Source organism: Calypte anna, chromosome 7 (genome assembly GCF_003957555.1).
Source record: "Calypte anna isolate BGI_N300 chromosome 7, bCalAnn1_v1.p, whole genome shotgun sequence".
Taxonomy (NCBI): Eukaryota; Metazoa; Chordata; class Aves; order Apodiformes; family Trochilidae; genus Calypte; species Calypte anna.
In genome coordinates, this window is record NC_044253.1 from 21,114,972 (window position 1) to 21,258,826 (window position 143,855).

General features: G+C 42.4%; 3 protein-coding genes across 5 annotated transcripts; 2 read left to right on the plus strand and 1 right to left on the minus strand.

Annotated features, from left to right (window-relative positions):
- Nucleotides 1-371: 371 nt before the first annotated feature.
- METAP1D (methionyl aminopeptidase type 1D, mitochondrial) lies at nt 372-49,528 on the plus strand. 2 transcript variants are annotated; one of them, XM_030454223.1, is made up of 10 exons: nt 372-460; nt 28,252-28,418; nt 30,814-30,963; nt 34,346-34,494; nt 35,173-35,215; nt 38,927-39,090; nt 47,500-47,597; nt 48,085-48,132; nt 49,016-49,094; nt 49,240-49,528. In XM_030454223.1, the coding sequence occupies exons 1-10, from the start codon at nt 412-414 to the stop codon at nt 49,316-49,318; spliced, it is 1,026 nt and encodes a 341-aa protein (XP_030310083.1). In that variant the 5' UTR covers nt 372-411; the 3' UTR covers nt 49,319-49,528. The 2 variants fall into 2 exon arrangements, with proteins under 2 accessions (XP_030310083.1, XP_030310081.1); XM_030454221.1 differs by lacking the exon at nt 372-460 and adding an exon at nt 25,299-25,467.
- Nucleotides 49,529-53,257: 3,729 nt separating this feature from the next.
- On the plus strand, nt 53,258-56,452 carry DLX1 (distal-less homeobox 1). Its single transcript, XM_008505107.2, has 3 exons — nt 53,258-53,731; nt 54,236-54,435; nt 54,766-56,452. Exons 1-3 carry the CDS (start codon nt 53,419-53,421, stop codon nt 55,018-55,020), a joined length of 768 nt encoding a protein of 255 aa, XP_008503329.1. The 5' UTR covers nt 53,258-53,418; the 3' UTR covers nt 55,021-56,452.
- Nucleotides 56,453-62,979: 6,527 nt separating this feature from the next.
- DLX2 (distal-less homeobox 2) lies at nt 62,980-64,596 on the minus strand. 2 transcript variants are annotated; one of them, XM_030454468.1, is made up of 3 exons: nt 64,256-64,596; nt 63,839-64,023; nt 62,980-63,590 (listed from the first exon to the last, which is right to left on the minus strand). In XM_030454468.1, the coding sequence occupies exons 1-3, from the start codon at nt 64,578-64,580 to the stop codon at nt 63,306-63,308; spliced, it is 795 nt and encodes a 264-aa protein (XP_030310328.1). In that variant the 5' UTR covers nt 64,581-64,596; the 3' UTR covers nt 62,980-63,305. The 2 variants fall into 2 exon arrangements, with proteins under 2 accessions (XP_030310328.1, XP_030310327.1); XM_030454467.1 differs by having other exon boundaries at nt 63,839-64,026.
- Nucleotides 64,597-143,855: the final 79,259 nt, after the last annotated feature.

Below are 143,855 nucleotides of genomic sequence, written 5' to 3' on the forward strand. Positions count from 1 at the left end.
CCGTCCCGCGGGTCCCGCATCCGAGCCCACCGTGCCTCCCGCCTGTGCCACAGCCCCGCAGGTCTCCGCCTCGGCGGGGCGGGAAGGGGGCGCTCCCACCCCGCCGCCAGAGGAGCAGCGGGGCCGCCGGCTGAGCAGCCGCGCCCTGCGAGTGCTGCAGGGGGTGCGGAGCAGCTGCCTGGGGGTCCCGCTGCCCGCGCTCCCCGGGGCCGCGCTCCTCACGCGCTCGCCTGACCCGCGCCGAAGAGCAGGGGGTGAAAGTGAGGGGTGGGGGAAAGAACCGCAGCTGCCGGCACCGCGCACCGAACCCCTCCCCGGGATCCCCCCTCGGCGCCGCCGCCGTGCGGGAGGCGGCCCCGTGCCCTCCCCCGGCTGCCCGCCCCACACCACCGCCACGTGACCCCGCCTCACATGGGCAAGATGGCGGCGCCCAGAGCTGTCAACATGCTGCGGAGCGGAGGTGAGCGCCCGCCGCCGTGCGTGCGTGTGTTTGTGTGTGCGGGGAGGTGTGTGTGTGTATGTGTGTGTGCGGGGGCGGGAGGTTGTGCATGTGCAGGGATGAGGCTCGGGCCAAGGGCGGTGCTTTGCCCTCCTTCCTCCCCACCTGCTGCCGCGGCTGCGGGGCCCAGGCTTGCTTTGACGTCGAGGAGCAGAAGGTCCGGGGCTGCCTCCGCCTTAACGGAGCCCCCGGGACACGGGACGGTGTCCGCGACGGGGCGGGGGTCGGCGGGACCTGGGGAGCCGCATCGGAGCCCCGCAGGAGTGGCCGCATCTGTCGAGCCTGTGGGTTGTTATGGCGCGTTCCCTCGGCGCTGTGTGGGAGCGGGGTCGGCACCGGGCCGGCTTTGGCCGGGGCAGGACAGTGGCTGCCGGCCCAGCAGTGACGCTGCTGGGGTGTTCTGCTCGAATTTTGTCGTGACAGTTTTTGCTGTGACAGTTTTTGCTGTGACAGTTTTTGCTGTTACATTTCAAGCGTTTGACAGAAAAGTAGTCTGACATAAGTACATTGGTTTCCTTCACCGACACCTTCAGGTGCAGAACGTGCTACGTGCTGCCCTCGGTGTGCGTTATGGCTTTTCAGGTCCTGCCATGCCTCACAGCCTAAGATCCCCCCTAAAGCACCTTTCCGACCACAAAACCTTTCTGAAGTGAATCACTCCCCTGTATCCTGCTGACTTGTTAATCCTAGAGTCACAGAATGGTTTCGGTTGGAAGGGACCTGAAAGAACATCTGGTTCCAACCCCCCTGCATGGACAGGGACGCTTGCCACGAGACCAGGTTGCTTCAAGCCCCATCCGACCTGGCCTTGAGAACTTCCAGAGTGGGGGCATCCACAGCCTTCCTAAGAATACTGTTCCAGTGTCTCACCACCCTCACACTAAAGAATTTCTTTCTAATATCTGATCTAAATCTACCCCCCTCAATCTTAAAACCATTACTCCTCATCCACGGCCTTGTAAAAAAATCCCTCCCCAGCTTTCCACTAGGCCCCCTTCAGGTACTGGAAGGCTGCTGTAAGGTCTTCCTGGAGCCTTCTCTTCTCCAGGCTGAACAACATCAACTCTCTCAGCCTGGCTTCATAGAAGAGGTCCTCTAAGCCTCAGATCATCTTTGTAGAACTATTGTACAACATGCTTTACTTTGCTGAAGAATGTATTGTATTACTGGCTTAGTGGTTTTTTCTTCTCGTTCCTTCGTCCCAGTGTTTTATTGTCTTATGTTCAGTAAGTTTGGAAACTCTTGGGCCATACTGTTCTGTGTTTCTTTTTGCCACTCACTGTAAAATCTTAAATATATGAACTTTAGGAAGTACCTCATGATGATCTCGTTGAAAGACTTGTGTTGTTCAGGTTTTTTTAAGACTGTTCAATACTTACAGTAGTAATAGGGGATAAGAGTGATCTCAGGTTAATTTAATCTTAACTGTTAAACTGGATGCTGTGTGTGCTTTCAGCTAAAGCATAATATTACACTGCTTTACACCTGGCATAACAAAATTTCAATACGTTTTCTTGGGTTCTTGATCCTGATCTTCTGCAGTACTTTTGTCATTATATCCAACAGTCTTGAAAACCACTGGGAAATACAGAGGACTTCTTTTTTTCACTGTTGATCCTAATTTTTGTAGGGCAGAAGTGCCACATCAGGATTTTTTTCAGAGATGAAGGCTCATATCTGTAAGGAAATTTCAGTTTGACGGGTCTCTTGGAATCTAAGCATCAATTGAACTCTGGGAAAAGCTGGGTAGAGCCAAACTGTTTAAATTTGTTACCCCTTCATACCATCCTTTCAGACATCAAAGCTTGTTCAGCTCCCCTAGTGGATATGCATTTCCAGAAGCTGAAAAAGCAAAATTGTCATAGTTGAGACAAGACTGATTAAATTAAATCAATTTTTTTTTTCTGAATTAGACAGTTCAGTATAATTTATTTTGCAAGTACAGAAGGACATGTAATTTCAATTAAATTTCTTTTCACTTAAGGGAATCTATTCTGCCCAAATTGAATGAAAATTACTTTTTTGTAGCCTCTTCTATGGTATTTTCTCATATTTCTGGTGTTACATTTTTATAAATGATGAAAGGAGAATTCTTTATTGTGGAACTGTTTCTAGATAAGTACATTTGAACAGCAGAGATATTGGAAAGTTTGTGTACTTGTTAAATACCTCCTCCATAAATCAGAATTACCTCAGCTAGCCTAAAAAAATCTTCATTATATAAAAAAAATAGAAAATACATCAAATAAAGGATGGCAGGAAGTGTAAGAAATGCTTTGTGCCTTTTCAGTAGCCATATTGGGAATTAATTTATTGATTATTTATTATTAATTATTTGAATTGCTAATGTCAGAATTACAGCACTGTCAAGCGAAGGAGAAGGTACACAACTGTGTGACTGGCTTGCACAAACTTTTGTGAACTTCTGTGTGCTCAAACACTTAATTTCAGTGTGACCTTGCAGTGGGTTGAACTGCATTTTAGCTGCCCCCTCTGCCCCTCTTGAAAAGTATTTGAAAAAAATTTTGCAGGTGGTGTGTAAATTGTGTTTGTAAAGGAAAACTAAGAAACATCCAGAACACTGAATCAGTGTGTCATGTCACAGCTTCTACTTATAAATGGTGCTGATTGTGTGCTGATTTGTTGGCTTGTTGTCTAATTAAATATTATGACAGTTTCAGATATTACAATAATTGCATCTGTGACACTTGGTTGGTAATAAAGTAGAAGACATCAGAGAGCTGCAAGTCTACAAATACAGCTTTGATGGTTTAAGGCATAGTAGTCTCTTACTGGTTTATTCTTTTTAGGAAAGTTAATTACTGTGGAGTAGAAACCCCTAATTTCTTGTAATAAAGTTTCAGGGCATTAAGTCACAGGAAAATAATTCATGAGAAGACATCCCTTGTAAAATGAGTTATTTACTGTGTTAAATACTGGTATCCCTGATTCCTGATCTTGCTTCCCTTTCTCTTAATTACAAATAAGTATTCTCTAATAATCTGCCTGGCATACTATTGGCCAGACTTTTAAAGTTAAGTCACTGTAGACTGATGTTGTGTGATACATCTTAGATATGTACATCTTAGACTGTGTTGCCAGGCCATGTCCATTTGCTTGTACACCACCTTGTTAAGCCCATAGTGAAACTGGGAGTTTGTATGCAGACTCCTCCTAAAAGAGTACCAATAAACCTGGAAACTGCTCCTAGGTGGAATCTGTAGCTGTCTCCAACATGACAGCATGAGAGATGACAGAATTGTCATGGTTGGAAAAGACCTCTAAGGTCACCTCGTTCAGCTATCGACATTCCCCCCCATTAATTAAAATATATTTATCAATATCTGTATCACCATGCCCACTAGAGCACATCCTGAAGTGCCTCATCTGCATGGTTTTTAAATATCTCCAAGTATTGAGGTAGTTAAACCTCCCTGGGCAGCCTGTTCCAGTGCCTGACTACTCTCTCAGTAAAGAAATTCTTCCTAATATCTAGTCTAAACCTCCCCTTGGCTTCAGGCCATTTCCTCTGATCCTGTCATTATTTACATGAGAGAAGAGGCCAATACCCACCTGCAGCCTCCTTCCAGGTACCTGTAGAGAGCAGTGGGGTCTCCTCTTGGCCTCCTCTTCTCCAAACTAAACATTCCAATTCCCTCGGTCTCTGCTCACAGGACTTGTTCTCCAGACCCTTCAGAACCTTGGCTGTCCTTCTCTGAACTCACTCCAGCAGCTCAATGTCTTTCTTGTAGTGGGGGACCCAGACCTGAACACAGTGCTTGGGGTGCAGCCTCACCTGTGCCATGTACAGGGGCACAGTCACTGCCCTTCTCCTGCTGGCCACACCATTCCTGATAAAAAGCCAGGATGTTTGTGGCCTTCTTGGCCACCTGGGCACACTGCTGGCTCATACTCAGCTGGGTGTTGACCAACACCCCCAGGTCCTTTTCCTCTGGCCAGCCTTCCAAGCCTATAGCATTGCCTGGGGTTGTGACTGAAATGCAGGACCTGACACTTGGCCTCATTAAGCCAATTGGCCTCAGCCCATCGATTCAACCTGTCCAGGTCCCTCTGCAGAGCCCTCCTAACCCTCAAGCACACCAACACTCCCACCCAACTTGGTGTCATCTGCAAACCTGCCAAGGAAGCCCTTAATCCCCTCATCTAGATCCTTGGTGAAGATATTGAACAAGATTGGCCCCAAAACTGAGCCCTGGGGAACAGCACTGGTACCAGCTGCCAACTGGATTTAACTCCACTCACTACAGCTCCCTGGGCCTAGCCATGCAGACAGTTTTTCACCCAGCAGAGTTCACCTGACTGTGCCATGAGCTGCCAGGTTCTCTAGGAGAATGCTGTGAGAGATGGTGTCAAAATCTACTAATTTACTAAAAGTCCAGGCAGACAACGTGCACAGCCTTTCCCTCACCCACAGGTAGCTCACTTGGTCATAGAACAAGACCAGGTTGGTCAAGCAGGACCTGCCTTTCCTGAACCCGTGCTGGCTGGGCCTGATCCCCTGGTGTCCTGCACTTGCCGTGTGAGCACCGTCCAGATGAACAGCTCCATAATTTTTCCTGATACCGAGGTCAGGCTCAGGCTGACAGGCCTGGAGTTCCACAGATCCTCCTTCTGGGCCTTCTTGTAGGTGGGTGTTACACTGGTAAACTTCCAGTCATTTGGGACCTTCCCTGTTAACCAGGACTGTTGATAAATGATGGAGAGAGGTTTGGTGAGCTCCTCTGCCACTCCCTCAGTAGTCTCAAGTGGATCCCATCCGGCCCCATAGACTCGTGAGTGTCGGTGTAGCAGGTTCTTACTACTTTCTCCTGGGTTGTTCTGCTCTCTGTCCTTATCTTCTGAATCAGGCTGAATCTTCTGTATTAGGCTGAATACCCGGGGGGTGGCTGGTCTGACTAAGGAGGATGGGGTAAAGGTGGCATTAACTATCACAGCCTTTTCCTCATCATTAGTTATAATGTTTCTCTCAGCATCCAATAAGGAATTGAGATTCTCCCTGGCTCTCTTTTTATTATTAATGTATTTGTAAAAACTTTTTTTGTTTTCCCTTATGATAGTGGCCAGATTGAGCTCCAGCTGGGGTTTTGGCCTCCCAATCTTTTTTTCTCAGCATGATGATGAGAGACACTTTTCTTCTGCAGATGCAGAGCCATTTAGAAGTGTTTGTTCTCAAAATTTTTCTGAGAATGTTACTCTTTTCGTCTCCATTAGTAAAATGAAAGGGTGATACCTAAACATATTTTTAAACCCTTTTTTTTTAAAAAAAAAGCAAGAGGGCATAGCGGGAGTTTGATTTTATTGCAATATAGCTTCAGAGCCTCACACTCCCCATTTTGCCTGGAAATGCTGAACCTTAATAGAAATCAGACTTCTATCTTTAACTTTTTTGTTTTATTTTACAGAGAATTCTTATTTCAACCATCTAGATCACAAGTTTGGTTCATGGCTCTTGTCAGTTATGCATGGTTGAGTATTATATATACTTCATAGTCCAGGCAAAATTGAGTATTTAAAAGGAATAATAAACTCTTCTCTAGGATGGTATTTATATGAAAATCATCAAACTGTCCTGAAGCATTGTAGAAGCTAGAAATATTAGTTTGGACCCTGCAGAGAACAGACTAATACAGAAGACAATGTAGCAACTGACTGAGGCAGTATGAAGGTTTACATCCTTTATAGATAGAGCACATATATATAATTTTATGTAGTGTTTTTATTTGTGGTCAGACATGGCTTTGCCATGTAGGATAGTAAAACTGGTAGTCAACTTTTAAATTACCATTTTATGTTGAACTCTGCATGTCAGTGTAGAGAAGTGTACTATGGAGTCTCCAGCTGGGTGGTGGTTAAATAACTAAGTAAAGTGCCTGCTGTGAATCTTTTCAAATCTTCATTTCCGTGGCTTTTTAATTTCCAGAAACATGGACAAAATCAAATTGTTTACCTTACTGAATAGTATCTATCCAAAACTGCTGTAGTATTCACCACCTGCAAGGGGAGACAACTGCCTTTTGATCTCTGTGAAGCCTTTTTGCAGCAGCTTCTGGTATCCCATTGGCGTTGCTGATCCATTTCTTCCATAGGTGGGTGCTTGCTGGTCCTCAGGGAAGCAGGGGACACCTCTGTGAAAAAGAAGGTACTGAACTGTATTCTAGAAACATGTAAGTTCCATTACATAAATTTAGAGATGATCTTTATCATTACTGATATTTAGCCAGTTTGTGCATTCTGTCCAAACAGGAACCTGTTTTTTTCACTTCCACATCAGAATAGGAGTTGCCATAATACATTTGACCACAGTTAAGAAATTCTGTGAATGTGAATTAATGACTGTCTAATACAGGACTCCTGTATCTTGAGTTATTCATAACTTTACTGAGTCTTTTACTAAGCAGTAGTTCTGATACACACAGTCCTTATCTTGCATTTGATTAGTCTGCAGCCCTTCGTAATGCTCATGGACTCATGAAATGCAAACTTTTCAGTATTTTAAGAAGTGAAAGAAGTGCTCAAAATAGTTTTCTTTTTTGCTGAAATCAAAGCATGCATGCCAAAACTATCTCTTTGTATCTTTATCACCATTATAAAGAACCTTAGACATTTACAACTCAAAAAAAAATTAATCCTCACCTATGGTAACTTCCAGCACATTTAAGGTAATGGTTTTTAAAAAAATTAACTGTAGATATACGGACAACCATTTTAGGGAGTCTTGACTAAAGATTTCCTGGTATTCCAGACTATTCAGCTGTCCTGTAATTCTGTGATTTTTTGGCAGATGAAAAAAAGTGGTTGAAAACTTTCATTAGAGAATTTTCAGGATGAAATGATGCTTGGCTGCACTGTGCAATATATGAGCTGGGCAATTAGCTGGAAGAAAATATTAATTCACATTTTCCATTAATCTGTAGACAGACTCATGTCTCCAGAATTTGACATTAGCATTATCAGCTGCAAGTGATGCACGGTGGAAGTTCAAACCATTTGATTGTAGTACACTTTTAACGTTTTTCAAATGTTTCTGAGGTAGTTTCATCCCTGTCTTGAAAATAATCAGGCAGACAAAGAATTATTCCCATTTCAACAATGGAGCAATGAGTAACTCTGGGGGAGACATGCACTTTCATGGTTTGAGGCACGAGAGGAATAATATTCCCCTTTCAATAAAGTGTTTAATTGTTCTTTTCTTTCAGTGGAGAGGTAATGTATTGTTGGCAGCACACAGCCCCTTTGTTCTGACAAGATCAGTCACTTCTGGCTGTGGATGGATGGGTGGGGTGTGGTTTCTCTGTGAGCTTAGGTTTCTCAATCAGACAGCATTAGCTAAGGTTGCCTTTAAGTGAAGAAAAGTCATTTGCAGATGTCCAGCTGTGGTGTGAGTTGGATCAACTTGTTGATCTCCCTGAAGCCCACAATGGAAGCTGTGTTGTGCTGGCAATTGATGCAGGAGGGAGGGTGGCATCCTCACTCCTGGCAGCAGCTTACAGCCAGGCTGGCACAGGCCATGGCTTATACAGTGGCAGCATTTTCACGGGTGGTTATGTTTAAGTGATCTGTGTGACTGGTGTTGGGCTTTACCTGATTTGGTTTAGTTGGTAGTTAGTTGCTGAAATTCAACGTTTTCTGCCATATCAACAGCTTTGCTGACCCTCGCCCACTCATGTAGCCATTCATTCCCATACATAGAAAGTCTTTTCTTCTTTGCAGAGAGGTGCCCATTGAGCTGCTGCTGCAGTTGCGTATAGTATAACATGGTTTTGTTTCCTAGAGCCTGCAGTGTAGGTGGCTACTGCAGACGAAAGGAACTGGAACTGTGAGCACTCTTTGATGGATGGAGAGACTGTAGTGCTGAGGGAATAGTTTGTGGAGAGACTTGTGGCAGCATGGCATCAGCAGAATGAAATGGGTCCTGAGGCTGCCCTAACGCCTGCTGCTCCTGAGGTACCAGGCTAACACATGGTTAGACAGTGGACGTGTGTGAAGTGTCTTTCTGCATTTAGATAACATGTTCTTTTCTTCTCAAGCTGTTTCACTGAATTACCCTACCTAAACCAGAAGCTTAATTCAAGGTGTTGACAAAAGCAGTGTACCATATGCCTGCAAGGTTTGGGAATTGTGTGATGTGGGTATTCTCCAGTTGTGCAGGGGAAACGGAACTGAGCCAATCTGACATGCTTCCCCTCATTTCCTGCTTGGTTCTCTATGTATAGCTACAGTTGGATTGTAAAGTTGAGGCTACAAAAAGAAAAAATAACCCATGTTATTTTTCAGTAGTTGAACAGCCGTGTCATCATGTTATGGTATTTTCATTTCATATTCTGAAGGGACCGGGGTTCCAGCTGAAGTCGCTTCGAATGAAGACAGGCTGCTTCTGGTTTTGAATCTGTTCTGGTGCTAAAGCTGTAGCAGAGCTCATTAAATCTAAGATGGTTTTCCTTTCCATAATATTCAGACATACTAGATCAGATGTTCTGGTTGCAGCAGTGTTGAGTCCTGAGGGAGTTTAAGCTGAGGGTTAGGAGTTTTGAGCAGTTGGCAGTGACAGTTCTGCTGGCCCACTGCAAACTACGATTTCAAAGTAGTGCTCGATCATGTGTGCAATCTGTAAAAGGTATTTTCCATGCTAAAACAACTGGTAGGACACTGAGTTACAATCGCCTTCTCAATTTGGGATTGTATAGTTTTCCACCTTGTTTTGTTCTTCCCTTTTTCTCCCCTGCTTCTAAACAAGCATATTCCCATAGCACTTGGAATAGAAACCTCTGGTGAGACAGGCTCCCTGCCTCTTCTTTGACAGTTTGATGTGGTGATGTGCCAGCCTTGGGCAGCAGGCAGTGCTTCTAGACACCACATCCCAGTGCTGTCAATCTAGCAATATTTATTAGCATTAAAATTTAATTTGAAAATATTTTGAAGTAATGAAGTGGAAGGGGGAGTGTATTACAGGGCAGTTGCTTTTTTTCTTTTTTTTAATCTTTTCCTTTTCTTTTTTTTCTTTTTTTCTTCCTAAACGTTGTGCCTGTTCAATCTGTGTGCATTTCTCATAGTGGTTTCTTTCCTGTGTATTTCTATTTAAACCAGTGTTTGTTAAAATATACTCACATGCCTCATCTAACTTTCATATTACATATGCGAAAAAGCAAGAAAAATTATACAAGGAGCAGTCTGTACATTATGCACTCTCTGCCTTACTGCATCCTGTAGAAAGAGGCTGTTTGGCTACAGCAGTGTTTTAATTTCATTTTTCAGTTTTTAGTTACACATTTCTGGAGTCTTCCTGACCATTGCTGGTACCTGGTGGCGCCTATATTTCATCAAGTTTAGACACGCAGTCTACCTGGACTTAGGCCCAGAGGAGCTGCTGTAACTGATGAACATGATCCCCTCTGCCTGGGAATCCAAGACGTTTATTACCACAATTCCCAAGGAAATTGAAAGAAAACTGTGTTCAGGCCTCACCTCCTGTTTTTTTTTTTTTAATTTCTTTGTTGCTTTTATGTAGTATCCCCTTGTACTGATGGGTAGTGTACCCCACCACTAGTAAAATCTGATGTTAGTTTATTGGTTACTAAGAAAAATAATTTTTCAAATCTAGATTGAAAACAGAAGCAGGGAAGAGTTAAGAACAGACAGGAACAGAATTACTTTGACATTTCTTGAATATTTCTTACAAATAAAGTGACAAGTTATTACACAAAACAACAAAATATATTGCAACATTAGTGCTATCATGTAGTTTTGTTTTGTTTTTCCTACATTATCATTTTATGCTTCTAGAGTTTAGTGTATAAAATCACTTATTTTGTTCTTGCATGGTAGGGAAGCAGCATTATATAAACATCATATCTTATTTTAGCTGCAGAATATTATCATGGTAGAATTTTTTAATTTGAAAAATATTTCAAGAATTTTTTTATGATTGCAGAGAGAGTGTTAATGTTCAATCTAATTGAATATAATTGCATTTCCTGTATGTTTTATTTTTAGTTTACTCTTATGAGCCTTTATTTTGATCGTGAGTTGTAAATTTGACAACTTTTTTTGTAAAAAAATGGTGTTGGCAGATACAAGTGTATGCCTGCACCACTTAAAACTAATTAAATAATTATCTTAGAGTCCTTCTAAATGTGAGGAACATACGGTTTCTACCTAAAGATCAAGAGCTGTTTATCCATGTTGTTTTGGACTTCATGATCCTGTTAGTTTTTATTTTATAAGTTTAAAAATTCAGATTGAGAAGCATAATTAGAAACTTTGCTTCTTTCTTCTGTTCTAGCTTTTATATCCAGGTTGACTGGACAGGCAGGCAGAACATGTAAATCACCCTTTTAGCTATATACATTTTTGTCATAATTTATTTATCTTCTGCTATCTATCTTTATCATATTTACCAAACTGACACGTTACACCATTATTTGTAGGGAGAGGTTTTTTCCATGGTATCTTGAGAAAAGTGTGGAAACATTTATCTTCAACTATTTTTTGTCTGGCTTACTTTGCTAAACATGAGCTGTTTATCCTGAGAGGAACTACAGTGGCTAGAGAACTAGATTTACTTACTTAAAACTAGTGACTAGCAAACATCTGAAATAGAGATATCATAACTAAAAAGTCATGATTCTTCTTCCTCTGGGTAAGGAAATACAAGGTCTGGTGTAGCATAGTACAGGTATTGTATTACAGTTCATATCTTCCAGGCTTCTTGTCTGCTCCAGGTTTGACATTCCTAGTATTTTTGAGTTGTGGCTTATTGTTTTAGGTTTTGTTGTGTGGGATTTGTTTGGTTGGTTTGGTTTTGTGGTTTTTTCTGTTTTGTTTTTTGTTTGTTTAGTTTTTAAAAAAGCATGAAAAAAGACTCCTATGAGATCTTTTTAAACCGTAAAAAGGTAAATGTATAATCATGTGGTATAATCACATCAAGAATTTCTTTTCCAGTCACTAGAAAGGGAGAGAGTTACTGTTCTTGCTAGGCAAAGTTCATTCCAAATTTTTGATGGTTAGAGAATGCCTGAGGAGTTAAGCTGAAGATGTTTTCTTGTATCGTGGCTTCACTCAGAGGCCAGGGGCCTCAGGTTTCTGTTGACTGAATTGTAGGAGTCTGCTGCCCTGGAGACTGCAGTAGTTAGTGAAATAAATAAGGCAGAGTGGCAGAGGCTTCTGCCAGCACAGAGGCTTTTTTAGCTTGCTGCTCGCTGGCAAATCAGTTTGAGAACCTGTTATGGGTCTCACCTTGTGCCTTATGGAGTTCCCACTTCCTGGGGTCAGTGGTCCTGGTGGGAGCTAGCAGTCCTGGGGAGCTTTCCTGCATCTGAAGCGAGAGGCTGTCCTCACCGGGAGACAAGTTCTGCAGCAGCCTGGCTGAAGGGAAGGCAGGATCTCAACACAGGACGGGGCTCAGGTCATGGGACTAGGAGCCAGGGATTTTGGGGCTGGTGGTGTGCGTGGCCTTGGATAAGCTGTTAAACTTTCTGTGTCTTTCTACACCTACACTACAGATATTTATATACCTTGCAGGTGCATTAGTTGAGATTAATGAGTTGTTTGTAAAGCACCTTGAAGATGAAAAGCACTATAAAAATGCTAAGTATTATTATGTATGAGCTCTTGAGTGCATAATGGCTGTTTGCCTGCCAGTATTCAAAGCAATTTGTTGCACACTATGTATGAAAAGCACTGTATGAAGTCAAGTTCTAGTTTTCTTTTAAGAAAAGTCACTTGTATTTTGGGTTCAGCAATCCAGTTTTTTGGTGCTATCTAGAGTGAAAACAGACTCTAGAAGATTTTTTTAAGAGGAGCCATTCAGAACTTTTAAAACCACATTATTAAGGGTTTCTTCTCAATCCACTCTTGACTCTGGTCATTCCTGCACCCGGGCTTCCCCTGCTCTCCTGCCCTGAGGAGTCTCCCCTCCTGGGTGCTCACTGCTGGCCAGGACTGTGCAGTATGGGGCTCTTCTTCAGGATGCTTCTCTGATAACTTAGAGAGTGAACTTCCCGTGTGACAGGCAGAAACATCCATAAAAGGGGCAACGTTCTGTTTCTCAGAGCAGACCTCCCCTGGTGACCTCTTGGTTCAGTGATCTTCAAGCTTTTTGAGCATCCTTTAGTCGCAATGTGGATTCCCATGGAAGGAGCTGAAACAAATTGATAATGAACTTGTTTTCTAAAAAAAAAGTCTTTTCACAGTCTTTGGATTGGGCTGTCAAATTCCCAGATTTTCGCAAAGCACAAGTTGAAAGCAACTGTATCTTGTGTAACTAGCTTGGATAGTTAAATACTCACTTTGGCCCCAGTCTTGGTTTACTGCATGGAGTTAGAGATATGAAAGAAACAAGTGGCCCATGGTTAAAAGATTCACACTCATGTATAATTACCTAAGTGCAATCCTCTTCACTCTCTAAAGTGACATAACCAGAATAGCATGTGTTTTAATTTTAGGAGTGAGAGAAAACATGAAAATTCGTATACAACAGGCTAAGGTTTATTGCATGCAGTTGAGGCAGGAAAATACAGCATGTGGCTAGTTTAGTACGATAAGAAGTGTCAGAATATTATGTCTTACTTATTGCATTATGTTGCTATGCTTTTACAAGGATCTATGAGAAATCACTTAAGGTAATATTTACAAGCTGAAGGGCAAAGGGCTTTATCATTGTGATACCTGGCTGTTCCTTGGAGGTAGTTACTATAGATGTTCTTGGACAGAGAAAGTCTGAATATTATTTTTTTTTAATTCCTTTAAGTCAGATCATATTAAAAGTATTATTTGAGTGGTAAATAGTCTGGAAATGGTTTATGACATAGAAATAAAGTATGTAAATTTTGTTTTTTACATTAAATGACCTATTCCTGGGGGAATTCTCCTTTCAGAGCTGTTGTCCTTTCCAAATCAGTAGATGTCTTTCCTTTTAATTTCTAATTTCTGAACAAAGAGGAGAATGTGGGAAACCAAGTGTTCTACAAACTGCCCTACTGCATGGAAGCCTTAGAAAAAGGGAATAAAGGGCTCTTCAGAGCTCCTCAGAGGTCTTTTGGCAGGCGTACTCTGTAGCTTGCAGCTTGAGAAAACTTTCATGAGTGTTTTTCAAAGTCACGCTGTTCTCTTTTGAGTTTAGATGATAAATAAGCAGCCACTCTAACCAGCTGGATAAAGTCTCCCAACTTTCACATCTTAAACCTGTTTACTTCCAGGTATTTATGGTTGAAATACTTGTTTATGTTTCAATTTCAGATCAAGGTCTTTTTGAAACATGAAGGACTATTGCAGTAATGAGCACAATCTAAATGTATACATTAATACTTACTGCATATCAGATGTTCTCTAAAGGAACATGTACCTTCTCAGGTTATCTGTTTCATGTTTAGTTGTACATAAACTTAAATTAGGTCCTGCCTTATGCAATTTTTAAATTATGAAAATCAACAGACATGGCATAACATTGAAAGAAATGGCAAAGGGATTGTTTGTTTCTCACATAAATTCCAGCTGTTCCATCTCAGATTTTCTGATAGACACAGGTGAAGATGGAATTGAACTCCTAACCTCCTTCCACACATCATAAAAATGAGGTACTTTGTGTAATAGATGGTGCCATCACTGCAGATTGCTTGGGTGCTGCTTGGGCTTGTAGCTTTTGAATGTGCTTGTAAACTTGTCTAGAGTTGCTCAGTAGAGGCTCTTGTCTACTGGGCAAAGTGTACAGTCATCCTGCAAAGATGTCCTGGTTTGACGCTGAGATAAGGTATTGCCCACAGTGGTTTGCGCCCGTCTGGGTATCAAGTCAGACTCTTGCATTGTGGATGAAATGGTAGGTAGCGAGGAGGCTTGATTTCATTGCGGTGTGCTTCCTGAACTAACACCTGTGAGGTGATGAGGCAGGTCTCACCTCTTAGAGATATTTCTGTTTGTTTTGCTCTGATTACTATTAGAATACTTTGTAGAGAAACAAGACATCCAGGTGCCTCGAGTTGCCAAAGAGTGGGTGTGAGTCCACCTGTGCCTGATTAGGACAGGCCCCCTATTGGGCATGAGCAAGACCAGGGGGCCAATAAAGGTGGGACGCACACCCACAGAGGCAGCTCACTCTGGTGCAAGGCAATGGAGAGGCCAGCAGCTCGTCAAGCCTCAGGAGCAAGAAAGGCGCCTCCCGCTACATTTGGTGGAGAATGCGGGCAACATACAGACGTCTAAAGAAGCAGCAGTGTGAGGAACTGGCAACAGGAACATTCTCCCTGATTTGAAAAAGTTCCTGGGCTAACACTCTCCCTGAAAGGTATGACCAGCAAGCTCTTTGGATTGGAAACCCCTGAGCAGAAGGAAGCCAAAATAAGGATTCTCTCTTTGGAAACCCTTGAGCAGAGGGAAGCCAGGAGGATAGAATCCCATGAGGAAGGGTTAAAACCCGTGTATGGAATCCGATGAGGAAGGGTTAAATCCCGTAATCCCATGAGGAACCAGAAACCCATGAGGAACCAGCAAGCTCTTTGGAAACCCCTGAGCAGAGGGAAGCCGAGATAAGGATTCTCTCTTTGGAAACCCCTGAGCAGAGGGAAGCCAAGAGAAGAACAGATACAGGAGGGAGAAGAACAACTCAAGTCGGAAAGGCAGAGACTGTGTGAAAAGTGCCTGGGCTGACATTGAACGGTTTGCCTAGGCTGCAGCAGTGTGAGAAGCTAGGGTTAAATCCCGTAAGCTATAAGTGTATGTTTGTATGTTTAAATCCTGTGTAAATGTTTGAATGTTTGTAAGCTAGGGCAAACCGGGAAAGCTTTGCTGTATAACAAAGGGTTAAATCCCGTAAGAAATAAAAAAATAAAAAAAGGGGGAAATGTAGAGAAATCCAGGTGCCTCGAGTTGCCAAAGAGTGGGTGTGAGTCCACCTGTGCCTGATTAGGACAGGCCCCTATTGGGCATGAGCAAGACCAGGGGGCCAATAAAGGTGGGACGCACACCCACAGAGGCAGCTCACTCTGGTGCAAGGCAATGGAGAGGCCACTAGCTCGTCGAGCCTCAGGAGCAAGAAAGGCTCCTCCCGCTACAATACTTATGGTTTATGACAGAGACTTAAAGGAAATGTGTATTCTATAAAGAAATAAGTAAAGTTGTAGGACTTGCATGAGTTTATAAAGATTTATTCACTCTGGCAGACCCTACTAATTCAGCAGAACGTTGACTCATGAGAAAAGCTCTTTTCTGAGAAAGCTTAAATTGGTTCCTCAAAAAGATCAAGTTGTACCAGTAAGAATCATTTTGCTGGTTATCTGATTATCTAAGAAATGTTTCCTGGAAAAACGTAAGTTTCAGAGCAACCTGAAGACTGCAGAAAAAGTGGCTGTTTCTAAAACCTGCTTGATAAAGGCTTGCTTTTGTTCATCTGGGGGCTGTTTTGTCCAAATAACTCCTTCACAAAAACTGTTTGAGAAAATCAGGTACAGAGCGATGTCGCTGGCAGACAAACTTTGGCAGCTTTTGCTGCAGTAGAATCCCCAGCTGCAGGACCCAGCTGGACGTTGCCAGCAGATTGGCAGGAGATTTGCCAGCTGGAAGTTCAGCAAGCTGAAAATAATGTGCTGGAGTGGCTGGGGTAAAGGCACCAATTCTCTATGGTCCCCTCTGGTGTGAGGAGCGGTGATGATGGACTGCCAGCCCCTGCACTGCGGGCAGGCATGGCAGAGCCACGGGCACAGCGCTTCTGCAGACTGCCCCATCACAGCCACAGCAGCCAGGTCAAGGGGGACTTCTCTGTAGCTGTTTGCTTAGTGAAATGAAATCAGGAGCCCTGATGTTTACAAACTTGTGGCCAGCACTGGAAAATCTGAATTCACAATCACTTCACTGTGTAGTTGGTCATGCAGGTGGATTGAAATGGACTTCACATTATCCATGATGAAAACATGCAGCAGGACTCCTAGAGCAGCAGAGGGATTCAGCTGTGGGCTTAGGTTGCTGCCTACACTGCTCTGCCTCTCCTTTGGGCAATACTGCTGCAAATCTGTATTTATACCTCAAACCTGTTACAACAGCAATGAAAAAGAGAGTTATGGTGGATGTTAGATAAATCATGCAAGAAAACCTAAAAGTTCTGGGGTGAAATTGAAAATTAGTAGTTGATTAAGGGGGATGTGCCCATGGAGAATTACATGTATCGCTGCCCAGCTTTGCAGACAGGGTAGCTAAACCTGCTCTCAAGAAATGCCTGTCATATTTACCTGGCAAGTTAGCTTATCTTCATCTGGTGGAAAGCAAAACATCATTGCTTCTTAAAGATTTACCATTTGTGCAGAAAAGAGTTGTGCAAATCCTTTTCAGTCTGGAAAAATGAGTTGGAGACGTAATCTCTTGCAAAGACCCTTTGTTTATCCAGCCTGTCTTAGAAAATCAAATGATGAGTAGTCCAATAAATTGTACAAAGTGACTGAATAGCCTGGTGAAGATAGTTTAGAGATTAAGTATTACCTTTTTTTAAGTCTGTCTACATGGGGAGTGGCAGACTGAGGCATTGCTGTTCCCATCCTTGGAGCACCAATGTGATAGGGAGGTCTTGGATGGGTGGCACCTGTAAAAACATCGATCAGGGGAAGGGACTGGGAGAAAGGTCAAGATTTGGAGGTGAGAGGCACTGCCTGAAGTACAACTGGACTGCATGACTCACTTTCTAAGGATTAAGCAGTTGCACTAATTTGTGATTTATTGTCTTTGTTTCAACAAGAAATCTGCTGCTTGCAGTTCCTCCAGGAAATCTCTTGCAGCAGTAGCTGAGATACTGACAATGGAGCACTGGAGAAACCCAGGGATCCTTCCTTACAACTAACTCCCAGCTATCTCATGGGATCCAAATGTGACATTTTCTCACTGGAAAGCAAGAGGCCAGATGGGCAGGGCTGAGGCCATTTCTAAAAAGGTGCTTTGGAAACTTGCAGATGTTGAATGTCAGTTGTCTTAACTCCTCCTGATGTGCATTACATGGGACAGGGCACATGGAAACGAGCGTGGTAGATACTGATGTGCACATGAGTACTCACACCATGAAGCACAGTGATCTCTCCTAGAAAAGGTCACGGTGAAGTCTGAACCTGAGTTGTCATAGTTGTGGTGATTGTTTCAATTTACTGTAAATCAGCCACCAGCTCAGTGCTCACAGATGCCTCAGCTCTTCTCAGTCAGCAGTTGCTGCATCCAGTTATGGTGCCTGCTGTACCCAGCTGTTTATCATGTACTGGTGAAATCCAGGGAGTGAGCAAATGAAACGTCCTGCTTGGCCTTATGTCAATAAGTTTACTTTAGGAGCTGAAACTCTGTTCCTACCTCCCTTCATTTACATCTGTGGATTTGAAGAGAAGGTACAGTGAAGGCTGTCAGAGAAAACCAGAGGCCAGTGCCCAAGCCATATTATTAATTTTGTATCTCAAAATCAGTAATTTGGGATTATGTTGCCGAGTGGCCAGTAGAGCTTCTGGAGAAGAGATGTTTAGGTGTTCTGTATCACTGACATCTATTTACCAAATATTATCTACTTTCAAGGGTGTTCCATTTCAAGGGTTTAAGTTTACTACTAGAAAATAAGCTGTGCTGATATCAGTGTGTCTAAATAAGGATGGATGTGGAGAGCAATCATCGTAAAGTTCAGCCATCCCTCACTGGATGTCAAGCAGTAGTGAAGGAGCAGGTGAGGAGTCCTACCCCTTGCCTACCCATGGCTTTGTAGCCCATGCATCCCACCTCTGAGACGCTCAGACATCCCCTGGGTTGTCTCCTGATGTGAACAGGATGGGTTTTCCTGGGCAGGCTCTACCAGCCCTGTTACACCATGATGTAATCAAATGTGTTTCCTCTGCCATTATAAAGATTTTGTGCCATAGCAGGACTTTCATCCTTCAGGCAGTTGTGATTGCTGCTTTTTTTTTCTTTTTTTTTTTTTTTTTTTCCTACTATCCTAATTCTGTATTTTCATGCATTGTTACTTTCTGCCTGCATTGCATTTTTGTTCTTTCCCTTTGGGATTTAGTGGAACAGCCTCCCTTTCTGCAGAAGTGCTCTGTTATTTATAAATTACCATTTTATTTGCAATATGGCGTATGTTAAATGGGCCATAGATGACTGTTACATGGCTTGAAAATAGAGCCCTTAATTTTGATGTGTTTTGCAAACAATTAGCAATAAACGGCCTGATCCTGTGTCCTTTGACTTTAGTGGGGGTTTTCCAACAAGTGTTTTTACACAGGAGCAGCCGGGCTGCCAGCGCAGCATCAGTGGGCAGCACGCCTTCGCTTTCAGCACAGTTGCATCTCCCGGTGCCAAGAAGGAATTTTGCCGATTCAGATTTGCTCAGTTTATCAACACAGAGCTCCCACTGAGCTCCGCAGGACGGGAATCATTCTTGGCAGGGGGCCGCGGTCAGCGCGGGGAGCGCTGCCGGCACCAGCCAGAGGAGCAGCGCCCAGCCTTGGCCCCCCCTCTCCGGGTGTCTGTCTCCTGGAGCATATGTGTGCTGGTCTCTGACTAGTGGGAAGAGTCGGTGATAGAAAGAGATTTCCTAGATTAGTTTTCAAGGCCTTTTTTTTCTTTTTTTTTTTTTTTTTTTTTTTGGTGGCTGTCTGGATGATTAATGTGAATAGGAAAATACTGTTGACCCATTTAAATCATGTTAGACGACATCCATTGCTCATCTGCATAATGAAATACAAACTGAAACCTTACAGCCTAAGTATAAGAGCCAGTGAACTACATAAATAATATTTTAGTCATTTAGGTTGTGAAATAAAATATAGGACATTAGTACCAATCACGGTATAAAATTTTAAGCCATGCAAATTGTGATTGTAAGTGAAAAAGAAATATAAGTTGAAAGGGGTATTGTAATTTGAGTTAATTTGGGTTATTTTGAGCAATTTTTGTTTGTCTGTTTTGCTAGTATGCAGATTAGAAAAATTGATATGCAAAATATTTAATAGTGCAGAAGTGTTTGTTTTATGCTGTTATTTAATTTCAATCATTAAAGAAGTATTAGAAGTATTAATTTGCAGTATTAAAATATATTAACCTTTTACATTACAAAGAGTAAACTGTAATCTTTACTTGGATAACCAAGAGATGAAACAATTTTAAGCATTTATTTAAGTACGACAGCAATGACTGAAGCCTTTAAAAATATGGATTTCTTCCAATAGAAACATAATTTTCAGCATTTTAAACTAAATACAAATTTTAAAGTAGGCTGTCAGGTTTCTATGGTTACCAGCTACCTTTCCAGCAGTTTGGTGAGATGTGTAAATAGGCCTATGAGTCACTTGTAATTATTTGTTTCTTGTTTGTTATAGTTGTAATTCTCTGTTCAGGTTGAATCTAATACAGTTCACACCACATGCTTTGGTTTATGTATATTTTAGTGTAAATGATTGACAGTGATTGAGCATTTCTTATGGAGTGCTTGTTTTTTTTTTTTTTTTTTGTCGTAAGTGATGTATGTTGGTACTTCCGAAAATGTAAACAACTTCTTCCTGTATCAGTGTTTGATAAACAGGGAATTTTATAAGAAAGAAGTCTTTGTACATGTTAACCAAGAAGGTGAGTGAAAGGTATTAAAAAAAAATTAAAATGGCTTCCCAACATTATACCTTGCTCTTCCAAATTTGATCCATAAACCTATCCTTATAATTAATTCAGTGATGCACTAGTAGCACATGCTAATGACTGACAGGTTTAAAACTAAATGTTTTCATAAGGATGCTACAAGTTATCTGCAGCAAGTTCTTGATTGCAATATCTTCCTTGTGCAGAGACTCTTCATGAAAAAGAAAAAAAAAAGCAAAGCTTGTTTCAACTGCCCCCACAATAGTTTAGTAGAAACAGCTGTAAACTCAGACACCTCTCTGATCATAAATTTTGAAGTCCAGGTTATAGAATCTAATTTTCCAACCTCAGACTCTTCACTCTAGCAAAGAACACGTACACGTTTTCTCAGCAAAGACTCACTATCCACGTGTAACTTGTGTTTTCATGTGAAAATAGGATGATAGAAGTAATTAACATTTGATATGAGGCAAGAAACACTGCTAGCTTTCATTTTACTAAATAAGTAGTAATGTAAACTTATTTTATTCTGGTATTCATCTTAAAGATTACTTGCAGTATACACTTTTTTTTTTTTTAATTTTGAGATAAGACTGGCTTACAATTCAGGAATCGTCTTGTATCCTTAGAGATATGGCTGCAGGTGTACTGAAAAGAGTTATTGCAATGGGTCTTATATTTTGTGCAAAGAAAAGACTCCTGACAGCCCGTTCTCTTGCTGTGTCTCAACCTATGCAGGAAATCCTGATACAATGTTCAGGAGCACTTCTAAATTTTCCATGCAAAGATTACTCTTATTTCAGCAGCTTGCTCACCCGCTGAATGCGTTTCTATGGGAAATGTTTTTTGTGGTGATTCACACATTTTTTTTCCGTTTCAGGTGGAAATTTAAGAGGTTAAAGTAGGATTTATTTTTAACATTTAATGCTGTATCAGACGTGTATATAGGACGTAAACATGCCAGTTGAAAAACAGTTGTTTCATAGAGCACCTGAAAAGATTTTATCCCAGTAGGATTCAATGAATGTTAAAGCTGTGGGTGGGTGCATATTAACAACAAGATTCGGTATTGTGAGTGTGTGTAAGGACTATTTGAATAGCTTATTATTTCAATCTGAAACAACTGCTATTTTTTAAAACTGAATAACTTGTTCCAACAGTTGTTACTTCCTTACAGAATCAAAATAATGAATACAATAACCAGTCTTTCAAGTAGAAGTAATTTCTCTGATCTTTTTTTAAAAAATAAAGATAGGTAGTGATTGAAATATATTTTTAAATATGCAAACCTGAGAAGATGTGTTTCTCATTCTAATTTATTCACTTGGTGATAAATTAATTTACTTAATATAGGAATGCAGTAACATAAGAGGAATGTTTCTCCTGCTAGTCACAGAAGTTGAAACTTGCCAGATGCTGTGATCTGGAGCCTGAACTCCCTTGATATTAACTGTGTGTGAAACTCTTAATAATGCTTTGTCCAGCTTTTTTACCTGCTTTGTTTCTTTTTTTGGCTGTGATGCTACCTTAGACAGCACTTTGTTTTTATTTTTTATTTGTGTTATTCTGCTGGAGAGATAATACGTAGTAGAAATAACTTTATTGGAGAACTGCAATGCCCTGCTCCCAAAGTTAAGCCTGTGCCACTCCAGTCTTGTTTTCTGTAACAGGCAATTAGTTTCCTTTGGTACACAAATGAATATAATTCAGATATAGTTAGAGTGTGCTCTCTAATTTTTTAATTCTATGATAAAATGGGAGATACCTGTTTAATGATACAAGAACTTGGTGAATTTATTTCTTACGCTGGCTTGATGTGACTGTTTGTACGTCTACATACATATATATACAAAACTGTTCAAGTGGTTAAAGGGGTTTTAAGGATATAAAATTAATTTTTTCTTCTTGTTTGTTAAAGTTGCACTGTTGGTTGCTGCTGATAAAAGGTGGCATCCAGCCAGCTTCCTGAAGGGGCTATGGGGGGGTCATGGCTTGTCGTGACCCGGGCACCATTACTTGAATGTTGTTATTATTGGGATGAAGTACCCTTAGGCTGTCATCCTTCCTGTAAATAGAAGAGGTTCTGATTCTCTGTGGTTTCCCAGTTTACCAACTTGTAGAACAGCTATTCTGTTGGCCCTAAATTTGACTGAACAATTAATTAGAAGAACGGCATTATTGCAGAAGGCACCAATTCATTGTTCCAGTGTGCTGGTCTAGACTGGGTCATAAGTAAAGCCAAACAAGAACATATTTCCATGTAGTTTGTAAATTTACACCCAATTAAAAAACGCATTTGTATGCAGCAAACAAATTTTCCAGTCTTGCTCTCTGTGAATTAAGGACAAAATTTTAATTAGCAAGGAGCATAACTGGTCCTGAGGGGCCAAACTTGGTTTTTTTGAGTGTCATTGAGGAGTCCCAGTGGTGTCGACAGAGGAGCTGACTCCACTCCCCTGGACTGAGTCAGCGTTTGGCCATTGACTTTCTTTATTGGCTCTTAGGAGAGTAACAAGGAAACAGCAATTCTGTTAATGCCTTTATTAACTACACAGCTTCTGTAAGCGATTTCCAGTTAATTTCAATAATTAAATAAAATAATGCTGATTTGAACATAATGTCTCATACAGGTCTCTATTTCAGTTTATCAGGGTAGAGTCATAAGCATGCTGTTCTCAAGGTTTTTGCCAATGTGTTGCTGTTGTAGCTGAAGTCACATCTATCCTGATGAATATTTCATTTCCCCAATCTTGCTATTAAAACCAGAGTGTTTTTACCCTTTCATTTCTGTTTTCTCTTTTCCAGTACCATCATGACAGCTGTAGCTGTGTCCTGTTTACAAATTGCTGCTAGTCACATTTTCAGTAGTCCTTGTGGGTTTTGCTTTTCCCCTAATATGGGCAATTAGGAGGAAATATTTCTCATGAGCATGGGCTTGCTCTTCTCCTTGTAATGACATAGCCCTGCAATCCAGGAAACAGTGCTGCATGGTGTCCATGTCCACGATTTCCTGATGTGGGAAAAACGTGTGGAAAGCATCTGGAGAGGAGGAGACCCCCTTTACCAGCTTGTTTCCTGTAAGCGAAATTGGAAGACCTTGTCTGTGCAAATAGATTTCAAAATAGAGTCTGCCCTTTGACTGTCTCCATAATTACACAGCGCTCTCTGTATTTTATTTGGCTGCCAGAGCAGTTAACCCCTGGAAGTAAGGGGCTGATGATGGCGTGACCAGCACGGGTATGCAGACATGACCATGTGAATGCTCTGTTGTTTGGAGAAGGCTGTCGTTAGGACCTCGTTACAATATACTTTTACCAAATTTAAAAATTATTACGCATTGGGTTATGTTGATTAAGATACGTTATATCCTTAATGTACAGAAACACAGAGGTATTGGTTGCAAAAAAGGAAAAAAAAAAGAAACAGGAAAAAGTTCTTTCGTGGCTTTGATGTAATCAACATCTGTCAACAGAATGAATTTGCCTTTGTTTAATTTCAAGGGCTCTTGTCCTTCTACTTTGCCCAATCAGTTTCAACTTCTGCCTCAGGCATTTCCCTATGTTGTTCTTTTTTTTTTTTTCCCCCCCTTTTTTTTTTAGAAAATGCACAGGTTATTGCTTGTGAAATGTGAGCTGCTCTTCTGCTACACAGGTTACACAGAATTGTAGGGAACCTTTAATCTTTTCCATCCTATTTTGGAAGCTTGAGTGTACCTTTGCAACATGGAGATTACAAAGTCAGTGTTTTATTAAGACAGAATTACGATTACAAGTGAAGATCTATCAAACCACAGCCGTTATTTTGGAGTGAAAAATGGGAACATTTAGCAATTAACTGAAAAATGCTATATATTCTTACCTAGTTGCATTGGTTAGAATCCACATACTATTATCACTGTGATCTTTAAAACCTCACTTTAAATGTTACTGCTCTGGAGTTTCAGCAAAATTAATATTTGCACAAGAAGCGAAGTTATGATATAATAGTGTTTTACCCTCAAACACCAAGAAAATCTCCATGGTAATTCTATTCTTAAGTTTAAAGAAAAAAAATCTAAAATCACATATTTAAAAAAAATTATGTCGTTAATTGTTCATATATATTAAGGTTTACTTTATCAAAAGCAAGTTGATTTTATTTCGTAAATCAGCTGGATGATAATTTTTGTAACCCTACCTAAATATTTTTGGTATTGTGTTTCTGTTGATATTATGACTAAATTATTCTAAATAGGTTAAATATATTTCTTGGTTTTCTGAAGATATACCCTTGTATTTATTGTGGCTTAGAACTGTCAAGAAGTTTATCCTTTGGTAACATTTTTTGCTAATTACTTGGAAATTTGCAGTCTTTCCTAAATAAATACCCCAAAAATGATAGGTAAGGGTCAGTTTGATGAATCATGTAGATCAGCGGTTTGCATGGCTACCCCACACCTCATTTGCTGAAAATATAGCTGATAAATTGCAGTAACTGTTGAATGAGAAGCATTAGAAAAGGGCTTGTGTGAGAGTTCATATCCAACATCTGCCTTTAAAAATACTTCTTGACCAGAGGAAAATCACATTTAAATTACTAAAATCAACTTAATTAAGGGTCATTAATAGCAATACACATAAAAAACTCTCTGCTCTGTAAGTGAAATGGGAGCATTTCATTATGTAGTGTAGCATGCATGAGCAGATAACAATTAAAATAGACCTAGAGTAAAAGGCTAATAAATATAGGGCACATTGTGCTGCAAAATCAGTCACTTAAAATGCTGCTGCCCATCATCACACTCGAATTCTGCATTCAGCCTCTTTGGCTGGCTCATTTAAAAGAAAAAGAAAATGTAATTTCCACACACGATAAATTCATCTGGTGATACACAAAGGCTCACAGAGGATATTTATATTATTATTATTGCCAATTAAGGTCTGGAAGGTATGCTGAGGAATCCGGCGGCTCCGGCAGGACATGCGTGCACACAGATTGCACAGCGTGACTCACTGTCGAGTCAGAGGAGCAGTTGTCTGTAATTTTCTGTGCTCAGTACATCGTATCTGCTGATGTGATTCAGTAAATGCTGTTAATAATTCCCCTTATTCCAGCTGATAGCAAATACTCCGTTACTCGTGGCAAGTGACGTAGCTGTGCTGTTGGGAGAGAGAAGAAATGCATAAAGGGTCAACTTTGTGTTCTTGGTGTGCTGCAAGGCTACCCGGCTTCAAACTCTGGGCCTTTTCTGATGGCTGCAGTTTCCCCTGGAAGCTGCAGAAATCCAGCATTTATTAACTGTCTTACAGTAATTAATACACACAGAAAGCTTAACCAAAAGGATGTGGTTGAGCACCAGTGTTGCAGAAATAAATACGGCACCGAAAGAAGGTTTGGTAGGTGTAAGGGATGGGGAGGAGGGAATATCTGAGCCAGACTTGCAGAATACATCCAGTTGTTCCTGTCTGCAGTGATTGATGATGTTGCTATGTCGAATTAGCTGTGAATATGGGAGCTTAAAAAACAAAAGGAGCAGTGGAGATATTAGGAAGGGCTTCTTAAGGAAGGAAGTGTGTGGATGGAATCCAGATTTTCATTATAAAACAGTAACTTCATTATATTTTAATGCCATTTTATTTAATTTTATTTTTTCTTTATAGATGAATGTTTTCTGTTGTAAGTTTTTATGTTTCAAATATAGGTTTAGTTGCTCTGTGTTTATAATTCTTGCAATGTATTTTAGGAGTCTTATACTATGGTGATATTTATTTGGTTGTTTCATTTCACCTGTTCGTGTAGTAGATATTTTTGTATGCATCTGGTCTATAATGAGTAGTTAGTAGAATAAGAACAGACTACAGTACCTTATTATCCTGTTATCTTGTGACAACACTTACAGTGTATCTTTAGGATAATAGAGATAAAAATTTTATTCCAAATAAAGAGGTATTCCCTCTGGATGTAGGATAGTCAATAGGCATGCACCCATGAATATAAACTGGTTTTAATGTATTTAGAGTGTGTGTTTGGGACACACAGAGTTTTATGGTTGACTAATTGACAATGACACATGCACCTTTTCTTCCCCAATTAAACTTTTACACAGCAAACAAGGTGGCCGGGCAGCACACCCTGTGTCAAGGAGAGCACCTGCAATATAGGTTCACATATTGATGTCCCCATGTACTTTATCTGACCACATCAGTGAGTGTGGGTTTTTAATATATTTGCAAGAGAGCAAAGTATTTCTACCACACTCTGCAAAAGAGCTACTTTAGCTTACACTGGCAGAGTGATTGCTACTTCCCGTGCCCCAAAAGTTGCTGCCTCAGTAAATTCTGTTCTTCCATCTCGAAGCAATGTTTGTAAACTGGACAGGGAGTTTTAGGCGTTTTGGATGCACTTATATATTATGCAGGTTTGATGGCCCAGATTTTTTTTGTTTGTTTTTTTAGTTGGCCAATGATTTTTTTTTATTGCAAAGGAGACCCTAGGAAAGCAGTAGATGATAAGGTTGTTGATTGAATTACAATTTAAACACCACCAAACTAATACAGTCCTCTGTTAACTGGGCAGCTTCACTCCATGGAACACACTCTCTTCTCTCTTGAAGTAGGCAATTCCATGAGGATATCTAGCTCATACTGACAGCTTGATCTGAGCCTTACTTTCCAACTCTGCCCTGTTACTTATCAACAGTTTTTAAAATACAGTAAAAATTTACTTATATTGAGTAAAAGTCTCTGCGACCTTTCAGTTATTGGTAACTAAATGTAGCACTGAGTTCCCACATAGAGTTGGAAACATTTCTAAAGCAAGCTTCATGCAACTATTTCATTCATTCTAGGGCTCAAAAAAAAGTGTGTAAGTAAATTTTCCTGTATATCATGAAATGCTGTGAAAGAGCTCTCTATGAAGCCAAGTGTGCATGTGGAAGGGTAATTTCTGCATCTGGATATGATAAATGCGTCCAAAGGAAAGGAAGGAAGTTACAATAAAATAAAAACACAAATATGGAAAGAACTCTTCCAAAAAAATTAAGCAATTTTTACATAGTTACAAAATACATAGTAGGTAAGTTTCATATTTTCTGTTTTATAAAAATCTTTAGTTGCTTCTTTTAAAACAAAAACACTTTCTACTAAAGAGTAATTATTCTTATGGGTTACTTGACATAAGAGATTGCTCGTGTTTATATGCATATGACAGTTTTCAGAAGCAGATTAACTATTATTGTGAAACTTACATTTCAAAAATTCCCTCTGTTTAGATTGTAGAGTGTTTGCATAATGGAAATATGCATTACATGTAATTGTAGTTTAATTGGACAGTGTCACTAATCCTTTTAAATGTAGTATGTTTCCCAGTTTTGATGATGGCACCATCTTTTGTGATGTGTTATTTTGGCTTTACTCTCTGACAACCTTTGGGTCTCAGTACACTTTTTCCCCCTTTTTTCTTTTTTATTTTTCTTCTTTGACGGGAGCTAAATGTGTTGTTGCCTGACAGCTAAGTCTGAGCAGTAAATACTCTGATGAGCTGTCATCCCAAATTCCCACATGAATTAAGTGATAATATGATTTGAATATTCTAAGACAATTACAAATATTTTCATCCCTTCAATTGCCTTTGGCCAAGATGAAAAATATTGCTTGAAGTTTGTTCTGTTGCCCTTATAGGCAGGACAAATTGAACCCCCTTCCACGGTGCAAATGACATCAATAACATTAACTTGGTTGTGCTCAAATCTGTGACCAATCCTGCAAAAGCACAGCTGAAAATATTATTGCTCTTGTCGCAATTCCTTACCTTTTCCCCAGGGCTTGAACAGTGCAGCTTCTAGTTGTGCAAACTGCTTCAAGCAGGGGCCACTTGGAACCTCACTCCTGGCTCGAAGTTTTGGGGAATTTATCCACACTACTTTTTCATGCATCGAACCAAAACAGTATTTCCCAAAGCTTCTAAGTATTGTTTGGAGAGGTTTTTTTGTTCTCCTGGCTTGTCAGAGTTAATGATCTTTCTTTAATGGTACGAGATCAGAACAATTTGCAGTACCCTTGGCTGCTATATGAGTTCTGTGGTTTGTTTTACATAACACCCATCTTTTAGCATACTTTATGTTTTGTAATGTAGTAGTAGAAAAAAAAAAAATTAACAATTTTTAACCTATCTGTTAACAGGTTCTGTGACTGGCTCTCACGTAATCTTTTCTTCGTGCAATCGTATCTACCCGCACAGGCAGTCAAGCAATCATCAGCAAAGATGCCTCTTTTTTCAGGGACAAAGAAATACTGCTTATAGTATAGTTTGGCCAGCCACTGTTTCTCCAGCTCACCCGGTTCCTAAGGTACTGCTGTTCTCTTTACCTAATCTGCTCTTCAGGCATTGTAGAGTTCGACTGCAGCCGTGATCAAATGTATTCGTGTTGGACATCTTGGGGTTTGGATCTCTGTCCTGTTGCTTGGTCTGTTATTTGAGAGAGGAGGGTTGGTGAGAGAAGTTTTCAGCTGCCTGCCATGTTAAACACAGTGGCATATCTAGTTATTAGGGAGTTTAAAGCTGAGGTTTGTGCAGTTACTGTAGTATAAACTTGAAATATTGTAATCGTCTTATCACTTTAGTATCCAGACTCTCATTTTGGACAATTGTAGATGGTCCTACCAAAAGTCAGTAGGAATCATCATGATCCTCAGTCCTTTTCAGCCTAGGACTATAAAAAGCTGTTTATAAAAATATTTTTATTTTGTTGAAGGTTTGCTAATTGGTTGTGTCAGATTTAGGAAGAGAATGTAAAATACCTGCTGGTAGCTGCCTCACAACCCCACTGCATGTTCTCAATTCATCTTCACTGTGCCTGAGAGGTTTTTTCCTTGCAACACTTCTTTTTTTTTTTTTTGCTTTTAAAAAAATCTACTTCATAGTCAGAAGGAACTTTTTCATGAAATTTTAACATGTGTTCCACTTCTGGCTTTGTTTTTTCATTTAACTACAGCACATACAGATTAACTATTTAGTATCTTTAGCCAAAAGAAAACAAGAAAACCGATGTACCTCTTCTAAACTCTGATTTTCAGGATGTATATTAGTATTTTTTTAATTTTGCATTTAATTCTATTATGGATTTCTTATGCAAAATACAGACTGTTTCTATGAGACAGAAATACTACAAAGGTGTTAGACAGGAAAACCGATAAAGGTGCTGGATGCAGGGCTTTTATACCTAAGAGGCTCTGGAAGCTCTGTGTGCAGAGAGAACACCAGATTACATGCTTTATATATTTTTAAAGGTTTTAAACTTGTAGAACTTGCAGCCCCTTTTTTCTGTATTTACCTGTTTCTTTTGGGATAAAGAGGGAGGAATACATTGTCCTATTGAAAAGTTTTCTTCACAGATAATAGTTCTCAGGCTACCTAAAAATCAGTCCAGTTCTTCATCTCTGAAAACTTGAGGGTGATGTTATTACTTTATAAAGAGTATGCCAGAAATAATATTGAAATAATATGTTTTTTTCAAGATACTGGTTTGAAACTATGCATGTAGACTTGTGTGTATACTGCTTTGGACCTCTCTCTTAACAGATCTTACAGGTCAGCAGGGTCAGGTCTCAGCATTTATTATGTAAGTGCCCTCCAAGGGAAAAGCAAGGGTACTGCTAAGCATAGGGTTGCTAGTACAGCAGATATATTTTTTTTCTTCTAAATGAAGTCCCAGATTACTGTAATAGGATGGATTTTAGGGTTGATAAACCATTCATTTGAATGAAATGTAAATCTGAAGTTCTGTTGTTGTGAATCCACTAGTTTAACTTCTTATCAGAGTAGAAATTAAATACCAGTAGTCTTCCTATTTCAAGTCCTACTAGAGCTAATTGGTTGCACTGTTCTTTACTCTTACACCTTTACCCTTCCCCAGACAGTGAGACAGCTCAGGACCCTCCAAGAAAAAGTGCATATTTGTCTCTGTGCAACCGTTATTATTAGTGCTACCATTATTATTAGTTTATTGTGTTCATACAGTTATCAGTAAATTATTGTGGATTAAAAAAACAAACAAACAAAAAAACAAAAAAACCCAAAAGTGAAACAGAAGTGAAATTTCACCTCTGTGTGAAGGCTGAGAACTTTCTATGCAAAAAAAAACTTAATTGCACTTTCCTTGACATGGTGAACTGGGATACTGTTGCATAGTGTAGATGGACAGCACATGAATTAGATTAGTAAGTAAAAACTCTAAAATAAAACACTTAAATCCTATGGTACTTAGTAAAAAACCCAATCTCATTGATTCATTCACAGGAGTTTTGTCTGAGCAAGAAATTAAGGATTTGATCAGTTCTACTTTTGTGCCTAATTCTGTATGTTTGTCTCATCAGATCTAGCATTTTGATGCATTTTTTAAAAAAAATGAGCAACTCTGCAAAAGAAAATGAAGAGTTTTACATCTTTCTCTCACAGTTTCAAAACTTGCCACTGTCTGTGCTGTAAATTGGCTGCAATATCTGGAGTTTCAGCACTGGAAGGTTAACAGACTGTGTAAGTCAGTAGTAACAGGCAATGTTAAGTTCAAAAGGGCAGTGGAAGAAATACTGAGGCAGCCTTGAGGGTTTGCCCTGATGGCTTAGGAAGGTCGATACTACGACAGAAAGGGCAAGCTGCCATGAAGCAGGAGGCAATATCTGAGAAAATGATCCCATTGTCATGCTCAGTTTTCTGATCTTCATTTTCAATCCTTTTTCTCCAAGCACATAAAGAAGCCAGACTATGTGACGACAGGCGTTGTACCAGACTGGGGAGACGACATAGAAATTAAGAATGAAGATCAGATTCAAGGGCTTCGTCAAGCTTGTCAATTGGCCCGTCATGTCCTGCTTCTGGCTGGAAAGAGCTTAAAGGTAACAATTACACAAGTCCCATAAAGGTTTTGGTGTCTTTTATGCTTTCACTTCTTTGGGTTTTTTTGTTGTTGCTGTTACTTTCCCAACTTTAATTTAGATCCTGAAGAAGTTTTGATTGGGTCTAAGATATGCCTGTTTCATTATTTCTGTATTTTAGACCCATGGAGCACTTAGAGTGAGTTACTGACTCAGGCATAGTATCTCAGTCTGTAATCTCCCTCTGTTGGGATGATGCCAAATCACATCAGTTTCTCATAAGGCTCACACTACATTTTTTCTTTCATTTCATGGCCCATCTTCCTTGTACGTCCTTCCTTCCAACTCTGCATGTGTGCAAGTCTCAAGGGCTGGGCGGCCTCCTCTCTTCCTGTCCATCCTTCAGCCTCTTGCTTTCCCATGGGGTCTAGTGTGACACGAATTAGAGAGCTGCTGTTGGGAAAAAACATCTGCAAAATCCCACACAATTATCCAGAGTGCATTGATAATAAAGCCTCATAGTTTCCAACAATGTTTCTACAATATGCTTTTTGGGATACCTCCCAACTGAAAATGTACTAGGAGGAGCCTGCTGCAAGGTTTTGCAGTTGAAGGAGAGTTTTTTAGTCTTGTCTTGGCATTTCATGTAATAGCATACTGGATAGGGTGAAATGGGTTGAGTGGCTATGAGATGCAGAGATAGATGGGGGCTGTAGGTCAATGCCATTGACTTAAAAGGGGAAAAAATTATCAGTTTACCATGCATTTTTCTTTCAGCTATCATCACACTCTCCCAGAGTTTTAATTCTGGAGCTCATGTGGACAGTAACAAACCTGCCTAAAGCTTTAATCTCACATATGCTTCTTCATGTTTAACTTTCTCATGTGTGATTATTTTCTAGTACAGGAAGACTTCCTGGTGTAAAGTTAAGGGCATATACATGTTTCTGAAGGATCAGAGTACAATGTAGGTTATGAATCAGGGGAGTGTTTCACTAATTCTGTTTGATATTTATCATGGGTAAGATACATATGTATGCAGCACAGTGTAGCTTATGAGGCAGGTTGTAGTATATGCCAAATCATACATAGTAGCAAAATATTGTGTATATGTAATAAATGTTTCAGAGCAAAAAGGTGTGTATTGCAAGAACTACATGGCCAGGAGCTGTGGACTGGGAGCAAGGCAGCATTTGGAGTTGCAGTGCCCAGAGTGCTGCCTAGGTCAAGCTGCAGACAGGGGCTGAGCTCTGTTTTACACCAGTAAATGTGTGTGCAGGACTCCCCTGACTGGGGAGATGCTCCACATCCCTCTGTCATTGACAGGGAGTGTCTTCTTTCCAGGCTGACACTGCACATGGCCAGTTCATACCCCCTTACACTTGTGTCAGCACCACTCTTTAATTTAAACAGCTTCCTGCCTTTCCTTGACTTTGTCCCCTTCACACAGTAATAGGAGCTATTACACCTCTCAGTGCATCACACTAAACAAACCAAGCTCTTTAAGATTATTTTCATAAGGTAAACTCTTGTTCTCCTATTTTATCAGAAGAGCCCCATCCACCCACCCACCCATTCCTGTTGTCTTCTGAACCCACCTTGCATGCAGCCCTCCAAACCAGCACTCACCTGTGTTTTAGCTAATGGTAGTAACATCCCCCAGTATAACAAAGATGCATTACAATGCACAGATGCAGAGGGACAACTTTTTAGTTGAATATGGTTTGATATTACCATTTGCTGCCCGTGAGACTTTGAAATACAACAGGGTGTTATATGTGATAGCTTTTACTGGGTTTGAGGAAAAGATTCAGAAACAAAACAGCAAATTCTATGGCACAGAAGTATTTTTTTAGGGACCATCACATTGTCTCGTTCCAAATAAGGGTTGAGGTGCACAGTAGGGGCCTCCCCAACATTGTCCAGCTAGCAGAATCTCCTTTAAAAGTAAAGCAGATACTGTTAAAAGCAGAAGTTTTCACAACATGTAAGCCTGCCATGCAGAGAGCACAGGTCTGTCTGCTGAGTGTCCAAAAGCCAAGTCACATTCCTTGAGCAGAGCAGTGGCAGGCAGGACCCAGTGTGGTGCATAGCAGTTCACTTTGTCTGTCGGCTGAAGATGGTAGATGGGCAAGCAGAGGCAGGAGCAACAAAGCTGTGTGTACCCAGAGCTGGTGGCTGCAGGTACCCAGTACAGACCATGCTAGGGCTGTGCTGCAAAGCCAGGGGGTTGCACAGCAACCCCAAATCCTGGTCGTGAGTGGGTTCATCCCTCCTCATCTGCCCAGCTACGCTTTCATGCTGAACAAGATGCAAGCTGAGCACATAGTCCTGCATTTATGCTTGGCAGAGTACAGAAGTACACTGTTGTATCCACTGTGTCATCACTGGGTATTTCAACACACAGATGATCATGGCTCCTGCACTGCAGCCCACCTGTACTCCACCTATTACTAAAAAGTCCTCCAAAATCACAGCCGCTGTAGCGTCTGTGTATGAAGTATGAATTTTACAGGCTCAAAACTCATTCAAATCAAAATCAATTTGCAGAGGAACCCTCAAAAGCACTTTTTCTCAATGAGAAAGGTTTCCCTAGCAAATTTCAACTTTCATCTCTAACCAATCTAGAGACAGAGATGATCTACAAGAAAAGCAAGAAGAATGTTATTTTAGGCATGTGCGTTTCCCACTCCATGGATACTGGGAAAATGGCAGAATGATTTATAAGAGGGTTGGGGTTTTTATGTGTAAAATAATGAGAAAAAGATCAATCTAGAAAACATCAAGCATAAAAATGAAGATTTCTAAAAAATATGGATAAGCTCTTGTAGATTCACTGTGATCATCCAGGCTATGGCAGTCCTCAAGATATGAAGCCAAATATGTAAATCTTTTATTAAATTAAAGAATACTTGCAACAAAACAATTGCAAGAAATACATAAGTACATTATAGGTACAGGGCAGTTATAAGAACTGAGATCCTTTCTTTTACAAATAAAAAGGGAAAGTAATGTTCTTTAAAGTACTGAAAGCATTGAAACTAGACATTTCTATAGCTGCTACTGAAACAAGATGCCAGAGAAAACCAATGTCTTTGAGAAAGCAAATGTGGAAAAAAGAATGGGAAGGGAGTAGGCAGTATTTTAGGTTTTCTAGTAACCTTTGAGTTCTCATTTCTACTGCATGCTTTTTCTCTTAAAAAAAAAAGAAAAAGAAAAAAGAAAAAAAGGAAAAAAAGAAGTCCAGTATATCAATAGAGTATATCAGACACTTTGGTGGTTTATAGCAAAGAGGCATACGAGGCATCCAAATTTTCATTGAAACCCTTGGCTGTAATCACATTCAGTAAATATGAGAAACTATCTTTGCTTTTTTAACAGAATGTTATCTTTGATGTTTTAGGTTGGCATGACAACAGAAGAAATAGATTCTATTGTTCATCATGAAATAATCAAACAGAATGCCTATCCATCACCTCTGGGCTATGGAGGTTTTCCAAAATCTGTTTGTACTTCTGTAAACAACGTGGTATGTCATGGTATTCCTGACAGGTATTTCCCCAATAATATACATTTTACCACCAGGAATTAAAATGTTAAACTGAAATTAATAAATCATGTTTAATATTGAACATACTTCATCTTAACTGTCATTTGTAAACCTATTGCAGATGCATATCATGTTACCACACTATGCTGATAGATGCTATAGAAATGTATGTGAAGTAGAAAAAGAAGTATTATCCCATTTGTCTAGACAGTTAAAAAAAAAAAAGCATAACGCTGTTAGAGTTTAGTGTGTGTAAAAAAAAACCTTCAGTAGAGTCTGGGGTTTTTTTCCTCCAGTAAAATGAGTTTAAGGTGAGGTATAAACAGATTTGAATTTATGTGTGAGGGGTTTTTTTATTATTTGCAATACATTCAGCTACTCACCAAGTAAAATATGAACCCTAGTGAGAGAAAAAGAATAAATATAATGGTGGATTCTTCAGGTGTTTGTATGTTTTTTCTGGTAGTTGTTTCTCACTATTTTATATTCAGCTGCGCTTGTTCTCTAAATAGTGAGAACTGAACATGAAAAATGGTTGTTCTGTTTGCCTCTGCCTTCCTCCATCACAAAATATTTACCCCTGATTTTTTATGAATGTGCCATTAGGTGTTTATTCTTGTATTTTCTTTGCTGCGAAATGTCCGTCACCATTCTTTTTTTATTATTTCTTTATCTTTCAGTCGACCTCTTCAGGACGGAGATATTATCAACATTGATGTCACGGTGAGTAATTCATATAAAAAATAGTCTTTGATCAACTTTAGAATCACTAGTAGCAACAGGAAAATAGTGGATTGGAGATGGGGGATGCACAGATGGATGTGCTGTTTACTTCTGAGCCAAGGCACAAGCAGCTGGTTTCCTTTTTTGTTTTTAACGGTGTGTTTATTCCAGCTAGACCCAGGCCTGACTTGAATTTAGGACTGGAATCAGATGCACTGAGATCAATGTTGGCCTAAGTGAAATGTCAACCCAATCCTGCTATGTGTCATGTTTTTGAGAAGGTGTAATTGTTATTGATCCACTGTGTAGTTAATGCAGAGCACCACAGTACTGGGCAGCAGCTGAAGATAGATATGTATGAGATGAGCTAACATGAAGAAAGCCAGCATTTTTCCTTCACTCTGCCAAGATTGATCTTCCTCTTCCTGCTGATTTTGAGTGGGGCCTGTCATTATCTTACTCTGTCATTAGAGGCTACATTGGCCTGTGTATGTCAGTCTATTTGGACAGCAACTCTTTTGCTAGCAGTGTTCCCTACATTTATTAAAATCCCTGAAGGTAGTGTTGTGTTCCATTTCTGGTATAAAAGCCCTGAACCTTTTGCACAGAAACAGAAATAGTGTGATATAGCTGTGACTTAATATTTCCAGAGAATGGTCAATTATAGCTATTTAAATAAACACTGTCTGTATTTGCTTAGGAGCAAGTACAGAAACGTGAAACCTAATTCTCATTTCATTTAGGAAAAAAACAAAACAAAACAAACACTTTCTCTTGCAGAAGCTTATTTTCTTTTTACTGTGCATTTTTTTGTTTTCCCAAAGTGCACTTTATTTCTAATACAAGCACAGATACCTTTTGGCTTCTACTGTTATTTTGCAATAATATGTCACATACAAGGGAGTAACATCTCATAAAAATGAGCTTTTTTAATCATTAAAGAAGCTCTCTGTAACTTGATACTGTTTTCCATGGGCCCAAATTTCATGCAGAAGGGAAGAAATCTCCATCAGACCTGCAGCTGAGCATGAGATTCAATCTTTCTAAAATATTTTTTCTATTACAATTAGGGTCAGTGACTGTTTTCACATGGTATAATCACATGTGATCCAGAATTGGGTTTGCTGTGGTTTTTTTTTAAATCTTACTGAATTCTTCCCCATGCCCATACTTTCTAATTGTAGAATTCTGTCTACTGGGTTTACACAGTGTGATCTATTATTTTCAAAGTATATTTTTGGCCTGTATTTTTCCTTTGGTGAACTGGTTGTAGCTTTGCTCATTTTACTAGACTAAATCTGTTTGCAACAGTGAAGGAGTTAACATCTGGTTTCCTTTTCTTTTTCTTTGTTTTTTTTATCTGTCAGGATAATAATGACTGCTTAGATTTAAAAAAAAAACACAAAAAGGTGTAGGTTCACATCACAGGTACTTTGTGTGATAAACTTAAGCCAAGCATTTCTATATTAAAGTGTTGTTCTTAACAAATAATGTCAGACTAAGTGCTAGTGGTCTTTTTGAAGATATATTTTAATCTGTTTTCTGTCTCAGAAAAAAAAAAATTACATTTCGGTGAATTAAAAAGATTCCTGCAAGGATGGGAATTGGTGATTATCTCTGTAAAGATTTTTTTATTGCTTATAACTAAGCTCTGCTGTGTTTGATAATTTCTCAGTTTCAGAATATCTAAGGAAAAAAATACTATTTTGCAGTGTTGCTAATTATATTTTAGCTTATAATTAATGAGCAAAACTGATATGTTTCACAGGTCAGTAGAACAAAAAGCAAAGTAAATATTTAGTAAACAAATAGTTTACTAATGTATATGAGTTCAATAACATGATTAAATAATATTCTGGTTATTAAGTGGAAGAACTTCACACTATTTACACATTATTTGAAAAAAAATCTATTTTTGCATTATTAATATGGTAGAATTTCATAGATTAAATACAAGTTTTATTGCCTTGAATCATGTAGCTTATAAAATGTATTTTCATGTAGAAACAACAGTCTTGTCCATGACTGGACAACATAGTGCAGTTTTTGGCCTGCCATTACCGGGTTAAATTTCTTACAACTTGTTTCTTTCATTGCCCTTTAAGGAATTAGTATGTTATAGTTGCTGTGGTTGTAGCTTATTAACATCAACTATATATAATTGCAGTTGATGGGCTTCAGTAATAATAATAATAATATCATTATTATGCTCTCCTGTGTTTTTAATCTGTGTTTGCTTTTCTGGGGTGATGATGTTTTATGCTAGGATTATGTGCATTGTACTTGATAGAGCTAAAGATGTTAGTTAAAAAAGAAACTAGTAAAAAACCTAAGGTAGTTCAGTTTAAATATGAACTCTCTAGGTTAAAATCTGCCCAATGGGCATTAAATTATGAATATTGGACTGGCAGAGGAAGGTGCAGAGGAGGATTTTGCAGCCCCTCTCTGCTGTAGCTGTGGCAGCATGGTTGGACCCTTGCTGGCACTCACCTTTCTTTAAAATGTCCCTTGCTCCTGTCTGCATTTCCTTCACATCTCAGCCTGGACACAAACCTGGCATTGGGGTAAACTGTCTGTAGTCAGATTGAGCTTTTTTTTTGGTCTGGAATTGACCAAAAATAATGTGAGTATGTTTTTCAGAAATAGCTGGCCAGTGGCAGAAGTTTGGTGCTTTGAGTTTGGTGACTTATGAGTCCTAGAAGGATAGTTGCCCGCTTTTCAGGGGAGGGGGAAGTGTTTTAGAAGACCAAATCTGTGCACCATTGTAATTTGTCTTTCTGTAGGGAAGTTTGGCTTTGTCTTGCAATTATGTGCCTGGTTGCCATACTGCAGAGCTGCAAACTCCACTTTAATGGTATTGCAAACTCAATAGTGCAGAGCCAGGGTTTCCTGTGCCTGCCAGAGAATTTCTGGAGATCTGAGGTTTAAAACCTATGAAATGTCAAAAACAAACAAACAAACAAAAAAACCACAAAAGAACCCTCCCAAAAAATTAAAAACAAATGAAAAGCAAAAACCATGTAATTAATTCAACAAGATGTCACACTTTCAGCACGTGGTACCAGAACATTGTTTGTTCTCTTTAGAAAGTCATTGCTGGAAATCAGAAATAAAATCCAATGTCAATGCCATGTTGTAGTTTAAAAGTGAGATGTGCATCCAGGGCAGGGGTGGGATGTAGATTTGGTCCGTGCTTCGGTGGGGGCTCCCTCTGGATCACTCAGGAGATGCTGGCTATAGAGGTACAGCTCTCCCTGCCAGACACCCGTGGGCTTGACACCCATCCCCTGTGGGGTGCCAGCAGGTCCCTGGGGCAGGGGCAGGCAGCCAGGGCAGGTGGGCACCTGACAGTCACTTTCAGCCCCCTTCAGCCCATGCACAGCCCCAAACCATCTTCTTGCACGCAGCCCTGCTAAGCTTATGCCCTGTAGCTGAGCAGTGTCATTGTCTGGGGCACTGCTGGGCAGAGAGGCACAACTTTTGCATTTGAATGTTTAATTATCAACCTTTGCACACCTTGCAGTCTTTCATGCTTTTTTTTTCTCTCTCTCCAATGTTTCATTTTTCCAGTCTCATTAATGCAAATGCAGCTTACATGCGTTCTGTCCATTACAATGCATAACTCATTCCTAGAAAGAATGGATTTAACTAAGGGGATTTGTTTCTGGATGAAAAACAAGAAAATGTCTTTACATTTCTGGATGTGTTTAGGTGTATTACAATGGCTACCATGGTGACACTTCTGAAACCTTTTTGGTGGGCAATGTGGATAAATCTGGTCAAAAGTTAGTGGAGATTGCCAGGAAATGTAGAGATGAAGCAATTGCAGCTTGCAGACCAGGGGCTCCCATCTCTGTAATTGGAAACACAATCAGGTAAGCCTTACATTGACAAGTAAAGGGAGGGCTGGCAAGTGGGACAAAGGTTATTGGTGGTTTGGTATAAAGCTGATGACATGTTTTATGATTCAAAACCATCATTTCAGTCTGATATCAGTATGTGAACTGCCAAGCTGTAATGTTTTTCCTTGGGTAAAAGATTTTTTTTTTTTTAAAGTGAATTACACTAGGGTCAGCAAATATAGCTGTAGAAAGAGTCAAAGATATTCATAAGGTAGATTTAAATTAAGATGTAATTGCTGTGGGTTTTGTTTCTTTTTTATTTGTGTGTGAAACTACACCACATCTGTCTAACCATGTAAGAAGTATAGAAAACATTGTTTTCATTGTGTAGCAATAACGAATGTTACAAAGGAATCAGTCAACATAAATAAGTCTCTTTGTTTAAATGTACAAAAATATTTAACTGGAGAGCTTCTGATCTTACAAAGAGTAGCGCATGCTAACGTCACAGGGAAAAAAAGAGCTCACATTCAGGGATTTTTCCCTATTTTGCATCTCTTCTAGCCTTCACACAAATGCACTCATGACTCATCTTCTGCAGGCAGGTTTTTGAAGGTACCTATGGATTATTTTAAAATGTTTGCTAAAAAAAACCCAAAATACATGTATTGTATAGATTTCATTAAGCAACACTTCCCTGGACTATTAATGGTTCCAGCATGCTACTGAATACATTCTGATTACTTAAAAGCTGAAAGCTTAGTCACCTTAAAAGGATGGTGCTTTTTTTTTCTTTGTAAATCTTCAAATACTTTAAGGAAAAAAGAGAACAGCAAAATATCAGTTAGATGTATTTATAGCTTTAAAAATATTGTAACAGAGTCTGAATCAAACTTTAGTAAAACCTCTTTGGGTTATATCTGAGAAGCTTTTATTGAAGACTTTGTATAAAATTGTGTTTTTGACAGTTTTAAATTATAGGCTAACTAGCCCAGAGAAAAAGGATAGTGTCTTTCTGTTCTTTCATAGGAAATGTTGAATCAGACCCCTACTGGGAAAAGAAATTTAATGCATATCTCACTATCTTACTGTCCATGAATATAATAGAAGTGAATTCAAAATGTAGTTTTATTTTTGCAAATGGGATGAGTCGATAGATGCACCTCATATTTTTTAACACCTAGGGTTCAACAAATTTACTGGTGGTGCTCTTGCATTTTAACAAAATTTATTCTTGAGTAGAAGGGGGCACAGAACACTGGATTCTTATTCAAGCATTCTATCGAGCTCTGCATTCATGGCTGTGTCTAAAGGGCATGTCAGCCTTTGATTCTCTCTGAGAGGTAATTATCCTTTTCCTGTCACGGAACAACAAATGATAGCTAACTACAGAGGCACATTTGCAGTAGTCACATTCATCAACTGCAGAAAAAAAAATTCAATTTAATTGTGCAACACAGCTGCACATAGGCTTTTTGAGCATTTCTGTTGTTCTCCCTGTCTTGCTATTCCTCCCTCCAGATCTATTTTTTAAACTTTTTTTCTGGTTATTTTTTTCCCCTTTTTTGTCTCTTCTTCCATTTTTACTCTCTGTACTTTCTTGTTAAAGTAATTTTCCTTTGTGGCTCTCATTCTTTTTTCCCCATTGAAGGCTATGAATGTAGAAAATTATCACAATTACTCATATAATTGAGCCTCTTTGTAGCAAGTGCAACTCCAGTAGCCTTTCTCCATCATGAAAATGGTTTCATTATAGGGTTTTTCATATTCTCTGACACCATCTACACAGAGGAACAGGCGTGCAGATGAGATGTACTAGGAACAGGGTAGATCAGTAAGGTCACAGTAGGAATAATTAGCTCTGCTATGGAAAGAGCATCTAGGCCTTTTACTGCTACATAAATGTACTGTCCGTGGCTTTTAGTCACAAAAAAACTTACTAACAAATGGAGCTCCCGCCTACTACTTTGAAAAAAAGATTTGTATCAACACTACAATTTTCCATCATTAAGACTAATAACACAGAGCCTAGTATACATCAAGGGGAATAAAAAGAAAAATCTCACATTCAAGTGGCGGCTGGGTGCTGACCTTTGTTCCCTTTTTTTGTGTTCAACTTAACTCTTTACAAAAAAGAGCCACACGCCACACCAACATGCAGGTGAACTCCAGCTAGTGCTAGCAAAGCATGGCATTCAGTTGGAAAATCTGATAAATCTCCATGCAGGATAATGCATTTCATTACAGATTCACTACATTAATTCTGGCTGTATTAAAAAAAAAAAAAAAAAAAAAAAAAAAATTGAATGTGACATTGGATTTTTGCTATGTTGGTACAGAGGTCAGTTTACTTGCAAAGTCTAAATATATACTAAGCACCCCCTTTGAAAAGCAGATTAATCAAAGCTAGTAGCTGTTCAAAGCTGCCCATGAAATAACAGGTCATTAACTTTATCTCTCAAGATTTTATCATGTCTTGGATTTCAATGTGCTGATTTGTTTAGAACTACTTTAACACCACCTCTGCTGAAAGATCCCCTTGGTTTGGTGAAGCTGTGTGTCTGGTTATTCATCATTTTGCATTTTCATACAGAGAGACATGTATGATACATGCATCCTCAAAATCTTAAGTTGCAGGAGTGAGATCTGAGAATGAGAACTTAAAGGCTGAAAACATTTAGTCCCATCAGCATGGAAACGTGTCAAGGTTTCTTTGATCAATATTTCTATAAAGGTGCTCAAGTGATATGCAGAATATATCTTAGGCACAAATAATCAGAGTATTTCCTTCCTACAAGAAGTTTGAGAAGAATTCATGTCACAGAGGTAAATTTGTGTTCATTATTCTAGTATAGTCTTTGTTATGGAAGCTCGACAGTTGACACAGAGTATTTCACAGCCAGCAGTTCCTTCTCCCGCCTTCTATAAGTTGCGGATGAAAAATTGCATAGATTCATGATTTACTTTGTTTAGAAAAAATTGAATGTTTGCTGACCTGTTCTTATTGAAGGTGGTGGCAAAGCCTTCAGTCAGCTTTAGTGGAAACAGAATCAGGCCCTATGTTCTATTTCCTTCTACCATTCCTGACACTTTGCTTCCAGATAGAAGCAAATCTAGTTTGAAATCTGCTTTCCAGACAGCGAGTTTAGGGATGTGGAACTGTTGTGAGGGTAGAGAGTTAAAAATCATAAATGCAATATTGTTAAATAAACCGATTTCCAACTGGTAGGAAAAAATAGTAGTGATGAAAGTATTAATACATGGTTTAAAATGTTTTAACTCATAAGTATATGTTTTGATATTAATTTAGAACAATATAATGCAGATTTTTTTTTAAATCTGTTTCTATCAGATTATGCACATTTAAACAATAAGTGGCTCAGGCAAAATAAGTCATTTTAATGTCATCTGTGATAGATTTTCCTTGACAGCTACTGTAAATTACAATTACACTGCTTCTCTCTGCACTTGAAAGTAAGCATTGCAATAAATTATCTTTTATTTCAATCCATCATGTCTGTTTTCAGTAACAGAGAACCTCAAATAAAAGTTCAACATTATTGTAAGAAAAATATAGTAATTTGTGTTCCAGTTTGAAACTAAAATGTACCTTTCTTTCAAAAAACAATTGTTGGCTTTCAAAAATATTACTAATTATACCTCAACATTTATTGTCATTATAGGGAATCCCAGAACTTGTGCATTCCCTCAGTCTAGAATTACTATTTAAGAGAAAAATACTTTAATATTTCATTAATTTCGTAGAATTTCATAATTTCTCAAATGAGATAATGGTACTGTTCAAAATAGGTGTTTTTATCACTAGCTGATCTAGTCTAGGCTTATGCTGTTTTCAAGAATTTAAAAAATAAAAAGTAAATACACTGTTCAGTGGACATTTCCCTAACACTGTATCTAGGAAAAACATGATTACTTCTAATTGGAAAAAACTCAAGGCGTTCATATCAGAATGTAAGAAAGCAGTTCATAGATCTGTTGTTGCTTTCAGTGTTTCCCAAGCATGTTCACTGCTTAGATGTGTAAGACAGATCTGTTTAACAACTTCAGCCACTCAAGTCATCCTGCTCTGCCAGACCACCGCTGGGAAAGTTTCATCCCTGGGAAGAGAAGCTGGCACTGCAGGGAAGGCATCCTGAGCGGGGGATCAGGTCCCCAGGGTGCTCAGCCAGGGCAGCAGAGCAGTCTGTGCCATCTCATCACAGCCAAATTCTTCCCTTGTGCTACCGAGAGCCCAGACAGGCAATTGTTATCAGTGCTGAAAATGGGATTTTTCTTCACTTTTTTTCTTCAGTAAGGACAGAGCTGCCTTGTGGTAAAAGTGACAATATTTGGAAAAAGGAAAAGAAAATGTTCGTTTTGAGGTTTCCCCCCCTAAAAAACAAAACAAAACCCAAAACAAATGGGGGAAGAGGGCGGATAAGTTACAGTCCTGAAATTGAGTGGATGGGTTTTCTTCTGGAGCTGGGATGCCTGTTGACACTCCCAGAGGCTATCTGCACAGGGCAGCCCCCTAAGGAAATTATTTCAACCTCCTTTCCAGCTTCTTATCAGGAAGAATTCATCCCATTCACCCAAGAGCTCTTTTCAGGGAGGGCTCAAGAGTATCAGGGAGAGCTTTGCAGAGAGTCGATCCTGCCCGTTGCTGCTCTGTGGCAATTTTTCTGTTGGGCTGCTGGCAGGATGGCAATGCATGTCTCCACAATCATCCCTCCTTTCAGAGAACTCCTTTCAGATGTCTCCACAATCATCCCTCCCATGTTGTTATCTGGAAACATGGGAAGAGGATGCTCAGGAAGGAACCTACACCCAACTGTCCTCTGTCCACTCTCAGAAGCATGATGCCACCACTCTAAAGTCTCTGGCTATGGGCTTAGGTGGACAGCCTGGTCCTCAGTGATGTTCCTTTACCAGCTGGGCTGCTGCTGGTCCATTCTGACACCAGAGACTTTGGCTGGCTTTGCTATCTGCAAAAGAGGAATAGTACTGCAGGTACTTGACTCCACAGTCTCTGGGCTGGAACACATGGCATCAAAACATAAAATCAAGTACTGGGCTCATTAAATGATTATGCTTTTAATCCATCCCAATTCACCTCTGCCCAAGCATGCAGTGTAAGAATAAAATGGGATGATAAATTTGTCAATGGGTATTTTTAGCAATGGTTATTCTGAAGAATCTATCTTTTCCTTGATGCTGGTGGTGCAGCATGGCTCTGCCACCTCAGCCTTTGCTCTGGAAGTGATTGAGCTGAGGCATGCCTGCAGCAGAAGGGAGCTGTCAGGCTGGCACATCCACATAGTGGTGCAACTCTCCTTTTCCAAGGCAGATGCCAGGCAGCCCAGCTCAGCTATGTTGACTCCTGCCTTCAGCATCACTGGGTTCCTCCTTGCAATCAGGGCTTCTCTGCCTGCCTGCTCTTACACTGCCTGTCTGCAAGGAGTAGTGCATGGAGCTGGGGATGCACTCTTGTAAGGTTGCCTTGAAGGGAAAGCTGAAAAGAAAGGCCACTGCTTATAGATCCAGAGCTGAGCAATGAGACTGGGAGACCAAAATGTTGAGCTGTTGTTAGCAGCAAATGCCAAACTTGTGTGGAAATGCTCTTCTTCATGGCCTCATGGGTTTTTTAAATCAGATTTTAATCAGATTCCACAAACTGGGAATCATATCTGAAAGAGGCTGACCAAGATAAACACTTTAAATCACTCTTCTCAAAGCTGTTTCAAAGTCTTTACAGCCAATATGTAAATGTACATTTACAGGATTACGTTTGCAAGTTGCAGCTGGGTTAGTAGCTTTCTTATTTTATGATGGGTGGTTTAACTCCACAAGGAGGTAAAAGCTCAGTAGAGGTTTTTTAATACTCCAAAGTAAAACTAGTAGTTATGGAGTGAAATTCCACATAAGGTGCTTCTGAAGCACATGCAAATACTAAAACCAGAGTGAAGATGCAACTTAAACCACAGGTTTTCTCTGTGTCATTTCACGTTCATTTGGCCACATAATATTTTATGTAAAGAATACCCAAGCTCTGTATGTAGACAATACTAAGTGGGAAGAGTGGTGGGGGGATCACAGGCTCCTGTCAGTGTAGTTTTCAAAGTCCTGTGTTCTCCAAGATGCCCTATTTTGATCACAGTAACCACTGTAATACTGATGCCAACAGAGTAATTTTCAAGCTGCTTGACAAACGAGTGGTAGAATTCACCCCTGAAATACATGAGAACCACTTCCTTCACTGTGTGAAGATGGAGTATAGTCTTAACAATGCCTTTGGTGTGCCCCAGCCCTCCTGTGCACAGCTGCTGCTGCTGCCACTGTCACCCTCCTGGTCAGCACCTGAGAGCCAGGGTGAGAGTTTCCCCTGTTCATGGGAGAGAATGTATCAAAAACATCTCAAAAATTGATCGTGCCCTTTCAGTGGCCAGGGATATCGTGACTAGGCAGTGGGATTGTTTAGGCTTCTGCAAAAGGACTTGCAGAAGAAGGTGAAATAAAAGCTTATCACATTGCATGGATGGCTTCTCCCATCTCCAGAGAATCACTTCACCCATATGGGAATCATTATCTGCATTGCTCTGGGCTTGGTCACCAGACATCTTCCATTTTGTTTTGTGTGTGTTTATGAGTAATCTGGCTTTCTAATTCTCCACACTTCCCTGTATTTCTTCCTTGGCTTTTAGCATTGTCACAGTCAGCAGGCCTAGTCTCTGACTCAGAGGAGGGTGACGTGATAGAAATCAGAGAAAGTCTTTCCCATTGCTAGTAAGACTTACCCTTCATTATTTTTTTTTCTGTGTTAGGTGATATTTAAGATAAAAGCCTGAACTTTGACTATAAACAAACTCCTAGCCTTACCAGTACTCTTTGCCAGTACTTAAGAGTCTGGGGGCAGCTAAACTTGAAATTCCCATTCTACTCCAGAATTAATGAAAGAAATTTAATGGGTCTTTGGGTGGTGGGTAGGTAAAAGTTATTATACAAATGCTGTTAAAATGTGTTCCTGAGGTCTGAAGGCTGCAGCATTCAGTGACCCAACTTGGTCTTTCTCACTGCCATTTCACGCTGGTGGAGAACTATGTCCCTCAGTTGCAGTTGGCATTACATTCTGGGGCAGTCACCCCACAGGCACTGGAGTGAGCACTGTGAAGCCTGGTGTGCAAAGGGATCACTGTGCAGCAAGCTGAGGCCACTTTGCACCTGCATTAGTCTCCCCATGGGGTTGGACGCATCTTTCTGTCAAAGTTCAATTTCTGTGAGAGTTTACACATTTGGGTTTCTTAACTTTTCTACTTTTTTGCCTGCAGTCAGACTGAGAAAGCATTTGTTAGTGTGTAACTCTAGGTGAACTTTAAGTTTTTAAGTGCCTACCTTGATTTAAAACAAATTGAGCTTTTAATGTTGTAGGTGGAATCTTTCCAGGCTACGTACTTTCCTGTCTTGCTCCTGTTTGCTTTTAGAAATAGCATGGAACAGGGGTTATTTCTGATCCACCTCCATGTCCCCCTGAATCTCTACACATTTCTATTTTGGATGTGGGCAGCCCTTCTGTCTGAGCTGTCTCAAATCACCATCTCCCTCTGCCTCCACCAATGCTGGAGTAAGGGTACAGCCTGAGAATGAAGCCTGCAGGCATGGGGTGGCCTAGCAGCCAGAGGACAGCCCACATTTCCCTAGGCCCTCTTATTTTTAGGACTGAGGATAAGACTTTCCCAACATGGATAGGAGTAGGTGCTGGGCTGTGTTCCTGCAGGTAGCTCTTGGAGATGCTGCTCCCCAAGGCAGGCCATGAAGGGCAGGGTAAATCTCTCAGGAAGAACTGAAATGTCATAATTGTTATGATTTGGTTTTGCTGCTGTGGTGATGGGCTCATTAGAAATTCATTGCTAATTAGCATGAGCATGTTTGCTGGGGTTGTAATACATTTTAGTACAGAATGTTTGCAGTATTTCCAAAGGGAAGTGGTAGGGTTTATGAATCTCCCCGTCAGCAGCAGGACCTCCAGCTCCTGCAGGAAGCCTGGTGCAGGAAGCCTGGTGCAGGCAGCGGGTACACAGCTCAGCACCTCGGGAGGACTCGGTGAAGGCTGTGGCTGGAGATACGCTGGGGCCTCAACTGTGGGACTTGGCTGCCATTTAGCTGTCCCACCTTAAAATGAGTGCCCAGGGGGCTCATAGAAAAGGGCACCAGACAGCAGGGCCGGCACAGGAGCTACCAGTCTCAGGGCAGGTAAGTTAACTCTGAAACCTAACAATGGCTCACTGGTGCCGGCTCCCGTGTCTGCGGGAGCAGGCGCAATGCGGTGACCTGGTTATGGGCCGGGGAGGGGAGCTTGCAGTAATACCACTGGGGATGGGGCCGGGGCCGACTGGTGGAACTGGTGGTCGGAGTACACTCCTTCACGGCGTACTCTTTGCCCCACAGCTACGTAGCACAGCGGGGTGGCTTCCAGGTCTGCCCCTCCTTCGTCGGCCACGGCATCGGGTCGTACTTCCACGGGCACCCCGAGGTGTGGCACCACGGTAAGCGGCCCCGCCTCCCCCGCGCTGCCTCCCGGGGGGGCTTTCCACTCTGGGAAGCTGGCGGGCAGCCCCGGCCTCGCTTTCTGAGAGCCGCACGGGTATTTCTGGGGATAAATCGCTCGTTTAACGGAGTCGTCGGGGCAGCTGGGCCTCACGGGCCGCCTCCCCCCTCCTCCGCCGTGTGCTGCGATTCCGAACCCCCACACCCCCCTACCAGGCCGTGAGAGTTTGTGACGGGGCGATGAAAAATCGCGGCTGAAATGTGAAAGTCCCCGGAGCCGGCCTGAAAGGAGCTGCCGTCGGGGCGGTCCTGCTACTGCTGGGGTGGGATCTCTTCCAGCGGGTGCTCTGGTTCACAGGGACCTGCGAGCCAAAAAGGGGTTGAAGCCAAGTGCTGGTTACGTTTACTGGAAAAAAACAAACAAACACAAAACAAACAACAAAAAAATCCCAGCAGTCATAAGCGCATTTTTATTTCCTTTTGTAGCCAATGACAGTGTTTTGTTAATGGAAGAAGGAATGGCGTTCACAATAGGTTAGTAACTCTCTGCTATGGTTTTCTTTAAAAAAACACGCACAAAGAAGCCCAGATCCATACCATTTCTTTACTGGGATAGAGAAATATCCATGCAGATACAGGGATGTCGGCGACACTGGCCCCTTAAGAAGCAGATTAAAGTTAACGTTATAGAAAAGCATATTAAGGAACCAGTTGGCTGAAATAGCTTGCAAGTGATAAGATTTCGGAAATGAAATGTTTATTACAAATCTTATTAAATTACATATTTGACGCATATTTTTGGCAAGCTGGTGCACTCGGGCTCTGGAGGATGAGAAGGATGCAATTGCGTCCCCGAAGCCGTTGTTTGCCAGCGAGCTGCCTGGTGGCTCTTATCTCATTTGCTGCCTGCCAGAGCTGCTGCTCGGGTTTGGGGGCTGCCGCGCCGGGAACCAGTCAGAACCTCGCCCCGCAGACTGAAAGTGCTAAATACCAATCATGGAGAGCTGGTGGGGGAAAAGCCCTCTTTCTCGCTGTGTGGCTAAATGGCGCGGCAATTAGAGGGAAATAAGAAAATTGTTGTTTTGCTGATTTAATGAACATTTTAAGCCTGTTTTAAAAATTCAAATGTTTAAAACTATCTGCTGTTTTTAAGTGCGGTTAGTGCTTTGGTTATTATCCACGGGGTCTTAATTAAAGCTTGATTAAAATTCCCTGCTTCTACAAAAGAGGAATGGGCAACTTCCTACCTTGATATTTCGTCTTCCTCTTTAGTTCACCTTTAAGTGTTGCAAGAGAGTGGCGGCCCAGGGAGGAAGGGACCTGTGCAGAAGGGGAACTACCTGCTGGGACCCCCTCTCCCTTGCTTGCTGTGCAGTCTGCATGGTAGTGTGTATACATTTTGGTTTTATCATTGCAGAGCCCATAATAATGGAAGGATCCCCCGAATTTAAGATTCTGAAGGATAAATGGACGGCAGTTTCTGTGGACAATAAAAGGTATCTGATTTTAGTTTTTGATCTATACTAAGCCTTGGAAGTGATCACTGACAGGCAAAAAAAAAAAAAAAAAAAAAAAGTCACTGTTTTTTATGGGTGCAATGTATGTGTTTTCCCCCTAATAACTTCTACATGTGCCTTTCAGATCAGCACAGTTTGAACATACCATTGTGATTACCTCAGAGGGAGCAGAAGTCCTCTCTAAACTGGTGGAAGAAGCCTAAAGATGGAGCAAGGAGTGGAGGAACTCGCTGTGCTTCTGGGAGTTCCAGTTTCCCTCAGGAAAGAGAGGAGTTTTCTGTAATTTCTGTGGGGAATGGGTGCTGCATAAGTCACTGCAGGGGACAGAAAAAGAACTTAAGGGGTCGGTACTGGACATAGTCCTTTCTGTGTGTTACCTCGTGAGTAATAGAAGTCCCTTGGCTTTTTTGTGACCGTGGAAGCATCCATGCACAGCCTGCAAGTGCAAAGGATTTAGGTTATTTGAAGCGAGGGGCAGAGAGTGTGTCCTCTCTATTCCAGATCCTGTGTAGGACAAACACCTATTGGATGACACAGTCTTAACTGTAGCTCAGAGGACAGCAGAACATAGTGTTCTCCCTTTATATCTGACCTATGGAGTAAATTTGTCTTCTCTGAGATTAGCACAGTGTTGTTTCCCAGGTTCTGCTAGGATGGAAAAAAGTTTCCTGGGTGTGTCAGGCGGAGACAGCAGTCTGTTCCTCCACAAGCCATGCCAGCAGCTGTCCCCCTTCTTGCCTGGGATAATTTCTCTTTGCACAGCACAAAAAAAATATTAAAAATGGGATGCGTGCTTCTCTGGACATCAATAATTTTCCTGCTTGAAGAACTAACCAGTTTGGGGTAATCACTACCCACGTTGTTAAGGGAGAGGCATTCTGCAGTTTAAGCGTTTAAAAGAAATTGAAAAGTTTATGGTCTGGAGGATGACTCCCAGTGCCTGCCTGCGGTTTTGAGCTGATCGTCCTCATGAGCTGAGGGTTCCGCTCGGCCCTGCGCTGGCTGCGGTCCTGTCCCGGACCTGCCGGGGTGGAGGCTTTGATTTATACCAATTCGGTTGCTGACCGTCCCGTCGGGCCGGCAGAATCTGGCCTTGGCAATTGGAAGCTATCCGAGCAGGACCCGGTCCTGAGAAATACGAGATGGCCTTGGAGATAAGCAAGTGACATCCAGAAGTGCCCCAGACCCGCGGCAGCAGCGGTGCGGTTTTGGTACAAATAACTTTTCCTTAATTGTAGGCAGATGCGGTCCCGTGCTGAGGGCACCGACTCCCTTAGTGGTGCGGGGCAGAACTAAGCCGCTTTCTTACAGCTTCACTGCTGTTTGTTTTCACTCGAGTACAGCGAGCTGTCAGCTCTAATAGTTTCTAACAGCATCTTTTCAAAAAGCAAGCCCCCCCTCCCCCCGAACGCGGCTAACACCGCGGGGCCGCCTCTCAGCTCCGTCCTCCCCGAGATGAGCTTGGAAGGCCTTAAAACATATAAAAACAAACAGTGCAGCCGACAAGTTTACAAAGACACAGAGGTTAAACAGCGCGCCGCGCCCTCGGGGTGCGAGGGACACCCAGCAGTGCCCGGGGGATGTATTTCCTTTCCTAACCCCCCATCGTGCTGCCCCCCCCCCCCTGAGGGGCTCTGGGGGCAGATCTGAGGACACACCAGGGGCCCGTCCCGGGGTTTGGGCCGCGCCGGGAGCCCCTGGATAGCATCGCAGGTGCTTAGCGAGAACGGTGGGAGCAGAGAGCGGCTTCTCCTTGTTTCCTGCCGGGCCGCCTCTGTCCCACGCTTACCACGGGGTGGGATGAGGGAGCGGGGTAGCCTGGAGCAGGGAACCCTCCCCACACCCCTGCAGGCCAGAGTAAGAAGGCTGCTGGCAGCTCCTGGTAGTTGCTGTTTGCTCTGAAGTCGCCCCCCTAACTCTGAGGGGACTGCGGGTTTTTACCGGCCGCAGCAGAGCGGTGGCGGCCAGGCGCTGGCGTTAATGATGCACGTTTGTAATCCTAATTATGAACGAGATGAAAGAGATGCCTCGGCTGTGAGAGGACAACCGACGCCTCGCACAAGGCCCTCACGCAGCACTTCCTGCCGAACGAGCACAATGAGAGCCCCGACGGGGCGATCGCCCCCGTGGGAGCGGGGAGACCCGCAACCCTTGCACTGCGGCAGAAGCCGCACTGCCCGGGGCAGCCGCTCCTCGGACGCGTGTGAGCAGAGCCGCTCCGCATGGTCTGCGGGGTTTCGGCAGGGCCGGCGGGACGACGTTTGGTCCCGGGACTGGCTGCTCTCGGCCGACCTGGGGAGGTGGTGGCAGAAACGGCGAGCGCGGAACAGCCTTTCCGCCGCTCCCCGCGGCCGCTGCGGTCCAGGCCAGCTAGAGGTGCCGGACCTGTACCCCGTCCCCTCCTCCGACAACCGCGCCGAGACGCCTCGGGTGGTCACTTACATCCCCAGGGAGGCAAAGCCGGAGGGGTCCGTGTTGAAGGGGCTTACTGTTGCTGCCCCTTCCTGCGCCAAGCCGCGGCGAGTTCGTGAAAATTAACTTTGCGCACCGCGAGCAAAATAAAACATGCACGCGCACGCACACACACACACACACACACACACACAAAAAAAAAAAAAAAAGAGAGAGAGAGAGAAGAGGAAGCAAAAGAGGTGTTAGAAAACGGGCAATTAAAACCGACGGAGCCACTAATAAAAAAATGGGGGGGGGGGAAATAGTCAGAGCAGAGGGGCTCGTAGTTGTCAGTTTTGCACACTGATCAGCTGTCTGGCTGCTGCAAGGACCGGCGGAGCCTGAACACCGTGCGGTCGCTGCCGGGGAGCCCTGTCGCGTCGGGGCAGCGGACCCTGGCCCCGCCGGCAGCGGCGGGGTAAAACGGGCCGGCGCTAATACCGCTAACATCAGCGCCCAGATTTGCTTTGAACGCTCACTTTTATTGGTGCTTTCACGCTGCCAAAATGTGCTTGATTACATAGATGCGGTGCCGTGGTAACTGTGCACCCTAGACAGCCTAGGTGTAACCGGGAAAGTTCAGCCCAGGCCAGATCAAACCCCAGGCTGTTTAATGCTGAAAAGCTGCATGTTGCTATTAGTGTTAAATATATGGCTAATTATGCGTATGAAAATTAAACATCAGTGTTATGCTAATGGGGCCGCCTTCAGCTGTGGATCAGAGCACTTGAGACTAGCATTTAATCAAATGAATCAGTAACTAATACATCTGCACGTGTGAACTTTCACAAGATCATTTTCCTGTTACAGTCACACCGCTGAATTATGAAAGAAATAATTATCAACACTTTCTAATTATCTAACAAAGTAAATTGGGATTCATCGTGAGCTTTCTGGGGAGGATCTCCCAAGTCCCACCTCATTTACCGCTCACGCACGCGGAAGTTTTCATTTTAAGCTCAAATGCGCCGTTTGGCCCGTTCAGGGAGATTTTTACTTCGTTAGGTTTTGGGTTGTTGTTTTTTTTTTTTTTCCCCTTGTAAGAACAAGTGGGAGACGTGCTCCGGAGGTGCGGGCGGCGCTGGGACCCGCGGGGCTGAGCGGAACGCCCCTGCGCGCCCGCGGAGTGTGCGCGGCCGGACAGGCGGGAGCCGCCTGCTTTGTCTGTGGGTCCCGCCGCCATCTGCCGGAGCGGGGCACCGAACAGGGTCCCCGCGGCGGGCCAGCACCTCGGCAGCTCTCCCCGGTCTGCGACAGAGACTACCGTCCCCCCCGTCTGCGCGGAGAGGGACGGAGGGAGGGAGGTGCGCTGTCTCCTGCCGAGCTCCGGATCGGCGCCCTCCATCGCCGGCGGCAGGAGCGGGCGGACGGCGATGGGAGCGGGGAACGCAGGCCGCCTCTCCCTCGGAGCCGGCGGAGCGGTGCCGGGGCGCAGGCCGGGAGCGGTGCCGGGACGCAGGCCGGGAGCGGTACCGCCGGTGCCGTCGGGGCGTGCGGCCGGCGCTCGGGGACGCGCGACGCTGCCAGCCCGGCTCTCCGCGCTCACCGGGGTCCGGGCGAGCCCCGAGCGCCTCGGACCAATCCAAAGCGATTATGCAAGACAGCGGACCAATCAGCTCCGCCATCTCATGAATATTCATAGACTTGGCTGAGTCAAAGCTTTTAGGCGAGTTTGTGTAGATCTACAGCATCATGCTTAGACTTTTCAAAGAGACAAACTCCATTTTCTTATGAATGGAAAGTGAAAAACCCTGTTCCGCTTAAATTGGGTTCTTTCCTGTCCTGAGAAACACAACAGACCCCAAAAAGGCAAGCTGAAGAGAGAACACACACACAGACCAAGCGACAAGAAATGACCATGACTACCATGCCAGAGAGTCTAAATAGCCCCGTCTCAGGGAAGGCTGTCTTTATGGAGTTTGGGCCGCCCAGCCAGCAAATGTCTCCTTCTCCCATGTCCCACGGACACTATTCCATGCACTGTTTACACTCCGCGGGCCACTCTCAGCCTGACAGCTCGTACAGCACAGCTTCGTCCTTCTCCCGACCGCTGGGCTACCCCTATGTGAACTCGGTCAGCAGCCACTCGACCAACCCCTACATCAGTTCAGTGCAGTCCTACCCCAACAACTCCAGCCTGACTCAGACCCGGTTAGAGGAGACAGGTAGGTGCACTCGGCTTTGGGGAGGGGGGGAGAGGGGGGGAGGGAAGGCAAGGAGGGAGGGTGCTTGTATTAAAAAAAATAATCTATCTGGGGGGAAAAATTAAATTGAATTACAAAATATTAGTCAGGAGTGTCTGAGAATCACAGGGGAGCAGTACACAGAGCACACAATGCCCGGCTGGAAAAGAAATCAACCCAGATGTGCACGTATTAGTCTTCGTAATTATTTATTGCGTAGCGCTATAAACAATGTATGCAATTAAGGGTAATTAAACCTAAACTGCAGCCTGTAAAAATAGCAAACTTTCTCTGGGAAGAAGCCTGGGCTGCCATAATCGCCCAGAGCCTTTGTTAGCTTTATTCGAGCTTCACTTTCTTTCTCCTCATTATTGTTATTGTTGGTGCTGCTGCTGTTATTGTTACTATTGCTGCTGCTGTTACTGCTATTATTACTATCGTTGCTATTACTGTTATTATTTATTCTACATCGTTTGTGGTTTGTAGGGGCCGAATCGGAGAAAAGCACTGTGGTAGAAGGAGGGGAAGTTCGCTTTAATGGGAAAGGGAAAAAAATCCGCAAACCCAGGACTATTTATTCCAGTTTGCAGCTACAAGCTTTGAACAGGAGGTTCCAGCAAACTCAGTACCTGGCTCTCCCCGAAAGAGCCGAGCTCGCAGCCTCTCTGGGACTCACCCAAACTCAGGTACATCTCTGACTGAGCCTGCCCCCTCTCCCGTGTCCTCTCTCTGTCCCCACAACCGTCGTGGGAGAGCCCACGCGTGATGCAAAAGGGTCACAGCCGCGGGCAATCGGGCCCAGAGTCATACTCGGCCCGCGGCCGAGTGGGGGGGCCTTACCGGATGGTTTGGCATCACTAAATGGCAACAGGCATAGCAGCAACGGGGGAGTTAAGGGGAGAAACTAGGGGGCCGCTGAGCGTGGGGGTCCCTTGGGTCCCGCGGTTTGTGGAGGGTTCTGGACGGTACCGAGGGATGCTGAGGGATGCTGATCCCTGCCTCGTTCCTCTTCACAGGTGAAGATTTGGTTTCAGAACAAGCGCTCCAAATTCAAGAAGCTGATGAAGCAAGGAGGGGCCGCCCTGGAGAGCAATGCCTTGAGCAACGGCAGGGCCCTCTCGGGCAGCTCTCCACCGGTGCCCCCGGTTTGGAATACCACCTCCGCCTCCGGTAAGGCCTCGTCGGGCACCCCGGGCACCTACATCCCCAGCTACACGTCGTGGTATCCTTCGGCCCACCAAGAAGCTATGCAGCAGCCGCAGCTGATGTGATTATAATAAACATGTTTTCCCCTACCGCAAGCACTACCGGTCCCGAAAGTAATTAAAATTATTACTAAATTTAAAATATATATTAAAAAGTAAAGTAAAGGGGGGAAAAAAAAAAGAAAAAAAATAAATAATAATAATAATTAAAAAGGTGGAGAAGAGAGGAAGAAAAACCACAAAAGAAACCCAAGCAAACAAACAGGAGGTCTCTTGCCCATGCAGCCATTAGGACGCTGCACCGCAGCTCGGTGCAGGAGAGCACAGATGTGATGCGGGCCGGTTCCCACCGCTGACAGCTGACGGAGCGGCCCCGAGCACCGCAGAACAGCCTGGGAGCAGAGCGAGCGCCGGCCGCGGCTTTGTGGGACAATCAGCAAAAGATGTTTGTGGGGGGGAGAATCCCTCTCTGTCCTGTCTGTCTGTCTGTGTCTGTTGAAATGTAGGTCATTTATCTCCTACCCCGATCTGAGCGTCTCTTCTATTGCGAGAAGGAAAGAAGCTGTACAACTTCCAGAGCTTCTTTCCCTCGACATTTTCTGTACTTTTCACTACTCACCTGTATATTTTTTTTTTTTTGTTGTTGTTAAAAGGGGAAGACAGGGGTTTTATTTATTGACTTAAATTACCACTATGAGAATGCTTCAAACAAACGGACAATCCGGCTTGCCAAGTGCAACTGCTCGGACGCAGAGTTTACTTTAAACAAATCCACACACGGTCCCTCTTCACCTCCCCACTCCCAAAATCACCACAAGAGAAGGATGCGATTTTTAACTTTTACAATAACTTTTATACCTCGCTGGTATGGAGAAGTCTGGTCCGAACTATTTGCATTTCTCGCGTATTTAACAAAGGAAATAATTTCACATTGTTTGGTACTCTGAAGTGGAATCGCAGCAGCTGCCGAACGCTTTGCTGAGGCGAAGCAAGGCGCAGAGAACGGAACGAGAGCCCCGAGGGCGGCGGCGGGGGGACCCGCGCAGCGCCGCGCAGCCCCGGCGGGGCTTCCCCGCGGAAAGCCGTCCCGAAGTCGAAATGCACAAAGCGACGTGCAGGAGCTACTCGCTGTACATATTTTATTCTTTATTATTATTATTGTTCTGTAAACATGTTGCACAAAATTAGCCCTTTTTTAATTATTATTATTATTATTTCCGTTCTGTTTCGTGTGGCTGTAAAACATGATGCTTTGTGTACTGAGATCTTGACATTTTACTTGTGAAACTCGGAAAATGTGATAAGCTGAGCTCGGCTGTGTTTAGTGTTCTATATGTCAAAGTTTAGTTTTATATTAAGAATGTTAACTTATTGCTTTGTATTTGGGGAAGGAAAGGTAAAAAAAAACAAAAAACAAAAAACAAAAAAACAAAAAAACCCCACACAAATCTTTGTACATAAGTTATAAATTTCTTTGAGACAGTAAAATTATGGTTTGGAAAAAGAGACGCGTGTGCTCCCTGACTCGTACCGCGGTCGGGAGCGGGGACCGGGCCAAGCTCCGGCGCTCTGCAGCAGGACGGCGGTGGCCGTCACAGGGAGGGTAACGGGGGGAGGCGACGGCAGCTCCACGGAGGGGCTGCTAGTGTCCAGGGACTGCCCGGGACCAGCTCTAGGTTCCAGAGGGGGATGCGGGCGAGCCAGGCCGGCAGCCTGAGGTCCGCATCCCCTCGGCGGCAGAGCGGTCCCGTTGCTGCCGGGGCCATCTCAGCGCCGGACTCAGCTGTGCCCACTCCCCGCGGCGGCCCAGAGACGGGCACGGCCGGCGGCTGCTGCTGGGGATGAAGCGCTGCAGAACGGGGGATAGCCCCCGGGCTTGGCCATCCGGCCGTGCGCGACTCTCCGCCCAGGTTAGGCGGGGAAGCGGAATGTTCTCCCCTTCTGAAATACGCCGTCGCACGCACCCATCCCCTCACCACGACACGAGGACGGCGCGCAGCCGATACGCGGCAGCGCAGTATGCGCACAAGTGGCGGGCCCAGGGGGATGCGGGGGGTGCTGGGTCTGGCCCGAAAATGCTTCCCAGCTCTGTATTTCCCGCGGTGCCACAGCTCGAGCCCTGTCCCCAGCAGCCCCAAGTCCCGAACGGGTCCCCGCAGCGCCCCAGGACCTGCGCAGGACCCGCGCCCGCGGCGGCTACAGCCAGAGACCAAACGCCTTTGGCCGGACAGGGACGGGGCGGTCAAGGGGGCCGGAGATCTCTAAAGATACATATTAGCTTCTCCTAATTCAATAACGTCGTGCTAACAGTTCAAATAGAGAAATTATTAGTTTTCTCTTAGCGAGGCGGTCTTGAGTTAGATTCTATTATAATTGTACATTTGAAAATGTTAATCTCAATACAGGCCTAATTAATTCTGCCTTGTTGCTGACAAGTAGTTCATCAAATATCTGATTCGAAGATTTTCATAATGAGGATATTAATTAAACTATGAATAATCCAAAGGTGCTTATATTGAAACAATACCTCATTACAATGATTAAGTCCTGATTTCGAATATTATACCTTTAACAATTGTCACCCCGCAAACACAACCTTATGGATGAGCCTGTAAATGGCAAAATGCAATTTTGGGATATATTTTTTTTTCCTTGTTGGGAAAAAAAACCCTGCCCCTCATTTTCAAACACTTCTGAAATAGGTTACACACAGCTTAATGATGATCAAAATGACTCTTTTCTGCAAAAAAAGACCCCAAAGTGCGCGTACAGCTGCAAACCCAAGAGGGTCAGCATCATTTCACTGTATTCTCTTCTTGATTACAAGCCGAGCCCATCAAACACAACATAATTACAGTAATTTCAGGTTTATTTATTCTAATGCAGTTTCCCCATCTCTCTGGTAATTATGAGCAATTTTTTCGCCCAGGGAATCTTTTTGCATTAACAAAAGAGATAACGCACTGAAAGCCAAATTTGCTGTGCATTGAGAAAAGCGAATAAAAAAAAAATAAAATAGGTGCGAGCTGCCATCTCTGCAATTCTCCTATATTGGAGCTCTGCAAATTGCTTGCAGGTGTATGGAGCAGAGCTGTCAATAGGAAGGGGCTTCCAAATTAGCAAATGCACAATGTTGAAGTAATGAAGACAGACTTCGCAAAATTGCCAAACAACAGATACCTCTTTAATATCTTCCACCCAAAAAGAAAAAAAAAATCCCTTTGGAGTGTCCCTGCGAACCCCCTCGAATGGCTGGGTATGTTGTACATGTGTCAATCTAATTGCAGAGCACAGAGCGGCCCCTGGAACTAGAAAAAAAAATCAAATATCAGAGCCCAAGACCGTTTACATTCGGAATTTGCTCCCTTCATTTGACAGAGTGGGACAAGAAATCCCCGCCGCCGCCCACTTCGGTTTCCCCGCTACCGACCGCCTGCCCGGCTCCTGCCACCTCCACTCTCACGCCGTTGAAAAAGTGCCATGTTGCCCCCGTGACGGTGCCCTCCCTTCCCGGCTCCCAGCTCTCGACTGGGAACCGGGCAGTAGCTCTCCCCTTTGCAAGGAAACGACAAACTCACACCGCGAAACCACCACCGAAAATGAGCGCGCCCTGGTCCCGGCAGTCCCCGGCCCCCGCAGAAGTCCCCGGGCAGCGAGTGCTCCCGCTCCGCCCCGGCTCCGCTCTGCTCGCGCAGTGCTCCGCGGATTGGCCCGCGGGATGCCACGGCTCGGCTTGGCAGTGCCCCGCGTCCCCGCCGCCCGGCCCGCCGCCCCACTCCCCTTTTCCCGCCGCCGCCTCCGGCTGGAAGTTTTGCGGGGAGATGGGGCCGGCGGAGCCGCCGACGGTTTCTTCCGCCCCACCCGCGGCCCACGCGGGGCATCCGTTCACGTCGCGTTCCATGCACTCACCTACCCCCGGGAGAAAGGAGCCTGTGTCGCCACCCTTACCTTCTGCCTTCCCTGAGTCTCTGGGCACAAATCTTTGCTTTAAAACAAACCAAAGAACCGAACGCAGCTTTTTGCTACGAAAGTTACAGGAGAGAAAGATTGTGAGAGATGGGGAGAAGATCGGGGAGGGAGAAAGAAAGGAGAGGGAGAGAGAAGAAGAAAAAAAAAAAAAAAAAAAGAAAAAAAAAAAAAAAGAAAGCCGAGCACAATAATAATATCCTGAGAGTGCAAGTGTGGATTGAGATCCCCCAGAGATGCACATGCCTCTGAGCGCAGCAGCCTTTTTGCAGCTCTGCTCTTGCAGAATATGACTGAAATTTTCTGCTATATAGCCTCTGTCTTTATAGCTGATGAAAAAAATTGCAGATTATTAGCATAAATGTTTACTCTTCATTACGCTGATGACATTGTGCACTCGAGATCTTGGTAATCTTTGGGAAAATTATGAGTAATTTTTAAAAATTTTAAAGCAGCAGCAGTTACCATGCAATTCAGGCTAATTCTGCGTAGGCTCCGAACGGATATAATTATCGAGGAGTCAAGATGTTATGCTAAAAACTATGCATTGATATTCCCATTTATTATGTACATACAACTTTGACAATGTTGATGCTTGAAATAGCAGGAAATTGTCTTGCGCAAAAATTACAGTCCATATTAGGACATGTGAAATTGCGAAGAATTATATAGTAATTGCAGGCTTTCAGATGGGAGAGCCAGAATGCTCAAACTAGTGCAAATGTGGATAAAATTACAGATCAGAGCAAAAATTAGGGAAAAAAAGGGGTCTGGGATTTTTCAAGTTGGCTATAGGATTCCGGAAGTGTCTAATGCCACATGATTGCTGCAGCTTTAGGGGAGACATTCATGCCTCAAATAACTCCTTTTGCCAGAGCTGCTTTAATTGAATTTCTCGTGCTTTTTCTTTTCACCGGGGCAAATGAGTAAATTGCCTACCCACGGCACAAGCCCGGCCGGCCCCGCCCGTGAGCCTGGGAAGCAGAGGGTGCCCCTCGTCCAGGCGGCTGCCAGGCCGGCCCCCCCGGACCGAACTGTCCTCGGAGCCATCAGTTACCCCGGCCTCTCCCCCCGGGGCTGGCCCCGCTCAACCTCCCCCACCCGGGGCCGGGCCCAATGGGGGGGTCTGTCAGTGCTGAGACGTGGGGAGGAATCGGACCAGCCCCCCACACCGCCCAACACCTTCCCGGAGTGCTAGGGGAGGGGGGAGGGGGGCACGTCAGGGGCAGCTTTGGCCACTCGGCTGCCCGACTCCCCACGGCTCTTCCCGACCCCGGGCGGTGGAGTCCCGCGTAGCTGCCGCCCTGTGCGGGGACACAAGGTCGGCAGCGGTGCCTGCCCCGTCCTATCGGGCAGGAAAAGAGCACGAGAAAATAAACTGCAAACACACACAGATCTATACGTATGCGTTCATGGTGCGGGTGGAGGTGCAGCGCCTCTGCACCCGCTTTCCTGCGCCGTCCGCAGCACTGTGTGAGCCGCATCCCAAGTCCCTGAGGGCAGCGGCTGAAATGCAGTGCCTGCAAGGGCTCCGGAAGCTGCGGGGATGCTGCAGGGGTGAAGCACGAATACTCCCGACGCACACAGCAGGTGCGAGCAGCCCAGGGAGAGCTGCTGCTAGCAGGCAGCGATTAAATACTACGACATTAATTAAAAACCAATAAATACCTAAATAGAAGAAGGGAAACGCGGAGGACAACAAGGGAGGCCGGTGGCCTCGCCAGTCCCGCGGCGGAGTGCTCTGCTCCCGCCCGGTCCGGACCCCCCCCCCAGGACCCCCACGCCGCTGTCGGCATCCTGCCCGCCCATACCGGGCCGAGCTTTAGCAGGATGGAGTCGCTGGGCGAAGAGAGAAGGCAGGGAGGGGGCCGGGGGGCAGGTGTTTGGGGGAAACTTTATTTAATAGCCAGAAGCGCTGGGCAGCGGGAAAAGCAGTCTACGTCCCGGCCATGTCGTGTGCCCAGGTTCCTCTTGCATCCCGCAGGAACGGCTGAGGAAAACTTGTCATCTGGCAAATGGGTGTCCCAGTTCCCTACAGCTCACCCTCCTCCCACCGGGGACCGATGACTGATGGCGGGGCGGGGGGCTCCGCGGTGTTGCTCGCCACTCGTACCCCCACCCTGATACCTGGCCACCGTCCCAGCACTTCGCCGCCAGCCAGCGGGGAAGCTCCTTCCCCTGGTCAGAACGTGCGGGCGCCGCCGATGCCGCCTGGTATACCCGCGGTTGGTGCGGGGGTGGTGAGGTGCGGGACAGCTGGCCTCGCTGTTTACCGAGGAGGCTCTGGGACCTCTCTCCGTCCGCGCTCCGGGGCAGCGCCGGAGACGCGGGCAGCTGCCGCTTCCCCCTTTGTCTCTCCCGCTCCCCTCTCTCGCCGCCTTTGCAGCCACCTCTCGTCCTCCAACAATACCCTCCTCTCTTTTTCTCCTTCTCCCCTCCACAAGCTTTCTCTTTCTCCAAGTTCTTGGGAGCAATGTGCCCTCCCGGGCCTCCCACACCGTCCCCTGTGAGGGCACCCCGCCTCCTTCCCCCCGTGCCTTCGCCGGACCCGCTTGGGTTCCTCATGCCAAAGCCTATCGGGGGACTCCCGTCCGGGCTGCACGTTTCCTGCCCCGGGCGAGCCGGCCTGGGCCTCTTTATCACCATGTCTGCAGTGAGATGCTCCGCACTGATCCAGTCTGGCAGGGCTACGGGGCCACAGAGGGCAGAGACCTCCCTCTCACCTCCCTTTACTTCTTTCAGCCCTCAGGACCTCCAGGGATGCAGCCCAGACGAGTACACTCCCCCGGGTCACAGCTCGGAGGGTCGCAGCTGGGAGGGTTATATCCCGGAGGGTGCAGCTCAGAGGAGTGCAGCCTAGAAGGAGGTTCAGCTAAGAGGGGTGTAGGGAGGGGTACGGAGCCTCCCAGAGGGCTACATCCTGGCGGGGTTCAGCCCTCGAGGGATACATCCCAGAGAGGTTCAACTTGGAGGGGATGCAGCCTGGAACAGGGTTCATCCTGGAGGTATCCAGGATGCAAGGTACGTCCCAGAGGAGTTACAACTGAGAGGTGAAGCCTGGAGGGCTGCATCTCAGAGGCATACATCCTGAGGAGCAGAGTCCAGCCCTCCGGTAGCACATCCCGGAGAGGTCCAGCCGATACCCCCAGCCCTTTAAGGGTCACAGATGAGGTCGGGGAAAGCCACTACTTCCGTCCCAGGGAAACCATCTACCGGAGTGCGAGGCGAAATTTCTCCGGAGCACGGCTGTGTGCGGGTACCAGCTGCAGGTGAACCTCTGTTCCCGGACTCGGCCCTGCCCCAAACCCCTCTGGCCCGTCTAGGAGGCTGGGAGACGGCAGGAACCAGTCCCCGGCGAAATGTCGCTGGCGCCAGCAAGCGGAGGGAGGGGGGAGAAGGGGGAGGCTCTGGGCTGCTGCAGGGCACGCTGAGTGATTCACGGCCTCGCCGATAAGACTGGCAGGGGCGAGACTTTATTGCAGACGGGAAAGGAGATGAGGGGATGAAAGAGGGAAGTTGCCGGTTTGTGGCAGCAGTTGCAATGGGACAGGGGTGGCGGGGACGTAGCTCTCCCCCTCAGCTGGGGTCCGGATCGATACCCCGAAGCTCCCCCATCCCCAAAGAAATTCAGCACCGTGAGCACCATGGAAACAATAATTTATTTAAATAATCTCTGCTTATTGTAAAAGAAACATTAGAGTGTTTAAGCTTTCCATAATAAATAACCAAAAATACCCCCCCCCCCGGCTCTAGACATCAAACAGCGGAGGGAAGGACCGGTGGCTGAATTGCCAGAGGTGTGGATAGAGGGGAGGGCTCGCTTAGGATCGCCTTCCGCCCCGGAGAGGCCCCGTCGGGCCACAAAACCTTCCCGGACTCACCCCGGCACCGCCGACTGCGACCAACCCCCCTCGCCGGATGGTTTTGTTCACAGATAAAAAGGGTAACTTCAATATGGGGAGGGTCTTGCTTTAAATCTACATATAAAAATTATTTATCTTTTTTTTTAACATTTTATTTTTTTAATCCCCAACATCAAATTGAGGTTATCCGCAAAGGCACCTAACGACTTTAAAAAAATAAAAAATCAAGAATTAATCAAAGTTCTGCACCCGTGGTTTGACGAAAGAGCCAAGGAAGAGGGAGGGAGAGGAGGTGGGTGCTTGTTCCGCAGCCTGGTTCTTTTGGGGAGCAGGAGGACAGACCCCGCCGGCCTGAGCGCACACGGGGGCCCCCCGCCGGTGGCGCGACGGAACAAGACGGGGCGCGGAGCGGTTCCTTTCCTCGAGAACGGCCAGAGCCAGGCTTCGCCAAAACACCGGTGCTGCAGCTCGGTGCCCAGCGGCTGCCGGGCACGGCCCCGCGGGCCCAAGTCTCTGCGGCGGCTAAAAAATGCCGCTGCCGTGGTGATGCGGCGGCTGCGTCGGCTGCGGGACGGGGCCGGGCGCCGGCGGGTACCACGAGTAGCTGCCGAGGAAAGCGGCGGCGGGGCTGGGGCTGGCGGTGCCGGTGCTGCCCGCCGTGCGCGGGTGCGGAGCGAAATCCCAGGCAGGGGGCGAAGTGGGAGGCGGCGGCGAAGTGCTGCGGCGTGGAGGCGGCTCCGCCGGGATCTCGCCACTCTTCCACATCTTCTTGAACTTGGAACGGCGGTTCTGAAACCAGATCTTCACCTAGGGGGAGAGGGGCATCAGACGGCCGTAGCCTCCGCAGGACCTCCCCGGCGCCCGGGCGCCGGAGGGGCCGGGAGAAGCAGATTTCTCATTCCCCAACAGTGCCGGCGCTGCCCCGGTGGCGGAACCGCTTCCCCGAACTCCCTCCCCGCGCCGGTCCTTTTCCCACGCCCTCACCCCACCCGGCGAAGGGCGAGCATCCTCGCGGGGTGGGACATGACCGAGGCCTTGCGGCGGGAGAGCCCTACCTGCGTCTGTGTGAGGCCGAGGGAGGCCGCCAGCTCCGCTCTCTCGGGCAGGGCGAGGTACTGGGTTTTCTGGAAGCGCCGCTGTAGAGCCGCCAGCTGGAAGCTGGAGTAGATGGTCCGAGGCTTCCGCACTTTCTTCGGCTTCCCGTTCACGATCCTGATCTCCGGCTCGCAATCTTCCTTCTCTGCTGCGGCAGAAACGGAGGTCCCGGTGAGGGAGGAGAGGAGCCCCCGCCGCCCAGGGTCTTGCCCACATCTACGGCATCGCCGCCCACTCCGTCGCGGCGGCCCGCCCGGGTCGAGCTCCCTCCCGGCCCACCCCGGGTCTCGAGCCCCGACCGCCTCCTCGCCGGACTTGGAGTGGCCACCCGGCTCCCGTCGGATACCCTGAGCCGCCCCCCCGAGGCTCGGACGTACCGGAGTCGTTGTTGGCCAGAGAGGCCCTGCTGCCGTAGGGACCGTAGGAGCCGTAGGCGCCCGCATAGCCCAGGTCGTAGCCGGCCTTGGCCGAGTAGGGGGCGGTACCGCTGCCCGCGTAGGGGTAGGAGCCCACCGGGCCGTAGGGCGGCCCGCCAGCCGCCCCGTGCTGCTGGTTGGTGTAGTAACTGCTGTCGGTGGCCGTGGAGACGGGCAGCGTGGGAGACTCCTGCGGCTTGTGTAGGCCTCCGTGTTGGTGGTAGCTGCCGGCGGAGATCTGGCTGGCGTGCATGTCCGGCACTAGGCTCTCCAGCACCCCGGTCATTCCGCGCCCCCGCCCGTCGGGGCACGGGCCGCCGACCCGCGGCCCTCCCCACCGGGGAGTGGGTCAGGGCCGCGCCACCATGCTCGCCTTGCTGCGCTGCACTCCGAGCCCGCGGGGCCAGGCCGGGCCGGGCCGGACCGTGCTGCCGCGCTCCCGCCGCCGCCAGCGGGACGGGCTCTGCGGCGCCGCGCGCCGCCGGGGCGGCATTTAACACCGGTCACGTGGCGCGCCGCACGTCACCTAGCAACAGCCAATGGCGAGACCGCCCGCGCCGTATCCCTCTGGGGTCCGCGGGGCACGGGACGGGAGCCGCGCGTGGCTCGGGCACCAGCGGTTGCGGGGCTGTGCCCTGCCCGGGGCTGCGTGGCACCCGGGACACGACCGGGACTTTCCGTGGCCCAGATGCACGGGTCTCTCCGCCTCTTCCCCGCCGCCGCCGTCCGACGGAGCGTTCCGATTCCCTCCGGCGAGCGCTCGGGTTTGCGGGCCGACACGGCCGCTTCTGCCGCGCTGCTCCCAGTGTGTGCCCGCTCCCAGGGAAAAGCCCGCGACGTCCATGTCGCCGTTAGCGGCAAATCCTTGCGGGCGCGGCTGGCGAAGAGCGGAACTGGGGGACCGGCGGTCGGGTGTCTCTAACAGGTGTTCTGGGCCCAGGGATTCGGCCACGTGGTGGAAGCGCTAACACCCCTCACCCCCCCGCTCCGTGCCGGGGTGGAAGCGCTTTGCAGCCACAGGTTCCCAACGTTAAACACGAGAAGACGCCAGTCGGTCTGGTGCTCACGCACGTGTATTTTACAGAGCAGTTTCTGACGGCACCCACCGGACCCCTCTCTACGAGGCAGACGGCAAGAGCGCGTCGTTGCAGCCCCGGCACGACCGACGGACTGGCGGTGCCGGGCACCCCCGAGTGGCCGTCCGCCTTTCTGCCCCCCGTCCCTGCCGGCTTGCAGCTGCACCGAGGCCGGCACGGGCTGTCGGGGGAGGGTCTCGGGCGGGAGCGGTGGCTCTGCCTCGACTGCCCTCTGCCGGGAACAGTACCGTGGGGCAGCAGTAGCAACCGGCTCGGCGGCCGTGGGCTGCCGGAACGATGTCTCGAGGGCGCGGGAAAATGGCTCCAGAACTGATGTTTATTTTCACATTTAGTTTTTCTCGCTCGATTGTCCCGCCGTGGAGCGGAGCCCCTGGTCACGAAAACGCGTTTCTCTCGCAGGAGAATGTTAAAACGCGGACGGTCCCCGAGACCCCCGGGGCCACGTGTCTACGCGGGGGGAGTGCCACGGGTGCTCAGCGTGGGTCCCCACGGAGTGGGCAGGGAGGGAGAAGTCGCTGGTGCGGGGGTGGCCGGAAATCGGACACAAAAGGGGACAAGCGGGAGCGGCCCCCGCGGCGCCATTTGCCGGTCCCGCCGCGCCCCCACGAGCCTCGCGCGTGCCGATGAAGTGTCCTCGCGCCAAGCTCCTCTCGTGGGGCCCGGGCGCGTGCCCCCTCAGGACCCCTCCTCGCGCTCCGTCCCTCACGACGCAGGTGCCGGAGCCCAACGTCTCCGCCGGACCTCCCGCCCCAGCCACCGGGCGGCCTCGCCCCCGTTCCGGCTCCAGCTCCGCTGCGGTCGCTTTGAAGCGGGGCGCGGCTGGAGCCTGCCCGTCTGTGCCCGGTGGGGGCGGCGGCGCTACGGCAGGCGTCGGGCGAAGGTGAGCGAGGCCGCGACGCCGGAGGTGGCAGGTGACTCCTAGACCGGAGCCGCCGGAGGTGGGGTGCTCGGCGACGTGCCGAGAACCGGGGGTGACACCGCCGGTACCTGGCGCCCAGAGCTGCCGGAGCGAGCTGAGCCCGAGGGGTCCCCAGCCGGGGACGCGCAGAGCGCCTGCAGCAGCCGCCTGCGTACTGCGGTCTATAACATGGTCTGGTCTTCAATAAAAAAACAGAAAAAATGACCTCGTGTATAAAATCCGCAGTCTGAGGTGACTGCCGTCCCACGTTACGTCGTTGTACGGCTATTTCTGCCTGTGTCTGGACGTGGACCAGCAGCCTGGAAGAGCCGCGGGCTGTCACGGGAGAGAAGGGGAGAAGCCACGTTTGGTGCTGGTCAGCAGAGATCAGGGCGCTCAGCCGGGCTGCATTGGTCAGGTTTGGAAGCATAGACATAGTTTAAAACCCCCAGCCCCAGAAAACCAAAACAAACTACAGAAGAGAAAGGACGGTGCCTTCCCACATTCTGAAGACTTTCAAAAGACTTTCTTGGAAACGTGCCTTGCTATATGGAGAAACTTTTCCTTAAATTAAAAAAAACCAAACAAACAACAAAAAACTGCTGTGTATCCCCATGCATATGCATGGTGATTTACACAAAAAATGAAGGTCACGTTTTTATTGACTTCATCATATACGAAGTTTTTCTCGTGCAAGTTGTTCCTCATAAATCAGCTCAGGAATTTAGGTTAATTTTTACATAGCTGCTACTCCAGAGCCTTACGGCTTTATTCTGGCAATCTGTTTTGCCTGTGTGGAGGCACAGACTCCTCTGGAATTAGGGCCCGAGAGTTCCCATATTCATTTGGCTGATCTTGTCGATCTGATTTGGTTATTTCTCATTTACTTGAACTTTGCTCATGAGGTGGCTGTTAAACACCAGCTTGTTTAAATAAAGGCATGACTTTCCCGGCTGTGAAGGTGAACGGTTTATGATGAAGGAAGACACCAAGCAGCAGGAGGAAGGAGGAAGGGTTGTACTAGGTAAGGCACAACTCCACTACCATGAATGTTTTAAAACATTCTGAATCGTATTAACAAGGAGTTAAAAAAAGTTATGGCATTAGGCTAGCCCAAATTTATGTTTTCGTCATATATGTCAAAATAATTTTAATTCTACTTTTCTACTTTTTTTTGTCTCTGCTTTGGGAACTGTGAATGTTGTCTGGATGGGTAATTAGAAGGGACCCAGGGAGTCATGGGTCATGAGGTAAAATTCAGAGGAGAGGAGGAGTGCTTTGTGTACTTGCTATCAATACTCAGCAGTCTTCCTTGATTTTGGTGTAGAAGATAATGTGTTATTATCTGTGTCCTGTGAAAAGGAATGTTTGGGTACTGCAAAATGTGTAACTTATGGGTGTTAGTCATTCAGTTGCACCTGAGAGATGCTTGCCTTCTAATTGTAGAGTAGTTTAGTATTCAAAAGTTTAGGTTATAAGATTTATATAAATGTACAGCACTTATTGCCAGAGGCTGCAAAACAATTGAGCTGTACTTGTTGACTATTTTGTTTTAGAAGCGTTCTCATGCTGGTAAAACATATTTTGTCTATCAAGTATATGAAACACATTGTATACAGACACAAAATGGACCATCAGTCTTCAAAGTCATCATCTCTGCTGCTGATCAGTTCTTTTTTTCTTTTCTTGGTCTGCTTTTTTTTGTTTGTTTGTTTGTTTTTTGTTTTTTAACAGGCCAGTTGTTTATGACTCACAGAAATGGCCACAGTAACTCCTGCCTGATATGTTTTGTTTTTTAATGAACTCATATTTCTGTGATTTCCTTCCTAAAACAGTCATCAACTAAGAAGAAGGTGAAAGCACCTAGAGGCTGACATCCTCAGTCTTTATATATGGTATACATTTAATCTAGGGATCAACAGAGCAAGTTGTTCCACCATGTTTTATCTCAAGTTTGACTTGAAGAGAACCACACTCAGCATTAAGAGATTAATTTTTAAACTGCTGTAGTTGTTAATATTATGTTATCCATTATGATCCACATCTGCCAGACTCATTTAACTTATTTCAGTGGGAATGCAGTGTATCTTGGGAAATGGGCCCATTATTTCCGATAATGATGCAAAAAAAGTAATTGGACAGTTGTTTCTATGTCAGTAGCATGTTAAAAATACAGGATTCTTTTCATGGCTGTAGAAAATGCTTTCCAGTGGATTTATAGTGATACAATGCATGGTATAGTCGTTGGTATTTGTTTTCAAAATAGATGGGTCCTTTAAGTCATGTTCTTCATGAAGCCATGAGGAGTGTTTATGCTTGCATTGTACTTGTGAGATGTGGTGTTACACTGAAGTAACAGTAACAGTTAAATCTTCCTTTTCTGAGGGATTAAGCATATCAGCTTTTAGAAAATTGTGTGAGTCTTTTCACCACCCATCCAGTAGCTTGCTACCTGCTGTGCTTAGTTTCAGAATCCAGCGTTATCGTTTTCCTCTCTAAAAGCTGTTTATTGTCTCATCCACCTGTGCATCAGATTACTTTATTTCAAAAATCACAAAACTCTTCTGGGAAGAATATGCCCCCTTGTGTGCCTCCCTGAGGTTTCCTTTCTTAGCCCCTTGTTGTAAACAGCTTACACAAGTGTGACGGGAAGCATGGGCTCTCTAAATCTTTTCAGAGTTGTTTATTAAGTTGTCTTGGCCTCAGATTATCTTTCTCAGTGAAGATTCACTGGTAGCTCAGCATCTTCCTTCAGTAGAAACGTTTGCAGACTGGAACAAAACCTGACTTTTAATAGTGGATGTCTTTTAGCACAGGTGCTTCTCCTTTGTTCCCTGGTACTATATTGAGGAGGTGCACAGCCTAATGAATTGGGGTGTCTGGTATCAGCACATTCTTGGGTCTAATCATTGTTACAAATGAGAAGGGGAGAAGGAAAGTCTGTTGGAAGAATGTGAAGGCAGTAGAGCAGCAATCCTCCATGTGTGGCATGTGGGTTTTGGGAATAAAGCAGAGCACCTCCAAGCAGTCCCTTTTGCCTCCTTTATGGCTGTGAAATCCCACCCACTGCTAAAGTAAGGCCCTTCAGGCTGTCCTGGTTGCCTCTTGTGTTGGTAATGTTTTGGTTTGCTTTGTTTGTGGTTTTATTTATTTATTTATCCATTTATTATTATCATCTTTGTCATAAGTATCAGCACTGTCAAAAGCTATATACTTTTTTCTTTAGAAGGGGATTGGTAGGACAGCTAGAAACAAATCTTTTTAATAGTATTATACAGGAATGTTAACTGACCACAGGCTGGTCAGCTGTGGTTGCAGGTACACATATACTCCAGAGCACGGGGTTCTGAGCCTACTTTATAGTGGATTTGAGCAAACTCATATTCAGCCCACAGGTAAATCTTTGTTGAATGTGTCTTATGTGTGGATATTAGGTGGGAAAAATCCTAAAGAACATGCAGGAAAAATTCTTTCAAGATGAATCATTAGATAATTTCTAGTATTGCTGTAGATGCAAGTGTGAGAGAAGCTGAGAAGCGTATTTTGTGGGAGCAAATTTAGGCTGAGTTGATCATTTGTGTTACTGTGAGTTCTCGTTTTGCACAGGTGGTGGGGAACAGATTTTTTGCCTTGATGGTAAAATCTGTATAAACTTTACCTGTGCAGTCTAAGCGCAATTTAACTGAACTGTTCAATACAGGGAATAACCTGGACTGCTTTGGTTTAGTTTAATTGTGATTAATTTAAGGGTGCAATTTAGTCAACAATGGTATTTGAAGCTGAAAAATGCTATACCACCTTGGTATGCTTGGATGAGTTTTGATCTGTAGTGTCAGCAAACTGCCTGAGATGTGGAGTGCAGCTTCCCCTGCAGCAGGCTGCTTGAGGTGATACCTCCTTTGACTGGCAAATAGCAGGGTTTGTTCCTGCTAGAAAAAATGGAAATCTTTTCTGGAATGGTGGGCTATTTGATTTGCTTTAAAAAAGATATGCTCAGGAACCTTTTAAGTGGATTATACAGCTGCAACACACTTGGGGCAAGTCCTAGGTGGCTGCATTTCCATCTGGAATACCACACTAAACGGACTGAAATTGCAAACTGCAGAGCCTTTTCACGGAAGTACTTGGACATGTGCTCTGGGATTTGGCACTGGCTATCCCCAGCCTTTGTACACAGCTTAAGTAGAGATAGTGAATTGCTTGGAGATATAAAATTAAAAGAAAATAATCTTCTTTCCTGTATTGATAAAATATGCACTGTATACAAATCACAGAGAGTAATTGTCCTCAAAGTTAATTTGATTTTTGTTTTTAAAACTGCTGAAGTCAACATAATCAGAAGTGAGTGAGCTGAAATGATCTTGACTTCTGAAGCCATAGCTGTCCCATGAACTGTCTGGGGGATCTTTTTGTTGAGTTATATAACTGAAGTCCATCATGCAAGTATAAGCACAGGGGGAGTTCCAGGCAGTGAGCTGTCTGTGAGGAGCACTCAGTCTCATAGACTGCACATGTATCTGTCCTGAAATTGCTTCCCCCTTGGAGGGAAGGGGATGAAAGGAACTGTGATCAGATTAGCAAGAATTACTGGGCTTTTTTTTTGGTTATTTTGATTGCTTAGTTTATCATATTGGCAGGTGCTTTACACATCTATTTAATCTGATAGTATTTTTCCTGTTGGCAGAATGCCTAAATGTGGGAAATACATGCTTCTTATGAGCACTGACATAAACCTAAAGAAATTAAATTACAATGCTACTTTTGACTTGTATAAGTGAGTATCAACCTAGGTTGCAACCTAGGTGAGCTCAAGCTCCTTAAATAATGTTTTTTTGTTTTGGTTGGGATTTTTTGACCAGGAGAAGGCGCTTTGAACAGGTAGACCAAAGCAAGGATTGCATACAGTGGTAGGTGGGAAGTTATTTACACAAATTCTCTTTGGTCTGGCCCTTCTGCATTGTTAAGTGTTGCTGCACCTAATCTGCAAAAGTGTTTGAATAAGTGGATTAGAACCGATAATGGGTACATTCAAGTGTAAAGAATCTAAGTGGCCACAGGATGTCCCCACTGTTCCATGCTGACGTATTCTGATAAACCATTTATCCTGTAGTACAAATCTTGACACATTTCACAAGTATGATATTGTATACGTTGGAGGTTTAGCATACATTTCCATATTCCCAGTGCTTATTAATTAACAGGGCAACCAGTTAACATCTGCTCTGATGGAGGGAGAAGGGAAAAAGGAGAATGCTTTACTGGGCTTGCTTGATCTGAGTTCTCTTATAACTTCCAAAGACTGGGAATGGACAAGACTTGTTTTTTTTTTTAAGTAACAAGTATTCATTCCATGTGAGTGCAGTTCGGTTCCCTATATTAGGCTGATAAGTATTTTCAGAAAGGTATTTTTCTGCCTGCTTTTAAAAGCCTACTATAGTTGGTTTATGTGTTGACTAAGAAATCCAAGGGGAAGATTTATCTAAGAGCTTATCTGAACAAGGCTGGGGGCATCAAATAAGCTAAGGTGTGAAAGTTAAAAGTAATGTTTTTTTGGCTATTAGGGTAACCTACTCTCTGCAAAATAAATATATCCATGATGCAGAGAATAGTTATGATGATAAAATGTATACCCTGGCTCCTAAATAATGTATATGTCCCAAAACTCTGTAGGTACCATATGTAGCTGACTAAACTGTGGCTGGTCCTATGCAAAGATGTATGCAAGGGCATAAGAAGCATAAGTCCTTGTGTTAGGACTGGGCCTGCATATAAAAACAGAGTCCTGAGTCCAAGACCATTCTGTTACATACAGGCTATGGCAGCAATGTTTTCCTTAGGAATTCTTTTTAGCTACAGAAGCTATATCCAGTTGCTTCGTATTTTCAGCACCTCTGAAAATCACCGCCTGTGTTTTGAAGTCAGAGAGTATATAAGATGCAGAAAGATAAACTTTTGGGTATCCTGTTTTGCCTGGAAATCCATGCAGTGAGACTTTGCACACTGGGAATGGATAGACATATGTCCACTTTCATACTTTTTTACATATATGTGGCTAGTTGCCTTCTGGGAAAAACTGAAGAGGAAAATCTTCCCCAAGAAACTTGTTGCTTTTGCTTGTTCCTTCTGCAGTACAGGAGATGTGAATTATATTTTTTATCAGTGGTACACTTGCCTTTTCTTACTTGAATTACATGCTGCAATACCAGCACCATTTTGCAGTCCTGTTTATCTAGTACTTTCCAGCCCTGTATTGTCTGTCCTGTTTTGAATAGCTCTGTAGACCAGACTTGTCTGAATAACTACAGTAATTATGCTGCAAACATCAGATGACTGACATTTCATCTAGAGGTGTTTCCATGGGAGTTGGTGAGTGTGAATTTGCTTTCTTAAGAAGTATTCTGGAAGTAATATACAAGCTAAGTGTATTCCTGTCCATGAGTACATGCTACCCAAATCTATATGATTGCATATGCTTTCATTATTCAAAGGGCTTGGGGAGACACAAATGTTTTGTATTTTCTAGCAGGCTATGGCTTCTGGTTGTTTTATGTGCTAATATAAGTTAAATATAAGTTAGCTTTTTTGTATCTATGCTTTTTCTGACCAGCATGAGAGGATTTTTTATAAAGGAGGCATATAATTTGCTTTAGTATATGCAGAATTCCCACTGGCCCAGGTTCCTACTACTGCTACCACTGCCTGCCTAGTCAGCTGGCTCATTGACATCAGAGGTAGCTGTGCATGAAAGACAGAACTCTGATGGAGTTGTTAGAGAGGTTTGCACTGCTGAAAACAATGGGACTCTTATGTATCTTGAGACTGCAAATCTTGACTTGGACCTAGTCTTTCAACTCTTACATCGACTGATGTGAAGTGATCCAATGATGAAAGCTGATCACCAAAGAGGTAAAACATTTACAGTGCTTCTGGAACAGAAAGGCTGGAGTTGCAGTACAGTGTGAGCAAGCTACCTGTGAGCTGGGAAGGTGGTGTGTGGGCAGCTGGGCTGTTGAACTCCAAGTGGTGAGGTTTTATGAGGGGCCTGTGGTGCTGCTAATTGAGAATCCTGTTGCATGGATCTCAGTGCTGGGAGGGTAATTGCATTACTAGGTGCAGTGCAGCAAAGGAAAGGGCTACCTTACTAGAGAGGGATTTTTCAACTCTAATTGAATAAGTGTGAACGGTTGCTCTTGAACAATTTGAGGCAGTGCAAATTGGAGGAAAAATTGCCCTTCAGACATAAACTATACATGCTTGCTTCATAATACCTTTAATGTCCCTTTGGTTGCTGCCTGCCTTTTTTTTTTCCTGTGTACACATACCCTTCTGGAGTGGGGAAACATTAGTTCAATTTTCCAGTGAGAGAGACAAGTGCCCCGAGTTAATGAATTTTCTCCTTTCCTCATCCTTATTGGGAAGGAGTCAGAAAATGGTGTTCCTACCTCAGTGGGTCCAGGTCACTTACTACATGTCATTCTGTATATCTGGCCTTTTAAATTGTTAAGAGAAGGGAGCAATAGGAAATATGGCCTCAAGCCCTCAAGCTCTTTCTGCTCTGTGTGGCACAGGAATGAGGCAGGTTGGAATATAGCAGCTGCCACCTTTCTGTAGGAATGGGGATTTGGATGTTGCAGTGTCTGACCAGAAGAGATGTGTGCCATGTCATCAACCAGCTTGGCTTGGGGAAAGAACAGGGCAGGGAGCATTGCCTGTCCAGGTTATTGGCCTTTGTGTTGGCTGATCCAGTCTTCAAAAAACTCAGAAGAGACAAATAGAAAGGTGTTTTCATAGCCATACTGTCAGGAAAAATCTTTCTTTCAGGAGATGTCACATTTCCACTGGGTTTGTGCCAGCAGGCTGTGTTGGCAGGGAGATCAGTCCCCTGACTGAGAAGGAAATTTTGTGTTTCATCTTTCATTCAGTGACAAAGCCAGACCTTTCTTGGCAAACTCTGGAAAGGTAAAATAGGTATGAAGGAAGGATTTCTCTAACTGGTGGCTAGCTGAGCTAGCTGTGGCTGTGGGTTGGTACTCACCTAGCATATCCGTAAATGTTGAATTCTATTGTTATATCAGTGGTGGGGGATCTGGGAGAGGAGAAACTTACCTGACTCGGGATGTGTGTGTGTGTGAACAGAAAGAAGCACAGTGGAAGTACAATGTATTTTGCAGTCCAGAGATGTGCTTTTAATTACATAAAGCAAAGTTTAAGAATTATTAAGTTTAACCAGAGCTTGCTGTACTGCTACTGAACTTCATTTTTGTTATGTGTGAAGAAGACCTTAAATATTTTTGAATTCCGAAACTGTCCTCAGTGTTCTGGGGAGGACTGAATAGAGATAATTTAGAAGTTTGTAAGAGTATTTGTCTTTTTGCTGATCTCAAGTTTGCATGACCTAGTTAAGTATTTAAGTTTCCTAGAGCTCTGCAAACTTAATAATAACCTCATGTTGTAATTAGCAGATCTTCAAAAAAGTACTGAGCTTCAAGAAATGTATTACCATTGATGATTTGCTCAGTGAACTGATAGCAAAGGTAACTAAATAATCTGCCATGCCAGATTTTGTCCTGTTTGCCTGTTGTGCTTCCCAGTAGTTACTTAAGCATATTATAGGGAAGTAAATAAATTGTACCTTGATTTTTTCAGGTAACATGTCTGACAACTACCTGTTTTCTTGTTGCTTCTTGTGCGTTTTCTTTTTTGACAGCATCTTGCCAAATGGAGTTGAGGTCCTGTCTTTAACACACATCTAGTGTATGGTGCTAAGCTGGGAAGTCAGTGATGCATCATCTCTTCAAATTCTGTTAATCTTAAATTCTCATTGCTGTATCCATTCTATTTTATACGGTTTTGTTAGTTTGTTTGGTGAGTTTTGTTTGTTTGTTTGCTTGTTTTTATTGTAAGGGTAGACCACATTGCCATAGGAGTTGTTAAGAAAGCAGTTAAATATAGCATGACATTTTAAAAACAAATGTACTGCATATCTGTTACTCAATGGCACAATGATATATAACAATGCTTAATTCATCCACATATGCAAATGTGAGATTTACATTAGTTGTTTTAATGGGAGATTCTGGAAACTTGTGCTTTCTCCCTGGAGACAGCATTTGAAGGTGAAAAATACTGCTGTATACTCATGAAAGCTGGCAGAAAAATCTTTTTTGCAGTAACAGTCATTATCCACTTGCATCCTTTCTTGTTCCCATTATGCACTATTGGAAATGGATGATTAAAATCGGAGTCAGTGTTAACCACAACAGTCTTAATGAAAAATAGTTTCAACAGTTTTGCCAAGCAGTTTTAAACTGTGCTTAATGGTAACACTGGAAAATCTCAGGTAAAATCCCAGAACCTATAGAGGTAATAGCAACCACCTTACAAACTTAATGCAGTTCCTTCATAAAGTTGCCTGAAGGTAGTGTTTGGACTTTATCTGAACATAGAATCCATAAAGAAAAATATCCCTGGTTAATTCCCTATTTGCATCAGGTATTTGACCTCTTCTTACAAGGAGAAGAGCTGTGGCTGAGCTTTCTGCATTAGACCGAAACTTCAAAACCAGGCTGTTAGCAAATATGTCTGGTGAGTCTGTATTTTCCCTCGGTCACTGGAGAATGGCAACATCTTCTTGCACAAAACATCACTATTGTGACAAGCTGATTAATGGATAAGTGCTTTCTAAATGTGTCCAGTTGGCTGCAGTGTAGATTTATAAATGTTACCTTAAGAATCTTCCTCTCCTGACTTATTTCTTAGGTTAGGACTGCACTTGATCTTGATAAACTTGAGATGTTTCCAGAGTTTTGGAATAAGGTCATCTGTGAGAACAAGTCTTTGGAAAAGCATTATGAGCACAGCATAAAGGTCTACAGTTTACATCCTCTGCCAGATTTTTTAATCTGCTCTTATATAACATGTTGAATACAGAAATTGTGATTTTAAATAGTTTTGTTGGTCTGTCTGTGTGTAGTGTTCACCATAGTTTGAATATAGAAAACATAGAAAATGCAACAGCATTTTCTTTTTTGGTGTTACACCAGCTCTGGAGTTAGGGTAGGGGATATATGAGCTAGGTACAAACACAGGGACTGGCACTGAGCACCCACCAGAGCTCAGGTCCCTGGGGTGCAGTCTTTGTATGCATAGGCTGGGCAGGAGGTATGGGAGAGCCTCCCACCCACCAAAACAGCTGCAGATGGGGGCTCTGCACCATGCTTCTCTGTGTACCACTGGGGGTATATGCTCGGTGTCCATCCTGGCAGGACACTCTGCTTATGGGGACAAGTGGGACTTGTGCACCATGAGGACTTTAACAATGGGTGTAAAAAGGTGAAGTAACTTTGTGACATTTGTGCAGTTTTTCCCAAGTCTCCATCCTTTTCCTCCTCCTTGGTGGTTTTGTGCAAAATTGTGTGGAGTGTGGCTGATCTCCAGTAGCCTCATAATGTTCTGATCTCTTTTGAGGTACAGGAAAATTAAACAAAGAGCAATGCACTGTCATAGATCTCTAGTATCATTTTTACCTGTGGGTTCCCAGGCAAAGATTTGGACTGCACTGATCTGTAAATTGCTTTGATTTCATAGGCAGAATCATAGAATTTTCAGGGTTGGAAGAGAGCTTTAAGATCATCTAATTCCAGCCCCCCTCCCACTAGATCAGGCTGCTCAGAGCTCTGTCCAGCCTGACCTTAAAAACTTCCAGGAATGGGGTTTCCACCACCTCTCTGGGCAACCTGTTCCAGTGTCTCACTACCCTTATGGTGAAGAGCTTCTTCCTAACTTCCAACCTAAATCTACCCTCCTAGTTTGAATCCAACTGTAATAACAGTTCTACTTATTTCATATCCCTGGTAATGAATATCGTAAATTGGGAATTACATTTCAGTTGAATCACTTCTTAGGATAGTAGAGCATAGCTATCAATTTATGGATTATTTGATTCAAATATTATCTATTATTATTACATATTCCTCCATCAAACACAGTATTAGCTTTAAAGATAGAGGAACAGTGGTTGGTAATGCATAGCATTTACAAACAGCATTACTTGGCAGCCTGACCACCCAGCTTATAATAAAGGCTTTGGCTTTCACATCAGTGAGATCTTTGTATTGCTGCCAGCATGCTTTCCACAACACTGATTCATGGTTGTGTAAAACTTCTGAGAGAAGACTTAAGGAAATAACAGGCTACACCATTGTGCAACAAGATTATATGCTGCTTATCATAGATGAAGTGCTAAGTACTGGTTAAGTCATCAAAGAGACTGAGAGTGCTGTCTGTGTGAGTGGATGGCAGAATGTTTAACTTTTTCCTTGTGTTCCTTGGTGTAATATTGTCTTAACTGTTGAGCCTGAGTACTTTCACTAATACTTGCTGTGTTTAGCTACTGCCAGTTTTGACTAAGCACCAGCCACAACAAGGAGCAGAAACTTTCTAAGCTTGTTCTTCCTTAGCTATGTGGGATACATCTGCCAAATTCCTTAAAAGAAGTTTTTAGATGCTTCCAGCTGCATACTGCACATAATTTACCTGGATATATACCTCCAAAATGTGCTTGATCATGAGCTGAGAGTGACAGTTTTTACAAGTATTTTAATTAAAAAAGTTCATTTTCTAGAATTAAATGGCTTCTCTATTAAATAGATGTACAGCACTTTCCCCCTTTTCCTTGTGATATCAGTGGTGTTTACTTCAAATACATCTTAGTTACTGCAATGGAATCAAAGACGTTACAGCATGTGTTTGTATAGATCTAGGGAAAAAAGTAGCTTGTCTTAAAGCCAACAATAAAATCATTAATTACTTCAGCTATAAGAAAATTAAACCAGTAATTTCTCCAAAATGCTTTATTCTGTCTAGAAAATTGGGAGTTTGTTTTACAAAATAGTCTGGAGCATGCAGGAAAGCTTCAGGTGAGGTATTTCAAGCACTCTAATGTTACCCTGAGAACAACCAGAGCCTATGACAACTTTGTCTTCCACCCCACACCTCTTACTATCAGTGAGCATTAACACCTTTTGTATTAGACAGAGAACTTTAACATCTTAATGTTACTGAGAAAGCTATGCAGCAGAAAATAATAGGTTGCTATTTCCTGTAAAGCTTAAAAATAGATAGTGGTAGTGTGTATATTTAGTTATGTGCTGTATGAGCACGTCAGTTTAACTGTACAAGAGACTTTTTTTGGGCATCTTTGTTTAGATGCTAAGACTTTGGGTTTTATTTTTGTTGTTGTTGCTGATAGTCAATGTTCAGACAGGCAAGCAGTATTCCACAGTCACTGAGCTTGCTTCCGAGGCTGACTGAGGTGCTGGCAGTAATGTCAGGCAACTCCAGTTGGCCGAAATGCCACAGTTTTGCACGGCTTTTTGGGAAGGATCCTGCAAACCTCAGATGAGGTCACTGGGTGACTGCCAAAGAGCAACGAGTGAGAAGCAATTAACTTCTAAGCTCCTAATTTTCACACTTCAAAGAAATAAAGGAATCTGAATTTCTGCTAAAAAAATGTGGAATGAGAGCTAAGACAAAGATGCAGCAGTAATGTGAATACAGCAGCAAGTGTACTAAGAGCTGTCCTCCAGGGTTATGGGGTTTGCTGACTTTTAGACCTCTGCCTATTAGGTCATTAGTGCCTGGCTTCAACCTTTGATCTTTCTGCAATTCTGGTAGCTTTCTTCAGTTTTTTCCAACACAAGTCCAAAGCTGAGTGATTACAATGAGGCCACTGTACTAAACATCCCACATATAGATGTAGCACAGAAGACTCAGAGAAGTAATTCTATGATTCTAAGTGGCTTATGTTGCAAGAATGCAAAAATCTGCATTGTACAGTATATGCTCATCTCAAACCAGCCTTTATTATGTGAATAAAGCCTAATTGTTTTTGTTTAAACAGAGATTTTTATGTAGGCAAGAAGGAAGATGCACCTCAAGACAAGATAAGGGATGGATAATCTAAGATCCCCTGTGACACAATAGGCAGAGAGGGCAGGGCTGTTGGTCAAGCTAGAACTGTTGGAAAGCAAAGATCTTTGGAGAAGATGAGGAGCAGCAACATGAGACTACAAAAACTCAGGGCCAACAACGCTTTATAACTGTGTTACAAAGATCCATGGGATCTGATGGGATTCATCCATGGCTCCTGAAAGAACTGGCAGTTGAAGTTGCAAAATCCACAGTCCATCATATTTGAAAAGTCATGGCAGTCTGGTGAAGTTCCTGCAGACTGGAGAAGAGGAAACATAATGCACATTTTCAAAAATGTAAAAAAGAAGACCAGGGAACTACCTGCCAGTCTCACCTCTGTGCCTGGCAAGATCATGGAGCAGATTCTTCTGAAGGCTCTGCTAAGGCAAACAGGTAACAATAGGGTGACTGGTGACAGCCAACATGGCTTCAATAAAGGCAAGTCCTGCCTGACTAAGCTGGTGGCCTTTTATGATGTGGTCACAGCCTCAGTGGACAAGGGCAGAGCAACAGATGTTGTCTACCTGGACATGTGCAAAGCATTCAACACTGTCCTGCACAACATTCTGATCTCTAAACTGGGAAGATATGGATTTGATGGATGGACCACTCATTGGATAAGGAGCTGGCTGGATGGTCACATGCAGAGTTATGATCAATGGCTCAGCATCCAAATGGAGATGTGTGATGAGAGGTGTTCCTCAAGGGTCAGTACTTGGTCCAGTGCTGTTTAACATCTTTGTTGGTGACATAGACAGTGAAATTGAGTGCATCTTTAGCAAGTTTGCTAATGACACCAAACTGTGTGGTGAAGTCAACATGCTGTAGGGAAGGGATGGCATCCAGAGGGACCTTGACAGGCTCGAGAAGTGGACTTATGCAAACTGCATGAAGTTCAACAAGGCCAAGAGCAAGGTTCTGCACCTGGGTAGAGGCACTCTTAAGCACTAATACAGGCTGGGGGGAGAAATGATTGAGGACATGCCCGAGGAGAAGGACTTGGTGGTGGTGGACCAGAAGTTCAACATAAGCCATCAGTGTGCACTTGCAGCTCAGAAAGCCAACTGGGTCCCAGGCTGCATCAAAAGAAGCACAGACAGCCGGTCACAGAGCTCTGCTCTGCTCTTATGAGACCCCACCTGGAGTACTGTGTCCAGTTCTGGATTCCCCACCATAAGAAGGAAATAGAGCTCCTGGAACATGTCCAGAGGAGAGCCACAAAAATGATCAGAGGGCTTGAGCACCTCCCCTGTGAAGACAGGCTGTGGAAGTTGGGATTGTTCAGCCTGGAGAAGAGGAGGCTCTGAGGTGACCTGAGAGCAACTTTCCAATATCTGAAGGAGGCCTACAAGAAAGCTGGGGTAGGGCTTTTACATGGGGGTGTAGTGAGAGGACAAGAGGAAATTGTTTAAAACTTGAAGAGGGGAGATTTAGGTTAGACATTAGAAAGAAATTCTTCATTTTGAGGGTGGTGAGACACTGGAAGATGCTAGATATAAGTATTCATTAAGAAGGATTTCCTTGTTTGATCTGTAGGAAACATTTTCTCTTGGTATTTGTGTGAGCCATGTATGACTACCTTCCTTATTGATTTTTATTGGCCAGATTCTTGGCTCTTTGGTTGTATCACTGACTATTCAAGAGCATCACTGCAGATTTGGGAGTACAATATACAGATTCAAAATGCCACAGCTTCTCCATTATCTTTAGGGTTATTCTGGTTGGTAGAGTAGGGCCAGCCTGGGAGCTCTAGCCTTTCCCTAGGTTATAAAAGAAAAGCACTTGGAAATACCTGTATTGTATGTTTACCCAAAGCTGCTCTCTTACATGTTTGGTAACATGTTATTGCCTTTTCCACTTCTAAGGAAATGCCTGTTTTTTCTTAGCTTTGCTTTTACAGTAGTCTACTACCACAGACAATCTGGACTAGTAAACTAGTAAGCTTTCTCTAGTAAGCTAATAAATCCCAGGAGCACAGCTTTCAAACTACTTACAGAGTTTCTTTCTTTGTTACAGCATCCATTACTTGCTTTTGGTTACCAGTTGGCTTACCAGCGCTTACCCACTCTGACTGAAGCAAAGACACCTTGTCTTCATCTTCTTCCTCATCTGTATCTAGTTTAGATGCTCCCCCACTCCCCATGTTGCTCAGAGAGCCTGCCCAGGACTGGAGGCTGAAGCAGAGTCAGAAACAGGAGCTGCATGCACCGCACTGGCAAGGTCTTAGGGCACGTTGGGGCTGACTCCAGGGCAGACTCATTCAAGCTCACTCTTGCCTCTCAGGCTTAACCACTGGCAGGCTCTGTCTTGTCCCACATAGCAGTGCCTGCACTTGCATGGGGTTAGAGGGGAGAGTCCAATCCCAGGATGTCTGTGCTGTAAACAAAGATGTAACTGTGGAGCCAAATAGTGAAATCTTTTGAAGGTCTCTGCAGCTGGAAGAGCTGTGTCGAGCCAGTTCAGTTCAGTGACCTTACATCTCTTTTATTTTTTTTTTTTTTTCCAATTTTTTTAAGGCTAAAACCAAAAGAGAAGCATTAGATCATCTGTCTTGGTCACTATCTGACACTTAGCCTAGCTACCAACTTAGGAAACAAAACCGACAAAATGTGTAATAAGCTATAATTAGAAGGAGTATTAGGGTTACTGTAGGCAGTAATAGAACCAGAGAAGTTTGGAAGTCCCATTGTAATCAGGGGATGGTGTCTAAAATCGCTCCATGTAAAAGAATAATTAAAAAAAAAAAAAGGAAAATCTTGTTTTCTTTGAGATCACTGCCAAGGATTTATCTATTTGGAAATGATGTGCTTTTCCTTTATTAAAAAAGGAGCATGACAGCACAGATAGGTTTTCTTTTAAGATTTGGTTATCTTTCTACACAGTTAGTGGGCAGATAGCATTTACCAGGAAATGGCTGAAATCTTTCTGGAACGTTGCAGACACCCCGTCCAGAGCCAGCTGTCTCTGACAGTCCTGGCAGTGGTAGACCTCTAGAAGAGACCAGTGACTGGGAATTTATTTCAATTAGTGGCAGCTCTCCTTCTGGGTTCAGAGCTGGTTCAGTAACTTAGTGCTTTCAGAGCACTGAATTTTACATCCTGTATCTTGCTGTGCTCAGTCTGAGGACTGAAACTCTTCATTTCATGTTGAGTTGTTATTTAAACACTGTCACTTAAGCAGCACATCACAGTGCCTGGAAACATGGCATTAAAAAGTTAGGGTTCTTTAGAAAAGCAAGGAACCTGCAGCCCTGTGAATCCTGCTTGTCTTGACATAGTTGCTGTGCAGCTATGCACGGTAATCCTTGGCTATGCTTGGTTTGGTCCATGTGGGTTTGCCAGTCAAGGGGGGGTCAAATTTCTTGTGGACATTGGTGGCTCTGTTGCAGTGGCTGCCAGTTTTGATCAGGAAGAGAGGAGGCCCATGGCCCTGAGTACAGTAAATATCTGATCTGTTTACAGTTTGAGAATGGTTTTGTGTGTGCACATTGTTAGAAGTGTTACACAAAGTCCTCATTATTGCTCAGTGTGTAACAACTGCAGTCAGCATGCTTTATGTCATTCAGAACATGTAAAGCAAGGTGGGACACTGGAAACTAAGCAGCAGTGCAGAATGTTCCCTCTGTAGGAAGAAGCATGTTCACTGCTCTTAAAACCCAGTAAGTGACTCGTGTTACTGAGCCCAGCTAGTCTGGTGTGTGGGTGGGAAACTGGAGTGATGGGGACACTGGTGGTGGTGTGTCTCTTCCTTTTAAATTTTCCACTGGTTAACAGCACAAAGTCACTTCCCCGTATCCTGAAGCAGGCTGGGATTCTGCAGGCATTGCAATGCTGCGTTTGTGCTACAAAGGGCAAACCTGCCCAAGCAACAGTGAAGTCATCCTGGTCCTTTGAATCAGTAAGGAAGCAGTGCTGAGGCATTCCTGCAAAGGGTGGGGCAAGGAAGGGAATAACATGTGGACCTGGGACATGACCTGGGTGCTCAGCTCAGGCTGTCTGTAGTGACTGAGAACTGCCCCAAGCATCACTGCTGCTCACGTTTGCATGGGGCAGGCAGCCTCAATTAGGCCATCTGCTCCTCTCACCTCATTTCTACCTCATGGCATGATTATATACCTGAGTGCAAGATGGAGATATCCCTTGATATCCCTCACAGGTTGGCTGCAGTCTCATTTTCACCCCTGAAATCTCCTCAGGACCTGTGGTGGGTTTGCTGGTACCTGAGACTGCACTACTGCCCTTCAAGACACGCTGAGAAAGCTTTAATAAATCCCTAAAAGAGGTCAGATCATGTGAGAACATCAGACAATTCAGCTATTTTCTGATACTCTCCTGGTCAAGTTTGCCCTTGCACATGGTCCAACACTTCACATTTGTGGTCATGTTAGCTTGGCAGAGGCTGGCACTGCTGGTGAGGGAGGTGGTTCTGGTTCTGCTGCCCCTGGTTGCTCTCTCCTCTTGCTGTACTGAGCCCTTTGTGTGCTGGCACAAGCGTACTTATGGTGAACTGTGCATACAGTAGCGTGGCTTCATAGTGAAACGACAGCCTTGGTGCCCTGCAATTGTACATTTTCATGTGTGGTTGGCACAAACAGAATTATGTAAACCTTAAGGTGTGCCCAAGAAGCAGAGTGAGGCAATTGTGTGGCCTGAGGTGTAGGAATTAGGTTTGAGAGATGTTTTGCAAAATTTTTGAGGGGGAGGCAGGGAAAAAGGGAGAATTAGTCTTGTCCCTGGGCTTATCCCTGTTCCTTGGGAACACAGGTTTGAGTTATAAGGGCTGTTTTGAAGATTTCAACACTCTTGATGCACTTTGAGTCTCTAGAGTGACAGAACTGAGCATGGATTTTTTTTTCAGTAAGGCAAGTGCAAACTCCAAACAGAGAAGATATTTTAATACTCAGAAGCATTTTTCTGTAACTTAATGTCTGTATCTCTTGAATCTTGATATTTGTACCCTTCTCTGGGTTGCTTCCAGGAGCATGTAGGAAAGACGTATTTAATAGCAAGGAGGCTGTTAAGGACTTACTAAGGTCTGCAAACAAAACCAACTATGTAAAAATATAAATGATCTCTTTCTCTTCCCTGTTTTTTTTTTTCTTTTTTCTTTTCTCCTTTCTCTTTTCTCTTTTCTCTTTTCTCTCTCCTCTTTTCTCTTTTCTCTTTTTTCTTTTTACAAGGTGATGACAGTCCAGGCTTTCTGGACTTCTGTTTTGGCTGCATGTAACATATTCCAGAGTAGCAGAAGACACAAAAGCCATTATACTGAAGGTGTAAATTAGCTTGTTCTCGGGGTTGTTGCCAGATCAGAGGACAATGTATGAAGCATACCAAATGATAGAGCTGGGTGTGCTGCAATGATAATCAGTCCAAAGAGAGGCTGCCACCTTTTTGCTACAGCAGTATAAGAATTGGCAAGGAAAATGCTCCATCTTGGACCTACTCATGAAGAGAAGATAAAAGAGCGTTAAATTAGCATTCAGTGTTCCTAGCTGCCAAAATATCTCACTTGGGCTGCATCTGACTGTAGGGCTGTGTACTCCCAGCAGCATGTTTCTGGAGCTGGGGAGGAGCTGGGAAGCATCCTGTGTGCTGCACTCCCAGACTGTGGCACTGTGTGAAGACAGGAGCTGGCTGCCAAGTGATAACTTCTACTGGATAGTTGGAGCATCTGACCCATCTGCAGAAAGCTGCCTGGGGTGTGTATGGAGCTAAAATGAGTGACAAGAGTTCTGGTTTAAACTTAAACAAGATTGAAGGAAAGACAAGATGTGTGGGTTGGGCATACTTAACTGTGGAAAGGAAAATTGCTATTCAGCTTAGCAATGTCTTCATCTTATCCCAGACAGAACAACGTGCAAGCTATTGACACAGAAATGTACCACTCCAGAGATATAAGACCAGCAGCCAGTTGAACAAGGTTGAATTGCCTTGTCTAGAGTTTGAGAGTTTTTATCCACACTCTGACATTGTACTGGATTAGAAAATAAAGAACAGAAGCAGCAGAATGTTCTGAAATACAGCAGTATGGGAGCTGCAGCTAAAACAAGGCTCAGAGAAAAATTGTCCATGTGTGACAAGCAGGTGAAATTCAGGCATTATCAGGAAGGCTTTATTTTGTGAATTTGAAGGCAGAAATAGAAAATCTTTGTGACAATAAAACTCTGCTTCCCTTCATACTGATTTAAATTTTAAACATTGCATTATCCTGACATCTAGGAATCAGGGGCTCTGGTAGCATTATGCTTGGTGCTGGAAAGATGCAGGGAGGTGTAGGCCACCAATAAATAGCTATTGAAAAGCACAGTTACTTTAACAGATTTGCAAAGCTGTATTTCTCATTTTAATTTTTTTTCTTTTGTAACAATTTATCAGAAGTTTCATATTAAATAGCCAGTTATATTTATTCTGTTTTAAAAAGCTGCTTGGTGGATTTAGTTTAGTGCAGGCTGTTCTTGTTTAGAATCTATGTTGATGGAAGTGTGTAGCAATAAACTGCCCTTAAGGTGCTTAAGTGTGTATTAGCATATTATCATCCTTAGAGTTGTTATGTGGATTTTTAGGTATGCTTTAATCTCTTGCTACCTCTCCCCTAGAAGACTGATTTTTAAGTAGCAAAGCTGATTAAAGCTTTTTAAGTTTGGGGTTCTGTTATTTTTTTTTTTTTTAAAGAAAAGGACTGTATGCACTTTTGTCTCTTAATCAGTGTTCACCTAATCTGTGAGTAACTGTTTGCTGCCATGGTTTAAAAGAAAACCTTTGTGATAGCAACTTGTTCCACAATGTTCAGCTGTGACTCTGGAGCTAATTTATTCAGTTAATCATTAAAAAAGCAGTATTGCTGAATAGTGACAAAGCAGAGTTTGAGACAGAAAGAAAACTGCTGCACAGGCTTAAGGTGGAAACTGCTGTAGGAATAATAGCACTAGACCACCAGCTGGATAAGAGTTGGCTTTCATGTCTATTTACTTTTGGATGTAGAAGAAAGGAGGAGTTTGGAAAGAGGAAGAAAATTACTTCCTAAATTGCTACATGGTATGAACTCAGTCCAACCTATTTACTATGTTATCTAACAGAATCGATTTAATGTAATGCATTCTTATTTACCTGCACTTGCTTAAAAATGAAAGTGTTTCTAACACATGCACATTGTTCTGACCTTCAATGTTAACATCAATTGCATTTCCCAGTGTCTACACTCTGAATCACAACTGAAAGACCTTTAATTTATAGTGATCTTAACCATCTCTTTGTTTTCTTGTTTTTGTTTGGCTTCTTTTTTCTTTCATTTTTTTCTTTTAATAATGAAATAGTTCATAATATTTAACATAGCTATGTTAAATATCCCATGTGATAGCGTGGAATTCATTCTACTCAACAACAGTGAATTCTGGAGAGAACCTCTGTCTTGTAAGTACAGTTTTGTGGCTAAGGACATCGTGGGATTAGGTAGAGGAACTGCGCTTGTCCATTTTGCAGCTGAATTAGACAAGAATGTAGCCACTTCCTTTTTCTTTGCCTCTATTCTCCAAAAAGTGGTGAATCTTACGGTTCACCATTTGTTTGTCTGGACAAAGAGTGGCCCCAGTTTGGTATCAGGTATCATCATATTCCCCATTAAAATTGAGAGTGTTCAGTGTAATGGGTGGAGTCAGAAACTATTTTGGTATGGACAGTAAGGTCATTCAGAAGCAGCCTGCACAACACAACAGACTTTTGCAGCCACTTAATTTGATTTAATCTAAATCATGAATTAGGGATGGTGACCGCAGGAGAGCACAGGGGGCCAGCCTGTGAGAACTACCAAAAATTCTCTTTTCCTGGGCAGTTAAGCTTTTGTTCCTCATATTCTATATTTAACACAGTTTCCATGATTCAGCAAACTCAGCATTGTGTCCAAGTGCCAGACTGATGTCTGTGGGCAGCCCTGTCTTCTATGTGCCTTCACTTGTGTGTGCTATCCATAAGTGTGATCCTGCTGTACAAAGGTTAAGATTACCTCTTCCTGCATGTGTCATCTTTGGATCCTTTTTCCTTGGTTCACTCAGTGTTTCATGTTTATAATGATGCTGCTTGTGAACTTGCTGCATGTTGCCCTGTCTAGAGGTCCCAGGTCCCACACTGTGCCCAGGCCATCTCACTGCCTGGGTTTAGAGTCTGGGCTCATAATTTCATTCCCATCTGACCCATGTCCCAAGCAATCAATGCAGTTTCTGCTTCAGTGTTTTGTGGTTGAAGAGTGCAGGTGCTGTGCTTAGCTGCTGATGGGAAGGAAGGCCAGGGGATGCCATGCCTTGTTTCATTACTTGCGTGGGGGAACTACTGCAGAAGTGCCAAATGCCAGTTAAATGCAAGCAATGAATATGGCCCTGTTTCTTGGTACAGCTAAAGGAAATACTGGATATCTCATTTGACAGTTTGATGTCCATTTTCTTCATGCTATAGGCACTGAAGACTTTTAAAATTGTTCTCAAAGGGTAGTTCTCACCTAAGCTGTGTGGATACAGGGTAACGAGAATTCAAAAATCTCTAAGTAGCCTCTAGAAACAGAGGCATGAACAGATGTTATTTTCTATGGATGCTGAAAAGTAAATTTGCTGAAGGAAAGGCTGAACACTAATATGGGAATGATCATGTGATGAAAAGGCTTACATGGAGCTTTCTCCAGCAACAGCCAGCAACAGACTGGAGGAGGCATGTAAAAAAAAAAAAAGCAGGGGAACTACAGATTGTCCCTTCCGTGTTCTCCAGTCTGAAACAATCAGCATCTGCAAGAAGCCCTGGGGTGAGATATTGCTCATAAGTTTTACTAGCCACTGACTGACTTACCCTTCAAGGACATGCCTAATCACTTTTTGAAACCATTTATATTGTTGACACAGGATACTACAGAAGATTAAAAGCTTAGAAATTTAAATATTCTTTACATGAAAAGAGTGGTTTTGTTTGCTTAAATTCTGCCACCCGATAAGAATTATAGTAGCGATTGAAACCATTTATGAGAAACTGCATAGTAATTTCTTATGCAGCTTCTCTTATACAGACTGCCATCGTGTTCCTTGGTCATCTTTAGAAGAAGACAGGCAAGTTTTACTTTTAGCTACTGGCAATGATGGCAGGGACTGAGGAAAGACAGCCCTTGGCTCTGTATGCCATCAAAAAACCTAGCTTTCTGTGTACAGCATAGGAATGATAATAGACTGTTGGAGCACACCCACAGTTTGACTTCCCTCCAGAAGGTCCTCTATATGCAAGAGATAAGAGGGTCAAGGGACAGCTGACACAAGGCAGTCATAAAGCAGCTATTTACTGGTGATCATACACATTATTAGGGATAACACCATATCCTGTGTGTAGGATATGTCCTGAATTAGTGATGCCTTGTGTTTTCTCAGCCACAGGAAGGCCAGCTGTTACTAGCTCTGTTTCAAAGTCATAGACTGATCAGTCAAACATAGCTTGACCTGTTAGGATGAAGATCCCTAAAGAACCCACAATGGCTGCATCCTAATCATTACAGTCCCTTCATCAGTAAACTAATGGAAACATAACATTTCTTCAGGTGTCCACACAAACTGGAATGCCTGACTTAGCTTTGACACTATGAGCTTCCACTAACAGTTCCAGAAGAACATTTTAAAATAAGAGATTGTAAAAAATTATTACTTGAGGTTAACTAAAATTTACATTTGGACTTCTCGTGTGGTCCAGAGTGGGAAGTGATAGTCACATTCTCAGAGAAAGTCCTAAAGCAGTCTCATTGCCCTGTATTTTGGTTCAGAAGTGAAGGACAGGAGTCTGAGGAATGGAGGCAGTTAGTGGGATGTTTATAGTGAAAAGTCTTAATAGTCTCTTAATTTTTCCATTGTTCATAAATGACACAAGCCTGTCTGCATTGAACAAAATACAACCTTACAGCCTTTTCAAAAGAAAAGCTGGAAGTTAAGTCCTGTGAACATTTGCCTTCTGGAGGCTGTTGCATGTGAAGCAGAAGAATTTACCTCCCTCAATTATAGCATTTGTTTAAAGAAAGCTGTGCATTTCCTGCTCAGCAACTTGTAACTCTGGATAAGCTGCCTCAGTGCTCTGGCATCTGGGGGCTGGTGCCCACTCTGCAGACTGGGAGGCAGAACACTTGACTTGCTACAAGCTGTACCTTGCATTCTAACCACTTAGAGGAGAAAACCCATCTTTAAGTAGTTTTTGAGGCTTTTAGCAACTGCCAGTTGCTCCTTCCCCTCTGGCAAGGGGAAAGTCTTTTGGCCAGTTTTGCAGATGAGATAACTGCTTCTATCTCCTGGCATGGTAAGCCCAGGTCTTGGAGGAGGAGCAGGCACACTGTAAGGAAATCTGATGCCCTTGGCATAACATAATTTGGCATTTATGTAGCTTTAAAAATAATTCTACAGGTATGAGAACTATACTATCACAAAGTACTATTTGCTGCATTTCTCCCAAACTTAGCTTTCTTAGCTTTCTTTACACTGCAGCCACAATCAAGCTTCTCTGTGGTTTAATTTTATTTTCTGAGTCAGACTTCTGCTTTCTCTTTTTAAATAAGACCCTTCCTATTCTGGGAATAGCAGTACTACTGTACCCACAAGTTCCCCTCTTCTCGGTGAACTCTTGTGCCACAGATTGCCCATTGCTGCTTCTCTGCATCCAGGGCTCCAAGTGCATCTACAGTCTGTAATCCAACAACCAGCCTGCTATCTCACCTGTCTTAACACAGCTGATTCCTACCTGCTGTGATAACACCTTGGGTAGTTACATGAGGAGACTGTTAGGAATACCCACCCAAAACATGACTTGTTTGAAAGAAGAAGACTCTAGGGAGGTTTATAAGGTCTTTTGCTGGTCTGGGTTGCTGCTTTTCAACACTGTGAGTAAAAGCTGTGCTTTTCCTTTATGTTCTAGCTGTGACATGGTCAGGAAGCCTAAAAACCTCTACACTTTGGCTTTGTCTTTTACCTCTGTGTCAGGACTCCATCTTATCTCATTCCCACCCTAACCATTCTGTGATAGTTAGGCAGGTGGGCTTGGGAGAGCAGTGCAAGATGAGAAGCTGCTATACTGGATGAATGTGGTAGAAATTTAGTACAGCCTGAGTATGCCCTGGAATGAAATGAACTTGTTTTTTACCGAAGATAGTGTTGTTAAGTTTGTTGCACTTGCATCATCTGGACCTGGAGAACTGTCAGTAGTTCCTTTAGACCCTTGCTTTTCCTTTCTAGTTAGCATAGGCAAAATATCTTTATATTTTTTGTGACAGCTATTTGACAGTATAGACCACAGGACAGGATATAAGATATGAAAATGCTGAGTCCCTTCTGTGGACGTGAGCATTATAAAAGTTGGGAGTACTTGGTATACGGTTTTGAGTTGTGCACTTTAATGTATGGTATATTGATAGGGTGTTAATACCTATTTCTTGTACCTTCATGTAGCCAGGAAGCGGTGCTGTCATAGTTGAACAAATCCTGTAGAAACAGAACATGTTCTGGTATGCCTAATGAAAAATGTGTATAGCACTGCTTGGCTGGGACTGTGGTCTCATTTGTACAAAGGCTGGGGTCACTGAGTCACCAGTTAGGTTTATTGGCTAACCAGCCAGATTGCAGAAAAAAGGCTTTTGTTTTTAATGAGAAATGTTACATTTTTAACACAATTTTGATGTGGAGGTCTCAGAACTGCTGAGCTTGTTTGAAATTTTCCCTTGGTTCTCTTTTTTATTTTTGGCTTTTTTTTTTTTTATAAAAAATAATAAACTAACAATAAAATAACAGTGACTTCATGCTGAAATTCCTTGCTTTATGGCATAAGAACACTTTTCCTGTGCTGTGTGTGCATTTTAAATGTGATCCAGAGTCCAGGGGTGATTCATGATGCCTTTGTAACAGCCACCTGACTCATGTATGTCATAATGAATCAGCTTCCTAGGCCTGGCAGATGCTGTCCTGCAAAAGAAATGTTCTTTGGGCATGGTACACCATGCAAGTACATGTTCATAATCTCTTTATTTCTGCATTCATCCCATCAATTACTTAGACTGTAAATCCATGTCTGAATTGTCTTACTGTTTATGCAAATTAACATTTCAGAGAACCAGTATTTTGTCATTGGTTCAACTTACTGTATGAATAGAAATTCTTGGGCTGCTTTTACAGAGCCTCAGGGTGTTTTATTCTTTGCCTTGTGACACATCACTGCCAGCTCTCTCAGTGGTAGCTTTGTCCTTGCAGCAGAATGGCTTTGCAAAGGACAGATTTGTCTGCAGAAGAGCGTTGCAATATAATTAAGACTTTCTAAAGTTTCACCTTCAGCTTAAATGTAATAGGATGAAGTAAAAATGAAACAAGAGAATTTAGCTTAGGAAGACCTATTCCAGTTGTGGAGTGTTTCTTAAAATTAGACTGACTTGACTAAAAACATTTTAATTAACACTTCATTAACCTCTGTTTTTGGAAGACTGAGAATGATTTTTTTTTTCTCTCCCCATTGGTGCAACAGGCATTTGTGTCTGTTTGCCTTGAGCTGTATGCTGGACATTCCTATAATGTCATTTATAGGAATGAAATATGTTACAAAAGATACTTATGAAGAGTGGTTATGGGCAGATGACCCTTTATGAAATATGGACTACACAAAATTTTCTGTTTGCAGATGCACTTCTGGAAACTGATAATGCTTGCCATAGGACATGATTTCTTAACAATGAAGTATCTTTAATAACATAACTAAAATGAAAATAATATGATTGTTTTTTGAAAGTTATGTCAAGCATACCTACCTTTCTGGTCAAGAACAAGTAAAATTTTAGCTCAGAATAATTTTGTAGGTGCTTTGTTCTTAACAACAAATACACTACAGGCAGAGATTAACCTTACGTTCATTAGGTGCTTTGAATTTGAGTGTCTGGTTTTGGTCATGAACCATGAAAACTGCACCAGTGGTTTTCAAAGTGTTCAAAATACAGGAGTACTATATGTAGTGTATATACTTAAGTGTTAATGATAGAACTTGTTTTGCTTGACTTTAAGGTTCCCTGGCATGTCTTTGTAAACAGATCACTTTTCAGATGATTATAACTTTATGAAATTTTAATCTTTTGGACTGATGTTTTCTATGTTTGATCTGTACCCAAGGCTGAAAATTTATGTCCATAAATTTTAGGGATGTTGTTTTTCTGCATATGGCTTGTAACAGTTTCATACAATGTAATTTAGAAATTTTTAATTCTTTTCTTTAATGAGTTAGGAAAACACATCTGAAAAAATTATGATCAAAGAACATATGGTACATGCAGAGTAAAGCATGTTTAGAAAATACCAGATTTACATTTGTCTGTGTAACTTGGCTTCAGTACTTTGGAAGGAGTGACAGAGGCATCAGCTACATACTTACTGTAGAGGGTAATCATTAATACTGAGTGCTCAAATATTAAATGAGGGACTATTATGGAGAAAACAATGCTTCAGTACTGTAACTAGACACAGCTTAATGAGTATGCAAAGAGGGTCACCTGAGGTAGAATTATAGAATAGGGTTGGAAGGGACCTGAAAGATCATCTAGCACCAACTCCTCTGCATGGGCACTGGACCAGGTTGCACAGGGCTTCATCCAACATTGCCTTAAGCAGCTCCAGGCAGGGGACATCAACAGCCTCCCTAGGCAACCTGTTTCAGTTACTACCCTCACAGTGAAGGATTTCTTCCTAATATCTACCTCCTAATATCTACTCTCTTTCACTTTAAAACCATTGCCCCTTGTCCTGTCAGTACCCTCGCTGGTGAAAAGCCCCTCCTCAGCTTCCTGACTGGAAGGCTGCTATAAAGTCTCCCCAGAACCTTCACTTCTGCAGGCTGAATAGTCTGAACTTCCTCAGCCTGTCTTATAATGCATACTGAAGTTTTTTCGTATTGTTATATTAACATGTAATTGCCAGTCAGGTGTCCTGGGTTGGATTTCATATTATACTTCCATAATCAAAGTAGCTTTTGTATACTCCACTTCTGTTCTTTCAACAAAAGGTGAAGGTGATGGATTCATACTTAAAAGCCTGCATTTACATTGAAGTATAAACTGGAGTATTCTGTTGACTTAAAAATGGAAAAGAATGAGTGGTTTATATACATTTATCAAATGTATAATAACTTGGAATTCTTGAACATCATCATATGATTTCTATGCCATGAATGTTACACCTGTCAAAGATTTGGATGAAGATGCTGTATTTATAGCTAGGTACTATTTATTAGTACAGTAGTAGTTCAGAAAATACTACATCTGTGCAAATTCCTTTCATCAGCCCCCCCGGTTAGTAGCCACTGGTGCAGCTCAGCAGGATGAAGTGGTACTATACTGGAAGGGGAAATGTGGGTGCTTATCTTACAGCTTGTGTGCAGTACTGATGGTGTTAGAAATGCTTTAGGAAGCTGAAGGGCTTTTTGTGGGTTTAGAAGATCTTAAAAGTAAGACAAAAAGCTTTTCTTTTTCTCCCCAGCCGATGTGAACTTGCACTTTATCTGCAGTGGAGTCTGAAATCGAATGTGCTATTGTATTGTGTTTCCCTATAGACCAACAACTTCCTTATCAGTCTCAGTAAGAGTCAAATAACCTCCTGTATTCAAAAAGCAATGTTCACAACTGGCTTCTAATTTCAAACCTAAGATCTTATTTCCTCTGAAGACTATCATGATGCATCAGTTGAAATTGTTATTGGAATACACAGCAGTAATCTGCTGCCACTGAAGATGAAATATTTCAGTGTGAAATTTTATTTTATGTTCCAGAGATGTCAGCTGTGAAGTAGGCATTTTAACTTGCAGGAGGAGTTTGAGTGTAACAGCTGATACTGAGAGTCATGTACATCCTTGAAAGTTGATAAAACTCTCATTCTCATGACTTACTGCAATAATACCCCCCTCTTTTTTCCATTTTTTCCCTGGATGTTGTGCAGACATCACAGCTGCTGTGGTAGTCATCACACAGTGAGGAATAAATTCGGTGCAGCAGAAGTGGGCTTTGCCCAGATGGTAGAACAAAGCTGGAACTCCTCCCATCCAAGTGCTGACTGCACCTGGCCCTCTCTGCCTTCCCCAAAAGGGTCTCTGTGGATTATCGAGGCTGAAGTCATTTCAGTTTATGAGTTAATGACGCAGATTTGTTGGCTTATGGTTTTTCTGTGTACGTCTTCTGTGTAACATTTTTATCTCATGAGTGTGAATCAAATATATGGAGGTCAGTTATGAGCTGGGTTTAGGGTATTGACAAGCTTAATATGGCTTCTGAATTTTGCCTAAAAGAAACTGCGTGTGCAATTTTATCATAGAAAACAGCCTACAGCTGGAAGGATGGAACAGCTGCACTCATTCTGCAAAAGGTCATGGAATGGGGGTTGTACAAAACTTTTTGTGCAAACCAGTAAAATTATTTTGATGAATTTGAGCCATATTGAAGAATCATGTTAGTAATCCATTGCACATCAGCCTGGCTCTGTGTGTAGAGAATGATAATGCTGGACCAGAAAGGAGTGTTGCTAAGTGGTGCTGTGATGGTTTTGGCTGGAAATTACTGGGGCAGGAGATCCAGTAATGCATCTGTAGGCAATGTATTACTTTCAGTTTACTCATGGAAATGCTGTAATACCTCTTGGATTTTTTTGTTTTGTTTTGTTGCCAGGACTGCTTACCCACTTTAATACTTGGTTTTACACTTTCCAGGACTACAGAGCAGAGTTGCTCTGGCTTTCCTCTGCAAGAGCAGAGTGGCAAATCTGGCATGACCAGTTAGTGGATGATGTCTGAGTCTTGGGCTCCGTTATGGCTTTCTGAAAACTGAAACAGTGAAGTATTTTTCCCAATTTTCCACAGTTGGGTAGCCCATTTTAGCTGATGGCACATTTGCCCCCTGTGGTTCTTGGAAAATATTTGTATTTATCTGGCTTGGATTACTTGGGCATCTGAGTATTTTTTTTCCTCTGTGGCCTCAACTTTTCATGGACAATGAGAGCACTGCTAGGCTTTGGTAACTGTTTTAGGGAAACATTTTTCATGGCAGTTTCTAACTACTTCAGCAAAGGCTGGGCCTGAAAGCATCAGCAGTGAGTTTACTGATGTACTGCATGCCAGCTTCTGAATATGAACATAGGGAAGCAGGAACAGCTATTGCAGACTAACACCAGCAGTGACAGCAAGGAGTCAAATATGCATTGCACTGCTTTTTCCTTAAATGTCCCCTCTTCTCTCTTGGTAGCTTTCCCTCCTCCAACTGTTTTCAGCCCTGGGTGGTTCCCTGAGCTTGATGTACCTTTTCTATCTATCAACATGAGACAAGCTCCCTTCCAAGTATGTATCTGCTCTTCCACACCACCCCAGGTATATTTAAATGTCTCCAGGGCATGGTTTGTCTCACATTGCCACAGTTTGTGTGAGGAAATGCTGTACATGTTTGTTGTGAGCTGGCTCCTGATGAGCCCTGTCTCTTATATCAGAAGAAACCAGGAACAGCATTCTGTACCCTCTCCTTCCTCCTTTCCATTCTTTTGCCACCTGCTCCTGAAGCCATCGCTTTCCCAGGCTTGAACAATCATAGCCTGCCCAGCTGACCTATACATATGTTCTCCCCCGGTGTCTCCACTGAAAATTTCACTAGCTGAGACTAGGGAACTAGCTGGAAATGTGCTAAAGGTCTGGAAAAAGCATGGATTTATTTAGAAGCTTAAGGTTGTTTTCTTTTGCTGGTTGCTCTGTCCTTAATAAATTGATGGGCTTTTGGTAGTGGTCAAGCAGTGAGCTGATATTTTTATGGAACTATCATAACCCCAGGCCAGCCTTTAGAGAAGTAGTGGCTTAGGAGTGCTCTGTTCTTTCTCTGAGAGAATCTGGTCTGTTATACCTGTTCTGAGGAGAGTTTGGACCTAGTAATTTAAAAACGATCATTTGGACATTCTGCAGTCTTTTTAAAATGACTTGCTGGTAATATTACTATAAACATTACACTGCAAATCTGGCATTGCTATGACTTCTTGAATATATCTTCATACAGATTTGTTTATAAAACTTTTAGTTTTCATGCCCAGGTTGTTACAGACAGTCTAGCAATTGCATTCAGTTATGCCATACATTCGAGGAACAGAAGAAATTGCTGTTATGTATGGTAGCAGATATGAGCCCTGTGAGCTTCACGAGCCCTCTTTTTACTTATTATCAGCTCTAGAGAATCACCCTTATTTGTACAAAAATGAAAACTTATGCTTGACTGCATTTTCTGGAAATACTAGAAACATAATTTGATGTTATAGAAACACCTATTGTGCATGAACCTGGGGCTGTGTTTTCTATAGGCTTGTATGATGGGCTTAAACTCTAGAGTATTTATTTCTAAAAGTATATGTAAACTGCACCTTGATGGATCAGGGCTAGAAACTTTCAGTCCTGGCAGATGGTACTCAGGCTGTCCTATGCCCTGTTGAGAAAGCTTCAGAACTGTGAATGCTGACAACTCTTTCCTGAAACACTCGGCAACTGGCACAAGGTTGTTGCTGCTGTTCCTTTCAGGTAATGCTACAGTCCCAAAGCTCAGGGAGGGGTCTACATGGCAGGAAAACAAACTATCAGATGCAGAATTTGTGGGTGAACAATGACATGATCAACAACTCTTTCTCTCACTCTAAAATACATACATATAGAAATCTTTTTCTATAAAACACTTAAATGTGAGGTATATTATTATACCTCTAGTAAGTGTATATTTTTAATGTGTTTCCACTGTCTACTTGATACTTACCTATTAAGCCTGATTGAAGTGGTAACAGAAATGGCTCCTAGACAGGAGAAGAAGGAGGGCTTAAGACAGGGAAAAACAGTAGGGAAGATTTAGTAAGGATGGGTGAGCATTTGTGAGAGACTAGTGAAAACAAAAATATACAAGGAAAAAAGAAAAAAGTGTCCTACTTTCTACTTTTAGTCCACTTTAACTTTTGCACCTGTTAGCTGCAAAAATTAACAAGAAACAAGATATCTCAACTATTGGTAAGTTCCTACAAATGTAACAAAAGCAGCAGCTGGGTCAAAGAGAAGAGTGATTAATGCTCCCCACTGAGAAAAGGGAGCTGCGCACCGGCTCCCAGCCGCCTCTGCCAGGCATCAGCCAGCTGGTCAGTGAGCAGACACCTCCTGCATCCCCTGCTCAGCTGGCACACATGTAGCTGAGAAAACAGGATGGCCCACATGTCACTTGTCTGGCTGGGCAGAATGCTTGAGGATAAGTGCAGTAAGAAATCTAGGACATACCTATAGGAAACTGGGCATTACAACTCCAGTGGCTCATGGAACAAAGTGTTCTTTTAGTAGTAACCAAGATGCACTGTTTTACCTCTTGTCAACTAATGTGCACTTAGAAAGCCTCTAGATGTGTAGGCCTGAGAACCTCACAGAACCTCACAGACAAGTCCTACATCATGGGGGAGGCTTTGAAAGTACCACTGGAGCTCTTGCTCTGGTTTGAAGGAGGAGGAGCAGTTATGTCATAATGACGTCAGCCAATATAATACATGTGCATTACACTTTTCATAAAGGAAAATCATATTTATCTAAACATGAAGTGATATGAAATAATTTCAGATTTTCTCCATCTCTTTGCAGAGATGTTGCCCTAGGAAAGGTGGAGAAATGGAGAAAAATGCCGTAAATATTGCCATTAGAATTTTTTTTTTTTGATAGTGTATTTTCTTTGAATGTTTTTAGTAGATTTTTCTATCAAGATCTCATTTTTTCTCTTAATGTACACCAAATAATTTTTACTTGATGTAAGGAGTAAGAAGTTTGGCCAGAATAGTTATGAGGAAATGCACTTTCCATTTTAGTTAGACTGATGCAACTTTTGTGTGTAGCCACTCCTGGTGGCATCAAAGTGCTTTCTTTATTCAATCTACTCAGAGAAGCCATTTTTTTATAGAACAGTATATTGGTAATTGTAAGATTATTTTAATGAAGATTTACAGGTTTATTATCCCCTAATAAACCTACATGTTCTTTTGAGAATTGCAAAAGAACCAGAATCTGTGAGGACTTCCAAAGCAATGGCCTCTCTGTCGCTGCCACTCTTGTTTAGGGGCGCACTGAACACTCTTAATAGAACATGTATCTTCACTCTTTGATGTTCCTATGTTTGTGTCAAAATGCCAGTTTCTAAAATCAGCACAGAGCATGTTCCAGTCCCTGTTGTATGGACTGATTCTGGGAAATTCTGTCCTGTGCAGGACAGAGTTCTGCTAGTGAGCAGTAGCGAACCTGGTGGTTGCTGCAGAGGCTGTGGGGGCTCCTGCCCCAAACCCAGCCCCCTGCTATGCAGAAAGTTCTCTTCCATCTGCTCTCACCTGGGGCTTCATAGCAATCACATTACTGAAGGTGATACTTACTTATTGCAGCACTCATGGGGGTGGTGATGCAGTCTGGGAAAGGATGCTATTGATGTCAGCTTTTCTCAGCAGTGTTATGAGATCCCTACCAAGCACTTGGGAATATGCGTGTACATACATATGAAATTGTCCCCTTGAACGCCTTTAGAACTATGTTATTATGAGCAAGAGGTTATTCTGGCTTGCAGATTTATTCATGATAGTTCAATTGAAATATACACAAGCTTAATTATTACATGAAATATAAATGCAGTTGATTTTATGATAATTTGTCTTACGTTGGAACCTGGAAGGCATGCTTAATTTTAATCAGATATATGTGTGTGAACAGGATTTAAGCATAGTGATGCTTAACAAATTTTACCTGGTTGAGAAATGGTTTGGTCTTATGTGTGTGCCATGCAGTGATATATTTCAAAATACAAAGCACTGTAAAATTAAAAGTATCAATTTCTGCAGAATGCTGGCACCAGTAGGATATACTCTGGGACTCAGATATTTTTACAGTGGAAAGACTGTATCTTTGGTTCCTATAGCACGTCTCTAAATATGGCTGTATCTATCACAACTGAGCTTGGATGGCTAAGTGTATTAGAAACAGCTGGAAGAAAAACCTTAACTTCCACCACTGCACTGATGAAAAACTAATGGTGAAGAACAAAGCACATACAAACTTTCTAGTCTCTCCTGTGTGAGAAAGCAGAGGTCAGTAAGCTGATGCTCTGTGAGCTGATGGCCTGGGTTAATCCTCAGCAACTTCCTTGTGTAAGTAACTTACTTGATTTATCTCTGTAATAAATTTGCAAATTATTTTTTCCTAAAATGTTGTTAATATATTTAACAACACTGAGGACAATATAGAGAGACATTATGTGTCCTGAGACATTGTTTATCCTGTGTGATTGATAGATCAGTGCTTTTCTGAACCCTGGAGAGATATAGTTTAACACAAGCAATGGGAAGATCTGACAGAGAGAGAGTAAGTGGCAGGAAAGTAAAACCAAACAGACCAAACCCACCCAAGCCCCTTCCCCCCATAAAAAAACAAAACCCAAACCAAAAACCCCAGCAGCAACCAAACTACTCTGACCACTGACCCAAACAACCCCTCTATGAAGATGAAAAAACCCACAGCACAAGCATCCTACCTCTTAAATCTGTTTCCTCTACTTTAAGGGTATTTTACAAATTAAGTTGTGTGTATGTGTTTTTTGTTGTGTGGAGGGTTTTGTTTTTGTTTGTTTTGTTTTTTCTTTCAACCTTTCTTGACCTGGAAGAAATGAATCGTAGTTGGGTACTGCACTTTGAAGAGACATATTGTAAACTGTATCAGCAATATTTTATCTTCCAAGAGAATGTAATTTTAAATGAACCTAAGGAGTGACAGGCAACCATTTAATTGGCATTGTGTGCAAGACAGAATGTACACACTAAAGGTTACCTTGAGGTCCACAGCCATAATTACCATTGACCAAAACAGACTTTTCATTTAATCAGTCCCCTGAGAAATGATGCTGCAAGGTTAAAGCATAACCATTTTTCAAGAAAGATGTCGATAGGGAATGAAGGCAGCTTATAATTTTACAGTCTGTCTTGCCTCTGTCATGCCTGAAATCTGATAGAATTTGACCCTTTAAGAATGAAAAAACCCTCTCTTAAGTACTCATTCCTACTAACACTCTCTCCCCTAAAAAAGAAAAACCAGCACACAAATAACAACAATAAAAACCTCAAAGAATTTTAAAAGGGGAAAGAGAAGATGTTTGAATATCTTTTAAATACCTTTCAGACTTAATCACAGTCTAGTAGTTTTTTAAAATGTAGACTTCTAAGGAACTGAAGTGGAAAAAAGTGCTGGAAGTTCAGAAGTGCCCCTTGATGCAGAATTAGATAAAATGCCAAATTCACAGCTGTATAAATTTAGGAAGAGATGGGTCATGGCAACTTTTATGTCCCTAGAAAAGGCTTCTTAGCTCTAAAATGTACTTCCTTCCTTTTATGGGAGTTCACATTTGGTTGTGATGACAAAATTCTGAGAAGCTAAATATTTTCTAGTGTTGAGATAAAGGGTTGATTGATAACGTGAAGCTAGGATACCTACCTGAGAAAGTGCATACTCTGACAAATGTCCTGTGCAGACTGAGCACAGAAATACAGGCAGTTGCATTTAGCTTTGAATACAGGGCATTAGAAGGAAAAATGTTGGAGATCTTTCCACCTTTATGTAAATGTATCCATAGGCTCTGTGCAAATGGGATCTCTGACGACTTTTGTTAATGAACTGAAAACCTTTTAAGTGGCTTCTAGATAATATTGTGGCATGGCTTGGATCACATAAAATGACCAAAATGAAACATCAGCTAAAGTAAGACAATGTTTCTGTTTTTCTTTTAATCCTTGGGATGATGAGCATGATAGTTATCTCAAAATGGAAAACACAGTGAAGAAGAGGCACATTAACACTGCGTGCTCAAAAACCTTCCTGGTCCTCTAAAGGAAGCTGTGTCACCAGGATGCTGGAGCAGGAGGTCATTTTTAGGCTCTGGTGTTCCCTTTGCGGTGTTCCCAGCAGGCAAGGGCCATGCCACGACACCGAGTGAAATACACAGAGCCACTGCTGCAGCTCTGTGCCCCTTTCATTTTGCAGCTGGTCAGGAAACGTGTATCTGCCCTTTTGTTGTTGCTGTCACCCTTTCTTCATGTCACCTCCTTCCATCTGCAAACAATGTGTGTGGTTTGGTCCACAGCATGATGATCTAACAGCAAGGTAGTGTGGGGCAGGAGTTGGCCCTACTGGGGCTGTGTTCATTAGCAATCAGCACAGAGAAGCCTCAGATTAGTGTAACAGCTGCTATCTTGGTGAAGACCAGATGCTTCTCTGTGGCTCTCCAGAACTTAAAACCACAGCCTTTGTGCATACCTGAAGAGTTAAGTGCAGCAGCTATCAGGCTCACATCCTTGTCAGGTAGAGGGGCAGTGCAGCTGAGTGAAGGGCTGCATTCCTGCAGCAAGCACAATAGAACTGCCACCTACATCCTCCTTCAAACTGCTGACACAAGAAAGCACAAATACTGCAGATTTATTTACCTGCAATGAAGGAAATGTGTAGTTCCTTGCACTTTCACCTCTAAACATTTATATATAGGCTATACCCAGCTTGTATCTACCTAATTTGGTTAGCATCTCAGTGAAGGATCTCATCAGCATCTCATCTCAAGTTACTTTCCTTTACCCCCACCGATTTTCAAATCAGCTGCAAGATTGAGGATGTGATAGGGAAGGATCTTAAATGTTCACAATGAGCTCAGCTTTCCAACTTCTGGCAAGCTAGAAATACATATTTAAGACAAAACATGGAAGTCCTACAAATCATCAGTGAATGCCTGTGTTCTCTTTTTCAGGAAGTACACTTTGGCTTACACATCCCTCTCAGTACAGAGTTCCTCAGCAGTCTTGCTGGACGGTTTCAAAGTGATTACCTTGGAAACACCACTTCCCACAGTCAAAAAAACTTCAGGCAGCTCTTGGTATTGCCTTTGTGCTCAATGCCCTTGATAATTACAGTGTAAGCCCCTAATTATCCTGCTCAGAACAACTTTCCCTCTCTCTTGCTGGAGAATTTGAAAGTGTGAAGTAGAATAAAGCAAGCATTTACATCTCTGAAACTTGTTCAAAATCAAGTCCTGATGACAAATTAAAATGCATTACATAAGAAAAATGTTTTGATTGTCAGTTTCCTGCTGCTACATCCTCCTGTTTAACACACACACTCTTCCTTTAAGCCTCAGATGGGAATCTGAGTATGATGCCAGGTAAGAGTATAATTCTAGACCTATTAGATCCAAGAAGGGTGCAGCTAAGTGGGAGGAAGATGAAGTGCTTGTCTGGTTCTGTTTTCTGAGTTCCTCTTGTCTGATTTTGGGTGGTGAGTATCGCAAACTGTACAGAGGTCAAAGAAACTGCACCTATTTGATGTTTCTGAAAACTGGGTATTAGTTATATTAGTTATTGTGCTGCCTCATATTCCAAATACTGCTGTCCTATGTGTGTCATGGGTACGAATGTCTTCCAGTGAGGCCCATCAGTCTCAGGACTGTAAAGCTGTAGTTCCATAAGGAAAGCTGTGAAGATGAGATGCAGAATTTGTGATCTTTAGCTTAGGGGCTGCAGCAGGATGCAATTATATCTTCTCAGTGCTAACTTGCTTTGTTTCAAGGGTTGACACTTTCTTAACTTAGACTGGAGACTCTTGTAATTGCTTTCTGGTTAAATTCAAGGACTTGCTGCATTGGTAAAAACAGAACCCACACTGGAGTAGCTCTTGCAACTGGGGTAAGTGCTTTTGCATGTCACAGACCTCGATGTCCTCTCACACTTACATGAATTGTAGTGAAACATTGATTTGTGTTTCATGATCCACTGGAGGTACTCCTTGTGGGGAGAAAGCAGAAACTTTTTGTTAGCATAGGATTGTACTGTTTACATAGGTAATGTCTAGTATTATGACAAAAATCCCTTAGTATCTGTTAGAAAGAAATCCTGCTTGTCTTTACATTATTAGGAAAGCATACGTCTCTGTTAGGGAAGCAAAGTGAGTGACTATTAAATGTTTCTTTTGTTGTTGACAGAAATTCCATGTTCAATTGTGATGTGTCAAGCATGAATGTAAAAGATCTGCCATTCCACAATAGCTGTCTACAACATATCCCAGTGACAGTGAAGCCAAATTAATCTGCTGCATATCAGTCAATATTTGCAATTGTTTAGAGAGTTTCCTTGATGGACATTTATATAAATAGTGGTTCATTGTCTCTTAAGTGGATGTCACCTCCTGAGAGACATCATCTCCCAGGGGGAAAAAACAATCATGGCAAACCTATCATCAGTCCATAGACTGAGGGACATTAATTTTCTTTTTGTTTCACCACTGTGAATATTTACTCGATGTGCCCAACACTGATTTTTTGACTTTCTGTAATGTACAATTGCAATTTTATAGTTGGTTGGTGCTTTTCTTAACAAAGTTGGGGATGGTCATATTTCACACATCAAATCCTTTACACAAAGCAGAAAGAGACATCTCTATAAATGGCGTTTTTTTGCACAATTGTTATTGGAAATCAACAATTCTCTTTACTTCCCTGTGAAATAGAAAATCAGATTTTAAAATCAAGAGTATACATTTAAAATGGTAAGATACTAAACCCTTCTGTGAGGATTTGTATGCGAGCATTTATTTAGGAAAGAACAATGTTTGGTGAACAGTGTCTCACTGTCCATGTTAGCAAATTTATCCTTACTCTGTTTCACTTGATTACTGATAGGGTTAACCCTGTGCTTATCAATTACTGTTCTTCACATAAAATATGTAGTGGCTTTAAAGTCCCTAAAAGTTCCTTTGAAAACTTCTCTAAATAAATGTCTTTGCTCCGCAATACCTTTGAGAGACAAAAAAATTCTGCTTCTGGTTCTTTTAGCCTTAAAAAAAAATATTTTCATTAGGAAAGCTCTAAAAAACCTTCCATCTACACAAGTGGATTTTATTTATAGAAGACTGGAGTTGGTTCTCCTGCAGGAAAGATGTATATCTTCTGTCAGAAACAAAGTAATAAGGAAATTTAAACAAGGAAAAGGTGTGTTTTGGCTGTGCTTACTAATTAAAGAAGAATTAAAAGGCAAAAGATGGGCAGGGGAGATCAGAATTTGATGTGCTGTTTGGCGTCTGTTTGTAACCTTTTTTCTGTCTTATTGTTAGGAAATCCTCTTCCTGTGCCCCTAGTGTCACTAAAGAGCAAGGGGAGGAATCTTGGGGTCACAGATGTCTATGGAAATGGTATTAACTTCAAGACTGAGTTACTTAAAATGCTCAAGAGAGGGAGTGACCTTCTTTAGTACACAAAAAGCACAGAGAGGGAAGAACTGTTACAGCAGTGACATGCTTGAAAAAAGTGTACCAAAATAATCCTTGTCTTTTGTGGATGATTAAAGCTTTAGGAGAAGGAATTGTGTTCTGAGAAGCTTTCCTGTCAGTCTCTGACAGCAGTAGCATCCACCCCTGAGGTCTCTCATCCTCAGCCTTGTGTACTTGTCCTGCTGGGCTGCTGGCTCTCCTTCTCAGTTTTAAGGCTCAGTATGTGGACAAGGCTCTGGGGAAGTAGGACGTGGTTGTTGTCTGTCCCTGCCTGCCTCATGGTGTAATACACCTTATAGATTGGTGGGACACTTCTTTGGCTCTAGCTTGTCCCTCCCACTCAACCTTCAGAACTTTGATATGCCTGAGAATTTCACAAATAGGAGACACAAGGGAAAAATACTTTGTTTGAACTCCTCTGTTGGTAGGAAACTTAGTTCAAAGGTGAGCACTTTCTGAGCCATAGAGGGATGAGTTCTGTATTTCTGTGCCTTATGATGTTTCAGTTTCTTTTGCAATTCTTTTCCTGACAACTTTTAATAACTCTAAAGGCCTTTTAAAAATAAAAAAGTTAAAATTAGAGTAGAAGTGGTTTCTTTGTGTATACATGCCTGTGTGTATTTGAGATTAGTTTTGTTTAAAGCTTGTCAGGAAACAATAATTAAACAAAATTTAAAACAAAGCAAAACATGCTTGTGTCTTGATTATATACAGAAGCCTCTGGAGCACAGCAGAAAGTGACAGAATAAATAGACAAAAATGAGACAGGATTGATAAATCATTATAGCAGTATTTGAAAAAAGGGTAGTTTACAAATAAGCAGTGTGTTGTGCAGACAGGACTAGGGTGTTCTGTGCTCCTCCCATGGTACGTGTGCTGTCCCATGATATTTGTACTTGGCCAGGTAGGGCTGTCAGTATCTTAATATCAGAAACATGAATTGATTGCTTGTCTGCACCCCTACAAGCACAGGATGTGCTCTCCCACGTGACAGGAGAATGGCAGCTTATTCAAGGTTACCCAAGGAGTACAAGTGCTGAATTCCCGTGGCAAAAGCACTGGAACTAATTGCAGTACATACGGATTCCTCTGTATGCTGACTCCTACATAGCTGATATACAGCAGAAGAGGTTTCAAAGGGAGATGGCACATCTGAAGGGGGCCTACAGGAAGGCTGGAGAGGGACTGTTTGCAAGGGTCTGTAGTGATAGGATGAGGGACAATGCTTTTAAGTTAGAGAAGAGTAGAATCAGATTGAATGTTAGGAAAAAAGTTTTTTACAATGAGGGTAGAGGAAAAATAGAGCAGGTTGCCCAGGGAGGTTGTTGAGGCCTCATCCCTGGAGATATTCAGGGATCAACCTGATATAGTTGAGAGTGTCCCTACTTACTGCATGGATATTGGACTAGATGACCTTTAGAGGTCCCTTCCAACCCAAATTATTCTATGATTCTATGATTTAGAATGACCCCTGCAGTCATTTATTCCAGTTCACAGCAGCAGGTAGGGCTAGAGGAGGAATTAGTTTACAGCTCACAGAAATAGGACTCTTTGGAGCCAGGTCAATAGCTTCACTCCCTGAATGTCCATTTCCTGACTCCACTCTCAGCTCACCTGCAGGACATCTTGTTGCCACTGCTGCATCTAGGACTGTTGTGATAGGTTCTGCAGATATTGACATCACTTTGCAGCCATATACAAAGACTCTGTGAGCCTCATTTCAGAAACCCCTGTTGTACAACTGGTAAAATTTTACTATTTCTAGAACAGTCATAGTTCAGCAGAAGTCATAAGAAAATACTTTATAAGCTACAATAATAATTTATTTTTTTCTCTTGCTTACTGTTTTGCTCAACTCCCCAGTAAGAGCAAGAAATTCACATAGCAACACGTTGGTGCATGACTCCCCCTAGGATATATTATCTGTTGGTTTGCCTAGATGAGGCAGAGAGTTCTCAAGCAGCTTGTATCAGTAAATAAACTCAAAGGTAATGTTTTTTCACTTCACCAGTCCTTTATATTTGTTTGTTCTATTTGCCCTCCACCTCTAATATTAGAGAAGATGTGATTACATTATTGTAGGCAGTACCCTGTTTCTGGTATTGCTTGGATGCTGGTAATATTTCTCTGCAGTGCAGCCTCAGGGACTGTCATATCCCCCACTCAGTGGCTTGCAGGGAATGCATTGGACAACAGCAAACTGCAGTGCACTGTGCTTTGGGAGCTAATGAGTTCCTTTGCTCTTCAGCATCAGTACATATCTCATCTACACCTTTTGTGTACAGAAGTGGAGTTTTAACTGACATTATATGCATCTAAAAGGAAGCTAATTTCTGATGCAAGTGTAGGTACTAATATATCAACTGTAATGATTTCATTATGTCCTCCAAATTGGGCATCAGAGTGCCCTTAGAGGACATGGATGTTTTGAATGCAAGATAGGACACTACCAAAGGGAATTGAGGATGTCCTTCTGGAAGGGTGTCATAAAGATGCTGTGATTTGTTAGAAAGAGCAAGGGTGCAATACATGTTTGGGCATGGCTTTATAAGCCTTTCCTTGACACTAAGCACCTCTGTTGAATGCTAAGCTGCATTTCTACAAGGTGAATGTAACCATGTGATAAATGTGCAGGAAATACAATTTCAGTCTTGTCCTATTTTGCTTTTTATGTATTTTTAAAAAATAATCCCGTTGTTCAACTGAAAAGGCTGCTATTTTCAGACAGCAACTTTGGGTGAGAATCAATGCAGAGAATGTGGTTCATGATTTAAGAAAATGATGTGTCTTCTGATGCTATCAAAGTGGCAGATCACCGGTTGCAGAAAATTGACAATTGCTGTTCTGAGTGCTATAAATACACCAACTTGCTCAAGTTCTCTTCTACTGTATAAACTCTTCCTGTGTGCTTATGACTTCTGTGTCTCATCATCTTGGAGTAATAAATTAAGTGATATGGGTAATCTCTGCCATGTGCTCTTTCACAGTTCTCTTGCAGAGACAGAAGTGGATGAAATGGAATGTTTTATTTGGGATTTTTCAAACTGTGGGTGTCTACAGGCTTGCACATGTTGCTATGCACTTGTGCTGAGAGGTCAATATCTAGGCAACAGTGTGGTTTGTGACATTTCACAATCCAGATTGTTCTCAAGATAACTTTGTCTTCTGCCCAGCTCAGCCTCTTGCTCAGTCTTGATTTTTCCAGAATAGCAAAACTGTCTGCAGAGTTCTTAAGCTCTGAAGCAATGCCAGGTGGTAGACAGTGGCCCAGTGATCTACAACCCCCTCAAAATTTTCAAAAATGTAAAGCTTTCTTTCATTGCATTTCTGAGTCAAACTGCAGCTCTGCTTCTCTCCAGATTGAGATTAATTTTATGAATCTACTTCTTTGCACTAGTGTATGTCCTCATCACCCTCTTTATTACCTGTGTGAATCACATGGTAGAAGTTGTGTGCTGCCTGAGGTACAGATTCTCTGAAAGAAGGGTTGCAGACTGAGTCTGCTACAATTGCAGGAAAAGTTTTAGTGTTTCGTGCCCCCTGCACTATCCATCTCCTCCTGCTCCTCTATTGCACTACCACATCCAGCTCTCTCTTACCAGAAAGGAACTTCAAATGGAGTGTTAATAATATGAGAAGTGCCAGTGCTTCTGGTGGGAGATAGTGAGTGGGAGATAAGGGATAAAGCATGGAGAATAAGGGGCCGTCTGGTAAAGCTCTGCTGGAACTGAGCTGCAAAACCCGTTGCTTGGAAAATGTGTTCTTGTTCTGTTTTTTTGCTGCTTGCCTCTATTATAATGATCTTTTGGAAATCAATGCTAATGCTTTTGGAGCAGTATTTCAAGGTGATCTAGAATCCACATGGAAGCTATGATTTTTCTTCGGCTATGTTGCAGAAACATTAGTGTAGATTAAATAGAAGAAGATAAAAGGCAAGTTGATGCAATCATATTTGCAGAACAATAAAAGTGAAAGTGATCAAAGGCAAGCACGAAGCTGGGTCACTTTGCTGGAATACTCCTGACACATAACTCTCTTCACTTGAGCTGCTCTTAGCAGTTTTCAATGCTCTTTGGAGCAGGAGTTGGAAGCATGCCCAAGGAAGGTGTTTTGCCATATTGCGCTGGATTTTATTTACTGCTGGGCAGCTGAGAGCTAAAGAGTGGAGCCTGTTCTTTGATACATGGCTGACTTATTACATACCTCTTTAAAGTCCTCTCATCTGCAGGGAGTTAAGCTTCAGCCAGTCCTGAGGTCTGAGATACTGACTGCCTCTTTGGTGCATGACAGATCTTTTGAAGCTTTTGAAGCTACTAAAGCTGGAAGCACCATCAAACTTCCAGATTGTGGAGTATATAATGGCCCATTAGAGAAATTAAGGAAGTTAGGGAATAATAATGAAATGTCCAAAACCTACAATTGCTCCTTGATGATCAAATGGTGCTACACTGTAGCACCTCAGTTTTCTTCCCTGCAAAGAAGAGTGTCATGACCCTCATCTGTAGAATGCTTTGAGGCTGAAAAATAAGAGGACTGTGGAAGTGTTTGGATTAATTATTATCTATTGTGGTGTTATTGTTATTGCCACCACTGCCATAATCTGTTCATTTCTATAATTTAACAATTCTATTGTCAAAAGAGATTTGAGTTGCAGCTTAAGTGTGATGGGATATTGAGACAATGTAGAATATTCTGACTTGCTGTGTCACAGAACTATTGCTGTCCTGGATTTTAGTGAGGATTACTTAGGAAAATGGCGTGCCCTAAATCTGAGTAGCTGATTTGTTTGTTTTTTCGAGGAGCACTGTCATCTGAGTGTTTGGATGTACATACCCTTAGATATTTTCAAAAAAGCTAAAGTGATTTTGGCTTAATGATGTCTTCTTACAGTCAAGACCACACCAGCAGGTATAGAATAGATGTTGGTAAAAATACTAGAAGGTTGAAGTGCCAGATGTTACAACTCAAGACACAGGTTTAAAAGAGACCTTGGGGCAAAGAAAGAACTCACTATTTACTCTGATATTTCCTTACAGTAACTGTGGAAATCAGTAGCTTCTGCAAGAAGGAAGGGATTGATGGGCAAAGGTGAAATGGCACTGGTGAAAGCCAAACTACTTTTTAATTTGTGGCAGCCACCCACAGCACACCGAGTACCAAGGGATTGCTGGGGTATTATGCTGCTGGTTTTAGCCAAGGAAAAGGGTGGATGCTTTGGTTTTGAGACAGAGATCTTCTAGGTTTTCTAAATATGATCCACAATGCTGTAAGCTTGCTCGATCCAGGGAAAGAGCTTGCTCCAGGAGAAATCTTGTGTTGTTTTGATTGAAGACTCTAATGTCCAAAGGGAGAAAATGGACCCTTCCTCCTATCCAAGATGTGAATTTTGTAGTAGATTTGATTTGTGACAGTTTGAGAATTTTTTTTTTCTTTATCTTGTTTTTTATTGTTACCCTCCCTGTTTTGTATGCTGCTTGGAGATGTTCATTAGTCACGGCAGCTTTGTAATTTCAGATGGGTTGGTGAGGCATCCAGCATGTTAGTGCATGTGAGCTGCCTGCCTCCTGCTCCAGCCAGCCACAGGATGACTCCATCTTACAAATCTGCTGAGTAGGTCAGTGTGACTTCTTTCTTCCTTCTTTCCTTCCAGCTTTCAACTCTGCCATGCCTTTGATGTACAAAAGATGGTATAGTACCACACAAGAGAAGAGAAAGAGAAGTGAAATCACTTGCCACATTCAGGAAAGAAGTAAGGCAAAGGATAGAAAACAAACTCCTTAATTCCCCACTCTGACACCTCCTCTTTCTGCCTTTTACCATTTCTTTCCTATACGCATTCAAAGAAAATTTCAGGACTGTGCTTCCCTCTGCACAGCTTGGTCTCAGTTTTCTCATGTTGTAACCAAAGTGGCTTGAGATTCCCAGGTCCTTCTAGCTCTAGCTGTAACTGCCTTTTTTTGTTTGTTAAGATAAAATTTAAATACCAGCCAAACTGTGAGGATTGTTACTTGCCATGAGTACTTCTGACTCTCCACTGCTTCCTTGTGTAGGCTCATAGCAAAGTCTAGGTATGCAATTTCCTTTTTCAGTGAATTTTATTCCATTTCTTAACCTGTTCACCTCCTCAATAGCAGTATCTGGGAAGCCACGCTTCCAGTTTAAGATTAAAGACACTTCAGAGATTGCTTCCCCAGCACTGGAATGTAATGAGAGAACTTCCATTGCATAAGTTACCAAAAGTCTATTTAGCAAATATGCAAATATCCCTTTGCAAAACAAACTCAATGTAGACAGAGGTAATGGGGGAGAACGGGAGGAGCAAGCACTGAACTTAATTGTCCTTGGGACTGTAGATGGCTTCCAGACCATAAACTGATCCCTGGTGTTGTGTCACTATTTGAAGGTGACAAATAGTACTATTTTTTCCTCAATAATATTCAGAAAATTAACTTCATAAATTCTGTTGAAGTAGATTTGGATCTGGTTCACAAAATTGAGAACTTCAATCTGTATACACACTTGTTCCATGCATTTTAAATGTGGAGTGCCTGACATCCCTATCATAAATGAAATACCAGAGTGTAACAATCAGGCTAGAATGGAGCTATCATAACCTCAGAGCATGTCACTCAGAGTAGAAAATAGGTACCTAAACCTGTAAAGTGCCTGATCAGCCATAGGTGCTGATGCCCAAGTGGGTCTCTAAATGTTGCAGTGCAGCATTTTCCAGCTACTTTTTGGCAATTCCTAGTCATCTGCACTGGTTCATGAATTTTTACACTTGGATGTCAGCTACAGAATGGTGTGATACACTGATTTTATCGATTTTAAAAAAGTATATATATTTTTTGGCTCAGTTAAGTGTTCTCTTCTGCTTCAGAGTGTACTTATATGAATTTGAGTACCTTTTTAATGAATAAAAATGGCTTCACAGTTAAATGTTTTCCTTGTACACCAGTCTACTACTTCACTTGTCTTCCTTGGTGATTATTGGTCTGAGGGCAGGAATGAAAGGGATGAATGAAGTCTCCATTTTATGCTCAGTTAACCGAAGCCACTTTGCTTTGTCTAACAGCTTAATGTTTTTCAGTAGCAAGATCCCTCAATCATAATTTGATCTTTAGAGATGATTTCCAAGAACTGCTTTACAGATAACTTGTATGTCATTTAGGAGATTTTCCCGTCAATCTTAACTGACATTCATAAGCTGGGAAAGAAAGCTGCAGCTGCTGAGTAGTATAGAAATGTGGCATCACTCATTCTTTCATTTGTGGTGTTTTGTGTTTTTTTTGTTTAGTGTTTTTTTTTCCAGTTCTTTGATGAAATTTAGCAGAAGAAATATAAACAAGATTTCTAGATAATGCAGCTCAGTGTTTTATTGCAGTGGTTAAGATAGAGTGCTCTGTAGTCTCTGCCTGTATTGCTTACTGATTTCCTTTCATTCCTAGATGTGAATTTTTATCATACCCTTTGCCTCTTCCACTCACTGCAATTAGCTCAGCTAAAGTAAAGATAAAGTTTCTAGAATCAACCATATTCCATTTCATGATTGTTCTAAAGAAAAATCAGAGTCTCTTTCATTACATGTTTGGGGCACCTCAAATAAATAGCAGGTCAAATTACTAATCTATTAGCTCTTTGTCTGCCATGGTATGCACAGTTAGTCATGAAATATTCATGCAATTCAGAAAAAAGCTTTGGGGGAGGCAGCTCCTAAAATGAAACCACAGTATCATAAGGTCAATCAGCTTGCTGCTCTTAGATTCAAGTGCAGGTCAAGCCTTTCATCCTAGAAACTTTGCCCAAGAATTATTTACCTTTAGCTGTCAAGCTTGTTAAATGATTACCTAAGTCAATAGTGTGCATTTTCTTTATTCATTGGAAGATTTCTGTAAATGACTACTTTTTTTTCCCTCTCCTAGAGGATTACATTTTTACAGTACATGATTCCGTGTATGCAAGCTTTTCACAGAAGTCCTAATCTGGCCTCAAATTAAATTAATTTGTAACTCCTGTTGACTTCGGTCAGAACCTCATAGTGCCTTTCTGTCTTCATGCATTGGAAGAGCATCCATTCAGCAGCAGAAAGCCCACTCAGTGGCACATAGTTATAAAATTACTGGGTAAAAGAATATGAAGTTGCGTATGTGCATGAATATGTACTCTAGTTGGGGCTACTGCTCTGCCTCCTCACCCAGCCCTGGAGAATGAACATATGCATCACAAAAGAGATACTATAAATTTTAAATACAATGAAAAATAAGAACCTGTGTTAAACCTATGCTAATATTATATTCATTATAATAATATCAGAGTACCTTCTATGAACTAGTGACACAGACATTTTTACTGTTCTTGTGCTTCCTCATCAGAGTGAGAAACGTGTAAGGGAAGGTTTCAATTTGAGGCTAATTTTTCTTCCTTAAATGCATGTATGTATTAGGCAGGTGAGAAGAATACAACTTGTAATCAGGAGCAAAAGGTGACAAGGTTGGTTCCAAGGTTGGTTGAAGGAAATTTATTTCATGGATTTAGGCTGATGCTTGTAGAAGCTTGTGTCTTTTTCCATTGTGCCAGGTAAACAAAGTGTTGTCTGTCATCTTTATTTCAGCACCTTATTTATTTTGATTAATCTGGTTTAAAGTTTTGTAGACTTCGCGGATTAACACCTGAGACCCTGATTTTGTATCAGCTGGCCAGTATGTTGTACTCTGAGGATGCACACTGCAGTGTCCTGTAGCACTTGCTGGTGTCTAAACAGGTCTGGATTTTTGACACAGTCCAAGATAGCAATGACTTTCTAATTCAAGCTGCAGAGTCAGACTAAACATTGATGGAGGATACATAAACTTGTGGAGTCATGGGGATGTTGGGTGAAAAGGACATGTAGTTCAGCATCCCTTCTGAGGCAGAGAGATTGCATTAGGGTTAGCTCTAGTTTTGTCTGTCTGTATTCTGAAAACCTCCAAGGATAAATTTTAACCTCTTCCAGGTTCTCCAGGGTGACCTCCTGCTGGAGGTTTCTTTTTTCTTTCTTTCCACAGATACCCAGCCTGAATCTCACAAGCCTAAATTTCCAGTAGCAATTTGTTGTCCTATGTTACTAAGGGAAGAGTTTAGCTCCATCATATTAATAACTGCCCTTGGAATAGCTATAGGCTACTGTTAGGCAAATTTTACTGTAAGAAAATATATCCTGTGGCACATGCCACATACACACCTCAGCAGTGGCTGTTGCAGCTGATGAATCACGGTAGAATAGAAGCACGATCCATAAAACATGAAATTTCCACTGGCTGCCAGCCAGTGTTTTTCATGAACAATTTCATGCCCCACCCTGCAGCAGGATACCCTGCCCAAGAGCAGGAGCAGGAAGTGATACATAGATTTGTTTTTTCAGTGAGAGCCTTCATTGACGTGAAAAAGAAAATGTGTCTAAATGCAACTACCTTTGTGCATCCTCCAGCAGAAGTGACACATTCCTGCAGCCTCTTCCTTCTTAGCTGATGGTATGTGTAATCTTTTGGTTTAACACGTCATGGGGAAGGGGAACTGGTGTTGGACCCAGCTGCAGTTTGTTATTTCTGAAGAACCACGAAGAGTTAAACATCACTGCATTACCAGATAGCACCTGCAGTGTTGTTGCTGTGATGTAATAAGCAAAGAAATAAGCAAAGCATAAAATAGTTCAGTAAGGTTTCCAAGATTCTGTCTAAAGTAATATTTACCACATAACTTATATCAACTCACACAGAGCAGTGTGTATTTTTTGTCCTACTTTAAATCCTAAAGAAGTACAATGAAGATTTAGATATTTATTTAGATATATTACTTCTCAGGGAAGTGGTATACTCCCCAACACTGGACGCTTTTAAGGCTCAGCTTGACAAGGTGCTGGTCCATCTCATTTAAACAGTGTTCCTATCTGTAAAGGTTGGACCTGATGATCCTTGAAGTCTCTTCCAACGTGGCATTCCATGATATTCAGAAGTATTACATTTATCTCAAAACACTGTGTTGTATCAACCTGCTAAAGTAAACCCATTTGCCACATGTGCTGCTCTTAGGAAATGGATCAAAATTGAAGGAATATTTTCTGGGATATTTAGGTACTGCTTTTTTAATGGAAGGGGAGTTGTCCATTTCTTGTGCCATCCCATTGACTATACCTTGTATTAAAACATTCATGATTATTTAATATGGAAATAAAGTTTTTTAATGGGAAATGCCTTTTTTATTGCCAGGATGTGGAAAAAATACAAGGTATGCTTTGAATATGTGTATGTGAACTACTACTATATGTATGTGGACTACTACTGTGTAGTTATACACTACAATCAGGATTTCCTTCAAGAATAGGCAGGTTTAGGAGCTTATGAAAGAGCCTGTTTGATATCTGTGTTGATTTATAAACTGTGGTGCCACTGACTTTAAAAGTGCTGTGCATAGTGTTTCTCTGCATGGCCTTCTGCCATGACCGTGAAATGAAGATCAGGTGGTGAGCAGCCCACTGAGGCTGAGATGCCAAATGCTGTTCTCAGTTGCACATGCTGCTGGAGAATGGCTGCATCAGTCTCTGCCACTGAGGAGGTGGTGGGGACCTGCCTGACAGTCCCTGTGGGAGCCTGTGCTGCTCACTTCATTGCAGTGTGGGATGGTCTCTCCCTGGGTGCTGCCACTGGCACACCGAGCCCCAGGCCCTGGCCCGGTCTGCTGAACAAGGCTGGATGGATCCTTGTAGTAAGAGATTTCAGGCTGAAAAACTAACTCTGTGGGTATGTCACACAGTGAGCTCTAAAGCTAGGGTTGTTTTGGGTATTGTCTGACAAGCATTTCCCACAGAGCCAAAATGAGGTGCAACCTCATTTTCCTGTGATACATTTTATTCCTCCTGTCTGGGTGGGCATCTCCACTTGCACTTCAGGTTCTGTTTAAATCTTTTGGAAAGATGTTGCTATGGAACACAGACTCCTAACTCCTGTCAGAGGTGCTGGGAGAATTGCTGACATACATAGAAAATCTCTGCTTTTATTACCATAAGGAAATAGAAACCCACCATGCGTTGTCAGGGATTCGTGTGTTAATTATCGCATTTCTCAGTTGAATCTAATTCATGGTGACATCTCTAAGATAAGGAGATAATCTACAGATGAGGAGAGGAACACAGCAGATTAATGACTGTCATGTTTCTTTTCATTTGACACTGGAACCTGGAAAGGGTACTAACTTTTCACACTGGTAGAAAATGTGTTTAATAGTCCTATATTTCCCTTTGTTGTCTTAGATGATTTTTCTCTGTGTGTCTGATTTTTAGGGGATAAAAATAATAAAATATTAAACTTGGGAATATTGAGGTCTATAATCAGTGTTTGATATTATCATAGAATATTTAGGAATTGGTCTCCAATGTGTTCTGTAGTGTTCCAAAGGCCAGTTCCAAAATCAAAGCTCTGCACTGGATATGAGACACAGGAGTTCTTTTCCCAGCTTTTCTCCTGATCTGCAAGTTTCTGGTATTTCTGAGATCTTTCAAGTTTTACCATCTCTGTAGTGAGAATAATGATACTGATTTTGCTGACAAGGTGTTTTGACAATAATGTATGTACAGAATTATTAAGAGTGGGGTTTTTATTTTCAGAGAAATATTACATTCAAATGATTTTTATTTGTCATGGAATTAATGTATTTTATTTGTAAATTTTGCACCTTTTCTTTCCCCTTTGATGGAACAATTTTCATTGACAGTTTTCAAAAGGTATTTCATTTGTCATGAGAATACTTTTTTTTTTTTTTAATATATATAATGTGCTCCTGGTGGATTCTAGTCAGTACATGTTTTCCTGTACTTATGTTTTTATTTAAGGAATAACAATGGAGACAGCAGGTGTGGTGATTGCTTCTGGTGACTGATTGACAAGTTAAGTGCTGATGTCTATAGGAGGAGATAAGGCCATTTTTAGAAAATTGAAGATGAAAGAAAATTATAAGGGGGTGGATTTTTTTGTTTAGTGATTGAGACAGCTTTTGCTGTGCATTGTTAGAAAATTAAGTTCCTCCACAGTAGCAATTAGGTTTCTTGAATTATATTATCATTCTATTCAGTTTAATATTATAGTTGTCACTTGCATAATGAGCCTTGTGTATGTGGCTGTGATACACTGAGTCTTGCTGTTTCACACTGGGAGCATGAAAGAAGTAAGTATCTACATCTGGATTTCCCAGCATGTCCAATAGTCTGCACAGTAAGTTTTCAGATCCAAATGATGGAACCAGCATGATCTCTAAATGGCAAAAGATGTCCTTTCTGCTGACTACCAGTGAGCAACAGCAGCACATTTTCATTTTTCTGCTTTGTTTCTACTTGGAAATTCTTGTGTCCAAGCTGACTCATACTGGGAAGCATTGGTAGTTTTATGGTCTTATTTGCTCAGATATGTTTGTGCATTAGTGTTTAATTTTTTACTTAGATTGTCCACAGAATATAAAACATTTCTTAAGCATGAAGGCATACAATCAGAACACTAAAAACAGGTCCATGAGACAGGCAGGTCCATGAGACAAGGCAAATTAGGAGAGGTTTATCAAGTATCTAGTTAGGGCTGTGCTACCTTGTGCCTTCTCTTAAAAACCTTTTTAACTACCTTTCATCTAGGGAATACCTCAGATTTGCTGCAATTGGGAGTTTTGTAGCCTCTCAGCCATGTCATGAGGAGAAATAGGTCAGTTCCCAAGAAACTAGAGGGAAGAGGAACTGGTGTGGGCAGGTTGCCCAAAGGTTTTGGCTGGAAGCCAGATGGAATTGAGTGCTGTGACACACATGAGTTTCCAGGATGGCTGGGATCAGGGAACTGAAACTACACTAGCAGGAATGAAAACGTTTTGGAAAGTGCTCTCCTAGAATAGAGCATTTCCAATATAGATGAAGAATGCCAGTGCCACTTGGAAAATTATGTAGAAAAGTCTGTTTAATTTGACCTGTAGATAGGGCCAGCCCAAGCCCAGCATGAATTGTAGCTGAGTATACAAGTTGACAGTAAAATGGTCCTCATTTCCATTCTCCAGGCTTAAAAAAACCAGAACCAAAAAACCTCAAAAACAAAAAAGCAAATTTGCAGTGTTTGACAGAAGGCCATAGAAGAAATGAAAATGAAGGCAAGGACGTATTCCATGAAAACTTTTACAACACCTTTGGCAAGGTACACGTGTCCTCAGTCAGATTTAAAATAGGCACATCTAGAGAGATGTGTGTGTGTGTTTATAGTTATTTATAAATGAAGCCATCCTTTAGCTTGACATGTTACTATTTCTGTCCACGTCAATGGAACAACATCGTGTTGTAGGATGTGCATGTTTAGCATTTAGACTGTTTCTGAGCTACTTCCCTTGACATAAAGCAAACCAGTCTCCTTGTTTATTTGTTTTTGTGCCAATATGCCATGCTTGCTCAAGGTAGTCGGCAGTATCAGAGCCTCTGAAAGGCCGTGCTCCTGACAATAGCTCACTTCCCAGCCAGCTCCAGTTTAGGCAGGACTCTGGTGTGTTTCCTGTGACGGCAGTGCATGGTTATTTCCTTTTTGTGCTTATTAGGTCTTGCATGCTTAATGAAATTATGCTCATTAGAGACTCCAAAATGCACACCAGTCTCTATCTGGTATTGTTTCACATGATCCATGGAGTTCCTCTTGGGTTTGTACCCAAATCAAATTGTGCCAATTTCCACGTCTGCAGCTGTGCAGGGCTGGTACGGGTGCTCGAAAGACTGTTCTGTCCCCTACTCTCTGCAGCAGAGGCTCTGCAGGGAAAACAGGGGCGAGGAGACCTGGTGAACGAGGGGACTTAATGCCTGGCAAATGCCCAGGGTGTCTCACCTCCCTGTTCATGCAGTGGGAAGCTGGAATAGCACCTAAACCCGGCTGTCAGGCAAATGGGCTGTGCCCAGGCACTGCCATGTGCCCTGGCAGGGAAGCCTGGTCTCTTCCTTGGGGACAGACACCTTTCCTCAGCCTGTGTCAGGGGTCCACTTGGGCTCTGTGGACTTCTGCTTCAGGAATCCAGTTGCCCTCCACAAGCTTAAACCCTGTCCATTGCACCCTCATGCACCAGCCAGGCAACTGGCCCTTGAAGGTGAAGATGGTTCAACTGGATGGGTTCAGCTACAGCATGAGTGATTTCAGGAAAATCAGGCACTTACTTTGAGGCTTGGCTTGGACATGAAAAGTAGCAGTGTTTGTGCTGGAGGAAATAGGCTTGTTGGCTTCAAAGGAAGCTACTTAGTCACATTATCTGCAAAATATTTTCTGTGTTTGTATGAAGAGCACATGACTGTTTGGAAAGGGAGAAGTTACAATATAGAAAGTTTATATGTAAACAAAATATAAATTTGAAAAATCCATGGTGCCCCTGCCAAATCAAAGTAGATTTTTTTCAGCTGTTGTTTAAGTATTATTGATTGATGTGCTATGCCTGGTAGAGAGATGCTGTCTTCGTAGACATAAGGACTAGTGACCACAAATCAAAACACAAACAAAATGTCCCTCCATAAGTGTGGTGCAAAATTGGTTTTCAAATCAAAGGACCATTTTGTTAAACCAGGTAGTTTGGACTTCATGTTCACAGTAACTCCTTGTTTAGCAGCAAATGCTTTTTATGGTAAAATCATTGCTTAATTCATGACTCCTAGCCATATATGAATAAACTCTTTCCATTTCACCTACTTGCCTTGCAGCAAAATCACTTCGTTTTAGGCTTTTAAAATAAATGTGGGTTGGAATGAGTGTTTAATTAAATAATGAAGACCTCTGTCGCTCAACTATTAAATAAAGATCAAGCTCCATTTGGCTACGAGAACTTTTCAGACATTGCTTAGCAAAACATACCTTATTTTTATAAAGGCATCTGGTATTTCTAGACACAAGATTCTCTGCTAACTCTAACTGCCTGTTTCTTTCTCTGGTGTTTTTATTGTCTTTCAAGACTTGCTAAGCTGCTGCCTTGCCTTGATTTATGTCAGTAATGAAAAGCAGTGGTTTGGAACAGGGTGTATAATCAGTCACTTTTTCACCCATCCCACGCCTAGCTGTTGTCTAGCTTAACTTATTTCCATCATATATTTCTGAAGGACTAAGTCCTCACAAGGGACTGCTTTTGAGCAGGTGTTGCCTTTTCAATTTTATCCTTGCTAACAATTAATCCTTTTTCACAGTTCTTGCTATAGGTAGCAATAAGGTATGTATTTTTTCCTCTCAGTTTTGTATATGTGTGTCCAAGGAAGGAAAAAGCACACACTTCAGTTTTAAACATGTTGTATGTTCTATTTTAGCTCATTGTAAACAAGGAGGAATCTCTTAAATTCTGCTCCTTGCGTACAAGGAGCAATGAAAACAAAAAGATTAAAATCACTTTATCTGTAAGATGGCGCTTAGTGATAGGTCTTTGCAAGCAGAAGCATATTTATTTTGGTAGCGAGACTGGAGTATCTTTTTTCCTTTGATCTTCATAAAAAATTAAGAGCCCAGTGGTGAATCAGTGTTGCATAAATGAAGTTATAAGGTGGTATGTAACATATAAGAAATGTACTTAAACAGATTGTGAACAATTTAAACAAACTGTATTTCAGTGTCTTTTTCTACACACTTGTGAAAAGTAAATGCTAGCTCAGGTCCTTTCTAATTATTGTAGATGTTTACGTCATTCATATCTGGAAAGTATAGATGTCCTTCAAGATGTGTGTGCTTGTTTAGTTGCCTGCAGATGAAACATTGCCTGCTCCTGGCATTTGGAGTACATGACTCAGGCTGTCAAATCATAAGGTTGGCTTGAAAACCTGTACATTTTTAGAGGCATTTTTTTGGTCACAGTCCTCGTGAAATGTCTCTTGAGAGATATATTCCAGATGAGTGCATTGCTGGGTCTGTTGTATGCTCATAGACTTCCCAAGACTGCTTTTGCTTGTTTTCCTATGTTTGACGAATGGCCTTTCAAAGGAGCTTTCTGAATCCTGCTCCACTTCATCACTCCTTGTGAGAGTCAATCTTCAAGGTCACCCAACACATTCCCCCTTGGGTCTGTGCCCTTTCTGTCTCAGAAGTCCTGTCTTACTATGCAGCCTCCTGGGGACACGAGTTGCCTATAGCGCTTAGCATGGAGCTTGAAACATTTGGCAGATCTGTTTTCCCCACTTATTGCAAGAAACCGTGGCGGGCAGAAGCACTCTCATGGAATTCTTTGTTTCACTATCCTCAGCGCTCTTGAGCTTTCTCAGGGATAAGGTCAGAGCCTGCACTTAATTTTTTTTTTCTGTGGGTGTAATCTGAGTCATGAAGCAAGCTTGTGGACCTTGCTTACTTTCTTGTTTAAGCTTTCTTTAAATTAGCCAATGAGACTAATGTGTTAGCCCTGTGCCCAGCATGCTTATTAAATGACTGAGATACTTCAAAAAGACACTGTGTGCTTTGCTATCACTTACCTGGCATTCGTGCCAGAAATTTGACTGGCCCTGGATGTCATTGGCTTTACTAAGATGATCTGTTTCAACTGACTGGCAAATCTTGGGCTGTGCTTGTGTAATATGTATATACAGCCACTGCTTCTGCATGTTGTTAGACATCATGTGCAGGTAAGGAAATAAGTAATACCTCTAGTCCTATCACTACCTGACATCCAAAAAAGTCCCTCATCAGCTTTCTTGTAGCCCCCTTCAGATACTGGAAGGCTACAATAAGGTCACCTTGGAGCCTTCTCCTCTCCAGACTGAATAACCCCAACTCTCTCAGTCTGTCTTCATAGGAGAGGTGCTCCAGCCCCCTGGTCATCCCTGTGGCCCTTCTCTGGACACGCTCCAGCGTGTCCACGTCCCTCCTGTAAAAGGGGCTCCAGAACTGGACTCAGTACTCCAGGTGGGGTCTAATGAGAGCAGAGCAGAGGGGGAGAATCACCTCCCTCAACCTGCTAGCCACACTTCTCTTGATGCAGCCAAGGATCTGGTCAGCTTTCTGGGCTCCAAGTGTACACTGATGGCTCATGTTGAACTTCTCATCCACCAGCACCCCCTGAGTCCTTTTCCTCAGGGCTGCTCTCAAGCCAGGCACTGCTCAGACAGTATCAGTGCTTGGAATTGCCCTGACCCAGATGCAGGACCTTGCACTTAGTTTTGTTGTACTTCATGAGGTTGGCGTGGGCCCACCTCTCCAGCCTGTCAGGGTCCCTGTGGATGCCATCCCTTCCCTCCAGCATGTGAGCTGCACCACACAGTTTGGTGTCATCACTTGCTGAAGGTGCACTCAATGCCACTGTCCAGGTCGCCAACAAAGATGTTAAACAAGACCAATCCCAACACTGATCCTTGAGGGGCCCCACTTGTCATTGGCCTCCAGTTGGTCATGGACCCATTGACAGCCACTCTTTGAGTGTGGCCTTCAAGCCAGTTCTTAATCCACTGAGTGGTCCATCCTTAGAAATAAGGTTAAAAATAAACACACAGAAAATAAGCATTAACAACAAATTTCATGACCTTTGATTTCTTCTATGTAATTCTCCTTTCTTTCTTGAAACTTACTGAAGTCCATGGTTTTGGTCTTGGATTTTGGTTTGGTTGGGTTTTTTTTGTTTCCTTTGAATAGGTGAAAACTGCCTTCACAATCTTGTTTGCTGAAGTATTTTGTCTTGATGTCTTGAGAATATTTACAAAGTTATGATCAGCAAATTGCCAGAGTTTTCAATCAAGGACAAAAACTCCCACCAGCCAGCCTTTTCTGATAAAGAACTTTATCTGTGCTTTAGCTTTTTCTTTTCCTCCTTAGATGACTCACTGCTCAGCTGAGTCATTTTCCAGCACGACTGACTACCAAGCTTCATCTTCCACAGGACTCGACCCTGAGATATTTTCATCAGCCACTTACTGGTTTAGCAGGGCAAGGACTTGCTTTGGGTGCAAACTGTCTTTTTTTTTTCTCTGAAATTGCTTTATTCATAGGCTTTGTCACTTGAAATTTCACTCAGTTATATGTCTATTTTAATGTCTACATGAACATCAAAAGCTGGCATTCTGTGATAGCTGAATCGGGAAACCAAGCCAAGTGGGAAAGATAGCAGCATATTTTCTCACCGTTCCTATCTATGCTCCCCTCCAGCTGCAGAAAAAAAAGCATGGGTGGGGAGGGCCAAACAAAATGCAGAATTTATTGTCCTAGATCTGGTCCTCTAGGGAAGTGTATCTTCTTTATCACTAGTTTTATTGAAAATGTCACATTTTAGTGAAAATGTCATGTTTTAGTGAAAATGTCATTTATTGAAATGTCATGTCACTGATTGGTATTGTGGGGAAAAGTCAGATTTCATCACTGTGTAGACTAGGACAAGATAGTGCTTCTTTGCCCTGCTCCACTGATGCTTTTAGTAAACTTTCAGTACCACACTGGGAAATAATATTAAACTAAATATGGGCCAAATAACTTTTTTGATGATGACATTCAGCATAACCTTGAGATAAAAAGCCGGATGTGCAGCACTTTGCTCACAGCGCAGCCTGTTTCACAAACTGTAGAACAAGATTTTCAGTATTTTCAGTAAAGACAAGAGGTAAGTGGTCTTATTTTAAAATATTTAAGGTTTTAAAATCAAACAACTGTTGAAAGAGTGATAAGCAGTGACCTGAAGTGTTTGAACCGAAATTTTAATTATGTTATTTTGAAACTCTTCTCTTCCCCCACCTTTCTCTCTTATTTTCCTCAAAGGACTGGCAGGGGCAGAGGGAAACCAGCACAGCCCTGAGGAAAAATTTACTAACTCAGCAAAACTTTGGAGGACTGTTTTTACTGTTTGCTTTTATTATCTGAGCATTCAAATAATTGAGAACTGTCACAAAGCTCAGATGTTGTCCCTCACACAGTTTTAGACTAGTAAGATAGCAACCGGACTGTCTGTAATGCCCTTCTTAAGATGAATATGTTACATATTTCATCTTTCTTCTACAAGCCACCTTGCAAGGTGTTTCTTCACTGGCCTCGGTGCTTTAGGGAAATAGCTGTTGTATTAAGAAGGCTGTTAGCTTTAAAGCAAACTCAGCAAAAATGTTGTGAAAGACAAATACATGGCAGCAATGCTGCTGAAGTATTGTAGTATGTAGAATGCTCAGATTGGGTTTCTCAGTCCATCTGTCTCTATGTTTTACTACCTATGGATTTCATTTGTATTCTGCAATGAACATGTTCATTTCAATAGACTGCTGGTGATCCAAGGCTGGCTGTTAACCTTGGGACAACCCATTAATAGCTATGAGAAAGGAAAATGCATAACTAGCTGAAAAGGAGAAGCTTGTTAACATGCAAAGAAATGAGAGCTGACTCTGAAAACTGCATAACCGAAACCTTCTGGTGCAGAAGAACAGCAGATTTTATCTCCATGAAAATGTATACATTTGGGAAAAATAAATTTTCTTGGGCCTGGCATTTCTAGCTGTGTGCTATTTCAGGCTTGTGACATTATAAATGAGCAAGAAATATACAGTGCTGGCTTGTTATAAAATATCTTTATATATAATGAAGATCAGGTATATAATTTTCTTTACTGGAAAATGAAGATACTACTAGTTGTAAGAACCCAAGGTCCTGATTCCTTGGAATGAATGGTAAAAAATATGGTTTACTTTCAGGGGATTAACATGTTGCCCTATTGTTCAAAAATATCCCTAAGAAAAGACCAGTCTTTGGCTCTCCTTCTTCTGCTATTATGATCTGGCATTCATGTCATGGAAGATCTGCACACAAATGAACCTCTTGATTCTTGCAGCAGTATATCTTCCTTGAAACAAAGCTCTGGTCTTGGTTTGATGTCACAGTGAATTCTTGCTAATGGTTTGTGCCAACAAACACAACAAAATAGAAAACCAGTATTGTAACATGACAGGATGGATTTTCTGTGTGTTTAGTTCCACTGAGTCCTTCAGAGTCAGACAGTTTAGAAAAATGTGCAAAACCCTTAGTGTGAAACAGACCAGAAGTGTATGCTATCTCTTCCCCTGCTTCCCCAAAAATCCATCCATCCATCCATCCATCCATCCATCCATCCATCCATCCATCCATCCATCCACTTTTTCTGCTTTAGACAGACATGAAGACATGAGCAGTTTTGTACTCTACTTAGAAGCAACCACATTTGGCCTTCATCTATTTGTGCCTCATCTATTTCAGGGCATTGCTGTTACTTAAAAGTTTTTCACTTAGACTTCTTATTCAAATACCTTTTCTTAGAGTGCTTCTTGTTGCTGTGTTTCTAACTTAAAAACACGTGTATGTGAGAAGGTTAAGTTGGATGTGATTTACTGATAATGTGATTTCCTTTGAAATATTTTGAAACAGGGTGTTGACAATCTCTGCTATTGATGCACTTAATAGGATTCCAGATCATGCAATTATATTGCATTTAGTAATTCTTGTGTAGTTTCATAAGGGAGATATTTTGTTCTTTCTCTAACTGTAAGTTAGAGTAAAGTAAAGGATGGTTTAGTTATTCATCAAGACAGTCAACTGTAACTCAAGACCCTGTGCTTCTTGGCACCTAAGAGAAAATATAGAGAGCACATTAAAGGATATATCTTAATTTTTTTCACAACTGGGGATGTGCAGACTTAAAACTGGAGACCCACAGAAAAGATCCTGCCTTAGTTACTCTTCACAAATAACAGCTACTAAGGTACTCTAGTTCCTGGGGTGCATGTGGCTTCATCCTTGGGGATTACATGGTCAGTGACAGTTCTCAGATGTTTTTTGCTGGTATCTTGGACAATTTCGAAGTGGAAAACCCTGTTGTTAGTTAACAGTACTTCTGAGCCTGGGATGCTGCACGATTTCACACTCTCAACTTGCTACCCAATCAGGTTGTGCACAAAACATTCAACCAGCCATTGATGTGCTGTGAGTAACTCCCCACAGTGCTGGATGTCACAGTGGCTTTGGGGCTTGATGGGGCTCCAGGCACCTGAGCCTCTCTCACCAGGCAGCTCCTGAACAGTTAGTGGTGGTGTTTGTGGATCTGTCCTTGAAGTGCCACCACAAAAGCCTCTTGGAGAGAACAGGCAATACTGCAATATGATCAAGCTAAGCCACAAAGCACAAGTGCACAAGTATGTGTTATTAATGAAATAGATTCTAATGTCTCTAAAGTATCAAACCCTCTTTGAGCACCCACTCCTTTTTTAGTACATGGATTTTTGATGTGATTAATCCTGACAGGTCTTGCAGAGCCATTGTAGCCTAGTACAAAACCAAATGCTTTTTATTACAAAGACTTGTGGCACCAAAAGACCAGTGATGGCTTTCTATGAAATACAGTTGTGGCATGCATAGTTTAAAAATATGACATTTCCTTTGAAACTTCTCTCGTGTGTTTACACAAGCCACTGCCCTAAATGCGATTATGCAGTCAAGATATTTTTTTCCTCCTGGTCGTGCAGTCTGCATTCCGTGACAATAATAGTTGATATTAAGAGCCAGTCTTTTCAAAGTCTCTTTTAATTTTCAAAATTTTTCAGTATTCAAAAAATTTTTAGCATAGATTTTAAAGTTAAGTAAGCTGAGGTACAAACTGAATGACTTGTCTGAGATCACAGAATATGTCAGTGGTAAATGTAGGAAAAGAGTAACAGTGTTAGAACCTGTTGTTTTGTAGCTAAGCGCACATTCTCGTCCTTGGCTATTTCTGGAGGTCAAAGTACAGAAAATGCTTGTTCAGGTCAGAGATGCAGAACTACAGAAGCAGCATCTAAAACTAATGTGTGCTTTTACTATTCTGATTTGATTTTGTAGTGATGTCAAACTGCAATCGCTTGGTTAGTTTTGGGGGGGGAAGGAAGTGGGGAGAAGTCTCGGGTAAAATGTTGTTGAAGTCAGTCAAAAGAGACAGGATTGAGACTGTTTGGAAATAAGAAAACAGAAAAGTTGAAACAACTAATCCTTTTGTGCAGCACTGCAAATAGAGCCCTCATGAGCTGAGAAAGGATTGCGGGGGTGGGGGAAGGGAGGAGAGCAGCACTTCACAAAGCAGCCAGCACAGTCAGCACAGCAGAAGATGATTTTCGTGCATAGTGCTTGATAAAGTGCTGTTTCACTAGCAGCAGAAAATGAAACACCTGGAAATCAGGTGTTCCCATCTGTCTTGTCCCTGCTCCATTTGCAGATCACGGCTGCTGTCTGTACTACATGCCAGCTGCTTTCAGTGCAGCACTTGGCAGGAGCTATGCTCATTAGAAAGAATCAATGTCCTACAATAATAAAAACAGCTTTTTATCTTCCTCCCATCCCTTCCCCCCCACTCCCTTTTATTTTTATTTTTTTTATTTTTTTTTAGTTCTTTGACTAGCTTTAAAATGTAGGTCACTAGTTTTGGCAAACTTGGTCATGGTTTTTCTTACTGAAAAAAATCTGCACAGACAGCTAGCCAGGCTGTACTGAGTTCATTTGAGTGCATGGTGGAGGAGTCGGAGAGTTCAGCAGGCCTGGGGCAGGAGGCAGTCTTGCAGTGCGGCTGACCCCAGGGAAGGAGGCTGCTGGTCCAGGTGGGCTGGTGCTGCTGGAGGCAACTGAGAGCAGCTGCAATTCTGTTCTCTGCTTTTCTGTTTGTGTGGAGAAATGGAGATGTTTCTGTTCTGCTTTACATACCATGACAGTTTGTGTCTGGGCTCAGCACTGGGTGCTGCTGTGTTAGTGCTGTATTCACGTACGAGGTTCTGCAGCAATGACTCTCCTTGTGCACAAATCATTCTTGATGCTGACTTTATGTCTGAGATAAGCTCTGTGCATGAGAATGGGAGCTGGCACTCTCTCAGTTGCCTGGTCTTTGTGTAATTAAATTACTGACCATGATACTGTATTAGCTGTGGCAGGCTCTCTGGTCAGGTCATTGCACGCTGTTGAGTGTGGGTCTCCAGTATGCCATCAGGATGTAGGTTTTTCTGGGGGTACAGTAAAGAAACATGATTAGTAGGTTGTGATCACACCACTAAGCTGGTGATGAAATGGCCACTTATTTTCCCTCCATTCCTAAATCATTACACCTTTCCAATTTTCATCTTCTCTAATTTAAAATTAATTACTTGGCTGAATTATTTTTCACCTTTTACATCAGATTTTAGAAAATAATATTATAGGGTTTTTTCCCTGTCAGAAGAGTCATTTTCTGCCCAAAGAAGAATGGGACACAAGCAGGGGTGGGTAGGGATACATACACCAAGTGCTGCACTCCACAGCATTTCAGGACCCTGACTGTCCCCCTTGGGTGGGTCTTTAGCAGCAGTGGCTGTGTCAGCTACCAGCATAGGCCTACTTGTAAGACCAGGACTATTTCAGGAGAGTTTGCATAATTCTTATAAAGCTCCAGAAAGCTTATTTTTTGCTTAGTAACTGGCAAATAGCTTTTTACCAGAAGCCTAGTGACTACTAACCAGTAGCTTTGTGATATGAATTCAGAAAATACCTCCTTTGAAAAGAATTCTTGAAAGCTTATCTGAGAGCTTGCGTGTTGCAAAAGAGTTTCATTACCCATTCCAAGATTAACAAACACCTTGGGCTCCAGCAGGTAATTTCTGTGCTTCACTTCAACAGCACTTGTAGCTATTATACTCTTTTAGGACTTGACATGAAAGGTGACTTTCTGCTTTGCAGAGCATGTGTAATGCATATGAGCACAGCCATGGTATCCTTAGCTCTTTGCTATTAAAATCCAAAATATACTAAGAACATTTGTTTGTCTTTGCTTATGTACTATATATAATAGCTTTGTCAGTATATGTAACCTGGAGGGTCTTTCCTACATCATGCTGGCTACTGCTTTGATTTGGGAGGACCAGAAACATCAGCATGCCTTCTAATTTCCTCTGCTGTGTTTTTTGAAACATAATTAGCCTACTAAATAGTAAAAGACAGTCAAGGTCATTAGCAGCAACTCCATTCTTTGTCTTGACATGTTTCCTTCAAACTTCTAAAAAATCCAATTAATTTTTAAACTTTAGAAACTCTAGGATCACATTCATATTTGTGTTTCTCTTCCTCTTTTCTGCTCTGTGGTCCTTCCGAGTGCAGAGGGGCTCAGGTGAAAGCTGTTGTGCAATGTGCTGTTCTCTGAGACCAGAGATATGGTTGTGCCTGGAAAGGAAGACGGGGGGTAGGTGTTTAGAAAGGGCTCAAAGGAATGGGGGTGAATGGCTTCAACCCCAAGACTTCACTAAATGAGGTGAATGAATAATTAGGTAATGGTAACATATGAGAAACACCTGGAAATGAACACCCATGTGATTAGACTTTCTGTTGTGTCAAATAAGGGTGAGATTACTTTGTAATTTATGGGAAAATAAGCACCACTCGTCCCTGTCTTAGCTCCTAAGAGTCACAAGAGTAAACAGGATTTTTTTCTATCTGATTTCTTGCTGATCCCTGCAACTGCACCCAACTTTTTGGAGTAAGGATTTTGTTTCCAAGCAGTTTTCTCTTTCTGCCTATACTTTCGTTGCTTTTCCTTTCACAAGCAAAAAGTACCTGAAAGATTAGAGGAAAGGTACTAGTTAGGGCTTGTCAAATACCTCTTCTGTTCTGTCAGATGTTTCATGAACAGAGCTAGCCACATAACTGAATTAATTTTAATTATAAACACAGCAGTTGTGTTTATCTGGGAAATACTGTGGTTAAAAATGACTCATGTATACCTTACAGAACTATTCCACAATAAACATTTATTTGGAACATAAGATAAATCCTAAAGGCAAAGTTTTTCAGCTCCACTTCAGTGTCTGGCTAGAATATCAAACAGATTGTCTATTTCAAAATCAAAACTAATCGTTTGAGGCCTCTGCATTTTTAAAATGCTTCTTTCTTGATAACAACCACCTTGCAGTGGAGTTTCTGGACTCTTTGGGATTGTCTGTGCCATGTACGGTAGAAATAAATGCCTCAGAGTAATTTTATTTCTTTCTTTCAAGCCAAATAATAGCAGAAACATTTGCATCTTTGATCTATGTTACAAACATTTTCAGACAAATGCCAAATTTATGTAATTACACTGGGAAATTCCTTGACATCTTATGTGAGGGGACAAAAGGGTATATATAATATATGCCTTTTCTTATTTTTAAGGTACTCTGCATAGTGCTGTCTGTATGTTGTAAATGAAAGAATGACCACTTGTTTCTTTTATAGAACTACTTAAGTGAAAATACACTATGCAGTTCCTCAGGGAAAAAAATGGAAGCTTGGGGTGTGTTGTGGTCTTCTCTGAAACTGATTTAAATTGATGCATAAAAGTATTATAGCTGTCAACAAGAGAGATCTGAACCTGGCTATCTTGCTTCATTACTTACCTCTGACACAGAAGTCCAGTGTGCCTATGGCTGTACTTTTATGGATGCCTTCTTTTTTTTTTTTTTTCATTGAAAACTAAGGTGACTGTTACTAGTTTCCTGCTCTTATGTATGCAAAATGCTGATTTCACACCTAGTCGTTTTTTTTACATGTAGGAAACACAACCAGACTCTTAGTAAATATCTTCTCACTTTCTTTTTCCCCCATGACAAATACAGTTCAGATTTACAGCATTGTTTTAATGACTGATAAAAACAAATGTTCTCCTAGGAACTGTGTATCCTTCTGTCCTTGCAGTTGCTGTCCTTGTTCTTTAATCTCTTTTGACAATTTAACGTAACCCTTCAGCTTCATTAGACAAATGATATAATCAGCAAAACACCAGAGTCAGACCCCCATGCAACTGTGTAGAACTTGTACTATGTTTCAGCTAGAACAAGGTCAAGGGTAGGTTTTCTGCACCAGCTTTAACATGAGGCTTAAGAAGGCTTTTCCAGAAACTATGGTGGGAACCTTCCAGGAATTTCAGTATGAGTGAGGGAAGAGGCAGGCTGGAATAAAATAAGTGTCCATAAACTAATGTTAAACAAAGAAAATTGATAATTAGTTATTTAGAAAGAAAGTATACAGATGTCACTTGCTGCACACAGCAATTTAATGTGCAAATGCAAACAGCAATATATTGTCACAAATACTGACAGTATAATGGAAATCTGAAGGTCCCTTGACCACATTCCCTTTGGTCTTTTAAAGCTGTCTCCTTCTCATGCAAGAGGTGAGAGGAGCACTGCTGTTGTGAAGGAACTGCTGAGGAAGCTGCAGGATGAGGTTGTGTGGGGAGAGGGCTGTTCTCTCCCCATGGTGTGGGCAGTGTCTGCTTGATCTCTGCAGAGCTGCCTGAGGCCCAAGCAGCTGAGCCCCTTCCTTCTGCAGATCTGCTTGAGATGTCAGCAGCCCCTTGCAAGGAAAAGATAGAAGGGACTCACTGGTCAGCTCTTCATAATGCCTGTTGGTGCAGCAATTGATGTGAACGCCTAGTCCATAACATGGACTCTTGTGATGACTTCTTGCTATTACAGTTATTTTCTCCTTGTGAATCACATAGGGAGACAGAACTGAGTTTTTTCCCCCTCTGTCAGACATCTTTTTTTATTAGAACAGTTTTAATGTTTTAGCTTTTTCCATAAAAAATAAATACTTTACTGGAGCATCTGGATAAAACTGCATTTTGGACCCCCTAGACATCCTCTCATTTTATTCCTGCAGCAGTAAGAGGAAATGTCCTCTTTATCTTCTTCACAGATTTGCAGAAAGCAGGTATCAGGCAGATATTTGATAATGAGTTTCAGTAGTCTGACTCCAGCATTGCTGATAGTTTGGTACAATTAAGTCAGGTCTAATCTTAAAATAGGCCTAAATCCCAAATAAATATAGCATTAGGGTTGCAATGAGTAATTCGTGTTTTTCAAGAACAGTAATTGAATGCACAAACACTAAAGGCAAACCATATGTGGGCCCAGTACATACGATTTCTATTCTACTTAACAGGATCATTTTATATGACTCGATTCAATTAAAAATATGAATACATTCAGTTTTCTCAGTGGAGAACCTGTACATACTTTATGCTCAATCTAACTCATAGGATTGAATGTAAAGCATTTCACTGTGGCAGTGATTTGAAATTTTTTTGACCCTTCTCCTCTTCCACAAATATTTATTGCATTAATAAGGGCTCTGGATGGTCTGGCAAGTCTTGCAGAGGCAGATTGACATTCCTCTCTCTAGGTGTCTGCCCTCCTCTTTCTTTCCATCCTCTGTCAGGGCAGGAGGGCAATGTGTACCTCTGCCTCCCTCTCAGGTCCCAGCCTTCCAGTGAAGGATTGGGAAGGTGGTGTTAGCCATGTCCTTAAGAGCAGCTGCTGCAAGGCTCTCTGAAGCTCATCTGTCAACATCCAGAAATTCCTAGGGAATATTTGCTTGTAATGACCTGTCTCTGAAAAATGGCACTTGGGTTAGATTAAAGGAGATGGTAGGAAGATCCCCAAAATCTCTTGTACAGAATTAGGCTGTGAGTTGTCTGATCTGGGCTGAATTAGAAACTTGTTTACAGATTTTCCATATGATTATCATTCAGCTGTAACATATGAGTAGAGTGAGACCATGCTATCAAGTCATCCAGGACTGCAAATACTAAGGCACTGAGGAACTATTTAACAAGGGGGTATTACTGGTCTGTTGCAGTCTGGGCTGGATTGGACCAAGTGATACCATCTTGCTGAAGCCAGACCCAAGACAATTGAGCAAAATTTCAGAGGAAAGTTGTTACTGACACAAGATACTCATTGTATACTTTGGGTTATTACCTTTTTTTCTATCAGCATAGGAAAAAAAAAAGAGAAAGTTTACTGTAAATCTTAATTTTTAAATCTTAAATTTTGTGCATGATTTATAAAGGTCATTGTGCTCAAGGCTGCTTATTTTCCACTTAATCAACTACCACTTCCACAGCCCAGTTGCATTTCAGCAAACATCCCTTCAGTGTAATGTGACACACCCAGTGAATTTGCACAATGTGTGCTTGAAGGAAGCCCTATCTTTTTACATCTGAGGACAATGATTCAAGTGTTTAAAATTATCAGAATGTTCTGCATATCAATCCAGCATTGTTGTAATGCTTGGCTCTTTCTAAATGTGAAATTAGTAGATTTAGGACCCAGAGCTCCCCTGGAGTGTCCCCATAGATAGATTGTAGGTCACAATAACATGAGACAACCCAATTACCATAGCCATTGAAGGGAGTGAATGCACAGTAGGCTCTGGATTATGAATGCTCCCTTCCATGGAATCCATTCCTTAAATGGTTGCTGCTGGGTCCTTTGCAGGCATGTAGAGTTTTTTTTTCTGTTTAGTCACAGATTTGTTCTACAACCATTGTGACAATATTATTACTTAAAAGTATCTGCAAAGGTGTGAAAAAATCCTCAACAAATACAAAATATATTTATGCAAATACCCTTAGTCTTTTTTTTCTTTTTCATGCTGAAACTGGAGGGGAAACTTCACATTCTATCTTGGATTGTCACGCATGTGACTCCTGTGTCCCTTTTAGGTATGTTTTTGTTTTTCCAGTTGATATTGCAGATGTGGTAATGGTTCTGTTCAGAAACCCAGGGAGACTTGAGGACCTCAGGTTTAAACTTGTATAGCTAAGGAATTTTTTTCTTCTTTTATTTTAGTAATAGAAGTAGCCAAAATGTTGTCTCTTGCTAAAGAAAAATAAATATTTAAAAATAAAGTTTAAAAATTTAGAAACTCAAGGGCAGGTTCTGCATGGCTTCATCCAAGTCAGCTGGTCCATCTCCTTCTCTAGTATGTCTCGGCTTTGCTCTTGTCATAACATGAGCTCACATGTGACCAGCTACATCTTAGCTTCAAAAGGATCAATTTAGCTTTTGTCATCTGGGAAGTGGCTTAAGTTACATTTTACAAAGTGTCTGAGTGTTTGGGCATCAAAATTTTAAGTTTAGCTTGTTTTCAAAGGTGATTAAGCTCTTTTCTCTATTACACTCCCGAAGAAAATTTCCAAATAACATATCTGCCTATTCAGAACCATAAGGATTCTTGAAAATACCACTCTTTCTAAGGACATATCTTCACAAAGAAGCAGAGCTGTTGCTGATGGCATGTTTAACCATGAGTCTCCTTGAGTGAATGTGTAAATGTGGCTTCCCCCAGGTTTTGGCAAGAGTACTAGAAGTAGTTTTGTTCCACTACAGAAAGTCTCCGACAGCAACTACTCTTAATGTTTCACATCTGCATGATGAAAATGCCAATCCCTCAAAGTAGATCTTTAAAAAAAAATATCAAAAATATGTTTCAGGACTTCAAGGGGGTTACTTTATTTCTGCTGAGCTACAGTAACTGCATCTGGACTGTAAGGCTGGGAGTATACTGGGGACAGGGAACAAAGTAGGAGTATTTTAATCTTGAAGTCACAACTTCAGGTTCTGCTTGGGGCAGGCAGTGGTGCCTCCACATCAGCAGGCGAGGGCCTGAGCTGGGTTCCCATGGGCTGTGCAAAACAAGATGTGACACCCCCTGCTCAGCCCCAGCCCTTCGGACAAAGCTGTCATTATTTGATGGAGATTCAATGGCATGTTATAAAATGAAAGCTGTGGAGGCTGCATGGCTGTAGTCTGCTTTCACTGTGTATTAACTGCGGGGTGAGTAATTGAATTCTCATCCATGTGTGATCATCTGTGCTGCCACAAACTCATTACCAGCATTAGCATGCTGAACCTACCCGAGCCTCTGGCATAGTAATGTATGTGGCCACCACAAGAAGTGCTGCTGTCTTTGTCCAAAGATGCCAGCCAGCAGGTCCCAGAAGCTGTTGGAGAAATCTCAATTTTTACAATTCCTTTTTGTGCTAGTAAAGCTATGCACTAGAATCCAAACTCTGCCAAGAAATTTCCATGCTTGCATGGCTGAGTGGCTGCCTGCTGGTCAGAGGTGGTGTATGAGTGATGGGTACAGCTGGATAAGCACTACATACAGTGAGATTATAGAGAAAGAGCAGAGGAATAAAACAGTACTGCAGGTGAGATCTCAGTTCTGTGGAGAAGTGGTGTCTGGGGGCTTCATGGTGTATCAGGACATCAGCAGATACTTGGTTACTCCACTTCCTTCAGTGTTTTCCCTGAAGCTCTGAGGGCTGCATCTGCTTTTCCACGTAGTAGTAGTAAAGGTGTGTAAATGGGGGAGTATGTTTAGTATCAACAGAAAAAAGGTAGTGAGGACAAAATAAGGACGTGGTAAGGTGGGGCTGCTTTGGGGAGAGGCAGCTTCTCTCTTTTCCCCCTCTGTGGCCATAGGCTGTGCAGAAAATGCCCCTGGGAGTTAAGAAAAACTTCTACTGACATATTCCATCATGTTCTTGCTTTCTACAAGATCCAGTCATATCTCCAACTCTTGAGATCAATGATTGCCAAGAAGAGATCAACTGGCCTGCTCACTGAACAGTTTCTCAAGCATCCCTGATGCATCACCCCTTGATACCCTGTTGGAGATCCCATGACATGGTTCCTGTAACATGTTTTCTTCCAGTGGCATTTGTGTCCTTGTGGCCCCAGCCACTCCATAAAAGGGCTCTTGAGTTCTCACAGAAGGATCCATAAACATGTCCTGCTAAATGCAATGGGGAGAGGAGAGAGTGACTTCACAGCTGGGACATGAACTGGAAATTCAAGATAAGTCCCTTTCGTCTGTCCAGGGGAGCACTGGCTGCTGAAAGTGGATCGATCAGTGCCAAAGGTGAATGAGAGGATGAAGAGGACAGACCAATTTTTTTTACATCTTTACATCTTTAATTGGAGAGGAGAGGAAAACAAATGTTGGCAACTATTTCAGGCAGTTTTTTTTGGGTAAATGACAAAGCATTTTGGTATTCAGGAAACAACTGCTTCCCCTCTAGAGTTTTTGGGCACTTGAAAGGAAACAAGGCAATTCCAAACCTCTAGAGAGTGAAACAATTAAAAAGACTGATTATTCTCTCTGTAAGGCTTTTTAAGAATTTCTCTTAATGAGGCAGGAGGATTCTTCTACATCCCAGTAATACCATTGTATTTAATTTTCAAGAGTTTACTTCTATGTGACAGTAGACTGCAATGGAGTTTTTTAAAAATTCATATCTGCTAATGAGATGTCATATGTGGAGCATTCCGTGTAATTCAGTCCCCAAAATATCTAAGAAGGTGGCAAAACAATGAAGTATATTTTTGCAGAGTTGCATGGGGAGACTTAAATCTGCTTGTGCTGCAGAAACAGGGAAATGTCATCAGTTTTCAGAATGTTGTTTTTCTCTTTTACAAACAATAGAGCCATTTCTCCTAAATCCTTATTATGTTGAGGTGTTTAGTTATTTGTCTGTTGGTTTACAAGGACCCACACCTTAGCTGCATGGTTAGTGTATATCTAATACTGTTTGTGTTTATGTGCAGGTTCTCTCAGCCAGATTGCTGTGTCCATCCAAAGCCTTCCTGACCTCAGAGGTGGTCAGTGCCAACTCAGGGATGAGCTCTGCTGTCTTGTGCTTTGTAAATCAAGAGGTCATGGACTTCTGTAATGCAGACAGGGGGATCGGCGAGTATCAGATTGGACTTTTTATTGAGTAGGGTTGGAGGACAGGCAGACAGGCAAAAACATAAGGAGTGTGTTAGTAGGTAAGGTACTGCTGTGCAAGTGCAGTTTCCTTCATGAGTTACATGATGGCCTAAAGAGCAACAAAATTCACTTTGTTAAACCCTCAGACTGCCTACTGCCAGGTCTTGCTGTGGCTGTAACACTGAGCTTGCTTAAATCAGCAGGAATTGTATGCCTGGATGGGGAAGCTCTGCCCTGGAATCAGGGGTTGGACCAACAGCCAGAAATAGACCCATTTGGAGGTTAAGTTTGGGCTTTTAAAGAAGTCAGGGCAGAGGCATCTTTCTTACTCCTGTATTTATTAATAGCTGGCTGGTGATGCACAGTGTGGTTCCCCAGTGCAGCCCAGAGCCAGCAGGAATTGCCTGCATGCCTTTCCCACCTATCAGCGTGGCAGCTGTGGTGTCCTGGTCAGAGCACCTAGTTCCTGCCAGTTCCAGCCCCCTCAGCTCTCCAGCTGGTGTAGCTTGGGAGGTCAGAGAGGAACTGTTCCTCTGTTAATAAGAAACTGCTGTCACCTCTCAGCTACAAGCAAAGCTCCCAGCAATGCGGAATTGAGAAATAGCAGCTCTTAATTTGCTTTGATTTTTCAGGCATCAAGGCTGCTCCATCCTGTCTTCACTGTTCTCCTTTTCCCTTGTCCCCTTACTCCTCCTCTGACTTTGCAGACCATGAAGTCTTTGGGCTTTTAACTGCTGCCTGTTCCACTGCCCACTTGCCTGCCTCCCAGTACTCAGGAGTCCATGGTGAACAGCCACGGCGCTGGCAGCCCTGGAGCTGCCTCCCTTGTGGCCTGTGCTGGGACTAGAGCAGAGCACCAGACTTTGTTTTCCACATGCGTTGCACTCCTTTGGGAGGAAAGGCATGCACTGAACAACCTGACCCAAAGCACAGGCCGAGGAAGGGCAGCAAACAGGCAGTTGGTTTGTGCTGTTGGTGCTGGGGTGAGCATTGGGGGAAATTTGGGGCTGCCTGAAGTGCACAGTTATCCACGGGACTTCTGTGCCTGCAGCGATCCAGAGCTGGTCTCTGCACTCCTCCTGGATCCATTCTGCTCGGGGATGAGAGGTGTTAAGCAGCTGCACCAGTGTCCCCAGCTTGTCTGGCATCCTGGAAATGAGCAGATAAGGAGAAAAAATTCAATTATACTAGTGAAAGAAGTGAAAAAAACCCAAACCCAGTGATTACAGAAGTGAAAGAGGGGAAAAGCAAGAGCTGGGAGTTCCCTTTGGGAAGGGGTGTTTGAGCATGGAGAGCAGCTGCAGGGAAGAGGTTTTTTGTGTCAGATGAGACATCGATTGGTCAAGGCTTTAAACAGGAGGCATGAAAACACCTGAAAGCCTTCCTGTCTTCTCAGTTTCCTATGAGAAAAGGGCAGTGTGTAAACCTCCCACTGCCTGCAGCAAGGGATGTGTGTCAGCTGTATAGGGACGCTGACTAAGAAACAAGGAGAGGAGGAGTGGCTGCATATTATCTCCCCTCTTGCTTCTCCACTGAGTGCCAACAAGTGTCATAACTGTTTTTCACTCATCCTGCTTAATTTATTTCAATGTTTGGTTTTTGGGGGTTTTTTTTCAGGCAAATCTAGGGAGTGTTCCTTTTTCAAGTGTACTTATGCAGAGAAGGTCTGAGGCAGTCTATGCTTGTTCATGGACTGGTAGACTGCTGATGTGTTTTGTTTAACTTATATTTGCAATTTTCAGTGTTTTAAATACTAACAGCCTAAGAATAAACAGAATGGAAATAGCTCTGGTACATTAAAATTAGCTTTTAGAGGGGAAAAAATGTATAATTTAAACAGAAATTTGATCCAGCAAATATTAAAACTTCCTGAGAAATCACTCTGCTGTGACTGGGGAATCTGGGCCTGCTGCCTCTCTGATATTTCTGAAATTAAACTGTAAAATAAGATTAAAATATTTCAGACTTTATCCATATGTATAGGCAATTTAAAAACACCTTTTCATGCTACTTCTAGAGCCATTCAATAGCATAGTCCCCATGTCCTGTCTTAGGAATGCCACAGTCCCACTTCTTCACCAGAGATGATCTTTTTCAGATGCTTTCTGAAATTTTTTTGTGCACTCCATTACATTGTGCAGGCCAGATAAGAAACCATCTATTTCATCCTCAGGAATTTCAGGAAATAAGTGACAAAGAAAGAAAACCAGCCTGAAATAGTCTGTAGAAAACCATGAAAAGGGTTTTGGATCTGGCATCATGTGTATCTCCAGGTAGGTATGGCTGAGATCTGAGAGCTGTAACAAGCTCCAATAAATAATTTCAGTTCACATTTTCTAGCATAGAACAAGTAGGTTCTAAAACAATACTGTAGCATAGCAACTTCTCATGAAAATTATAGGGAAAGTGGCTTAAAATTGTATCATGATGGATTTCTTTTCAAAGTACACTGTAGAGCTCTCCTTCTCAAATTGTGCTTCAATAAAATATCCATCAGGTTTTCTCTTCTCCCCATTTCATTTACTTAGTTTCTTTTAAAATTAGATCACTGAAATGCCATATCCATCACAAGAGTGCTGCACATTCTTCACATATTTTCATTCAAATCCTGCCACTATTTCTATAAAACAGATGGGGGTGAGCTCATAATAATAGTGAAACAAATGTTTCTTTTTGTTAATTCTTCTCATGGATTTTAAGAAGTGGCTTAGAAATGAACATTCATTTGTTTCTTCTTTACATATGAAATTGAAAAAATCTAACCTTGCAGGACAGAAATATTGTACAACTGAAGATATATGCAACACAGAGATTGGCTCTTTGGTTTCATCCTTTTGTGTAGGCTGAAAGCAGTATCAGGCTATAGGCAAGAATGGTAAACATTGCTAAGTACCTGCAACTAAAACCTAAAAAGTTATCAAAATAGTGGGGAGGAAAGGAGGACAAGATACAAAAGAAAATATATCCTCCAAGACAGAATAGGACTGTGGATGCAAAACAGTCCATGCCTTTTAATATGGCCATAAGCAAAGCTCTGGTATTTCAAGTATAATAGAAAGAAGAGACTACTACTGCTCACTAGAAAACAAAGTGGGATTTGTTCCTCTTTTGAGTAGGTTGTGTTTCTGTGGTTCATGATAGGGCATAATAGTGGGAGTTAGGAAAAAATCTTTCTCAGTGTGTTTCAGTCTCCTTTGCTGAAAGAAGTCTGGAGCAGAGGGAGGTGGTTTCTGTAGTGCCACCAGCATCACCAGCAGGTCTAATGGGAGGTGTCTCTGCCCATGGCAGGGGAGTTGGAACTACATGATCTTTATGGTCCCTTCCAACCAAAACCATGCTTTGATTCTGTTACCCAGAAGATTCTACTTGCTCTATCTCTAAGTTGAAAAGTTCCAGGGTTTAATGCACAGTACGGTGTGTGTGCACCAGAGCAGCTGGGCACTGGCCACAACTTTTTGAGTTCCCTTTTAGTCTCTGTCTCACACCCCTGCTGAGGGGCATTATGCTGTATGCATACAGTACTGGGGCTAGTGAGAGCTCTGTGTGGACAGATTCACTGCTCTTGACCTAACCTAGATATCCCAGCACAATCCTGCAGTGGGCAGGGAGGACAGACTGTGTAGGTAAATGTCTGCCACAGTTTGTCACTGAAATATGTAAGACTGAAGGTGATACAGGATGACTAAAATTATACCTTAACACTAGATTACTTTTAATTGTTATTGATGCTAAATAACAATGGTCATATATTGATCAGAGTCCTACTGGCTAAAATCAGTTTGAATTTTTATTATTTTAATACATTTGTGTTTTTAAGAAGTAGTTAAGCAATAGTGTAAACAGGTTGACTTTTCATGATGGATTCCAGGGGAAAAATCGTGCTTTCACTGAAATGCTGACTCAAGGAAATGGAAAGCTACAGTCTAAGGGTCAGGTTTCGACTTCCTAACCTGTAAGAGAAATTTTTGTATATTTTTAAACATTTTGTTCCATTAAAGAAAACCTTTAAAATACTCCTGGAAGACTTGCGTTTGGACAGTTGTAATCTAAGAGGCAAAACTGGAAATGGACACAAACCTAGCAAGATGCAAGAGCTGTTTTTGTGTAGTGTGATCATATGCAATGGCACTCAAGACATGGCACTTTAACTTGCTTTAGGGCATGTTAGAAAAAGATGCTGAATCACATGTATAAAGGTTTCTGCTCTGGGAAGGACCCTGCACAGTTCAAATAGCAAAGGGCCAGTGCTCTGCTCTGCTCAGAGGAGTTCATTCTGAGCCTCACTTGTGTCTAAAGAGTAATGATGGATACTTAGAAAATAAAGATAAATATACATATGCAGGTGGGCAAAAGAAAACCAAAAGGCTCAACTGAAAAGGCTTTAAAGCCCTAATTTCTGTTTTCCTTCTGATTGCCCTGGCCAGGGGCTGTGTCCCACAGCTGTAGAGTGGCACTTACACAACAAGAGCCAGAGAACGTGGCAGTGTTGAGCTGGTTGGGTTGTCCACTTGTAGTGACACTGAGCACCTGCCTTTCATGGTTTTGCACCAGGCAGATGTGTTTTGGGAGAAGGCAGGGGCAGGAAAGGGAGACACAGCTGTTGTCTGTGTTCATGCATGTGCCACTCCACAGCTACGGGTGCCAGGCAAGAGTTGAGATAGTGTCCACGTCATTCAGCATGCCAAACTATGTCTCTGAAAGGGGGATTTTGGAATATGTTGTCCAGAAGTCAATTGTCAGGCCTTGTTTGAGATCTGCAGATCTCATTTTGAACATGCTTCTTTAAATAAGAAAGTGACTAAATTCCTATATTTAGCAGCTGACTAGGCCCTCTGTTTTCCGTGTATTTACTCATATGCCTAATTATATTCCAATGATTACTTCCTTTACAGTTATTGGAAGTACTCACATAATAAAGTTAGCTTATGTGCATCTTCAGGAGTAGGGCTGAAATGTCACTAAATTGTTAATTTCTCTTACCAGCTGTTCCTGCATTATTCAACCTAAATTATATGAACGAATATAAAACAAATTAGGTAGTCAAGAAATTAAGTTTTGTAACAAGAATCACATCAGTTAGTGATTTATAGAGAAGGGGGAGAGAATGGAAACTTAGGTGCTCATCCAAAAACCTATCACCAGAGAGCTGTAACTCCCAGTGTTTCATTCTTTCCAAATGTGTCTTTTCTGATTTTGACAAATACAAATCTTGAAACATGGTGGTGGTTGAGAAGAGAGCTTATTTTCTTAGAAGTTCTAGAACAGCAGTTTTCAGAAAAATAAATATTCCTCAGCAATTAACAATTGTGGCAATTAGCAAATACTTAAAATATATTAGCTCATATTTCTTGTTATTCCTTATAAATATGCAAGCATCCTCTCTGCTCAGGTCTGGAAACCTGTTACACTTTTCTTTGCACTTGCAGATTGTGTAAAAGTCTTCAGATTTTCTATAGTTAAAAACTACATTTCTGAGGTACAGATTTTAAAGCACTGTTAAAAATATATATAAAAATAATTTTTTTTACATCTTTGAACAATGAACTTCCATTCTGCTTAATGTATTATTGAGTGCTATAAAATTTAAATTTGGAATTTAAAATTTTCCAAACACACTGTGTTTGGAAAAGTAGTAAGTTGCAAGTAGGTGGAAATGTGCTCCTTAAAGTACAGATTCATTGTGCTGGACACAGTTTCTGAATGATATGGATTATGATGCAATGCTATGGTGGATATTATGGATTAGAATGAGAAGTATATTGATTAGATAACAATGCAGTGGCACATCAGCCTTGAAGAACCATCCTTTCTGGTGCAAGGGAAATACCTGTCTAGTCTCAGAAAAAGGACAGAGCCTTACTTGTTTCTGTAGAGATGAACAATCTCTGCTGACAACCCCTTTCTACTGTGGTGACAGAGGCTGATCCACTGGAAGATTATTGCTTAACCGGGAGTCCACAGTCATCTGCACAGTTCATAGGAATGATTGTATGGAACTGTCAAGAATTTTATAGCTATGATTGTGCATTCATATAAATAACACCTGAGGTTATGTCTTTGTAATGAAGGCATGTGGAGACACGGCACACAAATATTTAGGTGTTGGCTTGCTGTAGTCATGCAGTTTCTGTAACATGAGACATATGTCTTTCCAAAAAATATTTGAGGTGCTTTACTTCTCAGGTGCTGTGCAAATAGCAAGTGCTCAGGGGTAGCCTGAGTTCTCATGATGAAACAGGAGGTGAGAAGACAGTAGAGCTGAGCTATGGAAAAACTACAAAGAATTCAGAAAATGGCTGCTGCTTGAGAATGATTCCTTTTTAATGATGTCACTGATGGAGGATGGCAGGGGGCCATGCAAACTAAAGAGATTTTCACCAATTCCTGACTCCTGAGAGGATTTTGATGCTGCCAGTTGAGTTGTAACACTGAGATAGTTGCTACCAGCAGCTTGCTTCAAAAAACTGGGTGTATTTGGTGTTATTTGTACTAGGGAGACTTACACCCTAGCTGGTAATTGGGAGGGTAAGGGGAGGAGGAGATATTTGTAACCTTCCAAAAGGCAGACATGATTTCTAAGTTTGTGACTCTTCAGTTCCTGAGGTCAAAACTTGGTGGGGATAAGGAGCAGATAGCAGCTTGCTGGTTTTAGGCTCTGGTTTGGCAATTGCACATGTTCTAACAGAGCGTAAGTGCGTAATTATGAGCATGGAAGTAACGATTCTGTGTGTGCATGTGTGTTTAATGTGTTTGCTTAGCACATTATCACTTTATTCAGTACTTTCTTTATTGTGAGTTTTATATAAATTTACTGTTCTTGAGATTTGAAGGAGTGCATGTATGAAATTGCTGGACTCCCCCCAGATGAGTTTTAACTGTCATTTGTCATTGTGGTATCAGAGGAATAAAGGGTAGCACATCTGAGAAGGTTTTGAAATGGAGTCACTGGGAGAGTTACAGAAACTAAGCTGACCTCTAAGCCAGGAACATGAAGGTAATTGTAATGAGAACAGCAGTAATGGATACATGGAAAATGTGAACTTTGCAAAGGGCTATCACACCTCTTGGAATTCTTTCGTGCAGTCAACAAGCCTGTAGATAAAAAGATGAGTCAGTTGTCACAACCTCCTTGTATTTTCAAGATGCTTAGAGCCCTTGAGAACTTATACTGGTATGTAGTGGAGAGAAGATCCTTTTGTAGATGAAAAGCTGGCTGAAAAAAAGGAAGCAAATGGGAAGTGTAAGTATTTTTCACAGAGGGAGATCCCAGTGGGGATGTATGCTGTTTGCCATGTTTAAAGACCTAAGAAAGGGATGTCAGTATATAGGGCAATAGTGTTTGCTGCCTCTATAAAATTATTTGCAGGTCAAAAATTAAAGCTATGTAAGTGACTGAGAAATAAATTAGCCAGACTAAAGTCTGTACTGTACAACGTAATATACATGAACTAAGAAATAGACTCTGAACTAATTTATTCCACCTGGGATTTTGGTCTTCCTGTGGCAAGGTCATTGTCATCTCAGTGTTTAGTATCAGTCAAAAAGGGAATTACAAAATTAGGAATTACAAATGGAATACCACACCAAACAGAGTGTCTAGTTATGATACTGTTGTAACTCCATGTCTTTGACTCTGTATGGCGTTCTGACAATTCTGTCTTAAAGGCATATAGTGAAATGATAAAAGCATAAAGAATGCCTGAAGTGTTTAGAAACATAATGATTTCTGTTTGGTATATGAATTGGACAAGGAGT

Coding starts and splice junctions, on each gene's coding strand:
- METAP1D (XM_030454221.1), top strand. CDS start 25,323: ATGGCTGCAGTTTCCCCTGGAAGCTGCAGAAATCCAGCATTTATTAAC. Junction 35,216..38,926: donor TTATCAACATTGATGTCACG/GTGAGTAATTCA, acceptor GGATGTGTTTAG/GTGTATTACAATGGCTACCA. Junction 49,095..49,239: donor GTTTCTGTGGACAATAAAAG/GTATCTGATTTT, acceptor TGTGCCTTTCAG/ATCAGCACAGTTTGAACATA.
- DLX1 (XM_008505107.2), top strand. CDS start 53,419: ATGACCATGACTACCATGCCAGAGAGTCTAAATAGCCCCGTCTCAGGG. Junction 53,732..54,235: donor GACCCGGTTAGAGGAGACAG/GTAGGTGCACTC, acceptor TGTGGTTTGTAG/GGGCCGAATCGGAGAAAAGC. Junction 54,436..54,765: donor TGGGACTCACCCAAACTCAG/GTACATCTCTGA, acceptor TCCTCTTCACAG/GTGAAGATTTGGTTTCAGAA.
- DLX2 (XM_030454467.1), bottom strand. CDS start 64,580: ATGACCGGGGTGCTGGAGAGCCTAGTGCCGGACATGCACGCCAGCCAG. Junction 64,027..64,255: donor TCTGGCCAACAACGACTCCG/GTACGTCCGAGC, acceptor TTTCTGCCGCAG/CAGAGAAGGAAGATTGCGAG. Junction 63,591..63,838: donor TCGGCCTCACACAGACGCAG/GTAGGGCTCTCC, acceptor CTCTCCCCCTAG/GTGAAGATCTGGTTTCAGAA.